Genomic DNA, 144179 nt, shown 5'->3' with positions numbered 1-144179 from the left:
CACAGCGATTGAGTTGCTGCCTTACAGCGAATGCAGCGCTGGAGACCCGGGTTTGATCCCGAATATGTGTGCTGACTGTATGGAGTTTGTACGTTCTCCCCGTAACCTGCGTGGGTTTTTTCGAGATCTTCGGTTTCATCCCACACTCCAAAGGCGTACAGGTATGTAGGTTAATTGGCTTGGTAAATATAAAACATTGTCCCTAGTGGGTGTAGGATAGTGTTAGTAAACGGGGACGCTGGTCGGCGCGGACCAGGTGGGCCGAAGGGCCTGTTTCCAAGCTGTATCTCTAAACTAAACGTGGGCAGTTAAGAGTTAATCATCTGAGCATTTAGCTATTTCAGTTAGCAGCCATGATTAGATTTACTAAATACCAGAGACCTCCTGGACTTGTTCAGACAGATCTTTAATTTGAACTGCTGAATCGAGTTGTTTGTGTGCGACCACAGGTGCTGATGGCATCTTCTTTAGGGTTCTGTCTGGGTGGAAATGTAAAGAAACATTTTGGAATGTTGCCATTGCAAATGTGGGTACAGCTACTGTACCCAGATACACATTGGACTCCCACCCCACCCCCCCCCACTGGATATTGCTGAGTGATCAGAAGAATGACTGTAGTTTTGAGGCATTTGAATGACGGCTAAATCAGAACATCAGGATTCTTCTGATTGTCTGCAACTAGAATAACGCCAGTTTTAAGGGGCCTTGATGCTCTGCAAAAAGTTCAGAGGACGGGCACTTGACTGTTAATTAGCTTCACCCCGCTTGTTCTGATGCCAGATATAGGGAACTGAGGCTTTTGCTCCAGAAAAGCAAACATGGAGGGAATATTTGTATGAGTGAATGGTTAAAAGAATTTAGAGAAAGAGGCAAATGTCTGAAGGAAGACATATTCCAATTGGTTATAGGAAAAGATGCCATCAGATTTTGTTGGTTACATATCATGCATACTAAAAGCAATTTAATCAATTTAATGGCTTATAAAGGATAGTTTTCATTAAAAAAAACTCTCCAAAATGTTGACTTAATACCAAGGGTCTTTATCACCAAGGTTTGGGCACTACAATTAAGGATGGGGAGAGAGTACATTTATACTTGGTATCAGGCAATACTTAGAGATTTTGAGTTGTTAATTGCAGAATGACCTGAGAAAAGATCTTCCTGTTTGAGAATGAGCACAAAAAGAAGGGATGGGAAAAGATAATAAAAGTATACAGAGATACTTCAGACTGGTAGCACCCACTTTCTGGGGAAGTCTGTGCATGCTGAGTTGCAATGAAATGGTCATGGCATATGTACAATTGGATCATGGAGCATCTTGGTGTGGATGTTGGCCCTTGCCAATGATCATCTGTTGAAAGTGTGCAGAGCCAGTAGAAGAAGATATCAATTAATGTACAATGATAATTTTAATATCTAATGCTGCAGTTAAATTCGCAATGCACATTAATCCACATGGTCTTTCTGCATAAATCATTCTCCACAATAATCCTCAACACTGGTGCTCCACAAGGATGTGTTCTTGGCCACCTTCTCTACTCCATATACACCCACAACTGCAGCAAAGTACAGATCCAACTCAATCTACAAATTCACATACGACGCAACCATTGTAGGCTGGATGTCAAATAATGATGAGACAGAGTACAGGAAGGAGATTAAGAACCTTGTGACCTGGTGTCAAGACAACAACCTCTCTTACAATGTCAGCAAGACAAAGGAGATAGTGATCGACTTCAGGAAGCAAAGTGGTGCTCATAACCTTGTATGCAATGACAGTGACAAAGTAGATATGGTTGAAAGCTTGACCATGGTCCTGGACCACCCATATCGAAGCAATGGGCAAGAAAGCACACCGACACCTCTACTTCCTTAGAAGCCTTAAGAAGTTCAGCATGTCCCCAACAACTCTCATCAACTTCTACAAATATGCCTCACAAGGCATGATATCGGGATGATCACAGCATGGTTTGGGAACAGCTCCATGCAAGACATCAATAAATTGCAGATAATTGTGGACGCAGCCCAGACCATCACACAAAGCAACCACCCTTCCATTGACTCCATTTACACTCACACTGTCTCGGCAAGGCCAGCAGCATAATCAAGGACGAGTCTCACCCCCGATCATCCCTCTACTCCCCTATCCCATCAGGCAAGAGTACAGATGTGTGAAATTGCACACTTCCAGATTCAGGGACAGTTTCTTCCCAACTGTTATCCAGCATCCTATCAACTACTCAAGTGCGGTCCTGAGCTACTATCTATCTCACTGGACTTTATCTAAATGTTATTCCCTTAATCATGTATCGGTAGATGGCTTTATTGTAATCATGTATAGTCTTTCTGCTGACTGGTTAGCACGCAACAAAAGCCTTTCACTGTATCTCGGTACACTTGACAATAAACTAAACCAATAGTAATACTAATTCTTCCAGTAGATGGTTTACTGGTAAGTAGAAATATCTACAATTTTGTAGCTCAATAGTTCAGAACACCCTCTCTTGACAGCTATCACCAGTGAGCAGGATGTGACATTTGGTTGGGTGTTGCTGCCTCACAACCCCAGTGACCATGGGTTCATTCCCAGACCCCAGTACTGTCTGTATGGAGTTTGCAAGCTTTTCCTGTGATCACTTAGGCTTCCCTAGGTGCTCTAGTTTCCATGATATGCGGGTTTACAGGTTAATTCGTGCTCTGTAAATTGTCTTGAGTCTGTAGAACTGGAGAAATTGATCAGAATAAGAATGTGGGGTTTATAGTAACGGGAAATATCAGTAATAATTGGCTCTGGTTTGTGATGTCTCACAAAGTTCTCCTCTCAGAACCTACAACAAGTTAGGGTTGGAACAGGTTTTCAGATTCCACTCATTTCAATAAGATTCGTAGATCTGCAGATCAGGAGACAAAGGCAAGTTATTTTTCAAATGTTGCTTTAGTTTAATGTTTTTAATTGATTGGAAGCGATTTTAGTTGTTTTTAGCTTTAATGGTTGTTTTTTAAAAGAGAAATTTAAAAAAGGTTTACTTCATGTGGCCTGTCGTGAAGTCATGTTGCAGGTTAAAGAACCTTGAATAAAGCTGCATTTGGAGTATTGTGTGCAATTCTGGTCACCCCATTACAGGAAGGATGTGGAGGTTTTGAAGTGGATGCAGAAGAAATCTACCAGGATGCTACCTGGATTAGAGAATATTAGCTATAAGGTGAGGTTAAACAAACTTGAGATGGAAACAAAATGCTGGACTAACTCAGCAGGACAGGCAGCATCTCTGGAGAGAAGGAATGGGTACGTTTCAGGTCGTGACCCTTCTTCGGAATTGCATTGTCTTCTCTGGAGTGTTAGAGGTTGAGGAGAATCTTTTTCCGAGCATGGCACTGTCATAAACTAGATGGCATAGTTATGGAGAGGGGGAAAGTGTAAGGAAGATATGCGGGGCAGGTTTTGTACATAGCGAGTGGTGGGTGCCTGGAACATGCTGTCAATGGTGATGGTGGAAGCAGATATGATAATGGTATTTAAGAGGCTTAAGAAGGACACCCAGCTAATGGAGGAATATGGATCATGCCTGGATTGGAAGATATTAGCTATAATGTGAGGTTGGACAAACTTGCATTGTTTTCTCTGGGGGATCGGAAGTTAGGGGGAAACCTGATAGAAGTTTATAAAATGATGAGTTACTCCAGCACTTTATGTCTTTTCTTGGTAAACCAGTATCTGCAGTTCCTTGTTTCTACATTTCTACTGTTGGGCTCAGGCTAGTTCAGGTTAGCAAGACTGGCCCTCATCATTTGTGTGAAAATGCACACCTCCAGATTCAGAGACAGTTGCTTCCCAGCTGTTATCAGGCAACAGAATCAACCGACCAACAACTAGAGAGCAGTCCTGAGCTACGATCTAATATCTTCTTCAACGGAGACCATAGGACTATCTTTGATTAGACTTTACTGGACTTTATTTTGCACTAAATGTTATCCACGTTATTCCCTTTATCATATATCTGCACACTTTGGATGGCTCGATGGTAATCATGTATTGTCTTTCCACTGGCTGGTTAGCACGCAACAAAAGCATTTCACTGTACCTCGGCACACGTGACAATAAACTAAACTAACTAACCAATATGCTGGAGAAACTCGGCGGGTGAGGCAACATCTATGGAGCGAAGGAATAGGTGACGTTTCTGGTCAAGACCCTTCTCCAGACCAATATGAGCAGTGAGTGGCAAAAGCAGGCAATGATTTTGGGTGAGAGGTCTGAGTGGGCAACACACTGGACTACTTATCCTCTGTTTTTTCCACTGTTTGTACAAAGGAAGCTGCCATGTCATTCCTCCAGTCATGGGAGACCACTCGCTTCTGAATTGAGAAGCACTCACTTATGAATTCTTGTATTGACAGCCTCAAAATGCTGCAATAATGACGGAGCACAGCACAAAGTGTTGACAAAATTTGGATCAGAATACATCTCTTCACCTTCACTCTTTGTTGCTCCTTTAAATTGCTTCAGGCCTTTCATAAGGATGCTAATCAGTTTTACATTTGGAAAGTCATCAGCAAAAAGTGTTGACGGATTTCGTTTCTTTTGTCTCCTTGTGGTGATAACTCGTCTTGCACGTTTTACTTTGAAGGCACGATCGGAACAAACACAATAAATATCCACTCCTGCTGCCTTCCTTTCACCTGAACTGACTCGGAATATTTGGGCAACTCCGGTCACGAAGGAATCTTGGAAATGTCAAAAGTGATTCGCATCTTTTCGCAGGGCAGTTGCCACTTAGAAAGCAGAACCCATTGCAGGCCTTTGAAATAATAAGCAAAATCAAACTTTGACTTGGAAATATTACTGTTACTTCAGCATTTCTGCGTCTAAATCTTGGAACTTCTCCTTACCCCAAAAAGAACTGGATTTTAGTGGTTCAATCAGGCTCCTCTCCATCAGCTTCTCACTTGCCATTCGAAATGGGCAATAAATGTTGGCCTTGTCAATGACATCCCCAACCCTGATGCACGGTGCACAGTGGCGCAGTGGTAGAATTGCTGCCACACAGTGCCAGGGACCCGGGTTCGATCCTGACCTCGGGTGCTGTCTGTATGACGTTTATATGATCTCTCTATGACCTGCGTGGGTTTTCTCTGGATGCTCCAGTTTTCTCCCACACTCCAAAGACATACAGGTTTATAGGTTAATTGGCTTGGTAAAATTGTAAATTGTCTCTAGTGTGTATCGGATAATGTTAGTATACGGGGATTAATGGTCCGCGCGGACTCGTTAGGCCAAAAGGCCTGGTTCCATGCTGTATCTCTAAACTAAACTAAACGAAATAAAAAAGCACATTCTTGCACCTTGTTCCATTACACTTAAAAATCTATTTCTTGTTCCATCTTAAGTCGTCAGGGCAGAAACTAGGAATCTACTAGCAATGGTCAGGTACAGAAGCTTCCGAAGCAGGTTGAGCTGATGGTGGGTCTGTTTCCCACAGTTAATATCTAACTTTCTGGAGAAATTTCTGGTTCCAATGCAGCACCTCTTGCCAGTTAAGAATGAAAACCCCACTCCAGAACACGAGTAAGGTCACAGAGAATCGCCAGTATTATGAAACTAGAAATTAGGACTTGCCTTGTGTATATATATATATATATTCTGTGAGAAATTCATTAACTTTTATCAGTGTATGTCAAATAACAAAATATTAAGATATAATTGATTCGGATATTTTGTGACTACTTGATGTCTAAAAGCTTTTTTGCAGTAAATTATTTGTGAAGATTATTTATCATATTATAATTAAGGAAGGATAGAATGAATGAATGAATCTCTTTATTGTCAATGCACATGGTACAACAAAATTTAAAAGTTAGCAGCAAATAGCAGCTAGTTTTTGGGGAACAAAAGGCTTCATAAACAGTTGCATGACAATACAAATTGGACAGCACATACTTGCCCGTTAGAGAAATGGACAAGACCTCTAAAATTCCACGTGAGAAGGGAGACAAGACCGTTGTTTAATGATCTTTACTGAAAGACAAATGATGATAATTTCAAATTATGGAAGGCAAAAAAGCAATTTGTTTTCTGAGAATGATCACCAATTAGCAATTTAAAAAAACAGTGCAAATTAAAAGAAAATATCTCATGATAAATAACCCTCAGTAATTTAAAAAATACACCACTTCACACAAACAATCTGACCACCACTCTTTATTAAGAGTACCTATCTTTGGTTGCTGGCAGGCATCCTTGATGCTGTATTTATCTGCATGAGCTGATGTTCAACCTATTTACACTGGAGGCATGTGATAAGATTAAAGATAACCATGCGGAATATGTAGACGGAGGGGGGAGGGGGGGAGAAGGCAGGAACGGGGTACTGATTTCATGTTAGGTACAGATATTGCGGGCCGAAGGGCCTGTTCCTGTGCTGTACTTTTCTATGTTCTATGTAACTTGCTCAGTCAAGCAGCATCTGTGGAAAGAGAAACCAATTAATGTTTCAGGTCAGTGTGTCTTCCTGAGAACTGGGGAGTGTAATTTTCAATACTGAGCTGGGATGGGGAATAAGGTGTAAGGGAAAAGACTCTACAGTCGGGAAATGTTGGGAACACACAGCAGGCCGGGCTTCATCTGTGGGAAGAGAAACAGAGCTAACAAAGGCCCTTCGTCAGAACTGCGTGAAGAACTAGTTGACATTTCCACTCCCTGTAGACTCACTGGGGCCCTGTATCTCACACTCCCTTTAAACACATAGGGTGCATCTGTGCATGTGTGCGATCGTTACAAGAAGGACCTAAGAATGTGCAATGGCGTAACAAGAAATCTGCCAGGATGGCACCATTAAAGTTCGAAAGTTGTTGGACTATCATTTTTTCGTGAGATTTAGCTGAGCTTTTGAAGTAATGACTGGATATAACGATAAATAGTGGGATTATTTCCTTTTGCAGGGAAGGACAAGAAGGCATTCCTTAAAACGTTTTTAAACTATGAATTATAACCATATAACAATTACAGCACGGAAACAGGCCGTCTCGACCCTTCTAGTCCGTGCCGAACACATAATCTCCCCTAGTCCCATATACCTGCGCTCAGACCACAACCCTCCATTCCCTTCCCATCCATATAACTATCCAATTTATTTTGAAATGATAAAAACGAACCTGCCTCCACCACCTTCACTGGAAGCTCATTCCACACAGCTACCACTCTCTGAGTAAAGAAGTTCCCCCTCATGTTCCCCCTAAACTTCAGTCCCTTAATTCTCATGTCATGTCCCCTTGTTTGAATCTTCCCTACTCTCAGTGGGAAAAGCTTTTCCACGTCAACTCTGTCTATCCCTCTCATCATTTAAAAAGCTCTATCAAGTCCCCCCTTAACCTTCTGCGCTCCAAAGAATAAAGCCCTAAATTGATTGATATGGGGAAAACAATCCACTGTTGTTGGACGCTCACTGATGAAGAACGGTTTAGTTGTGAATGTTAGGGTGGAAGGAGCCTGTGGGATATTTCCAAGCTCAATGGGGTGTCGGGGAATGGAATGCTCTGTTTCAGGATGTGGCTGAGGCAGGACCGCTGCAATATCTGGGAACCTTTGCAGTTCTGCAAATATTCCTTGGCAGATTCCCCTCCATTGCATTCCGTTGTGTGTTCAGCCACTTGAATCATTGCAGATTCCAGTCACTAGGATGCTCCCTGGTTGCAACAAGTGAGTTATGAGAACTGTGAACGCATTTGGCTTTCTTAACTCATCTGCCTTCATAGAGTCAGAAAAAATGCACATCACAGAAGGGGGCATTTGGCCCTTTGGCTGAGAAAGAGCTCCCCAGTCTCATTTTCCAACAGTGAGTCCACAGCCGTGCAAAATATAATGATTGTTCTGTTTCTGTTCTCTCGCTCAGGCAGTGAGTTCTAGACCTCTACCATTTTCACTTCAAATCTTTCTGTGAATTGTTTTAAATCAAAGTTCATCTGTTAGGGAAAATAAATCTTTCCTATCGCTCTGTTGGTCCCTGATAATTTATACACTCAATGAAATAATTGCTCTGTCTTCTTTGCTTCAATAAATCTACATCAGCCAGCTACAATTTTCTTTCAATACTTGCATCAATCAATCTCTGCACCCTCTCCAATACACTCACAACTTTCCTGTAATGTGTTGTGCAGAACTGTATGCATTACTGGAACCGTGGTCAAACTAATGTTGTGTACAGTTCAAACTTTATTCCCTGCTCTTATGTTCTATGCCACTTATTAAAGGAGAACATTTGCCTGCTATCTCTAAAGATCCAAGAGCAAGGTCCCTCTGCACGGCCAGCTCAGCAACCTCCCATTTGTTAGGTATTCTCTGCCTCGATGCACTTCTTCAATGCATTAGTTTTTACTTCTCTGGATTGAATTCCACTTGCCACTCTTCTTCCCAGGGCTGTCGATCACCTCATGAATTCTGAAGCTTTCATCCTCAACCCCACAACCTAGTTTTACATCATCTATAAACTCCAGGCCATGGATATTTCTGCTGGCCCTGTTGATGTGCAAACCATCTGGATTTCAAAGGCCCCTCCTTCACCCATGGCCCAAGAATCACAAGGAGACAAGAACATTGGAGTAGGGGTCTTCAGTCTGCCTTGCGATACAATATGATCATGGCTGATGTACACTGGCTTCAACTCTTCTTCTGTGTGAGATCCACATAACCCCCCGTCCCTCCTCAGCTCCCTGATCTTTCAAACATTTATCTATCCTCACCTTGAATACTAACCTCCACCTCCCTCTGGGAGATGACATTTCTGCGCATCTGAGTTTTAAATGTACAGACCCCTATCTCATAGCTATGTCCATTTGTTCGAGACTCACAAACTAGTGAAGATGTCTCAACATTAAGAACACAGGAAAACAGAGCAGGAATAGGGAACCAGGCCCCTCAAGCCTGCCCCTCAATTCAACGTGATCGTGTAGGAAAACACTTCAGATGCTGGTTTACACTGAAGATAGACACAAAATGCTGGAGTCACTCAGCGAGATAGGCAGCAAGATTGTTCTCTGCAGAGAAGGAATGGGTGACGTTTTGGTTCGAGACCCTTCTTCAGTACCAGTTCCCTACAACTCTTAACTCCTCTAACTTTCAATTATTTATGTATCTCCACCTTAAATGTAACTAATGATCTGGGTTAGGGAATTCCACCAACTCATTACCAGCTGTGAGAATACATTTTTACACACCTCATTTTCAAATGATGAGGTTAGGTCCTTATTTTGCTCCTTTTCCCTTGTTTGTGACTCTTCCACAAGTGAAAACATCTCAATATCTACCCTGTCAAGCTCCCTAAGGATCCTTTTTAGTGTAGTTTAATTTAGTGATACAGCGTGGAAACACCCTTCGGCCCATCGAGTTTGCACCATGCAACATCCAGTCGTACACTAATTCTATCCAACACACCATGGACAATTTACATAAGCCAATTAACTTGCAAATCTGCACGTCTTTGGAATGTGGGAGGAAACCGGAACATCCGGAGAAAACCCCTGCAGTCACAGGGAGAACGTACAAACTCTGTGCAGACAACATCTGAAGTCAGGATCGAACCTGAGTTTCTGGCGCAGTAAGACAGCAACTCTACCACTGTGCCACCACATTTGTGTTTGAATAAAGTAATTCCCCATTTTTCTAATTCAAATCCAAACAGTCTAGCCTCTCTTGATAGGACCGCTCTCTCATTCCAGGAGTTAACCTGGTGAATCTCTCATGAACTGACTCCAATGCCACTATATCCTTTTTAGAAGTACGAGGACCAAAACTGTGTGCAGTATTTCAGCTGTGGACCCACAAACATCCTATACAACTGTAATACATCCTTCTGTTGTTAAAATCCAATGCCTTTGTAATAAATGCCAATATACCGTTTGATTTCTTAACTAATTGTTGGACCTGAACTGAATTACTTTTTTGGATGGATGCACTTCAACACCCAACCCCTTTGAATTTATCACATGTGCAGATCCCTCCCTTTAGATAATTAGTCCTGTGACTCCTCTTACGGAAATGCACAACCTCTCACTTCCCCACTTTAAGCTTCATTTTCCAAATGTTCTGTTAATCTTTGTATATTCTGCTGCACAATCATAATGCCCTTATTGCAATGTGCCCTTCCACCTATTTTTATATCATTGGTAACCACAGAAATTTTACATTCTGTTCCTTTCTCTAGACTGTTAATGTAAATAATAAACATTTCAGGGCCAAGTAACAATCCGTGGGATGCTTTACGAATTATGTTTCTCCAGCCTGAATATGAGCTGTTTATTCCAACTCTTTATTTTGTAAGCGATAGCCAGTTTTCAATTACTGCTAACACACTTCCTCCAGTGTCGTGGGGTTTTAATTAATGCAGCGTGTCAAATGCCTTTTGGAAATCTAAATACATCACAACTACAGGTTTCCCTCTATCAACTCTCCCTGTCACATCCTCAAAGAATTCAGCAAATTTATCGAGCATAATTTAAGAATCAAGTGTTTAATTGTCACATGGACCCCATTCTCCTGCCGCCTCCATACACAAGTACAACCGTCAGTGCAAAGAGAAAAATACTCGTGCAGAAAAGAGTGTTACAGCATTATAGTGTTAGTTACAGACAAAAAATCCATGGTCCCGAACAGACTTTTGTATTTTAAATTTTAGCGAGGTTTTAAACATTTTAACCAATAAGTCCACTATCTTTCTTCACTTCATTCAAACCCATTGTGGTTGGGATTTGTACAAGTTCCTTTCTATTATATAATATTAAACATCCTAAAGCCGGTAGGAAAGTGCCGATTCGGGAACTCCAAGACGGTAGTGTGCTCGACCATCCAGGCGTCAGAGTTTCGAACATCCCGACGAGAGGGGCAGTACACCCGGCCGTCCATAGCGGCGACTACAGAGGGTTTATGGCCCTGACCACAGATGAACAAGGCAGGAAGACTGACTGAACTTTGTTGCCTTCCACCACAGTGAAGAATGCTGTGGCGGATGTTTGTGTTCAATTCTATTGTGTATTGGGTGTTCTTTTTTTAAGTGTATCTCTGCTGGCAAATTAATTTCGCTCTATCTTTATTGGTGCATGTGACGAATAAATTTGACTTTGACTTTGAGATTGTAGTATGCCTGCACATCAGTAGACGTTTGTGGGAATCCTTGTGGAAATACTGAATTTTTTCAGATGTCTAAGAAAGTAAATGTGCTGATGTGCTTTCATGATCTCCACATTCGTGTGAAGGGACCAGGTTAGGTTACTGTGCGATGGATGCTGAGCAACCTAAGTAGACAATCAACTGTATGGTAGCTCTTTATGAGGACAGTGTTGTGCCCATTCCCGTCCTTCCTTGGGTGAACAACCAACCCCTTCCATTTTTATAATGTAAAAGGCCAGGTTGTTGTTCTGCCACGATGGCACGAGGTTCCCCTCATGTGTCTCATCTTCCGTCTCATCTTTGTTGTTGATCTGACCAAAAACAGTGGAATCATCAGTAAACTTAAAGATTAAATTGGCACTATTAATGTGTAATTTTATCATCAACATATAGAGTTTTGTCAAAGCACATGAATAAATACAAATCCCATGTTTCTGTACTGAAGTGTATAAAACATACAGCTTGAAAATTGTCCATTTAGCCCAATTAGTCCAGGGGAGTGTTGTTTACACTTTGTACTTGTCTATATCTAACTCCATCCTTGTATCTCTTTGTCCCTTGTGTTAATTTGGCTTCCTTTTAAATACATCTCTATACATTCATATAACTTGAAATATTACAAGCTGCACTGATTTCTCTAATTTCAGGTAGTCCTTACTGTCTCCTCCCCTTCTCAGCTCTCCCTCTAGCCCTCTGGCTCCTCCTCTTCCTTTCTTCTTCCTGCGCCCCCCCCCCCCACCCTCACATCAGTCTGAAGAAGGGTTTCAGCCCGAAACGTTGCCTATTTCCTTCGCTCCACAGATGCTGCTTCACCCGCTGAGTTTCTCCAGCATTTTTGTCTACCTTCGATTTTCCAGCATCTGCAGTTTCTTCTTAAACACGTTAATACTTAGTTTAGTTTAGTTTATTATCACGTGTACCGAGGTGCAGTGAAAAACTTTTGTTGTTTGCAGATCGCTATGTAATGGTGAGGAGTTTCATATTCTAAACTTTACACTTTCTGCGTAAATTGGATTCCCTGTTTGTGTATTTTTTGAACTGTACTTCAGAAAGTTTATTTTAAAAATTAGTACAGTAGTATAAACCGTGGCATAAGACATAATACATTTAGTGTACAACTTCTTGTTATAAATTTAACAATAGAAAAGTAACATAAGAAAGAAAAAGAGAGAAATATAAAGAGTAATGGAAGTAGTGATGTGTAAACCCCTGGAGTACCACTCCAGGAGTTAACAAATGATAGTTTGTAGAAGGATAGAGGGAAAAAACTCATAGAGTTGTAAAAAAAAAGGAAACAAGAAAGAACGGAAAAAGAGAAAAACAGGAAGGGGATATAGCTACTTCATATCTTTCCACACCCCTCACCCAGTTCAGAAACGGTTAATTTCCAGTTGTGTTGCACCATATCACACTTGTAATAAATCATTGAAAGGAGACCATATCTTTAAGAATTGCTCTGATTTTCCTGCTAGGACGAATCTCATATCTTCAAGATGTAGCATCTCAGACATGCTTGTGATCCACGTTTTAAGCGTTGGGGTGGGTGCATTTTTCCACAACTTGAGTATAATTTTTATTTCAGAATGTTTCAGGACGGACTTGTAAGATTTAGCAAGAAACCAATTGTTCAAACATGAATTATTCATACGGAATCAGGATAAAAAAATTTCATTTACACAAAGTAATACTGGGGAAATTACAAGGACTGCATTCTGGATTCTTCGAAGTTTGCATCTGAAATAAAAATAGAAAATGCTGGAAATATTGAGTATGAAAATGTATTGGGTTTTCATAAACTTTCTTGAGACCAGTGGTGGTTTCCTGGTGAAATGTACTCCTTGCCAGATCAGGTTTAAGTGATCATTTGAAAAAAATAGCCTCACCATATCAAATCACACACAGTGTGAGCTGCTGTGGGAATTGGCAGCAGACTTATGAAAGAGCTAATGTAAAAAAAATGTTTTCATCATAGAAGGAGGGGCAGGTCCATCGAGAAATGTAATGACTCCAAAGGGATCCACTTACTTCCTGTACCCACTTGAGAGCATAAAACAGAGCTTGTGCTTCTGATTTAAAGTGATCCTCCACAATAATTCTCAATCCATTCTCTTTCTCCTACTATACTCTCCATACACTCATGACTGTGGACACATTTGGTTCTAACTCGATCTACAAGTTTGCAGATGACACCACTGTTGTGAGCCAAATCACGAGTAATGGTGAGACGGAGTATAGGAAGGAGGCAGAGAAGATAGTAACATGGCATCAGGGCAACAAGCTCTCCCCCAATGTTAGCAAGACAGCGAGATAGTTATCAGCATCAAGGGTGCTGAAGTGGAAATGGCTGAAAGCCTCAAGTAGCTTGAATTCCTCTACTTCCTAAGGACACTAATGAAATTCGGCATGTCTCTATTGACTCTTGCAAACTTACACAGATGCGCCATAGATAGCATACTTGGGTTGGATTTCATTACAGCTTAGTCTGGGAACAGCTGTGCCCAAGACTGCAAGAAATTGCAGAGTTGAAGATGTAGCCCAGACCATCACCCAGACCAGACTCCTCACATTTGATTCCATCTACCCTCTACACTGTCTATGGAAGCAGCCAATGCAATCAAAGACTTTTCCCACTCTGATCATTCCTTCTTCTCCTTGCTCTCGTTGGGCTGAAGATACAGAAACTTGAAAGTGCACACTGCCAGACTCAGGAACAGCTTCTTTCCCTCTGTTATCGGGCTTCTGAACAGTCCTTTGATAAGGGTGGCATGGTAGCGGAGCGGTGAAGTTACCGAGCCAGAGATCTGGGGTCGATCCTGACTACGGGTGCTCGTCCGTATGGAGTTTGTATGTTTTACCCTTGAACTACGTGGGTTTTCTCCGGGTGCTCGGGTTTCCTCCCACACTCCAAAGATGTACAAGTTTGTTGGCTAATTGGCTTAGTATAATTGTAAATTGTCCATAGTATGTGTAGGATAGTGTAAATGTGTGGGGATTGTTAGGCAGTGTGGACCCAGTGGGCACTCTAAACTAAACTAAACTAAAGTTAGGCTACAGGCCAAATCTCTTCAACCTCATAGCAAAAAGTGGACTTTGTCTCTGGAACTGGTGCACTACAATACTGAGTATAATATTCTGCACTGTATCTTTCCCTTCACTTGAACTATTGTACTTACTTACCTCTTTTGCTATCTCAAAATTTAACTTTGCATTACGCTGTTGGCCAGCTTGCATTATATCATTGCTTTTAAACTTAAGCATCCAAGCATTGCCGCCCATTCCCACAAATCTCATTCGCCTATCTCCTCTGTCTTAACTGACCTAGATTAACACCAGGTTTGCTTGAGACCCATCTGGTAATTCTGACACTTGTCATAGTCATACAAGAGGCATACAGCATTGGAACAGGCCTACTAAGCTGATTTGTCAACCACCCATTTACACAAATCCTACGTTCTTCTCTTTTTAAAAAATCTTCCCACATTCCCCATGGCTTCTCCCCTCCACTGTCATCTCCTCCAGCCTAATGACCCTCTGAGGTATGTACTGACCTCTATTTCTGGTCTCTTGCTTATTTTTGAATGAGATCTGTTTACCACTGGTGGTTGACGTGACAGCAGCCTGGACCCTAAGCTTTGGATTCCCCTCACTAAACCTCCACACCTCAAGCCCCCTTCACTCTTTAAAACTACCTTTTTGTCCTACCTTTTGGTGGCCTATCTTATAATCCTACATGGCTTGATGACAATTATGATTTCATAGCACCCCTAGGAAATTCTTTGGGATGTTTGCTACACAAATAGAAATGATTATAAGTCTGAGGATTGGATTACTTCCGTTGGTGAAGTCCAAGTGCTGATGCACTAATAATCTTGCTGTGCTCAAATGACATAGAGTTATAGTTGACAGATACCAGTCCTGGGGACAGAGTTCTCTGGATTTACAATGATTAAATATTGATGTTTACTCATGACTGGTATCTGACGTGCACATGGACAAGATGCTCCAGCTTCTTTACTATCAATGCACGAGTCAAGCAGTTTCCCGTGTTATAAGCTTGCACTTTTATATGTCATTTAAAACAGCCCAACAATATGCACAGTAGGTTGAGGACAGCAAGAATCTTAAAGCCATTCAGTTCCCAATCATTAAGGGAGGAACTTCTTTAGTCAGAGGGTGGTGATTTTGTGCAATTCATTGCCACAGACAGCTGTGGAGGCCAATTCATTGGGTATTTTTAAGGCAGTTATTGACAGATTCTTGATTAGTACGGGTGTCAGGGGTTATGGGGAGAAGGCAGGAGAATGGGGTTGAGAGGGACAGATAGATCGTGTGGGCGGGCATGGTGTGTGTGGGGGAGGGGGGTGTGTGGGCGGGGGGTTGTGTGGGGAGGTGGGAGAGGGTGTGTGTGGGAGTGGGAGGGCTGTTGGGAGTGGGGGGGGTGTGTGTGGGGGAGGGGGGAGGGGGTGTGTGGGCAGGGGGTTGTGGGGGGGGGTGTGTGGGCGGGGGGGGGGGTGTTAAGGGGGAGGGGGTGGTGGGCTGGGGGTGGTGTTGGAGGGGCGTGTGTGGGGCTGGGGCGTGTTATGGGGAGGGGGTGGTGGGGGGGGGGGGGTGGGTGGTGGGGGGGGGGGGGGGGGGGGTGAGAGAGCTGTGAAAAGGCGGGGTGAGCCATGAGGTAGAGGGGGCAGGAGTCAGCGAGGGGGAACGAGAGGGGAAGGGGTGGAGCAGGCGGTGCGATGGGGGACTCACAGCAGGCGCTGGTCACTGGTCGTTCTCGTCCGCCGGGATCAGAGTCTCCGCTTTCCGTTTGGTGACATCGTGACATCTCCGACTCCGTGCTGGGCCGGGCTGGGCTGCTATCGCGTACCATTTTTGCGCAAATAGAAAAACCGTGTAAACTGGAAGATAACAAGATCGGTGTTGGACCCCTTGAGGTCCAAACGAAATTACGTTTCTGCAGCCATACCTTACAAACAAATAGACCCAAGACACAACATAATTTACATAAACATCCATCACATCGCTGTGATGGAAGGCCAAAAAAAAATTATCTCTCCACTGCACTCTCCCCCCCCGATGTCAAAGTCAAAGCCCCCGGCTGGCGATGGCGAATGTCCCGCGGCCATTCCAAGCCGTTTTACTCTGGCAATGGAGGAGACCCAGAACAGAAAGGTCGGAATGGGAAGGGGAGTTAACATGGTTACCATCCAGGTGATCCAGCAGGCCGAGGCAGACCGAGAGCAAGTGTTCTGTGAAACAGTTGCCTAGTCTAAGTGTGGTGTCGCCGATGTAAAGGAAGCCACTTTGAAAGCACCAAATGCTGTAGATGAGGTTGGAGGAGCTGCATGTAAACCTCTATCTCCATGTAAGATCAGTGCAACAACTCCAATTCCATAACCTTTTTACCCTCAGCCCGACAGGTTATATTTATGTATGGTATATCTGATCTGCTTGGATAACATGCAAAGCAAAGCTTTTCTCTGTACTTTGGTATACATGACAATAATAAGCCTGAACCTAACCTAACATTCTTTCCGTTCACTTACCAACCATGCTCTCTTTTGAATGCTAAAATTAATTTCCTTCTCTTCATTCCCTATCCCTGCCTTCCAGACCGTTAACATTTGCTGCGTAAAAAAAATAAATCCTTTTTAATGTAATTTTTGGTTCAGTCACCAGTCATTCATGGAAGGTGTGGTGGGGCGTGGTGGTGGTGTTGAAGTGACTTTCAGATAGGCTCATGGTTTTGCTGGGCTTGGAGGGGTATGGATCATGTAGGGCAGAAGTTTATCTTGGCATTATGTCCAACACAGACATTACAGTCCAGAGAATTCCAAAGTCACAACTCTCTGGCTGAAAAATGTTTTTCCTCATCTCAGTCCGAAATGGCCTACCCCTGATTCTTAAACCGTGACCCCTGGTTCTGAACTCCCCCAAAATGGGGAACATTTTTCCTGCATCTAGCTTGTCTAATCCCTTAAGAATTGTACATGTTTTTATGAGACTCCTTCTCCTAAATCTTTAATATATATTGTAAATCGCTGGGGTCCCAGGACTGAGCCTTGCGGCACCCTACTAGTCACTGCCTACCATTCTGAAAAGGACCCGTTAATCCCTAGTCTTTGCTTCCTGTCTGCCAACCAGTTCTCTATCCATGTCAATACCCTACCCCCAATACCATGTCCTCTAATTTTGTACGCTAATCTCTTGTGTAGGACCTTGTCAAAGGCTTTTAAAAAGTCCAGGTACACCACATCCACTGGGTTTCCTTTATCCATTTTATCTATTCCACTTGTTACACCATCAAAAAATTCCGGAAGATAAGTCAAGCATGATTTCCCCTTCATAATTCCATGCTGACTTTGACCGATCCTGTCGCTGCTTTCCAAATGCGCTGCTATTACATCTTTAATAATCAACTTGGCCATCTTCCCCACTACCGATGTCAGACTAATTGGTCTATAATCCCTGTAATCTCTCTCCCTCCTTTCTTAAAAAGTGGGGTTACATTAGCTATCCTCCAGCCCACAGGAACTGATCCAGAGTCTATAGAACATTGGAAAATGATCACCAATGCATCCACAATTTCTTGGGCCACATCCTTGAGTACTCTGGGATGCAGACCACCAGGCTCTGGGGATTTATCTGCCTTCAGTCCCAACTGTTGACCCAACACCATTTCATGGCTTACTGTACTAAGCCTTGATTCAACCTGTTAGGATGTTTTCTACAGTGCATCAGCAGAGGTTTGTTGAAGTACACGGTGATTTGCCAAATCTTTTTAAATTTCTAAGAAAGTTGAGACATTGGTGTGTGTTCTTCATGATACCATCTATCTGGGCACAAGATAAGTCATCCAAGATGTTAACACCCAGGAGATTGAAGCTGCTAACTCTCCCCACTACCGACCAACCAATGAAAAGGAGCACGTGATCTTCCGACTTTCAGAAGTCAATGACTAGTTCTCTGGTTTCATTAACGTTGAGTGAGACGCTGTTGTGCCACCATTCAACCAAGTGTTCCATTACCGTCCTGTACACTGATTCATCACTTTCTCATGACCGCCTTCTGTAATACTTCCTCAGGATGGGTGAACCTTTGTTTAAAAAGAGTCCTGTGAAATATCTTGCAATAGTTACTGTAAATAATGTGGCGTAGATGTGAATGTTATTGTTGCTTTTTAATGTTTGCTGCATAATATCTGCTTCTCACCAATAATGTCCTGTTTCAGGGTAATATTGGCCACACTGGCCCCTGCGATGGAAGAGATTGTTCTGTCTGCCAGTGCTTCCCAGCTAAAGGATCCCAGGTATGTGAAAGATCCAACTTGCTACCTGCTCCTTTTACCATCTCCTTTTGTTGTGTTGTATTAAATAATAAAACTACCACCATGCATTCATTCCTGGGTTTACAGATTCTCTACCTCTTCCACTATCTCCACTGGAGTCATAGCATCATACAGCACAGAAAAAAGACCCTTTGGCCCAACTTGACCATGCCAACCAAGATGCCCCAATAATGCTATTACTACCCTGCCTGCATTTGGCCCATATTCCTCTAAATCTTTCCTATCCATGTACCTGTCCAAATGTATTTTAAATGCTTTTCTTGTCCATGCATCAACCACCTTCTCTGGTAGCTTCTCTGGTTCCATATAACCACTGCCCTCTTTACTGATTAGCTTCATCTTTCCTATCTTCTTTTTCTGCATTTTGGGCATTGAGATCATTTGGGACAAATACTTAATTTCCTTTAGTATTATAGACATAATTCCATCTTCCAATAATACGATTGCACACAATGGCACCCTCCACGCTGTTGTCTGTTTTGGGGCAATAACTGAACATGTTTTTCATTGTTGCCATCTCAGATCTGGTTGTACAATAATTACCGTGTATTCTTCACTTAAAACTTGAGACAGTACCATGGCATAGCTGATCGAACTGCTGCCTCACAGCACCAGAGACCTGGATTCAATCTTGTCCTTAGGTGCTATTTCGTTGTATTGGTATCGGTGGGCGGGTATCGGTGGGCGGCGCGACTCATGTTGCAGCGGCCTCTGCAGTCCATCTGTCTTTTTGTTATTTTTTGTCCCGTTTTAATGTAGTTTTTATTTTTTTTTGGGGGGGTTTGTGTGTGTGGGTGCGTGTGTGGGGGGCGGGGGTTGGGGGGGGGAAACTTTTAAAATCTTTCCCCTGCCCGGAGAACCCGCCCTTTTCCCTGTCGGGTCTCCGTTGTCATTGGGGCTGCAAACGTGGAGCGGCCTCCAACCGGAACGACCTGGGGCTCCAGTCGTGGAGCTGCGGACCTACTCACCATCGTGGAGCTGGCCGGCTTCGGAGCGGGTGGAGCTGTGGTGGCGCGCTGCTGCGACCCGACCCCGGAGATTCGGAGGCTTACCGCAGGTCCGGTGGACAGTGACACCGGGAGCCCGCGGGTCCCTGTTCCCGATGTCGGAGAAGTCCAGAACAAGGGGTCACAGTTTAAGGATAAAGGGGAAATCTTTTAGGACCGAGATGAGGAAAACTTTTTTCACACAGAGAGTGGTGAATCTCTGGAATTCTCTGCCGCAGAAGGTAGTTGAGGCCAGTTCATTGGCTATATTTAAGAGGGAGTTAGATATGGCCCTTGTGGCTAAAGGGATCAGGGGGTATGGAGAGAAGGCAGGAACAGGATACTGAGTTGGATGATCAGCCATGATCAGATTGAATGGCGGTGCAGGCTCGAAGGGCCGAATGGCCTACTCCTGCACCTATTTTCTATGTTTCTATGTAATAAGCAAAGGAAAGTAGCATAACTCTCCTGTTGGGTTCGGAGTTTAAAAAAAGTCTATTACAATTGTTTTAATATGAGGTGCCAATTGACATAAGCTCATAGGTGTATCAATGAGGAGGGTCAGTTATTTTGATCTCATCTTGGCAAGTTTTTGAAGAAGAATTGACCTCCCTGAAATTGTTTCCTCGATGTGTAAAAATGTAATGAGATGATTGATAGAGAAAGCACTGGCATGCCGGGAGAAACATTGTATTAGCTAGGCAAAAGTGCTGGAGAAACTCAGCGGGTGAGGCAGCATCGATGGAGCAAAGGAAATAGGCAACATTTTGGGCCGAAACCCTTTGGTTTCGGCCCAAAATGATGCCTATTTCCTTCACTCCATAGATGCTGCCGCACCCGCTGAGTTTCTCCAACACTTTTATCTACCTTCGATTGTCCAGCATCTGCAGTTCCTTCTTGAACATTGTATTAGCTAGCATCTCCCTGGTGAGACCAATCTCAAGGCTATCCTGACCTACTAACGAGACAAAGCTAGCAAAATAATTATGAAAGGGAGATTGTTTACACTAGCTTTTCAGGAAAGGCAGAGTATTGAAAATGTCTTATATCTAGACAATGACATTGCCATGGGCTAGAGTAAGAACAAGGGCTTTCTTGAGAAGATTTAAGGAAAACTCATATAAAAGAGTGGTCGCAGACAAGTTTTTCAAAGTCATGTTAGTAAGTGATGCTGATTGTTGAGCCAGGAGGAAGCAGCTGGACACGTTGAGCATGAGGAGTAAGGGCCAATAGAAGGGGGAACCAGGGGAAGGCTTCCAGCGCCTTCAAGATCAGCTGCAGGAAGTGCCCCCGGGACTCAACTATGACCGGGCATAGAGAGGGACGTCGGTTTCTGGGCCGATCTGGTCGAAGGGTGCGGTCGGAGGAAGACCCTGCAGGAGCCAGGGGTTTCCCTGGATCGGGAACTGCTCCCAATAAACCAAGTGCCCAGGCGGACCTGACTTTGGACCTTGTAAATGGCGCCAAAACATGGCAGTGCCTGCAGGTATAAATATGCAAAAGGAATTTCACTCTGCAGTATGTGACAAATAAAACAGAAATAATCAATTATTACCTCTTGCATGGGACTATAACCTCCCAAGCAAGAATAAATGTGAAGGAAGAGAAGAAAATTCTCCAATGCGCTGGTATTTTCTATTTGAAACATCTTGCTGTGGATGCATCTGGATTAGCTTGGGGCTGCTCGAAGGAAAGTTGTGGTCAGAAAGGTGAGATGACATTTAATCTCACCACCTGTATGTCCCACCGTTAACTGCAATGAGACTGTCCAGTTTATGGTTGGATTGTGGAGAAGTTTTCAGATCAATGTCTTTAAAGCTCAAAACAATATTCTCTAAACAATTCGATATCAGGGTATTGAACATTAACAGAGTCTGCCAGGCACCGTCATCTTCATTTAAAAAATGGACCCCCATAGTTCATTGGAAATGAGAAAGCTGTTGAAAAATAAATTAAATATAATTAAGATTACACCACGTAATTGGTTCTAGAAGCACCACTAATATTAAAATGCAAATTGATCTATTATCTCTGCTGACTCCTAGTGGCTATTATGAGCTATTTTCAACCATTTTCATTTTCAAACAATTTTTACTAGTTTTTTTTAATTATTTGTCCAAACTTTTTTTTTTCTTTAACATTTTTTCTTTTCCTACCATCATCTCTATTGATACATACAAACCAGACTCGGATCCCAAATAAAATTAGTTACCCTCATCACTTTAGTAATGCATTAAGGGAACTGCTGAAGAGGGTCTCATCTGAGGCCCTGCAGGTCACAGCTCTTATACATTTATTGTAATTTTGCCTCTTTCACCTCATCGGGAAGTGAATTCCAGACCGCACCATCCAATGGACAATTCTTTTTCTGGCTCCTTTGTACCAATGGCCATAAATCTATGCTCCCTGGTTGTTGACCCCACAAGGACAGATGGGACAAGTAGATGGGGCATCTTGGTCAGCACCGGCAGTTTGGGCCAAGGGGCCTGTTTCCATGCTGTATGATTTCAGTTCTGGTGTGTGGCGACTTTCACAAGTTATAGGAATAGAATTAGGCCATTCGGCCCATTGAGTCATCTCCGCCATTCATTCATGGCTGATCTGTGCCTCTTAATCCCATTTTCCAGCCTTCTCCCCATAACCCTTGACACCTGTGTCTATCACTGCCTTAAAAATATTCACTGACTTGGTCTCCACAGTCCTGTGTGGCAGTGAGTTCCACAGAGTAACTATTCTCTGATTAAAGAAATTCCTCCTCCTTTCTAAAAGAGCGCCCTTTAATTCTGAGGCTATGACTTCGGGTCCTAGACTCCCCCACCACTCTATCTATGCCTTTCATTATTTTGTAAGTTTCAATGAGGTCCACCCTCAACCTTCTAAACTCCAGCGAGTACAGGCCCAGTGCTGTCAAATGCTAATCTTATGCTAACCCACTCACTCCTGGAATAATTCTTGTAAATCTCCTCTGGGCCCTCTCCAGAGCCAGCACATCCTTCCTCAGATATGGGGCTTTCTCTAAGCTGCTTGGGTGGGCTGTGCTGAATCATTATGATGCTTACCATAATGTCACAGCACATACCTGTAATCAGTCAGGGGTACTGACTCAGTGAATTCTTTACAACAGTTCTAACTTTTTAAAACAGCTGCTCAGGAGCTGTACAGAAAAAAAAATCAGATTTGCTTTGCATTTTATCTACAAATCAATGTTTTAATCATCTCTCCAAGTTGCATGTTGCTATTTGCTGCATTTTTTTCCAGACATAATAAACCAGACCTGTTCAACTTCATGGTATCAACGTCTTGGCGACCTAATTGAATGCCAAGATTTTGAACATATTTTGTGATGCTGGATTGCAGTGGAAAAAAGACCCATGGACTGTAGGGCTTCCAACTTGTTATAACGCATGATTTCATTTATTTCATACAATGATGTCTTCTGTGAGGTTTTGCCGAGCTGGAATTTTGTTTTGAGCTTTATAGTAACGAAGGCACGAGATTTAAAAGTATAGGAACATGAGATATAGAGGCAGGTGTATTACATTCAGTCTTCAGAGACCTGCTCCGCCATTCAATATGTTTTGGACAAGTGAGCAGAGGAATGGTGAATGGAATTTAATGCAGATAAATGTAAAGTATGACATTTTGGGAAGTCTAACCTGAACAGGAGAGGTAATATCTGCCTGCACATGATCCATAGCCTTCTCCTGCATTTCCATAACTTTGTATGTGCTCCCCGTGACCTGCATGGGTTTTCTCCGGGATCTCTGGTTTCCTCCCACACTCCAAAGAAGTAGCCATGACTGAAACCTAGTTAAGGGACGGGCAGGACTGGCAGCTCAATGTTCGGGGGTATAGGAACTTCAGGAGAGACAGAGGTGAGGGAAAAAGAGGAGGGGGTGGGGGGGTTGCATTGTTGGCTAAGGAGGATGTCACGGCAGTGATCAGAGGTGACATTACGGACAGTTCGTCTGGTGAGGCTATATGGGTGGAGCTGAGGAACAAGAAAGGGATGATCAGCTTGTTGGGGGTGTGCTACAGACCCCAGAATAGTTAATGGGAATTAGAAGAACAAATGTGCCAGGAGATTGCAGACAGCTGCTGGTCAAATAAGGTTGTTGTAGTAGAGGATTTTAACTTTCCCAATATAGACTAGGAAAATCATAATGTGAAGGGTTTAGATTGTATATCTTTATTGTCATTTTCCTGAGTACTCACATACCCAGAGTTAACAAAAAAACGTTGCTCAACCAGTGTCCATTCAGTGTGCCGTAAAAATAAATAGAAATAAAAATACATATATCATGAACAAATTAACACTCTACTCTCTACTAAATATCAACAGGCGTTCCGATCGGCAGCGGCACGACAGTGGCTCTGCTGCAGTGTGTCCAGGTTGATGGTTGGTGCGCGATACTTTGGCAATACTTTGGCAGGGGGCAAAGTCCGTTTATCAGTCTTATAGCCTGCGGGAAGAATGGGGTGCAATTCCTCAAAAGTGTTCAGGAGAGTTTTCTTAAGCAGTAATGGAGAGCTCCACACATGAGAGGGCAACGTTGGATCTAGTATTCGGAAATTGGGAAGGGCAAGTTAATGAAGTGTTTGTGGAGGAGCCTTTTGGGACAAGTGACCACAGATTGATTAGGTTTAAGGTACACAAAATTGCTGGAGAAACTCAGCGGGTGCAGCAACATCTATGGAGCGAAGAAAATAGGCGACGTTTCGAGCCGAAACCCTTCTTCAGACTTGATTAGGTTTAAGATTGTTATGGATAGGGATCGAGAGGGTCCACGCGTTAAAATGCTCACCTGGGGTAAGGCCAACTTTGAGGGTATGAGAGAAGGTCTCGCTCAAGTTGACTGGAACAGGTTATTAGGTGGGAAAGGAACATCGGCCAAGTGGGATGTTTTTAAAAGTGTACTGAAGAAAGCTCAGGACGTGTTCGTCCCCGTTAGAGTGAAAGGCAAAGCAGGCAATCGTAAGGAAGTTTGGCTGACGAGGGAAATTGAGACATTAGTCAAAAACAAGAAGGATGCCTGGGACAGGTCTAGGCAGTTGGGATCCCTGGATGAGTTTCAGAAATTAAGGAGTATACTAAAAAAGGAAATCAGGAGAGCAAAATGGGGCCAGGAGATAGCTCTGGCGGGTAGCATTAAGGACAATCCCAAAAGATTTTATAAATACATAAGGGGGAAAAGGGTAACTAGAGAGAGAGAGTGGGATCTCCCAGGAATAAAAGCGGTCACCTCTGTGTGGAGCCACAGGAGATGGGCAAGGTCCTAAATGAGTATTTGCCCTCTGTATTTACCGAGGAGAAAGACAGTAGGATGGAGGAAATTGGAGCAGTCACTGGAAGTGTCTTGAGAGCAGTCAGGGTTTCTGTCGAAGAAGTACTGAAGGTGCTGTCGTGTTTGAAGGTAGACCAATCTCCGGGGCCTGATCAGATATATCCGAGGACATTGCAGGAAACTAGAGAGGAAATTGCGGGAGCCCCGGATGAAATGTACGAGCCGTCCTTAAATACAGGAGAGGTGCTGGAGGGGGGCAAATGTCGTGCCTCTTTTCAAGAAGAGCTGCAGGGAAAATGCTGGGAACTATAGGCCGGAGAGCTTAACATCTGTAGTTGGTAAATTCTGGAGGAGAGTACTCTGAGTGATAGGTTATACAGGCATTTGGAGGGGCGAGAGCTGATTAGGGATAGTCAACATGGTTTTGTGCGTGGGAGGTCGTGTCTCACAAATCTGATTGATTTTTTTGAAGACTTGATCAAAAAGGTTGATGAGGGCAGAGCTGTTGATGTTGTGTACATGGACTTCAGTAAGGCGTTCAACAAGGTTCTGCATGGTAGGCTACTGTGGAAGGTAAGATCGCATGGGATCCAAGGAGAGATAGCTGAATGGATAGCATATTGGTTCCATGGAAGGAAGCAAAGGGTGATGGTAGGCTTCTGGGTAGTGTTGTAGAGCAGAAGGATCTAGGAGTATAGGTGCATGATTCCTTGAAGGTCTAGTCGCAGGTAGATAATGTGGTCAAAAAGGCTTTTGGCACTTTGGCCTTCATCAGTCAGAGTACTGAGTATAGAAGTTGGGAGGTCACGTTGCAATTGTATAAGATGTAGGTGAGTGCATTTAGAATATTGTGCTCAGTTCTGGGCACCATGATATAGGAGAGATATTGTCAAGCCTGAAAGGGTTCAGAAAAGATTTATGAGGATGTTGCCAGATCTAGAGGGTGTGAGCTATAGGTAGAGGTTGAGTAGGCTGTGTCTCTATTCCATGGAGTGCAGGAGGATGAGGGGAGATCTTATAGAGATGTAGAAAATCATGAGAGGAATTGATCGGGTCGAGTCTTTTGCCCAGAGTAGGGGAATTGAGGACCCGAGGACATAGGCTCAAGGTGAAGGGGAAAAGATTTAATAGGAATCCGAGGGGTAACGTTTTCACACAAAGGGTGGTGGGTGTGTGGAACAAGCTGCCAGAGGAGGTAGTTGAGGCTGGGACTATCCCATTGTTTAAGAAACAATTAGACAGGTACATGGATTGGACAGGTTTGGGGGGATATGGACCAAGCGCAGGCTGGTGGGACTAGTGTAGCTGGGACATTGTTGGCCGGTGTGGGCGAGTTGGGCCGAAGGGCCTGTTTCCACACTGTATCACTCTATGACTCTATGACTTGTATAGATTTGTGTTAATTGGCTTTGTATAATTGTAATTGGTCCCTAGTGTGTGTAGGATAGTGTAAGGGTGCAGACATCACTGGTCAGCGCGGACTCATTGAGCCGAAAGACCTGTTTCCATGCTGTATCTCTAAACTAAACTAAGCTAAACTAAACTAAGATCATCCCTCATCCTCCTGCTATCCAAGGAATAGAGTGCTGGCCTGTGCAACCTCTCCCTATATCCCGGGCCCTTGAGTCATGGCAACATCTGTGTAAATCTTCTCTGCACCCTTTCCAGCTTGACAACATCTTTCCAATGACAGTGCCCACATCTGAACACAATACTCTAAATGCAGCCTCACCAATGTCTTACATAACTGCAACATGACCTCCCAACCTCTATACTCAATACTCTGATAAACGCCAATGTGCAAAAACCCTTTTTGACCACAGAGAGAATCTGACAGGAAAGTGCATACATGGCACAGGATCAGATCATATTGAATGGCGGAGAAATCACAAGGAAATATATGGCCCAGTTTTATTTCAGTTGATTAGTTTAAAGAATATAATCTATTGTTTTTGGTGACAGGATCCATAGATTGTACACATATAGGATGATTTGCAGCCATCAAAATGTATTTAATCAAATATTTGATAATTTAGCATTATTTTTAACGTGGGCTTAATGTGGAGTAGATATTCTTTCTGGTCTCATGGTAGGCAGATAACACATCCCTCAGAGTATGGAAATAAATCAAAGATCTAATAGGTAAGTAGCAACAACATGATCCTGAACAGATTCAGTAAAACATCTTGTGTGTGGGAACTGCAGATGCTTAAGAATCGAAGGTTACACAAAAAAGCTGGAGAAATCAGCGGGTGCAAACAGCATCTATGGAGCGAAGGAAATAGGCAACTAGAATTTCGGCCCGAAACGTGGTATTTCCTTCGCTCCATAGATGCTGCTGAACAAGTTTCTCCACCAGTAAAAGGTTGTGTGATTGAAGTTAAGTCAAATACAAATCACAAACTGGCTCAATTTATGTGATCATTCCCCTATGGTGGGTGTATGGAACAAGTTGCCAGAGGAGGTAGTTGAGGCAGGGACTATCCCAACCTTTAAGAAGCAGTTAGACAGGTACATGGATAGGGCAGGTTTGGAGGGATATGGACCAAATGCTGGCAGGTGGGACTAGTGTAGCTGGGATGTTGCTGGCCAGTGTGGGCAAGTTGGGCCGAAGGGCCTGTTTCCATTCTATGACTTTGTGACTATTCAGTGAACACAGTACAGTTTGTGCGAAATAAAATTTGATTGCAAAGGTTGTTCTTTTTAAGGGCATATAGAGCCAAATGCTCATGTGTACTTATCAAAGCTGGCATCTCTTTGTTGTAACTTAAAATGTAATCATTTTATGCAAGCTGGTGCAAATCTACCATCTGGTTGTCAAGGTAAAATGACAATGAGTACGTAGTATGTCTATCTTTCATCACATTGCTCTCTCTTCAATTTTCCTCTGTTTGACTCAAAGTTGTCTTACACACACAAACAATTTACAGTAAACAAATGCAAATATTCTATCCTTGCCTGAACTGGGGTGGACATGTTAAAAGGAAAAGCACAGACCATAAAAAAACAGAAATCTTGCCATTTTACAAAGATCATGTTTTGGATTCAGATAAAAGAGAAGGAAAAAAATAATCGGAACGAAGAGAAAGGGTAAAAGACTGACCTTCGTTGTTTGAATTCCTTGAGAGATGTGATAAAACTCTAAGGAAGTTCTTTACTTTTCCACTAGCATCTGTTTGAAAAAAAGAGTTGGATGAATATTCAAGTTAGGCGCAGCATTGAACATTATAAAGAAATGTCCAAATACCTAAAATTAAATACTCAGTAAAATACAACGCAAAGTACAGGAGTAACTCAGTGGATCAGGCAACATGTTTGGAGGACACGGACAGGTGATGTTTCGATTTGGGACTCTTCCAGACCTGAACCATTGCCTATCCATGTCCTCCAGAGATGTTGCTTGACCCGCTGAGTTACTCCAGCACTTTGTGTTCTGTGCAAGATATCAGCATCTGCAGTTCCTTGTATCGGTATAATAATATATGCTGGTTACTGCTTCTATAAGCCCAAGTAAATGCCATGCTCAAGAAAGTAATTAATCATAAATGAACAATGTGGAGTGTAAGTAAATACAGATATTCTGGATTTTTATAGTCATAGCTTCGTAGTAATGGCTATAGTAATGGATCTTCAACCATTGAAACCACACCAATTATTAACCACCTATTTATGCTAACCTTACACTAATCCTATTTTTGTTGATTTTTCACAACATTCTCATGAACTTTCCCCCACCCACCAGACCCTGTCACTCACCTGCATGCAAGAGGCAATTTACAGTGGCGAATCAAACTGCCAACCCCCACATCTTTAGTATGTGGATGAAACCTGAGCACCTGGAAGAAACCCATGTGATCACTGAGAGAACATGAAGACTCCACACAGACATCAGCTGTGGTCAGGACTGCATATCGGTCGCCGACACTGTTAGGCTTCTTTGCAATTGTGGCCACGAAGAATCTTTGCAGTCTATTCCTCCAAGACATAAAATGGATTGACTAGTCTATAATGAACCGAATGTTACGTGTAATTTAGACATTATTTTGACGGTTGAATTTACACAAAATAATCAATTTATCAAAAAAACAATAGGTTGTACATGTTGGAAACTTGAAATAGAAAAAAAAACAATCAAGCAGCACCTGGAAGAAAGAAACAGTTAACGATTCAGGGTAATCGTATTTCATCAGAACTGAGTAAAGTTGGAAATGGAAAAAAAAAAATGAAGGGAACAAGGGAATGCTTGTGAATAAAATGGAGACCAATCGAAACTGAATGGCACATGGGATGACAGATGGCACAATGGGCTAAGTGTTCGGCTGGCGACCGGAAGGTAGCCGGTTCGAATCCCGCTTGGAGTGCATACTGTCGTTGTGTCCTTGGGGCAAGATACTTCACCCACCTTTGCCTGTGTGTAAATGTAATGTAATTATGTGAAGCACTTTGGGGTCAATGCAAGTTGACTAAAAATGTGCTATATAAATAAGATTATTATTAAGATTATTATTATTATAAGTGGTGGTACTGACTGAACAAGGGTGGTGAAGGCTTGACGATCCATCAGAAGGAGTTATGAAGAGAGGGGGTGTAGAAAATATAGAAGACAAAAATAATAGGTAAAAAAATATTGGAACTGAAATACAAAACAAAACATGAAAATAAACTCCCTTCCTCGTTTCTGCAAAAAAGAACCAACCTTGTGTAAAAGTAGTTCTGAATGGCTTAATAATGTGAGAAAATCCATCTTCTCTGCTTCTATACAAGCAAACACAACTGAGATGGGAAAATGACTGTGTAGATGGTTGAAGACACAAAGTGCTGGAGTAACTCAGTGGGCCAGACAGCATCACTGGAGAACACAGTCTAACCATTTTGTTAGACTGATCAGTCTGACGAAGGGCCTGGTCCCGAAACATCACCTATCCATGTTCTCTGGAGATGCTACCTTACCTGCTGAGTTACTTGAGCACTTTTGTAAACCAGCATCTGCAGATCCTCGTTTCTACATTCTTCTGACCAGGTGGTTCGTTGGTTAGCTTCATTTTGGTGTCACATGGTGTTTTCCTCTCGACTCCAGGGGCAGCCAGGCTTGTTGGGAGAACGTGGACCACCAGGTCTCCCCGGATATGAAGGGCCACGAGGTCCATCAGGCCAAAAAGGACAGAGTGGAGATCGTGGACGGCCTGGATCTCCTGGAATTAAAGGGGATAACGTAAGTAGAAACAATAGTCAGTGGTCACGATCTCTTGCAACATCTGAAGCATTGAGAGTAACCTATTCATTGCCAGCTTCCAAAACCATATAAATAGACTTGGGATATCAAGCATCAATTTGAATTAATGCTTCAAAACTAATGAAATGCCTTCAAACATGTCTAATGTTTGATATTCTTCTCAGCAATACTTTGTAGATTATCATTTCTTGTGTCCCAGTATTTAACTTATCTCGAAAGCTCAGGGAAATGAAATTCTAACTGCTTTGTAGTCACTGGTAGATTATTTTGTTAATGGTTAGTAAAGATTTAATTCAGAAAAGCTAAAAATCAAAACAAAACGTTAAAACATGAGACGGATAAGCCATTGACCCTCTTAACTAACATGAAGAGAAAAAGTAAATATGATTGTGTCATTGTCGTACAATTGTCGTGGCCTGCGTTTGGGCCAGAGCGCAGGGGATAAAGCTCGCCGCTCAGTTGTTGACAACCTCCTTGAGAACTGTGACATACTATGTATGCAAGAGACATTCTTAGCGAAGCAAGACTTGGACAAACTAAATTCTCTCAATGCCAACTTTCATGGGGCTGTGTGAGTCTACAACTGACCTTGGCATGGGAATAGTCAGAGGAAGGATACCAGGTGGTGTGGCTATTCTATGGAACAAGAAGCTTGACTCATCAGTAAATGTGATTCGGCTTGATGTTGACTGGTGCATTGCCATACACTTTGCTCACAACGACAAGGAATTTGTTATCCTGAATGTATATACACCCTATGAATGCGATCAGAATGAGGATGAATATTTAAATAGACTTGCTTTCATCTATTCTTTCATTCAAAACAATAATTATTGTAGTGTATATGTCATTGGGGATATGAATGCAGATATCTCAGATAGGAACTCATTATTTGCCAATCATATGGCTCAGTTCTGTCAAGATAATAATTTAATATTGTTAAGCAAAATGCTTTTACCTACAGATAGTTATACTTAGATTTAGTGAGGCCTGGCACACTACATCATGGCTGGACCACTGTATCAGTACAGCTGATGCACATGCCCCATTGGGGTGTATGAGCATTCTGTACGGGGCAGCAATGACTGATCATATACCTGTTGCTTTGACAATAAACGTTGAACACATACCTGTGGTATCCAGAGATAGAAAGAAATAGCTTTAATACAGAAAAACTGGACTGGTCAACGCTTACAAAGGAAGACATCCTGGCCTATTATGCCCATACAGATAAATCCTTAAGCAATATTCATTTACCTAAAGATGCAATAATATGTAGCAATGTTAATTGTAAAGATATGAAGCATAGGAGAGATATCTGCTCCATGTATAATGATATAGTAAGCGCTTTATATGTAGGCAGTAAGCCCTACTGCAAGCATAAAAATAAGACACATAACATCAGACCTGGCTGGAATAAGTATGTAGCTGAGTATCATACTGAAGCCCGTGAAGCCACTAAATCATGGGCTATGGCAGGTCGACCCAGACAGGGGCCTGTGTTTGAGCACAAGAAGCTCACTAATGCAAGGTATAAGTATGCTGTTCGCTTCATCTGTAAAAATGAGCAAGCTATGAGGGCTGATTCCATGGCTAAGAAGCTGCTAAGTAATAATGCTACAGATTTTTGGAAGGAAGTGAGAGCTCTTAACAGTTGCAAAACATCTCTACCATGCACTGTAGATGGAATCTCCGGAAGAGCTAATATCGCGGAGTTATGGCGACAACATTATAGTACTTTATTCAACTGTGTCCAAGGTGACTTGTATAGGGTGGACAATATTGAGAGTAATGACTCGATGGTGATTATGTCACATGAGGTGTATCATGCCATGAACAAGCTGTCCAACAACAAAGCAAGTGGCTTGGATCATATTTCTGCTGAACATCTTAAGTATGCGAGTATGAGGATAGCTCCTCTCCTTGCTATTTGTTTTACTGGCTTTATGATTCATGGCTTGTTACCAGACTCAATGTTGTCTGTCCTGTTAGTGCCGGTCATTAAGGACAAAGCTGGTAAAGTAGGCAGCCTAAATAATTACAGGCCCATAGCTTTAGCCAGCATATTGTCAAAAGTTTTAGAAAGAGTTCTGCTGGATAGAATAAATGAGTTTGTTAACTCCACAGATAACCAGTTTGGCTTTAAAGCTAAACATGGCACTGACTTATGCATATATGCCCTAAAGGAGATTGTAAACAAATATAGAGGCAAAAACTCTTCAATCCTTATGTGCTTTATTGATGCTTCCAAAGCCTTTGACTGTGTTAATCACAGAAAGCTGTTTGGTAAAATGTCAAAGAGGGGTGCCTGAATACATTGTTAGAATTCTGGCCTATTGGTATGCCCACCAGACTATGCAAATAAAATGGGGCAATAGGGTCTCAGCCCCATTTGGGGTTAGCAATGGTGTTAGACAAGGGGAATTTTGTCCCCAGTCCTTTTTAATCTATATATTGATGATCTGTCTAAACAATTGAAAGCCTGTAATACTGGGTGCGTGATTGGTAATATTTTAGTGAACCATACTATGTATGCAGATGATCTTGTGGTCTTTAGTCCATCTAGCGCTGGTCTCCAGCAGCTCCTTACTATATGCTCCGTGTATGATGTGGAACATGACATTAAATATAATGCTAGTAAGAGTGCTGTTATGGTCTGTAGAACCAAAGAGGATAAATGTCTAAAATATCCTGATTTTAAATTGTCTGACAATAATCTTAGTGTCTATAATAAGATAAAATATCCAGGGCATATTATTACAGAACAAATGACAGATGATGAGGATATTTATAGGCAACGACACATGCTGTATGTACAGGCGAATATTCTCTTGCGTAAATTTGGTGCATGTGCAGATGTGGCGAAGATGTCGCTATTTAGAGCATATTGCACACCACTCTACACTGCGCACCTGTGGTCGAACTATGGAAAGACAAGTTTGCAGAGACTAAAGGTGGCATATAACGATGCCATGAGAACACTGCTAAGGAAACCTAGATGGTGTAGTGCCAGTAATATGTTTGTGGCTGCAGGAGTCAGTACTTTAGAAGCTATCCTAAGAAATCACATGTATAAATTCATTTGCAGGATAAATGACTCTAAAAATGTAATTAATGTGGCCTTGACAAACATAAGGGTTAGCACTACACGCTACGAATCCCAGCTGTGGAGACACAGGTATCCTTGTCTCATTGTAGGACATTGATCATTCTTTTAATCTGGATTTTTAACTTATGTATTGTGTTGTAAAAAATATATAATTTATGATGCTTTTAAGTGATATACTAAGATGTTATATGTACTTTATGATATTTTTTAAATATGCAATGCATTTAAAAAAAAAATGTGATGTTGCACCTTGTCTGGACCTCGAGTCCTAATAAAGTTTATTATTATTATTATCATTGGTTTCCAGGGCCCTCTTGGTGTTCCTGGGTTTCTAGGATCGGATGGTATTCCAGTGAGTATTTAATTATCATTTTTCAGTTGTTGCCCATAATTTATCATGTAAATAACTTGATTGTCCTTCTCATGAACTGGTTGGATGCCAACTTTCTCACAGACTTATAGAATAGTGTGGATCCAATACTCCAATGGTTTTATAATAACATTGAAACATTGACTATTTAAGGGCATTCCCGGACTTCAAGGTCCAAGAGGTCATCCTGGCTTAGATGGCTGCAATGGTTCTAGAGGAGATCCTGGCTTTCCAGGAATTGGAGGATATCCAGGAAGAGTTGGACTGCCGGTAGGAAAATCTTTTTTTTTTTTTTTTTTAAATCTTTTTGTTTAATTTAAAAAAGACAAAAAAAATAATGATAAACATAACAGCGATATTGACACATAGGGATTAACAACATTAACAACAAGTATAACCTAAGTATGAGTCCAGTGTCATGATGCACATTAGGTATAGACCTCCTGGTTTCTATGTAAATATAGTTAAATGTTTAAAAGATAACTTGTATATATAAAAACAAAAAGAAAAAAAGAGAAAAACAAAACCCCCTAAACTAAAACAAGCAAAACAAAAAAAACAAAACAGAATCTGGGTTGCAAAGAATATTCAACAATTTAGATCCCTATTTGTCGCCAAATCTGTTCCACCGTATATGGGTAAGAAAATTATTATAACGGTTGAAAAGGGAATAATTTATAATGTGTGAAAATATTGAATAAAGCTTCCCCGTCCTCTCAAATTTAACCAAGGGTGGAAAATCTTCATTTAAAATTAGCATATGGAATCAACTTCTTATGTAAAATGCAGGAAAGAGGACCGCTGAGTCTAAATACTGAGTCCCCATTTCACTGACTGACCTCTTCACCAACCTCATGACTCATACTCAACGGTTCTTTCCCTAAACCCTCCAATATTTCTCATTTAAAAATCGTTCATTTTCAATCTCGCCCAAGCCATTGTCCCTATTTCTGCTATATTAGAAAAATCAAAAATTTTCTCTTCAAATATTTGAAGAGAAAATTCGATTTTTCTAATTTTGCAGAAATAGGGGCAATGGCTTGGGCGAGATTGAAAGTAAGCGATTTTTGAGTGAGAAACTGGGGAAGAAGTTAAACAATTGAATGAACCAATTTACCCATGCTTCCCCCCCCACCACCTCCTTTCTTGGTTATGCCCATATCCGACCTCAAGCAACAACCTGTCACAGAACCTCTTTGGAAACCAATCCAGAACATTCAAATCCTCACTGTCCTGTGTGTCAATGTGCTGAGTGTCTGGCACCATCACATCTTTAGTACTAAGGCCATTACCTCAGCCTCAGTGGCATCACTAGCTTGTTGTCTTATCTCAACCCACCTGTAACTGAATCCTTAATCCTTGCCGTTGTTATCTCCAGACCCAACTATTCCGTCGGTCATGTCCTCTTATTAGACTTTGGTCTTCCCCCCATTCCTGAAACCTCTCCAACTGCTCTCTAATTTGAAATGTCCATCTGATTAATTATCTTCACGATTTTCCTGTCAAAACATTCCACTGCAGAATGCAACATCCCTTCCATACCAACCCTGAACTGTCTGAGCTCCCCCTTTCACTGACTGACCTCTTCACCAACCTCACGACTCATACTCAACAGTTCCTTCCCTAAATACTCCAATATCCACACATGCATTTCTCATTTGAGGCTATCTCTCTGGCTGACATCTTTGGTAATAACTTGAGCCACCTTTCCTAAACTTTTTACTTGGTCTTGGTATATATTTTTTGGAAATTAAGCTCACTATAGTCTGCTATTGTTTTTGGCATTGAGAGATAATAAATTAAGAGTCTGAATGTAGGTGAGCGGTGGATCAATGAAAGATGGAAGCAGTGAGTGGTTCTGGGAAGAGGAGGGAGAGATGTTGGCTTTCATAGTGGATTTGAAGGCTTGCAAAGTTCAACAGTATGCAATGGCAACAGGAATGAATGTGGCAATGAGTTTCAGTTGGGTAGTGCTGTGGAGGGGAATTAGAGAGACAAACTAAAGCGAGTTAAATAAATAGGCATGTGTCTTAAACAGATATTAATAAAATAGCATAACAAGGAAATATTACAATGGTTGCATGCAGTGAAAATGTGTGTTTAATGTAAAAGTTTCAGTAAGTTGAGTAAATATTTAATATTGGGATATAACTAAAGGTCTAGGACTCTGCATACTTTTTGATGAGACCAATAAATTATACAAACATTATAAACAGTATATTGATAAAATGTGAACAATTTTACCTTAGAAAGATACATAATGCTGGAGTAACTCAACAGGTCAAGCAGTATCTCTGGAGAAGGAGACATTTTGTGTTAGGACATTCCTTTGTATAACAATTTTACCTTGCTGCTGTCCATTTATGCAGTGTTATATACAATCTGCATTACTTTTGCTACAGGGATTTCCAGGTCCAAAAGGTCCAAAAGGCGATTCCATCTTTGCCACATTTTCAGAGGGTTCACCGGTGAGTATTAACTTTAAAGTGTGTAGGGAGGAACAGCAGATGCTGGTTATACACCGAAGATCGGCTTGACCATCTTTCATTTTCCTTTGTTGTACATATGGCCGGTAGATGGGACTTGGGAAGAATAAGTGTTTGGCACTGACTAGAAGGGTCGAGATGGCCTGTTTCTGTGCTGTAATTGTTATATTGTTATATGGTTATGTGTAGGTATGTTGCAAAGCGTACCTGAAGCGTCGCTGAAAATCTGTCCCAGCCCGTGTGCGCAATTTTGGAGCCGTTTAGAGGGGGGCAGGTTTAAAACGCGATTTTTCACGGCTGTTCAAATCGAGGTTTTTCAGCCTAGTTAATTATTAACGAAAAATCGCTGGAAGATTCCGTAGCTGGAGCTATTTTTAGTTTTAAGGGCTTTCTATACTTGTTATAGTAGGTTAAAAATTAACCTCTAAACTCCCGACCGCCGGCAACCGGCCGGATCTCATACAGGGGAAAACGGAAGGTAGGCTGTTTATTTTTACGTTAAAAAGGGCTTCTTAAGATCCCTTTATACAAAGTTTAAAGTTGCGAGTAGCTAATTTTGGGCCCATTATATCCCGCAGTATTTTTCTGGGCATTTGAGGGTACAAATCTAGCGCAATGTGAATGTTCTAAACCAGCGCGTTCACAGGATCCCACTAGAAAGCTGATTTAAATGGACTTAAATTTACAGCAATTGAACACTAAATTCCTTCCATTTGGCCTATAAATTAATGTAAATGAGACTTAAAAATCATGTTTTATTGTGAATTATTTGTGAATATTATTTGGACACAGGCTATTTAAAAATGTTAATCATTTATTAAGAAATGGGTAGATGTTTAGATCTAGTAATTGAAGTCTGAAATTAGCTACAATTGGGTAACTAACTAATTATATGCTTTAATTTCAGGTCATCCAAGTAAGATTATTTTATATTTGTTTCAGAATGCTTCAATCTATGATAACTGAAAAGTTCATTCAGTTCTCTTAATTTTTAAGAAAGTTATGGGCTTTTGACTGTCCACGATCACAGCTTTTTTGTTGTGTCCATAGAAAATCAATAGGGAACAAGATGCTAATTTCCGAGTATGAAAATGGCCATAACTTTCTAAATACTTGAGATATGAAAGTGAATTAGGTGTCAAATTAAACTTATTTTTATGCTTTATCTGATGGGATAAATTGCAGACTTGAATTTTAAAATCTCAAAATTTTGTAACATTGCTATGATATGGTGACCTGATGGATGAATGAGATGCATAGACCAGGTGACCAAACGCTCTGTTCTATCCTTATTGCTCTTTGAAATATTTTCACTTAGTGTAATAAATTCAAGGAGTTCCCCAGCATGGAAGCAGGCCCTTCAGCTCAATTGTTCCATTCCAACCAAGATACCCTTCTAAGCTGGTCCCATTTGCCCGTTATTGACCCAAATCCGTCTAAACCTTTCCTATCCACGTACCTGTCCAAATGACTTTTAAATGTTGTTACTGTATATCTCTCTCTCTATAGTATCTGTATTGCAAATACTTCTTCAGCAACCCGTTCCATATATCCACTGTATGAAGAGGTTGCCCCTCGGGTTCATTTTAAATAATTTCCCTCTTATCTTAAACCTCTAGTTCTTGATTCTCCTATGCTGGGATAAAGACATCCACATTGTCCATATAGTCCACATCTACAAACCTGCCCTCGTCAATCTTTTTAGTTAATTAAAAAACCTAATTCAGATTCATAAGGCATAGTCTTATCCCAATTCCCTAAGAATACTTCAAGCTTTGCCCCATCCCTTGTAGCATCCCCATCATACCGCCTGAGATTTTTTTTAAGCCCTTAGAACTAAGGCTGTCCCATTCTATATTAAGAAAATCAAAATCCCCTACTATGAGAACCATATCGGTTGTCTGCAATCTCCCGGCATATATTTATTTCTCTATTTCCTGTTGACTATTTGTGGGACTATAGTACTCTCCAACCAAGGTGATCATCCCCATTTTATTCCTCAGCTCCACCCAGATAGACTCACTCGATGGCCCTTCAGTAATGTCACCTTGGACTACTGCCATGAAGTTCCCTTTAATCAATGAAGCAAATTCCTCTCATCTTTTGCCTCCATTTGTATCACTTCTGTAGCACCTGTACCCTGGAATGTTAAGCTGTCAGTTCTGCCCCTCCCTTAACCAGGTTTCTGCAATGGTTATAATGGCCTAGTCACAAGCAACGTTACACGTATTGGGTACACCTGCCTTACCTGTAAGGCCGATAGCATTGAAATAAATGAAATTTAATCCATTCACCCAATAGGTCAATTGCCTATATTGTAATAACCACATATTCTGAGGTACATTATGTCAGTGTAGCAAAATGAAGCTGATTCTGAAAACTGTCCAATGGCTTTGAGGGGGGAAAGGGCAAAATTGTATACTGAATGCATGTGTTCCTGTTGGCATGCAAGGACTCAACTCAGCAATCAAGCCTGTTGATAGAAAATAGGGGTTCAAAATCCCGTCACAGCTGGAGAATTTCAATTTAGCTCTGGGCTGGGGAGAGTTGCACAACCACAGCCTGGGAGGAGGAGACAAGCGTCTCTGTCACATTGAAGGGTGTGATAAGGGAGATAGTAGGTTCCGGGCAGCATGTGAACACTTGCAGGAGCCGCTACTGCCCCCCAGCAATGGCCAGCCATGGGCAAGCCATCATCCCCCTATATCATAGCCATGAGTAGATATACCATGTGCCCCAGGCTGTCCAACTGCCCTCACAAGTTGCCCCTGCTCGTTACTTTGGTCGTTCATTCAATTCTAAAATCGTGTGGCGAAGAGACCATTTCATTGCAGTGGGAGATTCTGGTTACAGCAACAGAGGGGAGGGCAGGGCCGACACCAGGCTACCAGCAAGGCAGCACCATTGCAAATTCATTACCATGTATACCATGGTTCAATGGGGTGTTATTGTCACATGTGCAAAGGGCAAACGCACAGTGAGATTCTTATCTTGCAAACAGTCCAGTAGAATATCACCATACCACCCCTGATCAGCGGTTGTACAGACATAGTCTACTGAGCCCACATGCAAGAGGCTCCATGTTTGACGCCATTTTCCAAGTCCCGTCCACGCTCTGGTTGTTAAGAGCGGTGCCTGATTCAGGCAAGCCCCAGGCTGCTGCGGGCCTCCAGCCATTACCTTCCCTTGGTCGACCAGCAACTGATGTCCACTCATCGCTCGTCCACCTTTGTTCCCAGGGAGCGCCTGCCACAGCCGACCTCGAGGGCGCTGTAGGACCGGCTCCGGTTCACTCTCCTCACCTACTGGCCCCTCTCCTCTCCCGTCGCATCCCTCATCATATACAATGTAATAATGTCAAGTCAAGAGTGTTTCTTTATGATCCCTATTAGAGGTGATTCGTCTATACCTCACATTTTTGGAAACTCACCTGAAATACTGTGGTTGACTATTAACTATCTGCTGAAGTGGCCCAACAAATTATTCTGTCCCAGGAGCATGCATAAGAAATACTGGCCTGACACCTGATGTCTAGTGTAGTGAATGATAATATATGGTTCATGTCCTTGAGTAATACAGAGGTTGTATTTTGGTGCGGCAGAGTGGCACAGTTAGAGTTGCTACCTTACAGCGCTAGTGACCCGGGTTCAGTACTGACTACTGGAGCTGTCCGTACGGAGTTTGTATGTTCTCCCTGTGATTGCGTGGGTTTTCTCAGGGTGTTCCAGATTTCCTCCCACACTCCAAAGACATACTAGTTTGCGGGTTAATTGGCTTTGGTAAATAAAATTCTTCCCAGTGTGTAGGATAGTGTTAGTGTACGGGGTGATCGCTGGTTGACACGGGGAAGGGCCTGTTTCCTTGCTATATCTCTAATGTCTTCAAAGTAAAGGAAAGCAAGCACTTTGGTCTAGCTTGTCCATGCTGTCTGAGGTGTCTTCCTGAGTTACAGTATTTGCATTTGTCTGCATGGGCCTCTAAACCTCACCTTTCCATGCACTCGTCCAATGTCTTTTCAATGTTGTAGTTGTACCTGCCAGTATAACTCTCTCTCTGACAGCTTGGTCCTTTACCTATCACCTCTGTGTATTAAAGTTGTTCCTCAGGTGCTCTTTAAATCATTTCTGTGTCACTTTAAACTCATACCTTATAATCTTTGACTCTTCTACCTTGGAGCAAATCACTTTGACAATCCATCATATCTATGTCCCTCGTGATTTTCTAAACTTCCAAAAGATCACTCCCAAGCCTCCTTTACTCAACGCAAAACAGTCCCAGCCTATCCGGTGCCCCTCAGTAACTCATGTCTTCTAGTTTCATCCTTGTGAATCTTTTCTGTATCATCTCTAGCTTAATTGCTATATTTAAGAGGGAGTTAGATGTGGCCCTTGTGGCTAAAGGGATCAGGGGTATGGAGAGAAGGCAGGTACAGGATACTGAGTTGGATGATCAGCCATGATCATATTGAATGGCGGTGCAGACTCGAAGAGCCGAATGGCCTGCTCCTGCACCTATTTTCTATGTTTTCTATGTTCTATGTTTAATCACATCCTCCCTATATTACGGTGACTATTACAGCACACAGTAATCATGGGACGGTCTCATCAATGTCTTGCACTCAATTTTGCCCTGTCCACTGAAGTCAAGCATGCCATACCTGTGTCACTACTTTAACGAACTATGTACTTAAAGCTACCGAAAACTGATATTATTCAACTGTTCGTTTTGTTAACTGGATTTGGTGGTTAGTCTCATTTTACAGAAAGCTTTTTATAGAATTGTATTTTAAGGCATCTAGACCTTTGAAATAATAAAAAATACTGTGGAAAATTAATATAGCAATTTGTTTTGTCAATAGGGAGACCGAGGTTTCCAAGGACGAAGAGGCTTCCCTGTAAGTAACTAATTGTCTACTTACATTTAATTAGGGATTTTCTTGGCTTTATATGTTGGGCGGAGATGATTAGAAGAGCAATCAGGTTGAGAGTGTGAATCTGATGATTTGAATTATGGAAGGAAGCATTTGAGTACAACTCATGGTTAATCATTATAATGTGCTAATCTATTTTAGTTAAAATGTCAACCATTAAAGTTATGCCATGAGATAGGAGGATGGAAACCCTCAGAGATATTTGTGAATGGGGCATGAGTTGGATTTGGCGAGGGAAAGGCGTGCAAAGGTGAGGACAGGGAAGTCTTGAGAAAAGTGGAAGGGAAAGCCTGAGGAGGAAGGAAGGGTAATCATTAGAGGGATTGGATGTGGGAGGAAAATCCTGACATTGGAAAGATGATTCAGGCTTGAACACAATGCCACCTAGTGGGTTTTATCAAACATTCAACCTGGTAACCAAATATGGGAGTGACGTAAAAACCAACTTTTCATTATTTTTCATTTAGTTTTCAGGTAACAACTTTTGTCAATATCCCCAACTTTCTCTATTATGTTATGAATTCTAAGATATAAAATTATTAGTGCTGCATTTCCCCCTTCCCCCCAAAAAAATACTTTATAGAGTACACACAATCAATCCACGTTGTGGAGACACAAAAGAGCGCAGATCCAGGAATCTAGAGCAAATTACAAATTGGTCAAAGGACCCAGTAGGTTGAGCATCATCTGGGGAGACATAGGCATAGTTGACGATTCGGGTCAAGACCCTGCATCAATATATAATTCTTTCTCTATTTTCATTGTATTGCCAATTCAAAGCACTTTCTTCGAAAGCATCAATGCCACTCAGAATTTATCCGTAAACAATGCATCTATGAAGCACTTGCGAGGCTGTTACACAGGGACCAGCACTCTGTGTGAAGTGATGTGGCCCTAGCCCAGTCTGTGTAACCTAGCCCCACATGGCTTTGCTAGGGCTCTACTGAGCTTCATTGCATTTCCAGCACATACTCCGTCCAGCAAGGTGCTTTTTTTTTTGTAGACAAAAAAGGTGCCAGTACAGACGATTAATAAACATACGTATGTGTCATGTGGATGGAAATCAAAATTATGATGTTTCAACGCTCAACACTAAGCAACACTAACTTTCTGCAGGTGCCGGTACCATTGCACCAGTGTGTACCATCACATAAAATGCACTGTTCCTTCACATTGACATGTACCAGTCACTTGCATATTTCCTTGCACTGTGAAAGACTATCAAGTTTTTGGGCAGAACTACAATACATAGAGTAATGGAGTCATAGAGTGATACTGCATGGAAGCAGGCCCTTCGGCCCAACTTGCCCATACCGGCCAACATGACCCAGATACACCTGCCAGCATTTCCTTCCAAACCTGTCCTTTCCATGTACCTGTCTAACAGATCTTCATCATCACCTGTCAACACATCTTTCATCTTGTTTCCAACACCAGACAATGTTTTCCACGAAACACTTGGTATATCAATGCTCCTTACACTAATTAATACCTAATCAATCTATGCCCCGGCAGATTAATCTCCATGTCTACACAGCCCCACCAAGGCCATCCTTGTAAATAATAAAGGGAAGTTGAGAATGCTTTGCTAAGGCAAAGTAAACTATCTCGATCCCAAGTGTCACAACATGGAGTTTAAGAAGGAACTGCAGATGCTGGAAAATCGAAGGTACACAAAAATGCTGGAGAAACTCAACGGGTGCAGCAGCATCTATGGAGCGAAGGAAATAGGCAACGTTTCGGGCCGAAACCATTCTTCAGACTGATGGGGGGTGGCAGGGAGAAGAAAGGAAAAAGGGAGGAGGAGGAGACCGAGGGCTGAGGGATGGGAGGAGACAGCAAGGGCTAACAAAATTGGGAGAATTCAATGTTCATTCCCGCAGGATGCAGACTCCCCAAGCAAAATATGAGGAGCTGACCCTCCAATTTCCAGTGTTGCTCGCTCTGACCATGGAGGAGACCCAGGACAGCGAGGTCGGATGGGGAGTGGGAGGGGGAGTTGAAGTGCTGAGCCACCGGGATGTCAGCTTGGTTATTGCGGACCGAGCGGAGGTGTTCGGCGAAGCGATCGCCCAGACTCCGCTTGGTCTCACCGATGTAGATCAGCTGACATCTAGATCAGCGGATGCAATAGAAACATAGAAACATAGAATATAGGTGCAGGAGTAGGCCATTTGGCCCTTCGAGCCTGCACCGCCATTCAATATGATCATGGCTGATCATCCAACTCAGTATCCTGTACCTGCCTTCTCTCCATACCCCCTGTTCCCTTTAGCCACAAGGGCCACATCTAACTCCCTCTTAAATATAGCCAATGAACTGGCCTCAACTACCTTCTGTGGCAGAGAATTCCAGAGATTCACCATTCTCTGTGTGAAAAATGTTTTCCTCATCTCGGTCCTAAAAGATTTCCCCCTTATCCTTAAACTGTGACACCTTGTTCTGGACTTCCCCAACATCGGGAACAATCTTCCTGCATCTAGCCTGTCCAACCCCTTAAGAATTTTGTAAGTTTCTATAAGATCACACTTCAATCTTCTAAATTCTAGCGAGTACAAACCAAGTCTATCCAGTCTTTCTTCATAAGACAGTCCTGACATCCCAGGAATCAGTCTGGTGAACCTTCTCTGTACTCCCTCTATGGCAAGAATGTCCTTCCTCAGATTAGGAGACAAAAACTGTACGCAATACTCCAGGTGTGGTCTCACCAAGACCCTATACAACTGCAGTAGAACCTCCCTGCTCCTATACTCAAATCCTCTTGCTACGATTGCTAACATACCATTCACCATCTTCACTGCCTGCTGCACCTGCATGCCTACTTTTAATGACTGGTATACCATGACACCCAGGTCTCTTTGCATCTCCCCCTTTCCTAATCGACCACCATTCAGATAACAGTCTACTTTCCTGTTTTTGCCACCAAAGTGGATGACCTCACATTTATCCACATTATACTGCATCTGCCATGCATTTGCCCACTCACTCAGCCTATCCAAGTCACCTTGCAGCCTCCTAGCATCCTCCACACAGCTAACACTGGCCCCCAGCTTTGTGTCATCCGCAAATTTGGAGATGTTGCATTCAATTCCCTCGTCCAAATCATTAATATATATCGTAAATAGCTGGGGTCGCAGCACTGAGCCTTGCGGTACCCCACTAGTCACTGCTTGCCATTGTGAAAAGGACCCGTTTACTCCTACTCTTTGCTTCCTGTCTGCCAGCCAGTTCTCTATCCACATCAATACTGAACCCCCAATACCATGTGCTTTAAGTTTGTATACTAATCTCTTATGTGGGACCTTGTCAAAAGCCTTCTGAAAGTCCAGATATAACACATCCACTGGTTCTCCCTTATCCACTCTACTAGTTACATCCTCGAAAAATTCTATAAGATTCGTCAGACATGATTTACCTTTCATAAATCCATGCTGACTTTGTCCAATGGTTTCACCACTTTCCAAATGTGCTGCTATCCCATCTTTAATAACTGATTCTAGCAGTTTCCCCACTACCGACGTTAGACTAACTGGTCTGTAATTCCCCGTTTTTCTCTCTCCCTCCCTTTTTAAAAAGTGGTGTTACATTAGCTACCCTCCAATCCTCAGGAACTACTCCAGAATCTAAAGAGTTTTGAAATATTATCACTAATGCATCCACTATTTCTGGGGCTACTTCCTTAAGTACTCTGGGATGCAGCCTATCTGGCCCTGGGGATTTATCGGTCTTTAATCCATTCAATTTACCTAACACCACTTCCCGGCTAACCTGGATTTCACTCAGTTCCTCCATCTCATTTGATCCCCGGTCCCCTACTATTTCCGGCAGATTATTTATGTCTTCCTTAGTGAAGACAGAACCAAAGTAGTTATTCAATTGGTCTGCCATGACCTTGTTCCCCATGATCAATTCACCCGTTTCTGACTGCAAGGGACCTACATTTGTTTTAACTAATCTTTTTCTCTTCACATATCTATAAAAGCTTTTGCAGTCAGTTTTTATGTTCCCTGCCAGTTTTCTTTCATAATCTATTTTCCCTTTCCTAATTAAGCCCTTTGTCCTCCTCTGCTGGACTCTGAATTTCTCCCAGTCCTCTGGTAGGCTGCTTTTTCTGGCTAATTTGTACGCTTCATCTTTTGTTTTGATACTATCCCTGATTTCCCTTGTTATCCACGGATGCACTACCTTCCCTGATTTTTTTTTTTGCCAAACTGGGATGAACAATTGTTGTAGTTCATCCATGCAGTCTTTAAATGCCTTCCATTGCATATCCACCGTCAACCCATTAAGAATCAATTGCCAGTATATCTTGGCCAATTCACGTCTCATACCCTCAAAGTTACCTTTCTTTAAGTTCAGGACCCTTGTTTCTGAATTAACAATGTCACTCTCCATCCTAATGAAGAACTCAACCATATTATGGTCACTCTTGCCCAAGGGGCCACGCACAACAAGACTGTTAACTAAACCTTCCTCATTACTCGATACCCAGTCTAGAATAGCCTGCTCTCTCATTGGTTCCTCTACATGTTGGGTTAGAAAACTATCCCGCATATATTCCAAGAAATCCTCTTCCTCAGCACCCTTGCCAATATGTAGATTGAAGTCACCCATTATAACGGTTTTACCTTTGTCGCACGCATTTCTAATTTCCTGTTTGATGCCATCCCCAACTGCGCTACTACTGTTAGGTGGCCTGTACACAACTCCCACTAGCGTTTTCAGCCCCTTGGTTTTTTGCAGCTCTGCCCATATCGATTCCACATCCTCCAAGTTAATGTCCTTCCTTTCTATTGCGTTAATCTGCTCTCTAACCAGCAACGCTACCCCACCTCCTTTTCCGTTCTGTCTATCCCTCCTGAATATTGAATATCCGTGGATGTTCAGCTCCCAGCCTTGGTCACCCTGGAGCCATGTCTCCGTGATCCCAACTATATCATAGTCATTAATAACTATCTGCACATTCAACTCATCCACCTTATTATGAATGCTCCTTGCATTGAGACACAAAGCCTTCAGGCTTGTTTTTACAACACTCTTACCCCTTAGACAATTATGTTGAAAAGTGGCCCTTTTTGATTTTTGCCCTGGATTTGTCTGCCTGCCACTTTTACTTTTCACCTTGCTACCTATTGCTTCTACCCTCATTTTACACCCCGCTCTACGCTCACACATTTAAGAAACCCTTTCCCTTTAACTCCATCCTCAATTATCCCATTTGACACCCCACCCCCCTTATTCAGTTTAAAACCACCCGTGTAGCAGTGGCAAACCTGCCTGCCAGAATGCTGGTCCCCCACCTGTTAAGATGCAATCCGTCCCTTTTGTACAGTTCCCCCTTACTCCAAAACAGATCCCAGTGATCTAAGAATCTAAATCCCTGCCCCGTGCAACTGTTCCTCAGCCACACATTCAGGTCTCGCCAGCACGAGGAACTGGAAGCAAACCGGAGTAAACAACCCTGGAGGTCCTGCTTTTCAGCATTTTTTCGAGCTCTCTAAAGTCACGCTGCAGAATATTCATCCCCTTCTTTCCGACATCGTTTGTGCCAACATGCACTACCACTTCCGGCTGTTCACCTTCGCCCTTGAGGATTTTCTGCACTCTGTCCATGACATCCTGGATCCTGGCACCAGGAAGGCAGCACACCATCCTCGCATCCCGTCTGTTGCCGCAGAAACCCCTGTCCGTACCTCTCACAATGGAGTCTCCCACTACAATGGCGTTGCCTGACTTGGGCCTTTTTGGTTTTGGCTCAACAGCCCTATTCGCATCGCAAGCCAGTCCGCCGCTCAGTGTATAAACGTCTTCTGTCCCGACAGTTTCTAAGTGGGTGAACCTGTTCATAAGAGGTGCAACACCCGGGAAATTTTGCATTCCATGCTTCCCTCCCTTTCTCAAGGGGTATGGAAGAGATAATGGAGTCTCCCACCTTCTCTCTTCCAGTACCTTAGGTGTAACAATCTTACTATAGATGAGGTTGGAGCAGATACAGGTGAATTGTGCCTCTGTCGCACCTGGATCGACTGCTTGGGTCCTTGAATGGAGTCGAGGGGGGAGGTGAAGGGACAAGTGTTGCATCTCTTGCGGTTGCAACAGAAAGTGCCCGGGGAGGGGTTGGTACAGGAGGTAAGGGAAGAATTGACAAGGGAGTTACGGAGGGAGCGGTCTTTGCGGAAGGCAGACATAGGGGGAGATGGGAAGATGTGGCGAGTGGTGGGGTCACGTTGGAGGTGGCGAAACTGACGGAGGATTACTTGTTGTATGTGACGGCTGGTGGGGTGAAAGGTGAGGACTAGGGAGACTCTGCCCTTGTTGCGAGTGGGGGGATGGGGAGAGAGAGCAGTGTTGCGGGGTATTGAAGAGACCCTGGTGTGAGCTCATGTATGGTGGAGGAGGGGAACCCCCGATTCCTGAACCCCCGTTCCTCATTCTTCAGGGAACGGGGCTTCCCCTCCTCCGCCAATTTTGAAAGAGGTAATTGCTCTGCGTGGTTGAATGCAAAATAAAAAAAATAAAAAAATGTGTAGTGGTGATACTGAACCATTCATTTAAATCTGCCAATAAACACAAAACTATACATGGCAATGATAATCCAGCTTCAGGGAATGCCTCAAAGACATTTTATCGAAAAACAAATCGTGACTTTGTCCAGGTTATGAACGAAGGCCCTAAGTTAAACATTCTGTGCCTTTTCAACAAATATTGGGAATGGAATTAATCTTTGGAGATACAAATCTTTCAAGAGAGGAGACTGAATGCAACAGAGGACTGACTGCTTCATAAAGATGCAGCTTTCTATTCCCTTTTGTTGAAGTTGTTTGGAAAGATATCGGGCCTGTGAGCAACTGCTTTGTGACCTTCACCCTCATCACCATCCAACCCACAACAATGATGTTTGATTTTTGATGGTTGATCAGTCTTCAGCTCTGCTTTTAACACAATCATTACACAGCAGCTGGTGGAGAAGTTGGAGCTATTGGGGGTTGATGCTGGCACATGTAACTGGGTCCTGAACTTTCTATCGCAACGGCAGCAAACAGTCAGGGTGGGCAGTAGGACATTAAAAACCATAGCCGTGAGCACTGGCTCGCCCCAAGGCTGTGTCCTAAGCTCCCTGCTGTTTAGTCTGCTTACACACGACTGTACTGCTAGGCTCAACAACAACTTCATCAACAAGTTCGCTGATGACGCAACAGTGGTGGGTCTCATCAGTGACAATGATGAGTCGGCGTACAGGATGGAGGTGGAGCTGCTCAAAGGATGGTGCAAATCCCACAACCTCATTCTCAACGTGGGAAAAACTAAGGAGATGGTGGTTGACTTCAGGTGGGCGGGGAAACAACACCATACACCTCTGCACATCGATGGAGCTGATGTGGAAAGGGTCAGCAGCGTGAAGTTCCTAGGACTCCACCTGTCAGTTGACCTGACGTCCACGACCAACACCACAGCACTGGTCAAGAGAGCGCAGCAGCGACTACACCCTCTCCGAAGACTACGTAAAGCAGATCTCCCCACTACACACCTACGAACTTTTTATAGGGGACAATCGAGAGCACATTGACCTACGGCATCACTTCCTGGTTCGGGAGCTGCAAGGCGTACGAACGGCACCAACTAGACAGGATTGTGAAGACCGCCAGCAGGATTATTGGTGCTCCACTCCCTTTCCTGCTGGACATATACAGGAAGAGATGTATCAGCAGAGCCATCTTCATCATCAAAGACCCCTACCACCCATCGCATCATATATTCTCCATCCTGCCATCTGGGAAGAGGTACAGGAGCATTAGCTGCAAAACCAGCAGGATGCTCCTCAGCTTCTTCCCGCAGGCTATAAGACTGATAAACGAACTTTGCCCCCTGCCAAAGTATCGCGCACCAACCACCAACCTGGACACACTGCAGCAGAGCCACTGTCGTGCCGCTGCCGATCGGAACGCCTGTTGATGTTTAGTAGAGAGTAGAGTGTTTAATTTGTTCATGATATATGTATTTTTATTTCTATTTATTTTTTACTGCACACTGAATGGACACTGTTTGAGCAACGTTTTTTTTGTTTCCTCTGGGTATGTGAATACTCAGGAAAATGACAATAAAGATATACTATACTATACTATACTATACTATACTAAGAAGGGTTCCAACCCAAAACGTAATCTAGCCATATTCTCCAGGGATGCTGTCTGACCTGCTGAGTTACTCCAGTATTTTGTGTCTTTCTTTGGTAAAAACCAGCATCTACAGTTCCATCTTATTGTATTGTGTTTCATTTTTGCCCCTCTCAATTTTCTAAATTCCGGAACTTGGAGCTAGGACGATACTAGGACTAGACCTCATCTAACTCTGCTAATCATGAGGAGTTAAAATGTAGTGTGAGGGGGCATGACTGCCCCTGAGAAATCAAGAATATGTAAGATAGCTGTGGTTTGCTTTTTAATTTGGAGTGCGAACAGAAGCTCAATGCACATTCTAAATGTAACAAACTCAGTATAACCCAAAGATTAGATAAATGTTTTGCTTGCATATAGATGTGAAAGACTCTAAGGAATTACAGCAAATGTTGCACTAATTGGTTCCTTTTATTCAATTAAATAGATAAGGATACACTACTTGAATGTGATCAGATTAAAGTCCATGTAAAGGAAATTATATGTGATGGATTTGATAATCAAATATTCTATCAAACTAGAAAACAAACAATCAAACGATAACATCTAAAGTAATAAGGTTCCATTGGCAAATTTGCGCTTTGATCAGTTTTCTGTTTAGATTTAGAGATATAGTATGAAAACAGGCCCTTCGTCCCACCAAAGCCCTTTCCGACCGCTGATCACATGTTACCACTAGTTCAATCCACTCTCATCCACTCCTTACACACCAGAAGCTAATTTTGTTGACTTTTTAAACATTTTTTTTTAATATTTCTTTCCTCATGTTCTCACTTGCTCATGAGAAAATATGTTATTTCCTCTTATTTGCCTGTAACCTAATTTATCTTGGATGCCCATAACTCCACCCTGATTTCCATCATCCCTATACACAGGGGCAACTTGCAGTTTAAAAATAAGTGCTGGAAATAGCACTTTTCCCTGTGCGGGGACCCGACTATTCCCTGTCGGGTCTCGGATGTCGTTGGACCTAAATCGTGGAGCCGGCGGCGACCTCCGGCCGGGACTAACCTGGGGGCTCCAGTTGCAGAGCCTGCGGAACTGACATCGCGGAGCTGGCCAACTTCGGAGCGGGAAGAGCTGTGGTGGCGCGCGGCTGCGACCCGACTTTGGAGTTCGGAGGCACCGGCCGCAGACCCGGTGGACGGGAACATCGGGAGCTCGCAGGTCCCTGGTGGGAGACCGCTTTTCCGAGCTCCGCAACGGCGACTTCTCCCGCTGGAACCGCGGGTTTAAAGGACATGGAGCCGGGGCCTAACATCGCCCGGCGTGGCTTAAACGGCCTCAGGACTTACCATCGCCCGCCGGGGGCTTTAACATCGGAGCCCCAGTTCACCTCGACACTGCAGTTGGACTGCTGGACCACGGGAGAAGGAACAAAGGGAAGAGATAAAGACTTTGCCTTCCATCACAGTGAGGAGATGTTGGAGACTCACTGTGATGGATGTTTATGTAAACTGTGTTAAGTGTGGGTCTTGGATTGTTTTGTAATGTAAAAAACTGTAGAAATGATATTTCGTTCAAACCTAGGTTTGAATGACAATAAATAGCATTCTATTCTACCAGTGAGAATGGAAAAAGAGTTAATATTTCAGGTCAGAGACCCTTTGTCAGAACTGACTGTAACTCTCACTTACCAAAAAACCTTCCATACCTAACCTAATATACATTCCTTACAACACAGAAGGAAATTATTCAGATCATTAGGTCCATGCCAGCTCCCAGCAGAGCCATCTCATCCATCCAGTTCCCCACTCCTTATTACCTTAGCCCTGCAATGTGTTCTCTCTTGCACGCTCAAGGCTGCGTGCTCAGCCCCCTGCTCTACTCACTCTATACTCATGACTGTATAGCCTGACATAGTACGAACTCCATCTTCAAGTTCGCCGACGACACCACTGTTGTGGGGCGAATTATAGATGGTGATGAGCAAGAGTATAGAAGTGAGATCGACCGATTGACCAAATGGTGCCAGCACAACAACCTGGCTCTCAATGTCAGTAAGACCAATGTGGACTTTGAGAGGAAGGATGAGGACCCGCAATCCTGTTTATATCAAAGGACAATGGTGGAGAGAGTCAAACACTTAAAATTCCTGAGCGTGTATATTTCTGAAGATCTTTCCTGGAGCCAGCACACTGATGCAATTCTAAAGAAAGCACATCAGCGCCTCTACTTCCTGAGAAGATTATGGAGATTTGGTATGTCAGAGAGGATTCTCTTGAACTTCTACAGGTGTACAGTAGAGAGCATACTGACTGGTTGCATCGTGGCTTGGTTCGGCAACTTGAATGCCCAGGAGCGAAGAAGAATGCAAAAAGTTGTGAACACTGCCCAGTCCATCACTGGCTCTGACCTCCCCACTATTGAAGGGATTTACTGGAGTCGCTGCCTCAAAGGCAGCCAACATAATCAGAGTCCCACACCACCATTCTGTTGTGCTGCTGCAAGTAAGAATGTCATGGTTCTATCTGGGACATATGACAATAAAACACTCTTTAAAGGGGTCTGATTCATTTTTTTCAAACTGTACTCTGTTTTAAATTGCTTGCATTTGTAAAATGGTTACATTTTACAATTGGCTTCTTGTCCTTCCACACTCTCAATGATTCAATAACCTTTATTGTCATGTGTACATAGGTACGATGAAATGCTTTGTTGTTCATACAACCCGGTAGAATCGTGTAGCAGACGTCACCCAGGCAGTACACAAGAGTTGCCACGTTTCTGGCGCTGACAAAGTTTCAAAAGTTCATTAAACAGTCCTATTTCCTGCTGCATGTGGCAGACCCCCCCCCCCCCCACACCTGCCGACAAAAGCAGGATAATTCATTTGTGATTGACTTGTATTCTATATAGACTGAAGGGACCATTGTATAATCAAATATATGAATATGTCCCATATTGAATCAGTCATGCACCAGATCCAAGATGCATGACTGACCCATTGGTGGTGAACCTGTGGAATTCATTGCCTCCAAAGGCTGAGGAGGCCAAGTCAATGGATATTTTTAAGGCAGAATAAATAGATTCTTGATTAGTACTGGTGTCGGGGGTTATGAGGAGAAGGCATGAGAATGGGGTTGAGGGGGAGAGTTAGACAGCCATGATTGAATGGTGAAGTAGACTTGATGGGCTGAAAGGCCTAATTCTGCTATCACTTATTAACTATGAAAGTGAAGACTGTGATGTGTTGTAGGTGGTAGATATTAATTCTTCCTCCTCTCTCCTAGGGTCTTCCAGGAAACCCAGGGTTGCCAGGTGTTGCCGGGCCAAGAGGACTCCCAGGCTTACATGTAAGTTGAGACAAGAGAAACTGGGACGTGGAGCAAAAAAAATGCACATGCAAGCTGAGGAGATTAATTTAACCTGGCATCATGTTTGACACTAACATTGTGGACAGAAGCGCCTGTTCCTGACCTGTACTATTCCATGTTCTATGATCTATCTATCTTTATAGAATATTGAATATTTCCTTCACTTTATTTCAGATTTCCAATATCAATAATGTATTTGTATTGTTGCAAAAGGTTTTGTAGCTTTGGTTTTAATTGCAGAATTCCTGGGAAATTTCTTTCTCATGTATTTGATGGTCTAACAGGTTAACATTAACATTAACAATGTATCCAAATGTAAACAAAACAAATTTAACAAAAGTACTGGGGGGAAAAAAGTGATGACATTGAAATGTAATACATAAAGAATTAAATATAACAATAATTTGTAATATTCCCAGATTTGAAGTTACAAAGGAAGAGAACTTGAATATTTACAAATCAAATTTCTTTTCAGGGACACCCAGGTATTCAAGGGCCACCAGGTGAACAGGTATGTTTTTAACTATCCTGGAGTCTGAAGAATTATTTAATTTAATTGTTATTTTGCTTAGTAATGATGTCAAACTTGAATGAATAACACAATAGCATGAATAGCACAATAATATTTGTTTGGAATGAATGTTGGGGTTACAACTACTCCCAGGTGGAAGAATTATTGTAAGTGATAGACTTCCAATGTATTGCCTTATGATTTGAGGTAGCGGGTACGTAGGGGCTCGTACGAGTAAAAAGTAACAATTTTTTTCATCATGAGTATTTTTTTTACTCGTGGCCATTTTGCACAGTGTTGAAAAAATGTCACGAGTTTACCGGATTTCCCGAGTACCTACCGTTACTCGTATGAGTCGCCACGTGACATCCACGAGCTCCTATGTACCCGCTACGTAGATTACACGAGCTTGAATCAGGGGAGAACGGGAGAACCGGAGAACTCTTGAATTACCTCATACAGTGGGACAGGCCCTTTAGAACCTATTTCTTGGGGCGGAAATGTGAAAGACTAGAGAGCATAGCTTTAAGATGTGAACAACGAGTATATAGGAGATGTTTTTAGTCATAAAGTGGTAGATGCCTGTTTTGCGCTGGTGGGAGAGACAGAAACAAAATGAGTATTTAAGAAGCTTTTGATAGACACATGGATATGCAGGGAATGGAGGGATATGGATTGTATTGTATTTTATTGTATTTTAATGACCACACAGCCAGGCTGGGGGAATTTGTTATCAGTACAGCTCGGTACAGGTTCCAACATTTCATCAAACATTAAACATATAGCATAGATATACATACAAACAGACGCATTACATAATACATAATACATAAGGGCCACGCTTATTCTTATTCCTCACCGTACAGAGTTTAAAATGTTAATTGCAGTGGGAATGAAACTTTTTAAAGCGGTTTGTTTTTGAGGCCATTGTCCTGTAGCGCCTCCCAGAGGGCAGTAGCTGAAAGGCATAGTGTGCAGGGTGAGTAGGATCAGAGATGATCTTGCAGGCTCTGTGTACTGTCCGTTTGTGGTAAAGCGATTCAAGGGATGGTAGGGGTAAGCCAATAATTTTAGATGCTCTGTTGATGATGCGCTGTAATTTCTTCCGGGAGAGTGAGTCGAGACTGCCGAACCAGACTGTGATGGATGAAGTGAGGATGCTTTTGATGATGGCTGTATAGAAGCAGAGCATGAGATGAGACCTTGCTCTGAACTTCCTGAGCTGTCGGAGATGGAAAAGTTTTTGCTGGGCTTTTCCATAGATGTGCAAGCAGAGGAGATACTTTTATTTTGGCATCACCTTCGGCACAGACATTATGAGCCGAAGGACCTGGACCTGTGCTGTACCGTTCTACATTCTATGATTGCATGATTCATTGGATTGGATTGACCTGACAGACAATTTGATACCTGCATCTAAAGAAGGTGACAAAATATATCAAGAAACCTGACACTTTCACATCACCACTAGGTAAAATGATGGAATTGGTGGTTATTGAAGAAAATAAGATTTCTTGAAATGGTAAAAGATCAGATAATTCATAATTAACACAAATTCAGAATGGGAAGATTTGGGATAAGAACTGGATTCAATTATGTAGCTGAATAAAGTCTTGGAGGCAGCTATCTGGACTGAATTGGGGATGGGGCCTAGGGAGATGTGATTGAATGAATGCATCTCTTACAGTTAATATTGTCAGTAATGCAAAATGGAAATAGAAGCTCAGTGTATGATGGCTGACAGTGGTCTTGCTAAAATAATTAGTTTATATAAATGCTGGACCCATGGTGGATGAAGTTCAATAAGAACATAAATACAAAACATTGTAATCTGCGAGAAAAAGATGGTAATACTGGTACTTAAGGGATGATATTAAAAAATTAACAGCATGTACACTGTAAAATCAAGAACCCTGAGAGAAAATAATTTGCATAGCCAGGGGAAATGGAGCCAGCATAGAATCAATGGGATTTAGCAAAGAAAAACAACATGGAATTGGGCTCTTCAGCCCAGCAAATCATCTATTTACATGTCCTATGTTATCCTACTTTACCATCCTCTCCCTGCACATTGTAGGCAATTTTACTGGGGACCAATTAACCTACAAACCTGCACATCTTTGGGAAGTAGGGGGAAATTGGAGCACTTGGGTGAAACCAACGAGGTCACAGGGGGAATATGCAAACTCCACACAGACAGCACCCGAGGTCAGGATCGAACCCAGGTCTCTGGCTCTAGGAGGGAACAATCCCACTGTGCCTGGGTTGAATGGTTGCTTCACGTGCAACAATGAATCTGTGGCTGCTCCAAGAATGTACCAAGATTTCTCAAATCCGGATGAAATAAATGATAGAACAATAAGAGATAAATTTTAATTTGTTCTTTGACGTTGAGATTTTAGATTTAAGGATTAGATTCATGTGGGGATAGATAGTTGAAGGCTCCCATTGCTGTTTTACTGTAGAGGAAATGGGCAGGTGAGCGGTATCAGGTAGAGGCAGAAATGTGGACACAATGGACGGCAGATGTTGGAATCTTGAGCAAGATAAAACAAACTAGTGGAAGAACACAGCGGGTCAGGCAACATTTGTGGAGGAAAGTGAACTGACGATGTTTCTCTATCATCTTTTGTATTATAAGCAACTTGGAAAGATAAATCTCACTCTAACTTCAAACTCAATCAATGCAGTAAATTATAGGTTGAAACAAAACAAAAACAGGATGCATATGGTGTTGTCAAAACAGCAACTTGTAAAACAGACTGAAGATAGACATGAAATGCTGGGGTTACTCAGCGGGACAGGCAGCATCTCTGGAGAGAAGGACTGGGTGATGCCTCAGGTTGAGACCCAAAATGGACTCCTGGTTTGGATTACGGACCAAAACTCTGTAAATATATGCAGAAAAAATGAATGCCCTCATGAGTGTATGTGGATGAATGAGTTCATTCATTGTCAATGATTACAATGTCTGAAATGTAGTTGCTGGTTTTGTATTTCAGTCTGTTATGGCCCCAGAGGATGGATGCTAACACACACCTTTCCGCATGGACAGCCATGTAAACTATTTTTATGAAAGTTATATTTAATATTTTTTTTTGGCAGGGCATTGTATTTCCAGGACAAAAAGGTGAGAAGGTAAGTGAAACTGTGCATAATTCTGTACTGCAACTTTCATTTCACTGGGACTTTCGTTGCAATTAAGAGGATACTTCCCATGGCCATTTCAAATCTCATGCATGAATAACATAATATTTCCAATTTGGACATGTTCAGATATCCAAATACCCTTTAAACGGTATAACGCATGTTTAGATAGATGGGTTTCTCAGCTATGACTCATGTCTTCTTAATGTAATTGGGCACATTATGTATTTAGCTTATTTTAATCTAAACAGTTTGTAAACAGGCCATTCAGTCCACTGTCCACACTGACCAACGATCACCCCTTCAATCTAGTTCTCTATTATCCTACTTTCTCATCCATTCCCTACACCCCAGAGACAATTTACGGCGGCCAATTAACCTACAAACCCGCATGCCTTTGGGATGTGCGAGGAAACTGGAGTACCGGAGGAAGCCAAAGGGCTCACAGGTAGAACGTGCAAACTCCACACAGACAGTACGCAAAGGCAGAATTGAATCCAGGTTTCTGGCACTGTGAGCAGCAAATCTACTAGTTGTGCCATAATGCCGCCCACTCATGATGTATCAATTAATTCCACCCTTAAGGAAATATTCATCTGAATCATCTTAAATGGATATATTAGTACAGCTGACTTTTAATTACTTTGGAATGCTAAGGAAAACAAATAACCTCCTTTTCTCTCCTATTGCCATTATTCTAATGCTGACAGATAATGAAAAGAGCATGTGAATCTGCAGAAGTCCACGTTCTCCACTGTGGTACTGGCAGGGTCTTTAGGATGCAGCCCTGCTTACGAATGGACTGTGTTTGATGTCTAGCACTGTTGCTGCTTCAATGTTGCAAAATAGCATCTTATTTTTGGAAAAAACAATTTATTATTTAAACTGATAAGGACAAGCGTAGAAAAAAAACGTTTTTCCAATGTGAAGATTTTGCAACAAGGTCATAGATTTGGATAGTTTGAATGTTCCTTTACAGTAGACAAGAAACAATAAGTGTATGCCATTGAGTTAGGTTCCAGGTAGAAAGTGCCATTCATAATAATTTCAGTGCATTAACTTAAATGTTTCTGAATGAAGTAGAGCTGTAGAAGATTATTCATTCTATTCCTTAAATATAGAGGTTTGGATTACAAAGTAATGATCCTTGTCAGATTGGTACAATGGTCACCTTGTGGAGCACTGTCAGTGTATTCTTACTGATCTTTTCACTGACCTCTGAAAGTATTTCCTCTTCAGTATAATCAGTGGTCATTTTAAAAATCTCCTCCTTTGCAGAGAAACGCAGACTATTCCTGCAGATTTGATTATTGCTGTGGGATTCTGCCCGATATCCATAACCACAAGCGGAAGATGTTGACCTTTGTGTTCTTTATTCTCACTGTACTAACTACCTGTTTATTTCATTCTTTATCATCAGGGTGAAGAGGGTGACCCAGGACACGTTGAACTAATTCAGCTTCCTGAAGAAGTTTTTTTTAAAGGCGATCAGGTATAAGCAATGATAAATTAACATGACTTTTACACGCTAGAATTCAGAAGATTGAGGGGGGATCTTATAGAAACTTACAAAATTCTTAAAGGGGTTGGACAGGCTAGATGCAGGAAGATTGTTCCCGATGTTGGGGAAGTCCAGAACTAGGGGTCACAGTTTATGGATAAGAAGGAAGTCTTTTAGGACCGAGATGAGAAAATCATTTTTTTACACAGAGAGTGGTGAATCTGTGGAATTCTCTGCCACAGAAGGTAGTTGAGGCCAGTTCATTGGCTATATTTAAGAGGGAGTTAGATGTGGCCCTTGTGGCTAAAGGGATCAGGGGGTATGGAGAGAACATTGGATACTGAGTTGGATGATCATCCATGATCATATCGAATGGCGGTGCAGGCTCGAAGGTCCGAATGGCCTACTCCTGCACCTATTTTCTATGTTTCTATGATAAATAAGCAATAATGGCGTACACTTGGCTCAAAGGCTTGCCAACATTTTTCTGTGGCTTTTACCTTCATTCATTTTTAGCTGTAAAGTCCATTCATACAAGTGCCATTATTGCAAAAAAAAAAAAAAAAGTTTTCCTTATTACAAAATATAAAATTAATCTGTGAAAAATACAAACGTGACCTTGCTTGAACAACATCTACAAAGACCACAAAGTGGTTGGAGTGGAACTGGCTGGATTATATGGATTTCACAGGCTTCCTTTGGTGAACATTTCAAGAAAGAACTGAAACTTTGGAAATCTATAACAGAAAATGGTGGAATTACTCAAACACCACACCACATGTGTGAGGAGAGAAAGAGTTAGCATTTCCATTCAAATACCCCTTATTGAAGAACCAGATTTGAAGAAGGGGTTTCACCTGAAATGTTGACACTGTCAAATCTGCTCCTAAAGCTTACCCCCCTTAGTCTAGTTCAGTAAAAACACTGAGTCAAGCACTGGACCAACTAAACTTTATTTTTGAACGAACAACAAATCCCCCTATACGATACCTAAACCACCACGGGTTCGATTCTTGTCTCTGCCAGGCCAAGCTCTTCAGCCTCGTGCAACCAGACACTACCAAAAGGTCACGCAGTCCCAAGCGCCCTTCCAGAAGATCGACACAAATCCGAATGGGAGCTACCTTTTATAGGTCAATGAACCCTGAGGGGCCGAACTACATAGGGGTGGTTCCCCTTACAAACCATCACACATATCGATCACATTAAAGTTTTATTGACAGTCCCCCAACCCAATTGCAAAGAGTCCCAACACAATGTTTCTACAGAAGCTTCTGGAAAGAAGTCAACTTAACTGAATAATGCACCATTTACCCTGGCAGTATAAACAATTCAGCCAGGACTTCACACTTTGGCCAAATAGCAGGTTAACTGTTTTGCAACATTAGTTACAATCCCTTTGCGGTAATCCAATCACACCCATGCATCTACAACACCTTAGAGTTTCTCTGCAAAGTCCTCATACATATTATCAATTACGAGGACATCTGGACCTCTCCTTATCTGATATATTGATCTGTGACCTAGACTTCGTGGCACCAGCTCACAGCTTGTGGCTTCTTACACAGGAAAAGGCTAACTGGCCTTGTAGATGCATGAATCCTCTGCTTTATTTCAGCTTTGTTTTGGCCAGGATTTACAACACTGTTTCACTTCCCACAGGTGCAGCCTGACTTGCCAAGTATTTCCAGCATTTTCAGTTTATATTTTGGCCTTCTTCTGTACTTTGAACTATCTGCGTTTCAGCCACTCCCTTTAATTATGTGAAAATGCATATAAACAATATCTGTCATGATCTTGACATATCTACACTTCTTTCAAATAAAATGCTGATGGAATATAGGGAAATACAGCAGATATACTGTATTAGTGTTCACATAAGGTCCCACCATTATATTCAGCAGTACTGTGCCAGTTTTTAGACGTGTTTCAAAAATATCATCTCCCCTTCTTCGTTCCAATGAGTTTAAGCTCAACCACTTCTTCATCCCAGGATTTAATCTAGTAAACCTTATCTGCGCTGTCTCCAATGCAAGTGTATCATTCATTTAAATATGGAGACTAAATCTGTACACAGTACTCCATGAGCTGTTTCACCAGTGCCCTGTAAAGATGAACAAAAAATCACTCCTACTTTTTTTTTGTACCTAGACTAAGTGGGACTCGGTCACATGGGAGGTCTGGTCCCCCAACGCAATATTCCACCACTCACCTGTTCCCCCAACGCAACGGCGGGAGCGTTCAGTAGTCAGGAGTGGGGACGGCTTAACACGGGAAGCGGCCTACAGTCAGGGGTGTGGGGGATGGGTGGGAGTGGGGGAGGGGTGTGTGTGTGTGGGGGAGAGGGGTGTGTGTGGGGGGAGAGGGTGGGGGAGGGTGTGTGTATGGCGGGGGGAGTGGGGGGGAGGGGGTATGTGTGTGGGGGGAGGGGTGTGTGTGTGTGGAGGGGGGGGGTTGTGGGGGTAGGGGGGGTGTGTGTATGTGGGAGGGGGTGTGGTGTGGGTGCTCCAACCGCACTCACCAGTTCCAGGACGCGTCACTGGACTCACTCACCGGCTCCAGGACCTGGCGCCTGTCGCACTCGATGACTCCCAGCCCCGATTGCAGTCACCGGCACCCGGCTCCTCGTGGTAGTCGCCGCCCCCGCCCGCGAACACAGCAGCCCCGCGCCCGCGAACACAGCAGCCCCGCGCCCGCGAACACAGCAGGCCCCACCTACACTCCGCACCTTCAGCTTTATTCTCGTCGCCAGTGATTGACAGCGGGTGCTGGAAGGGGAGTCGCCGTTCCGGCGAATAACAGATCAATAAGTTTTGTAATATTTCACCGATCAGAATAAACCTTGATGCACTTGCAGCACAGAAGAATGGCGAATACGGTGGCGAAAAATCGTAGTGTTATGGGGGATCGTTTTTGTGCAAATTTAAAAACAACGCAAACCGGAAGAGGACAAGATGAGAGTTTTATGAGTATACTAGACTAAGTGGGACCTGTTGGGTCCCATGTTCACACGGGAGGGCTGGTCCCCCAACGCAATATTCCACCTCTCCACCAATTCCAATATTGGTGGCCAGTGGATAGTCAATAGTCAATCAATAGTCTATTTAATTGTCATTTGGACCCCTGGAGGTCCAAATGAAATGCCGTTTCTGCAGCCATACATTACACACAAATAGACCCCAGACACAACATAATTTACATTTTACATAAACATCCATCACATAGCTGTGATGGAAGGCCAAAAAAAAAACTTATCTCTCCACTGCACTCTCCCCCCCCCCCCGATGTCAGAGTCAAAGTCAAAGCCCCCGGCTGGCGATGGCAATTGTCCCACGGCCATTAAAGCCACGCCGGGTGGTGCGAGGTCGCACACCGGGTCTTGATGTTGGAGTCCCCGGCGTGCGCTCGCAGTGTCCCGCGGCCATTCCAAGCCGCGCGGGGCGGTGATGTTAGGCCCCGCTCCAGGAGCTCTTCGACCCCGCAACTCGGGCGGGAGAAGTCGCCATTGCAGGAGCCCTGAAAAGCGGTCTCCCTCCAGGGAGCCGCGGGCTCCCGGTGCCGCCGTCCACAGACCTGTCGTTGGAGCCTCCGACTCTCCGGTAGCAGCAGCAGCAGCAGCAGCAGCAGCAGCAGCAGCGCTCCTCCACCGCTCCACCCGCTCCGGACTCGGCCAGCCCCGCGACGTTGACGGTGAGTCGGCACCTGAGTCCCCGGCTTCTTCTGTTGGAGGCCGCTCCTCGTTGCGGCCTCAACGACAACTGAGACCCGACGAAAAAAGGTCAGGTCTCTAGTGCAGGGAGAAATTTAAAAGTTTCCCCCTCCCTCCCACCCCACCCCCCCCCCCCCCACACACACACCCCCAACATAAAATAACAAAAACTACATATAAACATAGACAAAAAATAATAAAAACGTGGACAGGCTGCAGAGGCCGCTGCTGACCAGAGTCGCGCCGCCTACAAGCCTACAAGGAGGGGGGCTTTCTGGAGTGCTGATATGGGCGTTGTTGGCTGCAGGGACTACTGGTCTCCAGAGGGCTAGTATGGACATTGTGGGCCAAATGGATTCTTGGGGTGGCAGCTCAGTCCGTCAAGCCTGATGTGCTGGCAGCTCACTCGCGGCTGGTGGGCTGGCAGTTGACTCACGGCTATTCCTTGAGATTCCATTTCAAGCAGTGTGCAAGGCCACCAAATTCAAATCCATTTTCTTACCATTTCAAGCAGGGTGCAAGGCCACAAAATTCAGTGCAGTTTCATACCACTTCAAACAGGGTGCAAGGCCACCAAATTCAGGTTCATCTAAAATCAATGTAGTAAACAGGAAGTTGTCAAGTTTAGCCAAAGAACCATTTGCACTGCCTTTTTACTTCAACCCAAACCCCCCAAACAACCATTTGCATTGCCTTTTTACTTAAACCCAACCCCCCCCCCCCAAACACCCATTTGCACTGCCTTTTTACATCAACCCAAACCCCTCCCCCCCCCAAAACAACCATTTGCACTGCCTTTTAACTTCAACCCCAAAACCCCCCAAACAACCATTTGCACTGCCTTTTTACTTCAAAACAACCATATTTTCATTTTCAAACCCCATTAAGGGCACTCACAGTTGAGTAGACATGTGTTCAGTGTTATTCAGAGCTCAGAGAGACATGAACCTCTTGCTTCCTCCATCTTGCAGAGACTGAGTGAGGCACACCACTTCCAGGTTTTATAGTCCCTCCCCCTCCCACCAACAGGTGCAGGCAGGTGGAGGGGGGGCGCTGAGCGAGGTGGCCAAAAATGACGGCCGTAGGTGGTGGCGTTCTCTCAGAAATCACAGCACAGCGAGCCAAAAGCGGTCAAGATCAGACTTTTAGTAATATGGAAGATAGATGAAGACCAACATTTGTACTTTCTGCCAATGTATAAAATACTTGTTCACCCATGATGAAATTATGTTACATCTCTTGGGTTTGATCACATTGAACCACTAAATCAGGTATTCGTTTAAACAAAAACACTTTTCTTTCAGGGTGAGAAAGGCCGCAAAGGGTCTTCTGGATCTGTTGGTGTTCCTGGACTTACAGTGAGTGAAACATATTTCTCTTCTGTATTTATTAACTGGTGCTGAATCGTAATCCTGGAATCTCCTAGCTCCCATAATGTGGGGAGTGTCATGTCATACGGATAGCAGTGTATCAATAGTGGAGATTGTGACCATCTTTTAGCAATGTCTACGTCTGGGCAATAATGCAATATTGACCATTTCCCCAGAATAAAGACTGGGAAAATAAACTGATTATATGGCACATTATCCTTTCACAGAGTAGACATGGCTCATAGAGCCATACAGCAGAGATACAGGCCCTTTGGCCAAGCTTGTTCATGCCGACCAATATGCTCCATTTAAGCTATTCCTATTTTCCTACATTTGGCCTGAATCCCTCGAAGCCTTTCTTATGCATGTACCTGTCCGAGTGGCTTTAGATGATGCTTATAGTACCTTCCTCAACTACCTACCTATATATAGCTCAAATTTGTATAAGAAATAAGAAAGGAGGACTATTTTTGATTAAATAACAAATCTGTTTTTTTATTTCATGATAACTACAGTATATAATGGGCCTCATGCCGCAGCGATAGAGTTGCCCCCTTACAGCGCCAGAGACACGGGTTCAATCCTGACTACAGGTGCTGTCTGTACAGAGCTTGTACTTTCTCCCTCTGGCCATGTGGGTTTTCTCCGGATGCTCCGGTTTCCTCTCACACTCCAAAGAAGGTTTGTAGGTTAATTGGCTTCGGTAAAAAAGGTAAATTGTCCCTATTGTAGGATAGTGCTAGTGTGCGTGGTGACCGCTGGCCGTCACGGACTGTGGGCCGAAGGGCCTGTTTCCGCGCTGTATCTTTAAAGTCTAATTCAAAATATGGATGTCTGCCTTTATTGCTGCTACTTCTGAATAAATGTATTTTTATTGAATGGTCACTGTAAAATTGATTATAAATAATTGATTACATTTTCTTTTCCTCTTTATTTACATCAAGAATTTTCCCAACTATCCCGGAGCAAAGGGCACGAAGGGTGAAAAGGGCATCATTGGCTTTCCTGGGGATCGGGTAAGAAACAGTACACTGATTTTTGGTCAGTGTTCCGAAGTTTCCTGTATTACAGAATCATTGCCAGTGGCAAATGTATTGCAATGGATGGTAGTGTGTAATACATTGTAAGGTGAATCTACAGTATGGATGGGACTCGTGTGTAAATGGCAGAAGAGCCTTGATTAATGTTTGATATTTTTTTAAGTCACAAATTGCGATTACCATATCAGACCACAGGAGGAAATATCTTCAGATAAGCAGAAAGGACATAGGATTAGGAATAGGACTTCACCCTATTTTCTCTGACAATTCGATTGAGCCTGATCCATATCATGATTCCATCTACTTGCATTGATTTCTTAATTCTACAGTATTTTCGCTAAGTAAGGTGTGCTGGCCTCTATAATTATAGTTTTTATTGACCTGGCTACAATTGCCTTGAAAATATACCACACTGTAAAAAAGGTTTATGTGCACCATGTGATCTCATTTCACTAAAATACTCAATTGGAAATAAATAGAACTTCATTTTGTGATAGGGAAGAATTGCAGATGCTGGTTTAAATCGAAGGTAGACACAAAATGCTGGAGTAACTCAGCAGGACAGGCAGGATTTCTGGAGAGAAGGAATGCGTGACTTCGGGTCGAGACCCTTCTTCGGACTAATGTCAGGGGAGTGGGCGGTACAGAGATAAAATGTAGTCAGAGACAGTAAGACTGTTGGGAGAACTGGGAAGGGGGAGAGGATGGAGAGGGAAAGCAAGGGGTAAATGAAGTTAGAGAAGTCAATGTTCATACCGCTGGGGTGCAAGCTACCCATGACTCATTCTGACAATGGAGGAGGTCCAGGACAGAAGGTTAGTGTGGGAATGGGACGGGGAGTTAAAGTGTTGAGCAACAGGGAGATCAGGTAGGTTTAGGCAGACCGAGCGGAGGTGTTCAGCGAAACGATTGCCGAGCCTGCGCTTAGTCTCGCCGATATATGGTCCTCCTTGTCCTCACCTTCCACCCCATCAGCCATCGCACACAGCACATAATCCCTCGACATTTTCGCCACCTCCAACGGGATCCCACTACTAGCCACATCTTCCCACCTCCACCCCTTTCTGCTTTCCGCAGAGACTGTTCCCTCCGCAACTCCCTGGTCAACTCGTCCCTTCCCACGCAAACCACCCCCTCCCCAGATGATGTAACACCTGTCCCTATACCTCCCCCCTTGACTCCGTCCAAGGACCCCAACAGTCTTTTCAGGTGAGGCAGAGGTTCACTTGCACCTCCTCCAACCTCATCTACTGTATCTGCTGTTCCAGGTGTGGACTCCTGTATATTTGCGGAGTGATTTTTTCGCTGAACACCTCCACTTGATCCTCTTAAACCTACCCGATCTCCCGGTTGCTCAACACTTTAACTCCCCCTCCCATTCCCACACTGACCTTTCTGTCCTGGGCCACGTCCATTGTCAGTGAGGTCCAGTGCAAATTGGAGGAACAGCACCTCATATTTTGCTTGGGCAGCTTACACCCCAGCGGTATGAACATTGACTTCTCTATCTCCAAGCAGCCCTTGCTTTCCCTCTCTCTCCATCTCCTCCCCCTTCCCAGTTCTCCTTCCAGACTTATTGCCTCCAACTACATTTTATCTCTGTACCACTCACTCCCCTGGCATCAGTCTGAAGAAGGGTCTCTACCCGAAACGTCACCCATTCCTTCTGTCCAGAGATGATGTCTGTCCTGCTGAGTTACTCCAGCATTTTGTGTCTACCTTTCATTTTGTGATAGTCTACGTGGGTCTCAGTACATGTTCATTACCCTGAGACATGCCTCCTGGATTTTCCATGTGTTGGAACCTGGACACACAACCCATGCCTGAATGACTTCAGATTTTACTATCATTAGTGAGATGTTTTGTCTCCACCTCTGTTCATCCTTACTCTAATTTACAGAGATGTTCCCCCGTGTTGGACCCTCACCAGAAGAGCTTTTTCATCTCTGTTTGGCTCTATCTCATTGGTGGACATTGACTCGGTGGGCCAAAGGGCCTGTTTCCACGCTGTATCTCTGGACTAAACGAAGCATTAGACTGGCAATCTGCTACATACATTATTTCACTGGAATTTAAAAATTCATATTCGCATGGAGGAACACATTTTCATATATTGGGGTTAACACAACTTTCTTTGGATTACAACATGACACTAAGTTTAATTGTTAGCAACATTTTAGAAATAAAATGTAATTTAGCAGCAGTCAATGTCCTCTGTTCTAATGATAATCTTTTTCTTTTAAGGGTTATCCCGGAATGGAAGGATTGCCAGGTGTTCTGGGGAGCAAGGTTTAAAACAAATTTATTTTATGTCCTTTAATATATGTCTGCTTGCGATGCAAGTCATAAGAAATTGATATTTTGAAGTATAGATTTCTCAAAAATGTTTCTGAGGGGCAACTGGGCAACATTAGTTCTTCACAGCTGATAGCTATATTTGATGCGAACATGGACAGGACAATTAAAAAGGGTATTGCTTGAACAATATTAGTATTGATGATTGGAGCCATCCCCTTCTTGTTTATCTGTTTACACTTCAATCATTCTGCTTGGTCTGCTCGCTACAGTTTGACCCAGCTTTTGTAGCTGGTGATCTCAAAACAAACACACACACACACACACACACACACACACACACACAACACACACACACACACACACACACACACACACACACACACACACACACACACACACACACACACACACACACACACACACACACACACACACACACAGAGAGAAAAGAGAGAGATATACATAGATGGATAGATGGATAGATAAATAGATAAATAGATGGATAGATAGATAGCTAGATAGATAGATAGATAGATAGACAGATAGATAGATAGATACTGTATATGTAGAGCCACATAGGATGGCTAGGAAGTGGACTGAATCACAGACCAAGGAAGAGACGATGGAGAAAGGTACTTTCATTATTTCAGTAACATTTGCTGTCATTGAGAAACATGTGCTCTGTCCCGTGACTGCTGAGGAAAGTAATGTATTGCCAGGATCAACTTTATGGTGCACAACTCAATGGGTCATGAACACCAGACAGCTGTTTCATTGAGACTGACCTTGAATTCTAGCCACTTTATGTTCTACCTGTTTGAGGGCAACTTCTTACTTTTGGAGAATGATCCATTTGTTCCTGGTAACATTATCATATTTCACCATTGAAATAGGTAATTTGTTTTAACTTTCTTAGCTTCAACAATTCAGCAATAAGGCAATAGAAGTGTCCCTCTAAAATAAATGTACGTTTCAGAATGTAAAGTTTGCATTCACAGCTTAACCACAATATTTTACCCTTTCTATTACAGGGAAAGCGTGGGCCCAGTGGTAGACTTGGACTTGATGGTTATCCAGGAGCTGAGGTACTTTTCCTGATTTAAAGCGTATTTACCTGCATCAAAGTAGCTAATTAAAACGCATTTATCAAATTAATTTACATCCAATCCCTGCATGAACTATCTCTGATAATTCTTGTTGATTTTTTTTTAATGGATTTTACATTCCCTGTGGTTTCAATAGAAATTCTATATTAGAATTGGAAAACTAATATTCATCAACTGAGGACAATTGTAGAGAATAATCTTATTTCCAAAAATTGTCAAGTGTAATAAGCTGATACATTCATTTTACCTTCGAATTAATACAAAAGTAATGCTTTGTATACTCTGATTTAGCTGTGGAGAATTGCGTTTAGGTAGTTGTAAATTAGTGCAGAATTTAGTGGGCCTATGGTATTGAAATCTTTTCAGGAAGGTCTTGAATAGGTGTGAACAATTATTACAGGATCAATGCTGTAATAATGGCGTCGAGTGGTGGCGCCATTGAGTCAGGCTGCCTCGCCTGCAACTGTCTGTTCTATCATTCTTTTTGTTATTTTTAGTCTGTTTTAAAGTTTGTTTTTTGGAGGTCTTTTGGTCTTTTTTAGATGGGGGGGAGGGGAAACTTTTTTCTTAGTCACTTCCTGGTCGAGGATGCGACTATTCTCCGAGCCGCATCTTCGCCCCCCCCTCGCGGCCTACCATCTGGATTGGCGCGGCCTTTCCTGCCGGAGACCGGACAGAGATTCAGCTTCAGCAGCGACAAAGCATTGGATTCCATCGCGGAGCGAGCGATGCCTTACCTGGAATCGCCGTGTTGGAGCTCCGGAGTGCTGGGACTGCCGACTTTGAGCACCGTGGATCCACTGGCGGCGCTCACATTCCAGCCGCTGGGATCTCTCGCCGAGGTCGCCAGCGTTGAATCTCCGCCCAGCTTGGCCTGTGGACTTGGGAAGGAAGCGGCCGATTCGGAGGCTCCAGGCCGCTGAGAGTGTTCCTCCGTTCGAGGTCCTGAAACATCGGGGCCGCCGTTGCGGCAACAGTGGTGGCCTCAATAGTGGGTGAACAGAGGAAGAGGACTGAACTCTGGTGCCTTCCCTCAGAGTAGGAAACGTTGATTCCGCTGTGGGGGGATGTTTTTTATGTTTTATGTTAAATTCTAAAGTGTTGTGTTTATCTTATTTGTGTGCTGCATGGTAACTCAAATCTCACTGCACCAATTGATGTATGTGACAATTAATGTCCTTTGTCCTTTGCAAGATTCTGGAGCCAACAAAAAGGAAAAAATTGAATCAAACATTGCTGTGTATCAATATCCTGGAAAAACTCAAATACAAACAGAAAATGCCATTAAAACTCAGCAGATCATGCAGGACCTGTGCAACGAGAAGTGGTCAACTTTGATGAAGGTTCAAAAACATAAAATGTTGGTGGTTTCTCTTTTCACAGGTGCTGCCTCACATGCATTTTAATGGCATTTTCTGCTTTTATTTCAGATTTTCAACATGTGCAGTTTTGTTTGATTTTCATATAATGGAAATCCTCAGCTGGTCAAAAGGCAGGTACATGGAAAGGACGGGTTTAGAGGGATATGGGCCAACTGCAGGCCGGTGGGATTAGTGTAGATGGGGCATCTTGGTCAGCGTGGACAAGTTGGGCCAAAGGGCCTGTTTCTGTGCTGTATGACTCTATGACTCAATAAGAAGCATTCAGTGGAGATAATGTTTCAGGTCAATGGTCCTTCATTGAAACTGGATAAATGGGAGAATGAGTTCCAACATTCCGTATTTCCAGCATTCACTTGTGTTTCAGAAATCTAACATTTGCTGTGTCTGCATCTCACAGTCCCAACAACATCATGCATCACAAATCTATTAACTATTAACTAGAATCTATTAATCTATTAACTAGACCCTCCAGAAGCATTCTTTCCTGACAACAACCTCAGTCTCCAGGCTAAGATGGATGTTCCCTTTATTATCACCACTCCTCCCCCTCTCTGCAATTTAACTATGCCTTTTGTAATTTTATACACTACTATCAATTCGCCTGTCAGTGCTCCAAAGAAAAAATGCAAATTTGTCTCTTCTGTCATGATTTATACACTCCTATCCGTGGAATATCCTGGTGAATATGTAGGAAGGAACTGCAGATGCTGGTTTACACTGAAGATAGACACAAAATGCTGGAGCAACTCAGCAGGTCAGGCAGCATCTCTGGAGAAAAGAAATGGGTGACGTTTCGGGTCGATACTCTTCTTCAGACTGAGAGTCAGGGGAGAGGGAAACTAGAGGCATGTAAAAGTTCAGAACAAATCAGAGCCGCCACTGATGACCAAGGAAAGTTGGAGCCCACAGTGGATCATTGTTGGCTGTGGAAGAAGGGTCTAGACCCGAAACGTCAGCAATTACTTTTCTCCAGAGAAGCTGCCTGACCCACTGAGTTACCCAGCATTTTGTATCTATTCGGGTGAATCTCTGCACACTCTCCAAACCCCCCACAGCCTACCTATTCCACTTTATACTCCAAATGTGGCCCAACCAATGTCTGATTTCCTGATTTTTATCCTCAATGGCCCGACTGATGAAGTCAGGCATACCATATGCTTCTTTACCTCTTTATCCACTTGTGCTGCCACATTCAAAGAGCATGGACTTACACCCCCTAGATCTCTCCGTACATCAATGCCTGCCCAGATCCTGGCTTTTACAGTATACTTTCCTCTTACATTTGACTTCAGGGGATATGGGGAAAAGGCAGGAACGGGGTACTGATTGGGGATGATCAGCCATGATCACATTGAATGGCGGTGCTGGCTCGAGGGGGCCGAATGGCCTACTTGTGCACCTATTGTCTATTGGCTTCCCAAAGTGCAGCACCTCACACTTGTCCAGATTAAACTCTATCTGCCATTTCCCTGCCCACGTTTCCAACTGGTCTGAAACCTGCTGAATCCTTTGATCACCTTCCTTGCGATCCACGAATAGGGGACCGGTCGGTCATTTTATAACTGAGGAGCAGAGAAATATTGACTCGCAGAGGGTGATGAATCTGTCGAATACTCTTCTCCACTGGTTATTGGAAGATGGATCATTAGAAATATTGAAAGCAGAAATGGATAGTTATTTGTTAGACTGAGGAACAAAAGAGCACAGAGAAATGTCACAGAAGAGGAGTTAAGGCATTTAAGAGACGCTTGGATAGCTATTTGGATGTGCAGGGAATGGAGGGATATGGATTATGTGCAGGCAGATAGGAGATGGTCTTGGCATCATGTTCGGCGCAGATAGTGTGGGCAACAGGGGCTGTTTGTGTACTGTACTGTTCTATGCTCTATGTTGAGACCACCATAAATTGGCCATGATATTGATGACAGAATTCTGTTTAAAAATCCACATATATAATCCACTAATAGGCAGAACTGAAAAAAATGGTCGAGGGTGCCTAAACATAAGGAATTTTCATGTGATATAAATGTGTATCTGAAGGAATTACTTTCTGCTTGGTTCTTCTAGGGAGACATGGGTGACCCAGGACCTCAAGGACCACCAGGCCCATCTTTTACCTGTGGCGCTCAGAAAGGTTTGAAAGTGCAAATTGATGATTCCAATCATTAGCCTAATTTTAATTAAATAATGGTTTTATCTCCAAACTTGTACTGTGACTGTTGATCTCAGTCAAAGCTCTGACTGCTTCTTCGTCTTGTGTTTGAGGCAGCAGAAGTCTGCAGCAGGGTGATGCCGTCCGGTTCGACATCCGCAGGTGCCCGCCCTAAACAGGGCGCATGCTCCGGGTTGGCGCCAAGCTGCGGCGCTGCTGCTGTCTCTGTTTGTTGTCGATCGACTGACTGAGGTCAGTTGACAGGACTCACCACGGTGAGGTCGACAACATGAGCCCCCTCTGACTGCTAAGACTATTATCAGTACCATATGGTAGTATGCATAGCATGGCTGGATTAGGTTTAGGCTTAGACTTAGGTTTATTATTATCACATGTACTGAGCTACATTGTAAAGCTTTGTTTTGCATGCTATCCAAACAGATCAGATGTATTAGACGCAGATCAGTTCAAACTCAAATACAATAGTTAGAGCAAACAGTAGATACAAGGTGCAGAATATCATTTTCAGCTTTGTAGTGCATCAATTCCATGGACAAATGTTCAATGTTCTCAATGGGGCAGAGGTGGCTGAAACATAGAAAAATACACTGGGCTCGAATAACTAACATGCAGCACGAGACTCATTTGTCAGAATCATATAAAACAAAAAAAATTCAAATGCTGAGAGAACATTACCAAGAATGAGGTTGAGATCGTTGTAAATAAATATGCATATCACGGTGTCAGCAATCAATGCTTATTTACTCTAATTTATGGAGAATTGTACTTGGAAGATGCAGATATCGCTTGCTGAACATGTCTTTGTCTGAGGGTTGAGGTCTGCTTTGTCATCTTCGCTTTCTTCCCACACTCCAAAGATGTACATGTTTGTAGGTTAATTGGCTTAGTAAATGTAAAAATTGTCCTTGTGTGTGTCGGATAGTGTTAATATGTGGGGATCGCAGGTCGGCGCGGACCCGATGGGCCGAAGGGCCTGTTTCCGCGCTGTATCTCTAAACTAAACTAAATTATTGGGTACCACACATCCAGGGCTACTGTTGTGGAGCCTGGTGCTTTCTTTCAGTAGGTTCTCTTTCATCTTTGCCTGATAGGGATTGGTGTCAAGAAGCCCCTTACATGCCCAATCTTGATGTCATCTTTAGGCCACCACATTCATCTCCCCATTCCACACCATTAGTTGATCATCTCACCCCACTTCACGTTATACCTGGCACTAGATTAACTAAAAATTATTTAGACCATTACATCAATTGTGCTAAACTGTGTAGTGAACTATTTCCCTCAATTCATAGTTTTATAGAAATATATTGGACTCGCAAATTTGATTGATTTTGATTGCAAGCCCTTCAGCCCATTGAGTCTATGCTGACCAACGATCACCCATTCATACTAGTTCTATGTTATTCCACTTTCACATCCACTCCCTTCACATGAGAGGCACTTTAGAGGCTAATTAACATGTAGACCCACATGAGGAATCTCGAAGACGTGGGCAAAACCCGTGCGATCATAAGAAGAACGTGGAAACTAAACAGTCAGCACCTGAGGTCAGGATCGAACACAGATCTCTGGACTTGCCCTTTTACAGCACCGTTGCTGTCATTTTTCAAACAAGTGAACCCATTTGAAATGTAGTCGCAGTTGTGATTAGGAAAATGTCGAAACAGTTAATGCACCACATAAAGTTCCATAAAACCGCAAAGTGAGAAAATGCTGGATAATCTGTTTGTCGGTGATGTGGTGATCAATAAATATTGACCAGGACATTAGCAGAACTCCCCTGTTTTTCTTTGCAACAGTGCTGTGGAATCTCTTACATTCACCTGTGAGAATAGCATCCATGGAAACTATGTGGGGTCTCAGTTTAACATGTTGTCCAAAAAAACAGTATATCTAATATCATGGCACTACCTCGATAGTTTAGTTTGGTTAAGTTGTGAGACACAGCGCGGAAACAGGCCCTTCGGCTCATTGAGTCCGCACCAACCCCATACGCTTGAACCATCCTACACACTCGGGACAATTTACAATCAAGAGTCAAGATTGTTTTGTTGTCATATGTCCCAAATAGAACAATGAAATATGTAAACATAGTACACTGTAAACTGAAGCAAAATTACGTACAAACCTGTACATCTTTGGAGTGTACAACATGGAACATCATCTGAATTTCTGTGTTTAGGTCTCTTGAGAGGGACTTGAAAAGCATATCTGCTATTCTATTAATGTTACTTTAATATGTGTTGTTATCTATGTAATCTGTTCTAAATGTTGTTAGCCAGACATTGAGTAAGGGAAATAGATCTTTCTTAATGTCATTAGCTTTGTGTTGCAGGAGATCCGGGTCTTCCAGGATTCCCAGGCATCAATGGAGAGGCAGGAATTCCAGGCCCTCGTGGTTTACCAGGACCACCCGGCAACTCGTTTGGACCAGGTAGCACTTTATCACCCGTTTTTAAGCACACGCGCTGATATCATTATCTACAGATCAAAATGGCAAAAACATACAAGACAGCAATGAATTAAGTGTTAAAATCTTAGTTTAGTTTAGAAACCCAACGCTGAAACGAGCCCTTCGGCCCACCGAGTCTGCACAAACCAGCGATCCCAGTACACTAACACACTTGGGACAATTTACAGTTTTTACCAAAGCCAATCTGTAAAATACGAAGCTGTATGTATTTGGAATGTGTGCGGATCTGGTGCACCCAGAGAAAACCTACGTCGTCACAGGGAGAATGTAGTACAAACTCTGTACAGACAGCATCTGTAGTCCGGGTCAAACCTGGGTCTCTGGTGCTCTAACGCAGCAGCTCTACCGCTGTCCTACTGTGCCGTCCTTGTTGTGGCACTGTGAATGGCATGGTCACTCTAGTGCTGAGATCTGCCTTTGACCTGAATGGATTGGTGGAAGGATTTCAGTATGCATTTCCTACAATCAGTTTCTGTTAAATGCTTGTTGGAGAATTCAGCAGATCATAGGCAGGGATGCCATGCACTAGGTGCAGAGGAATGAGAACCAGAGCTGCCAGAATGTTATATGATATTGCCCAGCATGGACTCTCATTTAGAGAAGCCCCATTATGGCTGATGTGGAAGATAAAGTGAGAAATTGTTCTGCATCTCTGTTTTGATAATTAGCCAAAGGAATGGCAACTACTGAGAGAAATGACTCTAAGCTTCAAAAGCAGCTGAAAGATCTCTGACCCACTTTGAATTAAACTTTTGTTTTAGACTATACCGATCTTTTCTCATGTTAAATGTGAGACATAACAGAGATAGCAACTTGCCAATGTTTACTAAGGGCATATTTAAGGCACATTACTGGGAGGCAGGGTTGAAGGTTTGACCTAAATATCACCAAACTCGTAAACAGTTGGTTACCAAGGTTGTGATGATACAGATAACAATTTACCTTCCAACCTTTAGATTTGTGAATCATTCTTCATTGGGTGAAAGTTCTGATTGAATTCATCTGGAGTTGCCATGATTGAAATGAAAATTAAATGATCATTTTGTACTTTGTTGTGCTGCATGCTGTTAAGGTTGAATGGAGCCTATGGACAGTGGCTATTTGCCAGTCTCCACTGGTTCCTTTCTTCAACCAGTCGCCAGGATACAAAGGATTGACTTTTCACCAATGATTCTGTTTTTCACTTTACTCTTTTGCTCTCAGACGGAGTAGATGAGAACAGGGTCCCACCACTCACCTACATGTGAGGGGCAATTTAGAGTGGCCAATTAATTTAGTGACCTACTTATCTTTGGGATGCGGAAGTAAACTGATGCACCAGGAGTAAATTCACACAATCGCAGGGAGAACGTGCACACTCCGCACTGATGGCACCAGACATCAGGATTGAACCTGTCTCTGGATCTGAGGGAAAGCAGCATCACTGCACCAGCAGCTGCTCCACCTGCTGCACCACTGAGCCGCTAGAAAGGGGTTAAAAGAAAGCAATACAAATCTTAAAAATACATTGGCCGGGTGTTATTGGAGTATTGTGTCCAGTTCTGGGCATTAACTTTAACTAAAGGTACAAGGGCTTTAGAGAAGAGTGCCGAATGGTTTTAATGAATATTACTGGGTTAAAGACTGGATTTGTGGATGAATGGGAGAAACTGGGTTGTTTTCCGTGTACACCGGAGATAATGAAGGGATAGGATTGGGGTACGTGTAAATAGTGATTAGCAGTGGCATGGTAAAGTTGCTGCCTTACAGCGCTAGAGACCCAGGTTTGATCCCGACTACGGGTGCTGTCTGTACTGTGTTTATACATTTTCCCTGTGACAGTGTGGGCTTTCTCTGGCGCTCCATAAAATTGTAAATTGCCTCTAGTGTGTAGGACAGTGTTAACGTAAGGGGTGATCATTGGTCAGCATAGACTTGGTGGGCTGAAGGGCCTGTTTCTGTGCTGTAACTCTCACGTCTAAAGTCTAACGGATCTGAGATATGAAGACTATAAAGCAAGTGAACTAAAAGAAACTGTTTCGATTGGTCAAGTACTAAGCTACATTGAATGAAGTGATTAGCCGCAGATCCAAAAACTAACACAAGGGTGCATGTTTTGGAGCTGGATTATATATCCAGGGTATTAGCAAAGGCAGATTCAATTGCACCTTTCAAATGGGAGCTGGATAAGCATCTTAAAGTAACAAATTTGTAGGGGACGGGGAAGGGCAAGGGGTTGGGTTTAGCTGGATTGCTCTAACATACTGATACAGAATTGATAGGCGATTTTCATGCTGCAATCGTTATGTGATTCTATGAAAAGGAAGAGAATAGGAATATAGAGGGAGTGGCACATTGGCGCAACAGCAGAGTTGCTGCCTTACAATGCCAGAGTTCCAGTTCGATCCTGACTACGGGTGCTGTTTGTACGGAGTTTGTATGTTCATCCTATGTCCATGTGGGTTTTCACCAGGTGCTCCGATTTCCTCCCACACTCCAGTAACATTGTAAATTGTTCCTATTGTGTAGGATAGTGCCAGCGTACGGGGTGATCGCTGGTTGGCTCAGTCTCGGTCGGCCGAAGGGCCTGTTTCCACGCTGTATCTCTAAAGTCCTCAGAATGTTTTATTGCTTGTAACACGACACATTGTTTAAAAAGAATTTCCAGCTAACGTCGTTGTTCAAATGGTCACGGCGATATCTTCTTTGTTCAGGTTTACCGGGCCCTGCAGGGTTTCCAGGTCTTCAGGGACCGAAAGGAGAGAAGGGGCTAAAAGGAAGGGATGAGTGCCTATCTGAACCAAAAGTTGGTCTTCCAGGGAATCCGGGAATGGAAGGTCCACCAGGTTTCCCCGGAGCTAAAGGCCGCCCAGGTATATGAAAACATGACCAGATATCTGATGGATGAACAACTGTCAAAAACGTACTTGGAAAAGAAAATCATGGAAATCTGATCCAGAACCAGAAAAAATCTGGATGTTTTCAGATCCTTGAAGATCCCTACCTAAAATGTACTTTCTCTGGGAATGTTGCCTCATCTGCTCAATGCTTCCAGCACTTTCTGTTTTTGTGTCGAGAGTATTTTGTGTCAGTCATGGGAACACTGCAGCTGAAATGAAAGGTATTTAAAAGCCTTTTATTTCAAGCACAGAGATCGACATCTCTCCAGCACACGAAGAATGCATAACATAGACCTTCAACTCCATCATTCTCTATTCCATAAATTAGGTCAAATAAAATGTTTTTTACAAGGATGTTACCAGTATTTGAGGGTCTGAGCTATAGGGAGAGATTTTGCAGAGTAGGATTGTATTCCTAGGAATGCCGGAGGATGAGGGATGATCGATAGAGGTGCATAAGATCATAAGAGGAATAGAAAGGGGGAATAAATAGGGCATATGTAGGGAATCAAGAACCAGAGGGAATAGGTTTACGGAGAGGGGAAAGATTAATAGCAACCTGAGAAGCAGCTTTTTCACATTGATGGTGGTGGGTATATGGAATGAGCTGCCAGTGAAGGCAGTTGAGGCAGGTACTATAACAACATTTGAAAGACATTTGGACAGGTACATGGATAATAAACAATAGACAATAGGTGCAGGAATAGGGCCATTCGGCCCTTTGAGCCAGCAAAATGTGATCATGATCATTCAATATGATCATGGCTGATCATCCCCAATCAGTACCCCATTCCTACCTTCTCCCCATATCCCCTCACTCCACTATCTTTAAGAGCCCTATCTAGCTGTCTCTTGAAAATATCCAGAGAACCGGCCTCCACCGCCCTCTGAGGCAGAGAATTCCACAGACTCACAACTCTCTGTGTGAAAAAGTGTTTCCTCATCTCCATTCTAAATGGCTTACCCCATATTCTTAAACTGTGGCCCCTGGTTCTGGACTCTTAGAAAGGGAGTCCATTTGGTATTCTGGAGAATCATTTGGTATTTCAAAGCAGAGATAAACTGAGAAATAGATAGGAAAGGCTTAGAAGGATATAGGCCAAGCGGGTAGGTGGGATTAGCAGAGATGAGGCATCTTGGTTGGTATGGGCAGGTTGGGCTGGTGCCTGTTTCCAAACTGTATGACTCTATGATGATGATCTAGAATGACTTCTAATGATTGTCAAATACCATCACCGATAAAACATTCCCTCAAATGCATCTGATGAAGGGTCCCAAAAGGGTCCCGAAATATTGCATGTCCATTCTCTCCACTACTGCGGAGTTACTCCAGCACTTTATATTTTCCTCAAGATTCCAGCATCTGCAGTTCCTTGCTTTTCCCACAAAATGGAAATGTAACCAAGGATTGATAAACTATTTAGCCGAAGAAATAATCACAATAATATGTTAAAAGTTTAAATTAACCAATACGCACACTGATAGCTTTTGTCTGGATGAAAGTACAGGTGTCCTTTGTGAAACACTGGGATCGTTGGGGCCACCAGGTCAAAGTGGTGCACGGGGACCTCCGGGCCAGAAAGGAGCAATTGGTTTAAAGGGTAAGTGCTAGATTTAAAGTCGTATTTTGTTAAAGCGATGGGAATGAAAAACCTTTTTGGAAGTGATGCAGTGAAGCTTGGTTAGATTAATCCTTTGGATGAGGAAATGTTGGGCAGGATAGGGCGGCACAGTGGCACCACGGTAGAGTTGCTGCCTTACAGTGCCAGAGACCCAAGTTCAATCCTGACTATGGGTGCTGTCTCCACGGAGTTTGTACGTTCTCACTGTGACCACGTGGGTTTTCTCCAGGTGCTCTGGTTTCATCCCACACTCCGGAGACGTACAGGTTGTATGTTAATTGCCTTCTGTAAATTGTAAATTGTCCCCAGTGTGTAGGATATTGCTAGTGTTAGGGGTGATAGCTGGTCGGCGTAGAGTCAGTGGACCAAAGGGCATGTTTCCACGCTGTATCTCTAAAGTCTAAAGTAAAGAAGAGAAACTCTCATTGAAACATACATGATTTTGAAGGGACTTGTCAATATCACGATATTGAGGAATTTCTTTTCAAATAACTCTGAACCTTTCGGAAGTCTGGAGAATCATTTGGTATTTCAAAGCAGAGATAAACTTTTGGTAAAGGGATTGGGCAGCCAAATGGGTAGCCAGGGCTTTACTGAATGATGGTTCAGATACTCGCGGCATATGGACTGTTCCTACTCACATAATCTTTTCTGTTCTTATGTATCATTTTGGCAGGAGATGAGGGGGAATGTCGCTGCTGTCTGGATAAGGAAAGAACTCCAGGAAAACCAGGTGATCCAGGAATGCCTGGGGATCCTGGAATTTCTGGAAGAAAGGGAGAATGGGGAGACCGTGGACTCCCAGGATTTCCTGGATTGTCGGGACTTGGTGTGAGCATTGTAGTCTAGAGTTAAGGGAAAGTAATTTCTTGAACCGCTGTTCATTTGGAGTTATTATTCTTAAATAAAGAGTAATTTATGGAGTCTGTTACTTCAAATAGACACGGTGGCTATAATTCTACCTGATGTTTGTAGGAACTCATTGACAGCAGGAAAACTGGCTCACATCTAGAACTGAGGAACTTTTTGTTGTTCCTTTAGATGATAAGGAAGTCTCTGTCACAGCCAGTGTTTATTATTCATCACTAATTGCCTTAGGGAAGGAATCAGTGTGCTGTCATCTTCATCTCGGTGTTGGGAAGAATTCCCAAAATGCGCTGAGGTACAAATTTCCAGAATTAAGATCCATTGACTGAATTATAAAGAGGCTCTTCAGCCCATCTTGTCCATGCTGACCATCATGTACCCATCTGTACTAATCCCACTTTCCAACACTTGCCCTGTTGCCTTTTATGTCTTGATGGCGAAGGAGTTAGACATTTCCACATGAGGATGGGATTTGATTGGGATCAGAGCTAGCAATGTGTCCCACACAATGTTTTTTATAAGAGACAGAGGCTATAGGTTTGGGAGTTATATTCTGATCCAATATTGTACCTTGTGTCCTGATAGTGGTGAGAGTGAATGTTTATGATGGTTTGGGGGCTCTCTGATTCCATGTTTGAGCTGCCTTCATCTTAATGTTAACTGAAATCAAATTAGAGCAGAAAGTGAGAGATAACATGTGACTTGGACTGCAACGTATATGTACTGTCCATTAAATTTAAGCATAATTGCACTCCTGGTGTGTTGCCTTGAAGCCAAAATGAATGTAGTACTGAGGCAATGCAGAATGAGCTATGAGTTGCTTCTGGTAGACCTGGTATTAAAGGGGTTGATAGGCACAGCTAACTCATTGCCCAGTAACAGGAATTCTTCTTCAAAAATTAAGAAAAAAGTGAATTGTCCCAAAATGAAACTAGGTTATGAAGGCTTTCAAACTGAATAGCATTATTTAATTCCACAGGGACGATCGGGATTGCAAGGGCCTGACGGAGTGAAGGGCCAGAAAGGAGAATCCACTCAATGTGGATGGAAAGGTAAAGCCAGCACAAAAATCAGTCACCGAAACATGTTAAATAATATTGTCCTGATAGGTATTCTGTGTTATTCAATGATTGAATCACTGAATGATTGAACAACAATGATTCAACGATAATTTATTGTCACACGTACCTAAGTACCTGTACAGTGAAATTCTTTGATTTGCGGACAATCTGGTGAAACCATACCATACAAAAGCACAATAATTGATAAATACAAAAGTGCAATGATCGTTGTGTAAGAATAGCAGACTTCACCGAGGCACTACGCAGCCATTCACGTTTCTGTCACCTACTTGCGCCCTTCAAATTTCAAAGTTCTGAAGAGTCTTATGTTGGCAGAAGCCCATTGTCCTGGTGGCAAGATTGGCTCGGTGTTGCAGGGGTTGGCATGGCCTGGCGATGCTGCCGGTGTCTTCCATTGCTGCTCTGCCTGTCCGTGCTGCTGCATGCCTCGGCTGATCCATGCGCTGACTTCTGCGGGGCATCTGGTGACGCCTGATCCTTGCGATCCCTGGGCAGCTGCAGGGCCTCCCGCGACCCACTTCACTGACACCTCGACCCAGGGAAGCACCAGCCCCTCCCTCACCTTGATCATTCACATAGTGTTTGCCCATAAATTCTCATATATGATTCATTGGGACAAACTTATTTGTGCGCTTTTGGATAACAGTGTAAACATTTTAAGATATGATTAAGGACAGTTTACCTTCCACTGAAGTATATCAGCGGGTCAGGCACCATATGTGGAAAACATGATTGGAAGCGCGTGTCGTGCCTGGAAGTAGAATGACAGCTAAATGAGTGTTACAGTATGAATAGTATAATGGAAGAGTTAACTTATATAGTACACTACACCAAACACAGGAATAGCCAATTCAGATTTTAGATGGGTAGGCGCATTGCCTTTTGTTCTTTTAACTGTTGATTTAGACAATTTGCATTGTGTACATTTGCATAAGTATTGATAAAATACACATAATCCACGTCCTTTCTGTAATGGGGCTACCAGAGCTTTACACAATACCCCAAAATGTGTCCTACCAAATGTTTATAAAGCTGCAACATGACTTCTTGACTTCTTGACTCAATGCCTTGACCTATGAAGGCAAGCAAACCATGCGTCAGCTTCACCACTCTAAGCACAGGAATAGTTTGCCCCTAGAGTACACCTCCACACACCTCTGAGAAGCATCAAATTGCTTCATGTTCAGATGAATACTCTTAACATGCGGGTACTGTTAAGCAGATGAACAAGGCCTTGGACATTGAAATATTTGTGTATTGTCTTTCGACAGGAGAGAATGGAGATCAGGGTGATCCTGGAGCTGTTGGTGTGAGAGGAACACCAGGTCAGCCTGGTCAACATGGAAATCCCGGAATGATGGGCGACCCTGGAGTCCGTGTATGGAATGGTCTTGTATATGAGTTGTGCCTATGGTGTTATCATATGTCACCACACTCTCCTAGAACCGTAGGGCTATAGAGCCATACAGCACAGAAACAGACCCTTCAACCAATAGTCCAGGTCAACCAAGTTACTTCACAGTTAATCGCAGATGCTTGCATCTGGCCTTCATCCCTCCAAACCCTACCCATCCATGTATTTGTCCAAGTAACTTTTAAATTCCATAATTGTACCCATCTCTACCACTTCCGCTCATTCCATACCCTCTGTGCGAGAAAGATGCCCCCTCGGGTCCTTTTTAATCTTTCCCCTCTCACCTTCAATCTATGCTCTCTAATTTTAGTCCCTCTGAGGCTGTGGCTATTTACCTTATCTCTGCCCCCGATGATTTTATAAACCTTGATAAGGTCACCCCTCATCCTCCTGCACTCCAGGGAAAAAGTCCGAACCTATCCAGCCTCTGCTGATAACTCAAACACTCCAGACCCAGCAACATTCTCGTAAATCTTTGTTGCACCTTTTTTGAGTTTATTGGCAGAGTGAGCAGAACTGTATACAATATTCTAAATGTGGCCGTACCAATATCTTGTACAGCTGTGACGTGACATCCTAATTCCTGTACTCAATACCCAGACAGATAAAGGTAAATGTGCCAAAATCCTTCTCTACCATCCTGTTTGTGTCCCCACTTTAATGAAACTATGTACATGCATTCTCCAGGGCCCTATTATTTAAGGTGTAACTCTGGCCCTGCTTTGACTTACCAAAATATAATACCTCACTTTGGTGTGAATTAAATTCCATCTGCCATTTCTCAATCGATTGGTCTAGATGTTCATGATCCCATTGTAATCTTAACTAACCTTCTTCACTGTCCACTATGCACCAATTTAAGTCCCATCCACAAACGTTGGTGCTGAGGAGTATGCAATATGCTACACCATAGCACGTAATGAAAGCCTCACCGTAAACCATGGCTTAATTATAGAGCATTCTCATGGGGTTAGGACATTGTGGTTTCATGTGTTGGTAAGCCCCTGTCACACTTACGTGTCCTTGGCATGCTAATTACACGACCTCGTGGTCGCATTGAGGAGCGATGGTCCCGCGAAGGTCGCGCGCGATTTCGTGCGCCCGCACAGCCGTTTGGAATGCGTGACGTCATTTGAAGATGGACACAAAATGCTGGAGTAACTCAGCGGGACGGGCAGCATCTCTGGAGAGAAGGAATGGGTGACGTTTCGTGTCGAGACTCTTCTTCAGTGCAAGAAGGGTCTTGATTCGAAACGTAACCCAGAGTTAGATTTAGCTCTTAGGACTAAAGAAATCAAGAGATATGGAGAGAAAGCAGGAATGGGGTACTGATTTGGGATGAACAGCCATGATCATATTGAATGGCGATGCAGGCTCGAAGGGCTGAATGACTTACTCCTGCACCCATTTTCTATGTTTTTATGTTTCTAAAACATCGGCAGAATTTTACCTGTTGTGAAATTCTTTAAGGGATTCTGAGGCCCTAAGGTATAATAAAAATGTAAAACCTCTTTATCCCAAGGAGCAGAGGAGCAGCAAGGATTCTTTAATTGACAATCTCAACTGGGTCATTTTCAGTTGCACAGAAAATTGCAATGGTGATATTGGTCTTCTTAATGCTAAATTATTCTCTCTCCCATACCACTCCCCGCCACCCCCCGCTCGATGGATTTGCCCTATAACCAGAGCACCCTGAGGAATCTCATGCAGCTATAGAGCGAACTTGCACACAGAGAGCACCAAAGTCAGGAACGAGCCTGGAATTCAATTCAAGAACTGCTACTGCACAACTATTCAACATTGGTGCAAATGGCACTTTATAGGTGGACATGGGAACTTCTGAGGTCTACTGAATGGGTGGGACAGATCTGACGAGAGAGTGAAGAGGTTGTCCCTTTGCCCCCACCAACAGCCTAGAGAGTGGGACCAGATTGAACTAAATGGCCAGATCTTACAATTCTCAGTAGACATCTGCAACATCTGTTTGAATTAGGCAATAACAATGAACCATATGTTTCAGTGGCAGTATCGGCCTTCCGCTGTGGGGCTGTAGTATGGTGCTGGTGGACAAGATGCATGGATGTTTAATCATCATGGGGTGTTGGGCAGCACTTAGAACCCTCACCCTCAAGAAATAGTCTCATCTTAGTCCAGCACAGCTCCAGTCCTTGCCGGAAGCTCACTTGTATTTCCCACTAAAATTGCCCTGTAGAGCAAATATCACTTCCATGTGATGTAGTTGGGGAGTAGACCTTTGTATCATGGTGATATGGTATGGAAATGGGTTCCATGACCAAGTAAGTCCAGGCTGACCATCAAGCACCCAGCTGCACTAATCTTGCTCCTGATATTTCCCAACTTGCCCCAGATCCTACCCCTCATCTACAAACTTGGCATCATTATATAATTGTCAGTTAAGCTACCAACCTATACATCTTTGGGATATGGGAGGAAATCAGATCACTCCGGGAAAACCACACTGTCACAGGAAGAACGTGCAAACTCCACAAAGACAGCATCAAAGATTGTACTTGATCCTGGGTTGCTGGAGCTCCATCAGCTGCACCATTGAGCTGTCATTACATGTATGCTACAAAAGTACTCTTGTTGCCAAGAAGTGACAGTGAAAATTGAAACCAATAATAATCTAGTTGTTCTGGACTGGATTAGTAACCAAAGCAATTTTAACCAGCTATTCAGGTAAGGTTCAAATGAATCATTGCTGTACTTTTTGTTTTATTTCAGAAGTTTATAGTACTGTATTTTCTGTTGTATGTTTACATTTCCTGCAGGGTGAAGACTATGTTTGGATCTCCAGGAAACAAGGGTTTACTTGGTTTTCCGGGGCCTCGAGGTTTCCCAGGACCACGTGGACCTCCAGGAGTGGGCATTCGTGGTTCAGAAGGTCAACCAGGTCCTATGGGAGATGTTGGCTTTCCAGGACATCCAGGACATAACGGCATTAAAGGTCAAAGAGGTAACGTATCCTGAATATATCCATCTGTGAATTGAATTGCATATTCAATTGTACATGAGATATGCCATAGAGTCAGAGAGTGTGGAAACAGGCCCTTCGGCCCAACTTGCCCACAACGTTCAACATATCCCATCTACACAAGTCCCACTTGCCTGTGTTTGTCTCATATCTCTCTAATCTCATCCTATCCATGCCATATAAAGATAATTATTAAAACAGAAGATAATGTAACATAGGCCTGTCCCACTTAGGAGACCTCCACAGCAACCTCTGGTGACCTTGCCCACCACCCATGGTCACTGCAAGGTCGCCACGAGATCACAGGAGGTTTTGATCACTCTCCCTAATGGTCGAAAGTGCTTTCCGCGTGGTTGAGGCTTTATCTAGGTTGCTGCTTTTTTTTCATCATGATTAAAACCGGCCTCGACTAAAAATAGGTTGCCGTTTGGCCGAAGGGCAGTGGAGTGGGGTTGCTATTTACTTACAGGCAGTCGAAGGCGGCCGTAGGCAATCTCCTTCGCTGTCTTTAGTGTTATCTGAACATCCATTTTCAATCTACAGCCAATTAATGCAGAAATATGGTCATATATGAAATCTATTACTCATCACCATTGCTTTATTTTCTTTCCACAGGTGACTCCACCTGTACTCCAATCCCAGGTCCAGATGGTGCGAAAGGAATGCAGGGACCTCTAGGTATTAGGCTTTACATGGGGTCAGCGGCAACACTATTCTTGGATCCATGGATAACATTCATGAACTTAATATCTAACTGTTGTTTAACTGATGGCATGCCAGTTCCAACACAGTGAAAAGCAGAAGATAGACACAAAAATCTGGAATAACGTTCCAGGTCGATGTCCTCTTTCAGTCTGAGGGTCTTGACCTGAAACGTTTCCCATTCCTTCTCTCCAGCGATGCTGCCTGTCTCGCTGAGTTACTCCAGCTTTTTGTGTCTATCTTCAGTTTAAACCAGCATCTGCAGTTCCTTCCTACTTAGTGAAAAGCAGTGTCATTGCATGTTTCGATAGCCATGTAAATGGATAGGATATGGAGGGACAGTTTTGAGAACCATCCAGTTCTGTGTTGGTGGACTGCGTAGTCATCAGTCCAAGTATAATACACAAGAAAAGGAACCTACGCTGCTGTTGTCCAGTTGGCAGTCATTGTTGTAATTCAGGTGAAGACTGAACTCATGCCATAACTCATCCATTCTTTTTTCCTTTCCTCAGGGCTGAAAGGTTATCCAGGGATACCTGGCAGACGAGGGCAGAATGGTTTAGATGGGCATAAAGGTGTCAAAGGCGATCCCGGCCTGACAATGCATCCTGGAGCACCAGGTGGGAACACAGGGAAAATAAAATGTCAATCTGAATCACTACCGCTCCAATTCTCTAAAGACCCTGTCCCACTTTCCCGAGTTACTCACAAACTCTCCCGAGTTTTACCCTTGATTCGAACTCGGAGAATTACGGTAATAGCCATTCGTAGGTACTCGGGGCTTTTTTTTTAAACTCGTGGACATTTTTCAACATGTTGAAAAAACCTCCCGACTTACCCGATGCCCCGAGTTCCTATGGCTGGCATTACGAGCCGCTACAAAACATGTACGGACTCCTACGGCCTCCTACGAACTCGCTACCGACATTCCCCGAGTTCGAATCAAGGGGAAAACTCGGGAGAGTTCATGAGTAACTCGGGAAAGTGGGACAGGGCCTTAAAGCTCCTGATTTGTGTGTATTGCTGCAACTGGTAATAAAGGGAAAAGCTATGTGTATTGTGTTGCTGTGAGCTCATTTAAAGAGTTAAACATATCGAGCATTTACTGGTCATAGTTTCAACCTCTCGTCTTGGTTTGCATCAATAGCAATAACACTTCCCTGATGTTTTACCAAAGAAACACTAAATATACTTAGTATTGTCATTCAGAAGAAGAATGGTACCGTTTTGAATCTCTGGTTTACTCGATTTAAAACAGGACAGAGCTTGAAACTGAAATTAGCTTTCTCGAGTCCGACGCTGTTATTACCTCCTGCTGTTGCAATGGTGATTGTGGCACTTACAGATGCAGAGCAACAGGACTATCAGGAAAAGCAATGATCAGTACAAAGAGCATCAAATGGTATTGCATTAATGCAGAAAGATGATTCTCTATAAAATCTATTACTTGTTACCATTATTTTTTTCTTCTACTGGTGACTCCACCTGTCCTCTAACTCCAGGTCCTGACGACCAGGAAGGAATGCAGGGACCTCCAGGTACTTAATTTTAAATAGGATCAACACCATCCCTACTCTTGGATCCATGCCTTGAAATCGTTTCCTCTTAGCTTCAGTTCTCTGTCTGTTTGTGGTCAGGGGGATAATTTGCAGCTTCATCCTTATTCTCAGGTTCCCAAGGATGCGTTGGTGACCCAGGTCCTCCTGGATCTCCTGGGTCTTCTGAAGATGGAGCTCCAGGCCTTCAAGGACTTCAAGGTGTTCAAGGAGAAGCGGGTCTTCCTGGTGATCCAGGTGATGGCCTTCCAGGGCCTCCTGGACAAGCTGGAAGAGACGGTTTATTCGGCGCAAGAGGAGAGCCTGGAAGTCCTGGATGTCGAGGAAGACAAGGTAACTTTTAAAAGCAACAAAGCTGCCATCCCTGTGGAGAGTTATAGGTCATTATACACATCATTTCATTTCAAGTATTAAATGTAACTATGAATCACCATGCTCCGCTATTCACTGGGAAACGTCTTTTCATTTTGCACTGTAACAACTGTTGCTTGCAAGATGACAATAAAGGTTGATTGATTGATTGATCAAACTTAATATTGATATTGAATAGTACTTTCAGTTTTTCAAGTTTATTTCTTCAAAAAATCTAAATGCATATTTTCTCAGCTAGACCTTTTGCTACCATTCTAAATTTTATAGCCCAACTATGGAGAGAATGAAGGAGAAAGGTTATGAGTAAACTTGACTAACTTTTTGTTCATCTGTTTGCCTTTGAATAAAATGTAATGAATCTCTAATTTCCTGGACTTTTTCATTGATGGATATGCTAATTAATTAGTCATAGAGTGATACAGTGTGGAAACGGGCCCTTTGGCCCAATTTGCCCACACCAGCCAACATATCCCAACTACACTAGTCCCACCTGCCTGCATTTGGTCCATATCCCCCCAAACCTGTCCTATCCAAATACATGTCTAACTGTTTATTAAATGATGGGATAGTCCCAGCTTCAACTACCTCCTCTGGCAGCTTATTCCATACACCCACCTCCGTTTGTGTGAAAAAGTTACCCCTCAGATTCCTATTAAATCTTTTCCCCTGCATCTTGAACCTATGTCCCCTGGTCCTCCATTCACCTACTCTGGGCGAGAGGCCGTGCATCTAACCGACCTATTCCTTTCATGATTTTATACATTACAATAAGATCACTCCTCATCATCATCCTACTCCAAGGAAAGGAGTCCCAGCCTCCTCAACTTCTCCCTATAGCTCAGACTCTCTAGCTTTGGCAACATCCTTGTAAATCTTTTCTGTACCCTTTCCAGCTTGACAACATCTTTTCTATAACATGGTGGCCAGAACTGAACACAATATTCTAAATGAGGCCTCACCTACATCTTATACAACTGCAACATGACCTCCCAACTTCTATACTCAATACTCTGATGGATGAAGGCCAATGTGCCAAATGCCTCTTTGCTACCCTATCTAACTGTGACTCCACCTTCAAGGAACCATGCACCTGCACTCCTTGATCCCTCTGCTCTACAACATTACCCAGAGCCCTCCCATTCACTGTGTAGATCCTGCCCATGTTAGACTTCCCAAAATGCAACACCTCACATTGCTCTGTATTAAATTCTATCAACCATTCCTCAGCCCACCTGGCCAATCGATCAAGATCCTGCTGCAATTTTTCACAACTATCTTCACTACTTGCAAAATCATCCACTTTTGTATCATCTGCAAACTTGCTAATCTTGCCCTGTATGTTCTCATCCAAATCATTGGTGTAGATGGCAAACAGTAACGGGCCCAGCACCGAACCCTAAGGCACACCACCAGTCACTCAGGATAATGAATTATTTATATTGTATTTGCCAGTTTCAAATCATTTGGTTTGCTTCTTAGTTATATTGGCTTTCTGAGCATTTTGTGATTTCTTTTTCATCCCTTACCCTTTCCAATTGATCGCAGCATTGAGATTTCAACTTATGGTTTTTGTACAGAGCAAGCATGCTCATGGTTTGCACATCCTTCATGCACTCATTTTAAAACTTAACAAATGCATTTTCAATGAATTTGTATGCAGATTATTTTAACAAAACCAGTAACACATTTAATGATCTGCTCTTATTTAGTTAAAATAGATATTCAGCATTTGTCTGTGCATTGAGGAATTTCTTTATATGTTGCTTTATTGGACATTAATGATAAGTGTATGTAACCTTATGAAAGTGACTTTATGAAATTCTCTGTGGGAATTAAGCGTTTTAAAACAATTTAAATCTGCGGCAAAAATAACACATGAATATATATATATATACTAAATGTTTCCACTTAGTGGTTATTGTGTTGCAGTTCAGTTTATTATCCAGTCTCTGTTCTGAATTACTTGTTCTTGTCATTTTTTCAGGAAACAATGGAGTCCCTGGATTGCCAGGATTTAAAGGATTGCAAGGCAAGAGAGGCCTGGCCGGAGTGTCGGGGGATCCTGGTTTTCCAGGTGACCAGGTGAATGGAGATCCAGGTCCACGTGGGCCTCCAGGGCGTCCAGGTTTACGTGGCCCCCAAGGTGAAGGCTTATTTGAGTTTTGTTTCCGAACTGCATGGGCAGAAGCTGACTTGCGTTAGGAGATGCTTCGCCCAAACTAACCTGTTGTCCGTTCATGCCTCTATCTCCTACTTTCCCTCTGTCACTTTTGTCACTTTACCTGTCTTGCCTGCACCCTGTCACAGACCTTTCTTCTTTGTTCGCTCCCCCCCCCCCCCCCCCCACTTTCTTCTCATCTTGAAAATGGTTTTATCTCTCGTTTCTCTATCAACATGAAATGTGAAGATTGTTTCTCCCTCCATAGATGCTGCCTGGCCTACAGAATATTGCCATGCCTTCTATTTTGTTTCAGATGTCTTGCATCTGCAGTATTTTGCTTTCACCTTAAGGGACTGAATGTAGAATTCTAACATCATTCATTAATAGTTTAGTTTAGTTTAGAGAAACAGCGCGGAAACAAGCACTTCAGCCCATCGAGTCTGCACCGACCAGCGATCCCCGTACATTAACACTATCCTACACACCAAGGATCATTTACAATTTTTACCGGCCAATTAACATACAACCTTGTACGTCTTTGGAATGTGAGAGGAAACTGGAGCTCCCATGGAAAGCTCCCATGGAAAGCCCATGTGGTCACAGGAAGAATGTACAAATTCCGTACAGTCAGGATCTTGGGTCTCTTGCGCCGTAAGGCAGCAACTCTACCGCTGTGCCACCGACATGCCCCCCATAATAATTGGGAGAGAGTATGGAAATAGAAATGAAACCCTCTACATTTGTCTGCGATCATTTCTATGGCCAATCTTTGTCCCATTCCGCTCGAGAGGATGAGATAACCCTCTGTGATATTTAAATCAACCCGAAGAAAATGTAATTGGAGTGAACCCAGCAGTAAAATGAACCTCCCCCCCACCCACCCCCCGAAACTCCTGGTCCCTCAGGCAAATCCTCTGGTTCTGTCAGCCTCCTTTCCTCTCTGCCATCCCACCCAATTGACCTTCTGCCTTATAACCACTCCCAGTCAATCCTTGGACTCACTCCCTCAGCCCACAGTCCGATCCATGACCCTTCTCAATTCCCAGGGCCACACCACACATTCCCCTGCTCTGGGCAGGTTGTTAAAATAAACGCAATAATATCATCCAGCCGTTAAAATTGACAGATTTGTGAACTAGAAAAGAGTTGAAGAGAGAGGAAGAAAGTGGCATTGAAGCCAAGATCAGTCATGATCTTACTAAATGGTGGAGCAGACTAGATGACAGGATGAACTGATAAACCAACCTCTGTTCCTGTCTTTTGTGTTCAACTTTTTGATGTATGTAACATAAGTGACTGAATGGTGAACTTCTTTCCTGTTTCAGGAGTGTCTCTAAAAGGGTTTCTGGGAAACCCAGGTTCCTTGGGCACAGCAGTGATGAAGGGTATTCCAGGAATGGCTGGGAATCCAGGAATACCAGGCCCAGTTGGCCAACAAGGTGAAGCCGGTCCTGAGGGAACGAGGGGAAGACCCGGCATTCGTGGTTCTGCAGGTGGGTTTCGCTTTAGTTTGTTCCTGTCCCGTGAGGTACAGTGAAAAGCTATTTGTTGCGTGCTATCCAGTCGGCGAAAAATCTATACATGATTACAAGTGTGTAGGAAGGAACTGCAGGTGCAGGTTTACACCGAAGATAGGCACAAAATGCTGGAGTAACTCAGCGGGTCAGGCAGCATCCCTGGAGAAAAGGAATATGTGACGTTTCGAGTCAAGATGAAAGGTCTTGATCCGAAACACCATCTATTCCTTTCCTCCGGAGATGCTGCTGGACCCGTTGTGTCACTCCAGCATTTTGAGGGGATATACATGATTACAATCTAGACATCCACAGTGTACAGATACAGAATTAAGGGCATAATGTTTAGTGCAAGATAAAGTCCTGTAATGTCCAATTAAAGATAGTTCAAAGATCTCCAATGAGGTTGACAGGAGGCCAAGACCGCTCTCTGGATGGTGAGAGGCCAGTTCAGTTCTCAGGTTGTGTGAAATAATGGTGCTATCCAACAATGAGTCATTGTGCAATGTTACACTTGCCTTCATGTTGACACAAGAATTATCATCATCCCTCATCTATTGGATACTGAATTGATACTTGATTAATCCAGCTCACCATGGCACAGTGGTAGAGTTGTTGCCTTGCAGCAAAATGCAGCGCCAGAGACCCGGTTCGATCCCGACTACGGGTGCTGTCTGTATGGAGTTTGTACGTTCTCCCCGTGATCTGCGTGGGTTTCCTCCGAGATCTTCGGTTTACTCCCACACTCCAAAGACGGACAGGTTTGTAGGTTAATTGACTTGATAAAAATGTAAAATTGTCCAAGTTGGTGATATGCAGAGTACTGCCCTGTCGACTACAAAATTCACACGGTTCATCAACTGTGGTGAACCCCGCGTGTTCACCTTTTTCTGGTATAACGGAGCCACATGCAATTCGTAACAAACATCCCATCTGACACAGATCCAAATGCTATCCTTTAACCATTTCTTCTGGTTCTCTTTTACCCTGAGTTCTCCCTGTTATTTTGTCAGCAGTTCAGTTCATGAAAGAACATTATTAGCAAACGAAAACTCTGGAAAGTTGTACCATTGTCAAGTCATTAACTTTATTCGTTGCTATTCAAGAATGGGATGAAAAGATTGACCTGGTCATTTAAATATCTAAATAGGTTATCTTCCTAATCTTGAGTCAAACGCTAGTTTTACATTGAAGGTGTCGAGATATGTTTTCCTCCACAATAAATGTGTTCCCTTCTTCTTTAGAATGTGGGAGCATACTAAACATATACAATTTTCCACTTGATAAGAAAAACATTTCTGATTGTATACACTTTTGCACGTGATCTCCAGTAGCATACACATACCAAATTTTCCAATCTCTCTCACTCTCTCAATTTCTACCACATAACACATACACACATATTTCTGGGTAACACATATCTATTTTTTTCATTTTCTTTCTCTCTGTCTGAGGCGTGCATGCACACGTATAACATTTCCTAATAACACAAACCAAATTCCTCATTCTCTTTGAAGATAGACATACAATGCTGGAGTAACTCAGCGGGTCAAGCACCAGACTGACTATCAGTCTGAGGAAGGGTCTTGACCCAAAATGTCACCTATTCCATTTCTCCAGAGATGTTACCTGGCCTGCTGGGTTGCTCCAGCATGTTGTGTCTATCTTCGGTGTAAACCAGCATCTGCAGTTCCTTCCTACACATCCTCCCCATTCTCTCTCTCACTCTCTCACTCTGCCATTCAGAAGGATCTCTGCTTTGAAGATTGTGCTGACACTTTACAGGATAATGACCCCGAAGGATTAATCAATGGCATGTGCAGACTTGCTTCCTAAGTCTTTAGCAAACGCAAGTAGCTCGCTGGGATGTTCTGGGTATCTTATTGTAATATTCAAGGCAGCTCTGACAATGTATGTGTTTTTATATTTAATTCATTTACTTGAGCCTCTCTCCTTTGTGTATTAGGCAGCGTTGGCAGCCAAGGTATTTCGGGGTTTGCAGGAGTACCAGGTCCTCAGGGACTTCCAGGCCTTCCTGGACAACGTGGTCCAAATGGGGATGATGGAACGACAGGCCCTGATGGAGAGAAAGGAGTTCCTGGAATGAAAGGTACGGGACATTGGACGTTAGACTGACATGATGTTTCTAGCTAGGTTTGGTGTTTTCTTCCAACTCATCCATGTAATGAGACACAAGAGACTGCCATTGCTGGAATCTTACCTACATTCCATCTCACCTCTCACCTCCATTCAAAGCCTCCAATAGGCCTTCCAGGTTAGACAAAGGTTTACATGTACCTCCCTTTCCTCTCATATCTATCTACCAGCAATTACCCCTCTACTCCATCAGTCTGGAGAAGGGTCCCGACCCGAAACATCGTTCGTCCATTTTCCTCCACTGTTGCTGCCTGACCCATTGAGTTCCTCCAGCAGTTTGATTTTTTTTTACCCATTAAGATACAAGGTACATTTATTTGGCACATGTGCCAGATGGCACAGTGAAATGAGATAACCATACAGCCATACAATAAAAATAAAGAACGCAACACACGATAGAATTCAACATAAAAACATCCCCACACAGCAGAATCAAAGTTTCCCCACTGTGAGGGAAGGCACCAAAGTCAGTCTCTTCCTCCAATGTTCCCCAATGTTCACCCGTGGTCGGGGCCTCCCCGAGTCCTCCGCAGTCGCCACTATGGGCGGCCTGATGTTCAGACCCACTCGCCGGGGTGATGTAAGTCCGACGTCGGGGCTGGGGGACATCATCAGCGGCCTGGACAACAGTTGGCCACCTCCTACCGTAGTCTGCAGCTCCCAAAGTCCGCAGACCGCGCCGGGTTTACTTGTAAACTGCAACCAGCATCTCTACTTTGAAACTAAATTACATACGATGATTATACTGAATAACAAAAGTGTTTGGACTGGTACTTAGATGGAAAAGGTGTGGACGGATATGGTGCTAATGTGGGCAAATGGGATAAATGTCATCATCACACTGGCATGGATGAGGTGGGACTGTCTTCCCCGGGAAACAGACTGTGACTAATAATCTTATCTGTGCCCCTCATGATTTTAGTTACCGTATGTCGATAAGTTAACCTGATCCATAGGCCCCAAGAGAACATAGAAACATAGAAACATAGAAATTAGGTGCAGGAGTAGGCCATTCGGCCCTTCGAGCCTGCACCGCCATTCAATATGATCATGGCTGATCATCCAACTCAGTATCCCGTACCTGCCTTCTCTCCATACCCCCTGATCCCCTTAGCCACAAGGGCCACATCTAACTCCCTCTTAAATACATCTGGAGCAGGAATGGAAATCGCACAGTGCTTTAGCATGTTCTGATATTGTGAAATTTGTTATATGAATGCTAATCTACTGGATTTAAAAAAATTACACCATTAAGAAAGGAATAACTGCTTTGTTTCAGGAGCCATCGGGGAACCAGGAGAAAAGTCAGCACCAAATATAATTTATGTAAGAGGTGATCGTGGAATCCCAGGCATTCCTGGAGAAGCTGGATTTACAGGACCAAGAGGTAAGGAGAGACCTCGACTTAACATGAAACATAGAACAGTACAGCACAGGAACAGCCCATATTTGACCCACAATGTCCGTGTCAAACACGATGCCAAACTAAACTTATCTCCACTATCTTCACATGACCCACACCCCTCCGTCTGCTTATCTAAAAGCCTCTTAAGTGCCACTATTGCATCTGCCTCTACCACCACCCCCTTTAAACTTTGCCCCTTTCACCTTAAAGCTATGCCCACAAGTCATAGGTCATACTCTAATGGGATTAGACGCGTCAATCCAACTCACCCTTGCGACCGAGATGCCCCATCTACACTAGTCCTACCTACCCACGTTTAATCCATATCCCTCTAAACCATTCTTCTCCATGCACCTGTCCGAATGCCTTTTTAATGTTGTTTATCTGCCTCAACGACCTCCTTTGACAGCTCATTCTATATACCCACCACTCTTGGCATTAGTCTATCCACCCTGGGAAAGACGTTCTGACTGTCTACCCTATCTACGCCTTTCATAATTTAATATACTTTTATCAGGTTTCACCTCAGCTTCCGGCGCTCCAGAGAAAACCATCCAAGTTTATCCAACCTCTCCTTATAGCTAGTGCCCTCTAATCCAGGCAGCATTCTGGAAAACCTATTTTGCACCATCTCAAAGGCTCCACACCCTTTCTGTGAAGGGGCAGCCGGAACTATACGCAATACTTCAAATGCGGCCTAACCAATAAAGCTGGACCATGCCGTTAAATATCTCCACAGTGCAATGATCAGGTGGGGAGATCTGGACTAACAGGTGGACCAATGCCAACCAGTACATCTGCTCAGAACTGTAGCTACATCGTGAGCTTGATGTCTGTCACTGAGGCAAGCTATCCTTACTTGTCGAAGCCTAGATCTGTTACTGTGCTGTGCTATTTTATAGTCCTACCTGCAAGAGTGCATATATTTTTGTGTGTATATATATATATATCATTAATACATCATTGCAACTCTTTCAGGTGAAAAGGGCTTTCCTGGCATTCCAGGAATCCCTGGTTTCCCTGGTAGGCCTGGTTTACCAGGATCCAAGAAAGGCTTACCTGGGATGTGGGGACCAACAGGTCCAGCCGGACGACAGGGTTCAATGGGACCAAAAGGTCAAAGAGGTATCATTGGATTTCCTGGAATGTATGGTGAGAAAGTAAGTCTTTGATTGAATAGAATTGCTTCATCTAATTCCTGCTGTAATATCAAAACAGACGCTGGTAATGGATTCGAGGTGATTTCAACTTGTGGTTTATTTGCATTTAGGGGGACAGTGGAGAATGCGGAATTCCTGGATTACTGGGGACCTCAGGTTGTAAAGGAGCGAAAGGTATGAGTGTACAAGAGTAGCTCCTCAGAAGGTATCAGTGGACACGTGGGTTCCTGGTTAGGACATGACGTACACTCGTCCCATGTAGTTAACAGTCACTCTTCCTGAATGGAGGCCTCAGGTTTCAAAAACTTGACCTCTGCAGCTCAAATGAGCATGATTTAGTTTAGCTTGGTCTAGTTTTGTTTAGAGATACAGTGTGGAAACAGGCTCTTCAGCCCACCGAGTCCACACTGGCCAATGATCACCCGTACACACTAGGGACAATCCAACACACTAGGCACAAGCTACAAAAGCCAATTAACCTACAAACTTGTATGTCTTTGGAATGGGAGGAAACCGGAGCACCCAGAGAAAACCCTTGCAGTCACATGGAGAACATGCAAACTCCATACCGACAGCACCCGCAGTCAGGATTGAACTGCTGTAAGGCAGCAACTCTACCTCTGCACAATGTGCTGCCGCATTTGGCATCTTAGTTTCTAGTCAGGTTCTAGTTTCATAAACGTATGTTTTTGTGTTTAGAAGAATGAGGGGTGACCTTATTGGAACTTGCGGGATCCTCGGGAAATATGACAGAGAAGATGCCAAGATGTTTCCACCAGTAGGAGGCGCTCAAACGGGTGACATCATTTAATTTCAGGATTAGGGGCCAGATATTTAACGGCAAGATACATAGATATTTCCTCTCATAGAAGACAGTGAATCTCAGAAATTCTTTACCCTTCAGAGGGTTGCAGTGGTTAGATCATTAAAATAATTTAGTGAGGTAGATAGTTTTGAAAGATCAGGGAATTGTGTGCTTAGAGTTTAGAGGTACAGACTGAAAACGGGCCCTTCGGCCCAGCGAAACCATGCTGAATATCGATCACCCATTCACACTAGATCTATGTTATCGTTATTCCCACCTCCACATCCACTCCGGACACATTAAGGACAATTTTTGGAATGGAGGCTAATTAACCTACAAACTGTCCACCTTTGGAAACACAGAGGAGCAGAAGGATTCTGAGGTAGTTTGGCGATGATCACATTGAATGTTGGGGCAATCTTGAGGGCCTGGTAGTCTCGTTCCTGCTCCTGTTTTCTTTCATTTTTCCATGCTTGGAGATTTGCCCCGATCATTCAATGTGTAAAAGTACTGCCTCATTTATCATGAACCCCCCTCTCCCACCACTGAGGTTCCAGGTCAGGCCGAGCTCAGGGTTCCAAACGGGAAGAAGACATCATCTGGAATCTCCACTGCTGCTGACATTGCAGGCAGACAGATAGGAATTGGGAAAGAGTTGGATCGAATGATTCCCAGTCTCAGGTGGAATTCAAATCAATGTCCATATAGAAGTGTTCCTCTCTCCAGAGCCACACCCATTGGGTTGTTGAGCTAACAAATTCGTACAATAATAAATAACAGATAACAGAATTGGGAAAAGAGGATATAATGCTTAACATAACTTGAAATTAGAGATAAAAATGAATGTTTCTTAAACAAGCATGTTCACAATCCAATGAAAGAAGAAATATTTATCTCTTATCGAACAAGATCAGCCTGCTAGTATTTCTAATTTGCCATTTTATTACAAGCTTCCTCTGAAAGTAAACCACTAATGCATCTTTCACCAGGTGACCCGGGGGAATCTATTAGTTTGAAGGCATTTCCTGGACCGAAAGGGCAGATTGGTGATCCTGGATTGCCAGGTAAGGTATTTCTTTCCAGGAATCAGCTGCCGGACCTGCTGAGTATTTGCAGACCAATTCATTAGCTTAATAGTTTATATATTTTAAAATTGTGCTACACCAGTCAGCCTGCTTAATATTATCAAATTGTTTGGCACATGACATAATTACCATACTGATCTAGAAATATTTCCCATGGATGAGTGTGGCGTTTTCTTGAACATGGAGTTTAGTCATGTGGCCAGGGTGGAGTGGAGTTCCATTGAAGGGCCTGTCCCACTTTCCTGAGTTATTCGCGAACTCTCCTGAATTATTCATGAATTCGCCCGAGTTTTCAAACTCGCAGAATGTTCGTAACGAGCCCGTGGGAGGCCATAGGAGCCCGTGGATATAATGCAGCAGTTCGTTATGCCAGCTGTAGGTATTCGGGGCATCAGGTAAGTCGGGACGTTTTTTTCAGCATGATGAAAAATGTCCATGAGTAAAATAATAGCCCCGAGTACCTACGGCTGCATAACGAGTTATGCATAATGAGTTATGCCAGCTGCGAGTTTGAAAACTCGGGAGAATTCGTGAATAACTCGGGAAAGTGGGACAGGCCCTTTAGCAGATTTACTTTTAATCTGATCAATGATTCATGAGGAAATGTGCAATAATGAGGTCAGATATCTAATGGTAGAAAATAATGCGCTTCACAGGGCTATGGTCAACCAAATTCTTAAAATGCAATATTGGAGTTGAAATAATGATCATTTAGAACATAGCACATAAAACATAGAACAGCACAGCTCAGGAACAGGCCCTTCAGCCACAATGCCTGTGCCAAACATGATGGGAAGTTAATCTAATGCACGTGATCTTTGTCCCCTTAATTCCATACATATCCATGTGCCATTTAGAAATAAGATAAGAAGAATGCGGTGAGTGTGTTGAAGCATTATCAGAAGATATTCAGTGTAGTATGACACAGGACATGCTAGAAAGATTCAAGTGTAAAGCATGTTAGGAATAATGATAGCATGGATAGAAATTAGCTGAAGAATAGGGAAGAAATAATTGAAAATGATTGGAAGTGGTGACTCCAAGCTTCAGTGTTTTATTCAGTCGACTTTTGATCGCAGCTTGTTCCTAACTTTGAATGTAAATATGCCAATCTCCAAGTTTTCATTGCAACATAAAGGAAAAGATTTAACGTTCATGCAAAATTGAATTAAAAACTATCCAAGTTACATGACATTGAGAAGCGGTTTACTTGATGAGGCTACGTTTATTTTCACTTAGCCCATCTTATTTCCACTCTCTGTCTTGTTCTCAGCTAAATAACTCACCTGACTTACTTCATACTCCCACTGTTGTTGTTTTATCATATTCATTATCTTCTTTGTCATCCAAGAAAATAAAGCTTTTGGGGAGAAATATCATTTAGCAGAACCAGCAAACCAGTTGAAGGATTCTTTGATCTGATCTCAGCTTTATCTGAGTATTACTTCCACAATCAAAGATATTTCAAAGCTGCTTGTGAATATAATACATAGAGGTGACAAATGGTGCGGTATGGGGCTTGGTATCCTCCATTGATTGAGTTATTTTTGTGTCAGAATGCAAGGGCAACTCTCCTAGAGAAACAAATCTGGAAAAGACAAACAATCTGCTGGAATCTGGAGGAATCAAGCCCTGCCAAGCAGCCAAATGTGGATGGAAAGGAATGCTTGATGTTTCGGGTGGAAAACCTGCATTACGGCCAAAACAATTCCCTTCTACCCCCAGACGCTGCCTGTCCTGCTGAGTTACACTGGCATATTGTTTGTTGCTCCATTCCAGCACTACATTCTTTTGGGTCTCCTAATTTGGAACAGCCTTCACATTTAAAATTGTGCAGAAGTACACAGGCAAGCTTCATGCAAGGTAGTTCATCATTATTGGAAGATGAACACTGTGTACATTTCTTTCAGAGCAGAAGATACTGAAAGTAGAAATAGCTCTTGTAATGCACAACGCACCATCTTTGTGGAACAGCACCTCATATTTAGCTTGGGCAGCTTATACCCCAGCCGTATGAACATTGACGTCCCTAACTTTAAGTAACCTTTGCTTTCCCTCTCTCCATCCCTCCCCCATCCCAGCTCTCCAACCAGTCTTTTATGCCCCTGTCCCACTTGGGAAACCTGAACGGAAACCTCTGGAGACTTTGTAGCCCCACCAAAGGTTTCCATGCGGTTCCCGGAGGTTTTCGTCAGTCTCCATACCTGCTTCCACTACCTGCAACCCCCGGCAACCACCTGCAACCTCCGGGAAAGTGCTTTGTTGTTACCTTCTCCCAGCTAACAATGATCTATTCTACATTTCCCTTGATCTTTGTTTCCTTTGCCCTGTCTTCACACCTACACACTTCCTATTCCTCGCCCCTGACGTCAGTCTGAAGAAGGGTTTTGACCCGTAACGTCACCCATTGCTTCTCGCCAGAGATGCTGCATGTCCCGCTGATGTACTCCAGCATTTTGTGTCTATCTTTGATTTACACCAGCATCTGCTGTTCCTTCATACACACCTTATCTTGGGCGCAGGTGTGGTGATTGCACCTCCTCCGACCTCATCTGCTGTATCTGTTGTTCAAGATGTGGAGTCTTATACATCGGCGAGACCAAACGTAGATTGGGCGTTCGTTTTGCTGAACACCTTTTGCTCAGTCCGCCTGATCTCCCAGTTGCAAAACACTTTAATTCTCCTTCCCATTCCCCCACTGACCTTTCTGTCCTAGGTCTCCTCCATGGTCAGTGAGGCTAAGTACAAATTGGAAGAACAGCATCTGATATTTTGCTTGGGCAACTTCGTATGGATATTGATTTCTCTCACTTCAAGTACCCCCAATATTCCTTCTCTTTCCTTCTGAACCTTGTGATTTATGTAGTCGGCAGGGCAGTACTCTGCATGTCGCCAACTTGGACAATTTTACATTTTTATCAAGCCAATTAATCAAGCCAATTAAACAACAAACCTGCACGCCTTTGGAGTGTGGGAGGAAACCGAAGATCTCGGAGAAAACCCACGCAGAACACGGGGAGAACGTACAAACTCCATACAGACAGCACCCGTAGTCAGGATCGAACCCGGGTCTCTGGCGCTGCATTTTGCTGTAAGGCAGCAACTCCGCTGTGCCACCATGACTACCCTTTCCAACCCTCCCCCACCCAAGTTGCACCAGCTTCTCATTTTTCTTCCAACAAACAGCTAACAATGGCCTGTTTCCTTAATCATCGTTACTTTTTTGCATATCTTTCATTCATTGTTCTTCATCTCTCTACATCATCGTCTATATCTCTCGTTTCCATTTCTCCTAACTTGTGTGAAGAAGGGTTTCGACTCGAAACGTCACCTCTTCCTTCTCTCCAGAGGTGTTGTCTGTCCCACTGAGTTACTCAAGCATTTTGTGTATATCTTCAGTTTAAACCAGCATCTGCAGTTACATCATTCGCGCTATTTTATGTTGCAGTTAGCATGTTGACAGAATTTTTAACTTAATTAAAAGCTGGCAATGTGTTTGTCTTTCATTTGAAATGTCCCATGCAACCTGGAATATAAGAACAAATTCTGAGGGGTAGAATCTACCAGCATTTGGCAAGGCGAGGGCTAATTAGGAAAAGTCAGCAAAGTTTTGTGCATAGGAACTTTTGCCCAACAAATTGTAATCAAGTTATTTTATCGAGACGATAGATGATACATGGACTTTATCAAGGTGTCTAACAAGGTCCTGCATGGTAGGATGGTCTGGAAGGTTACATTGCATGGGATACAAGCTGAGATAACCACTTGTATTCGGAATTGTAATTGTAGAAGGAGACAGAGGATGGTACCAGGGGACTGTTATTTGGATTTATGGCCTTTGACCAGTGGTACGCCATAGGGATTGGTGCTGGATCCATGTTGTTTGTCATTTATATTAACAATTTGGAGCCTGCTGTGGTTGACATGGTTAGTAGGATGGCATCCATATTGGGGTGTAGTGGACAGTGAAGAAGGTTATCTAAGTTTACAACAGGATCTGGATGAACTGGGGCCGTGGGCAAAGGAATGGCAGAAGGAATTTAACTGGGACAAGAGCGATGTTTTACATTTTGGTAAGTTGAACCAGGGAAGGACTTGCACATCAAATAGAAAGGTCCTGGAGAACGTTGTAGAGCAGATCAACTTTTGGGTACAGGTACATAGTTCCCTGAAAGTGGCATCACAGAGAGACACAGTGGTAAGAAAGGCATATGGCATGCTTGCCTTCATCAATCAGGCACTGAGTGCAGACGTTGGGATCTCATATTGCAACTGTCAAAGTCATTTGTGAGACCACACTTGGAGCACTGTAGGCAGTTATTGTTGCCTAACTATAGAAAGGTTGAAGCTATAGAATGGACAATTTTCCATGCTGTATGACTGTCCAGGTATAAGAAATGGGAGTGGGAATGGGCCATTCAGCCCTTACTGAGCTATTCAATAAGATCATGGCTGATCCTTCACCTCAGAATCAAATGTGTCCACTGACCAACCTCATATCTCTTGGTTATCTTAATGACTAAAAATCATTTGATGTCAGCCTTGAATATACCCAAGGATTAAGTCTACACAGGTGGTGATCTCCAAAGATTCATTACAGTCCAGGGAAAAAACATATTTGCATCTCTCTTGAATTTCCGACCAGGACTGTGGCCAGAGGAACAATGGCCACATTTATGCTATAAAGGACTTTGTTTTAGTGATATGCTCTTTCATGTTTAATGTTCAATGTTTTGGGTCGGCTGATAGTGAATTCTGTTTTTATTTTATTTAGTGATACAGCATGAAACAGCCCCTTCAGCCCAACATGCCACTGCCAACTGAGATACCCTATCTACACTAGTCCCACCTGCCATATCCTTCTAAACCTTTCCTATCCAAATTTATTGTATAAGTTGTGATTGTACCTGCCTCACTACCTCCTCTGTTAGATTGTTCCATATAGTTCAAAAAGTTGCCCCGTGGCTTCCTATTAAATCTTTCCCCTCTTACCTTAAACTTATGTCCTCTGGTTCTTGATCCCCCTACTCTGAATAAAAAACTCTGTGCATTTAATCTTTATGTTCCCGTCATGATCTTATACACCTCTATAAGATCACCCCACATCCTCCTGTTCTCCAAGGAATAATGTCCTAACCTGCTCAGCAACTCCCTATAGCTCAGGCCCTTGAGTCCTGGCAATTTCCTCGCAAATCTTATCTGCATTCTTTCCAGCTTAGCACCATCGGGAGAAGAATAAAGTACAGGGGAGAGACAAGTCTTTGCCTTCCATCACAGTGAGGAAGTGTTTGGAGATTCACTGTGATGATGTCTGCGTAAATTGTGTTAATTGTGTGTCTTGGTTTTTTTTTCCTTGTTCGTATGACTGCAGAAACGAAATTTTGTTTGAACTTAGGTTCAAATGACAATAAACGGTATTGTATTGTATTGTATTGTATCCTTCCTGCAACGAGTTGACCAAAACTGAACACAATATTTCAAATGTGGCATCACCAATGTCTGGTACACCTGTAACATAACATCCCAACTATACTCCATACTCTGACTGATGAACAATAAATATATACTGATGCTATAATGTTTTAACACGATGTGTGCAATTACTTTATTTCCTTTTTGTAGGTTTAGATGGGTTACCTGGACAACGTGGTCTCCATGGTTCAAATGGAAAGCCGGGTCAACCTGGAGCAACAGGAATCCATGGAGTTCCCGGGACCCCTGGTTTCCCAGGTAACGATAGCTATTTAAAATGAATGACTGACCCACTAACTCTGTTATCAATATCAATTATTTTAGATGTTGTCATTGTGGGGAACCAGGGAAGAAATTGTAGTGGTGAATGGCAGAGATATTTGCTGCATCTTTCGCCACGGGTGAGGTATCAGAAGACTGGTGGGTGACTAATGTTGTTCCTCTATTTAAGAAGGGCTACAAGGGCAAGCCAGGAAACTGCAAGCCAGTGAGCCTAACACCACTGGTGGGAATGTTACTGGAGGGGATTCTGAAGAACAGGATCCACCAACATCAAAAGCCCTAGGGGACATAGACGTAAATTCAAAAGGCAAGGATTTAAAAGAGACATAAGGGGCAACTTTTTTCATACAGTGGGTGTATGGAATGAGCTACCAGAGGAAGCTTGCAGAGGCAGGTACAATTACAGTATTTAAAAGACATTTTGACAGATACATGGATAAGGACGGTTTAAAGGTCTATGGGCCACATGCAGCAATATGGGTCTAGCATCTTGGTTGGCAAGGACAGGTTGGGGTGAAGGGGCTGTTTCTGTGTTGTATAACTCTAACTTTATAATGCAAGTGTACCAGTCAAATGTAGACTTGGCAAGAAGAATTTGATGAAGAGGTTTATTGCATGGTGACCCATTGTATCTATGTGGGGTATTTAGGAGATCGAGGTCTAATTCCACTCCCCTGCTTCCTTCCGGAATGTTTTCCTGTATTTCAAATGTATTAAATTGTATGAAATAAGGGGAGCATGGTGGCGTAGAGTTGCTGCCTTACAGTGCCAGAGACCTGAGTTCGATCCTGACCACGGGTGGTGTCTGCACAGAGTTTGTGTGTTCTCCCCTGAGTGACCTGGGTGGGTTTTCTGCGAGTGCTCCAGTTTCCTCCCACATTCCAAAGACATGCAGGTTTGTAGGTTTATTGGCTTTAGTAAAATTGTAAATTGTCCCTGGTGTGTAGGATAGCGTTCGTGTGCTACGATTGTTGGTCAGCACAGACTTGGTGGGCCGAGCGGCCTGTTTCTGTACTGTATCTCTAAAACAGCCACGTGCTGTGAGTAATGAGGATAGGCAGTAGGCAGTCAGTCGACTTTTCAAAAAATGATAAAAATCCGCCCATGCGCAGAAAATCATGAAATCCGCACAGGCGCAGATTGGTCCGCTAGCCAGTCAATCGACTTTTAAAGAATCTTTAAAAACCGCGCATGCACAGATTACTCTCCTCTCCTGTAGCACACATGCAAAGGCAGAATTTCAGCTGCCTTTATTGCCCGTTGTAAGTGACGGCTTGAAGCAGCGCCCACTGCACGCGAGTTGAACATAGTTACTCGTATTACGCGTACTGCGGATGAAAGGCACGGGAGAATTATGCCTTCCTAAGATCGATTAATAAAATAATAACCATTTAGTAATAAATTCTGAATTTAGTAAATGAATTGGAAATCTTTACTATTTATATTTAATAATTACCTTTTTATAATTTTAGTCAGGGTAGGCACTGCCTACCTTGCCTTCCCTGACAGCACGTGCCTGCTCTAAACTAAACTAAACTAAACAAAGACATACAGGTTTGTAGGTTTATTGGCTTTAGTAAAATTGTCCCTGGTACATCTACGAAATATGCATCCACGAAAACATATGTTACACTTTGTAGTGAGTGATAAAGTGGTGTTGCTCTCTGGGGATGTGGAAGAGAGTTGTGCGTAAAGATCAATTGATGTCTGTAGCGGGGACTATTTTTGATATTTCTCACTGGCAAGCTTCAGTTTAAGGGTGTCACTGGCCTTGAGAAACAATTATGTCATCAAAATGGCTGTGAAACCCAATCACGTTGTGGAATTCTGAAAGGCATCACATCAGGAAGCAGGAAGCATGATCTTTAGTGATAGAGTATGACATGAACAATGGGAGGACACTAACAAAAATAAGTGACATCTTGAAATAAGTGACAGAAAACAAGAATCTTTTTGTAATTTCAGAATCCATTTTATTTATCCATTATGTACCTGAAGGAACTATAAATCACATGGATATGGTTTGCTTTTTGGTGACAATTTACTGAGCACAGTTTTGTAGTAAACCTCATGCAATAAAATATCATGGTTGGAATACTTTTATTTTGAATTTGTTGATTTTCCTTGATTACATTGAAGATGGTTGAAAACACCATACCTGGTGGATATTAGAATTTCTGTATTAAACCTGATGTGTGGGATCCTGATGTTACTGTCACAATATAGCACACAGATATGCTGATAATTTCACCAAAAGTGTAACTGCAAAATGAGGACAATGTTGTTTGTCTCAACCATAGTCTGATGCAAGGCAATCCATGGTCACTCCTTGTACAGATACTTCTTCTGACTTCTTTATTCACCCTTGAGGTTCCAATTGGCACTGCGTGTAGAGCTCTTGCCTCACATCGCCAGAGACCCAGGTGTGAGCATGACTTCAGGTGCTATCTGTGGGGAGTTTGCACATTCTCTCTGTTTCCTTCCACATCCCAAACACTTGCAGGTTTGTAGTTAATTGACCTCTGCAAATTGCCCCTGGGGTGTAGGGAGTGGATGCGAAAGTGGAATAACATAGATTGGGTGATTAAGAAGGAACTGCAGATGCTGGAAAATCGAAGGTAGACAAAAGTGCTGGAGAAACTCAGGGGGTGCCGCAGCATCTATGGAGCGAAGGAAATAGGCAACGTTTCGGGACAAAACCCTTCTTCAGACTGATGTAGGGTGAGGGGGGGGGGGGGGGGACGGGGAGAAGAAAGGAGAAAGGAAGAGGAGAAGCCAGAGGGCTGAGGGAGAGCTGAGAAGGACTCCTGGGTCTCCTCCATGGCCAGAGTGAGCACCACCGGAAATTGGAGGAGCAGCACCTCGTATTCCGCTTGGGCAGTCTGCACCCCAGCGGCTTGAACATTGACTTCTCCAATTTCCGGTAGCCCTTGCTGTCTCCTCCCCAGTGGCGGACTGGCCAGGGTGTCAGCTTGCCCGATGGCAAGTGGGCCCCTGATGAAGTGATAGCAAGTGATGGCAAGTGGGCCCCCTCTTAAATGATAGCATTGTAGTTGTAGGTGGGCCCCTTTGTCTCCTGGCAACCGATATTTTTTAGTCCCAGTCTGCCACTGCTCCTCCCCTTCTCAGCCCTCTGGCATCTCCTCTTTCTTTCTCCTTTCTTCTCCCCCCCCCCCCCAACCCTATATCAGTCTGAAGAATGGTTACGGCCTGAAACGTTGCCATTTCCTTCGCTCCATAGATGCTGCTGCACCCGTTGAGTTTCTCCAGAACTTTTGTCTCCCTTAGATTGGGTGATTGATGGTTGGGTGACGCTGGAGGGCCAAAGGGCCTGTTTCCATGTTGTAACTTTCAATCAATTGAAACTATTCCCTTTTGGCCACCAATTGCCTACCAACTGTCAAATGCCCCTTTCCACTAATCCCAATTTTAATTCTCCCTACACTCCTGTAAACTGAAACCCCTCCACGAGACATTCCCATTCATCCACACGCCAAAGGATATTTACAGTGACCAATTAATCAAACAACCCGCGCATCTTTGGGAATGTGGACAAGAACCGGAGCACCTGACGAAAACCCGGGACACAGGGACCAGCACAAGAAGAATGTTAGCATTTGATAGAAATATTTAGTTACCCTGAGGGAGCTGGGAGTGAGAAATCGACTTCCCTGGCATGAGGTAAGCTGTTAGCTCCCCTTCAATGTGTACTCCCTGCTGAGTTGAATGGCTGTGTATGTATGTAATGTTACGCCAAAGATGTTACATGAGCTGGAAATAAGATTGAGCTTCATGTAATCACTCGTGCAATATTCATTGTGCTGCTTGTGCTCCTCAGGTGCTCAAGGGCCTCCAGGAGATTCAGGGGTGCCAGGTCCCTCAGGATTACCTGGTGTGCAGGGACAACCAGGACCTGTGGACTCTCCATGTGCACCAGGCCTCAAAGGTAAGTTGTGGAGACATCTCACCAATGTAATCAAAGGCAGCCCATAAAAACAGATAATATTCAGGAGTAAGCCCTCAATAGTTCGTTCGCTTGTGTGCAGACGACACATAGCTTGCTGTTGGCTTCTGTCATCGTCCAACATGTTGACAGAATTGGTCGCCTGACACGTCACAAGGTGCATCGTGTCGTCGTTCACGGGGATCGCCACGAGGTGGCTTCTGTCATGATCCCCGCCCTCAATAGTAACAATCACGATCGATCTAGATATTCCTACCCTTAACGTCCTGTCAAATCAAATCAAATCAAATCAAAAATGTAACCTCTTTGCTCTCTCCCTATATTCACTTTGCAGGCCCTGACCCCTTTTTCTACTTCTATTGTTGATACCAATGTGCACAACCACCTCTGGCTGTGTCCACAGAATCTCCTGTCTACCCCCCTCACTATTGAGTCTGGTCTCACTATAGTTCTGTCTGACTAGCTACTTATGGTGCCATAGACCTGGCTGCTGCTGCCGCCCGCGGAAAGCTAATTTCCTGCTACAGAATCCAAATGCCTGTTACTGAGGAGGAATGGCCCCAGGCTGCACTATAGACTTGCTCTTTTTACCTTTCCTGGTGGTCACCCAACTCCCTGTAGCCTGCATCTTAGTTGTGACCACCTCCTGAGAACTCCTAGCTATGGTGCTCTCAGCATCTCAGGTGATCCTGTGTGCATCCAATACCAGACCCACTTCCTTGAGGCTGTCAGTCAGGAACTGCAGCTGGATACATTTCCCACACGTGTAGTCACCCAGATACAAACTATTTCCCTCATCTTCCATATCCCGCGGAACCGGAAAAAGGGTCTTGACCCGAAACGTTACCTATTCCTTTTCTCCAGAGATGCTGCCTGACCCACTGAGCTACTCCAGCATTTTGTGGCTCTTCGGAAGCATATCACTGCCGTAATGTGACAATAATAACTCTATACCAATGCCAACAATAAGCCTGAAGAGTAAAGTTAAAATACCTTACCTGCTATATTTCTGCTAAGTTCCTTCATCAAAGCCTCACCATACAAAGCCTCAACTCTTCCTACGTGGATATTGCTTGTCACCACTCTCATTCTGGCTGCTCCTGAGTCCCCTTTATTCTGAAACTACCAAGCCCTTATCTTACTGACTGCTTTATAAATCCCCACGTGTTCCTCCTCTACTCAATTCCGCCGTCTTTTGGGAAAAGTAACAATCCCTTACCCTAACGCTGAGACGTAAAGATTCACAACTACAAATATAAACAGATATGTCGAGTGCAATGCTTAAAAATTATTAAATGTTGAACATGAAAACAAACGATTTGTAAAGAGTGTTCTCTTGACTCTAGGTCAAATTGGATCCCCTGGTTTAAATGGATTAAATGGTTTACGAGGACAGAAAGGAATAAGTGGACCTCCCGGTAAGGACAAGTGTTGTCATTTCTTATTTTAGTGGATTCCAGATGCATCCAATCTCATGTCCTCCAGTTTATTGCATTCTGAATAGATTCATTCTGAACAGATAGAATCCACATAGTCATGTACTATACAGTATGGAGGCCAGCCTTATGCATGTCGACCAAGTTGGCATACTGGGCGAGTCCCATTTTCCTGCATTTGGCCCATGTCCCTCTAAACTCTTCATATTCATGTATCTATCCAAATGTCTTTTAAGTTGTAATTATATTTACTTCTGCAGCTTTCTCTAGCAGTTTATTCCAGCTATGGCCTACCCTTGGAGTGAAAAAGGTGCCTCTGAGGTCCCTGGTAACTTCCCTTCTCCCCCTAAGCCTATGCCTTCTAGTTTTAGCATCTACTCTGAGGGAAAAAGAGTGTTCACTTTATCCATGGCCATACTGGTTTTGTAGATTGCAACATGGTTCCTCAGATATCTAAGTTTCATAGATACAGTCCCAGCTTATCCAGCAGCTCCACAAGACCAGGTACCATCCCAGTGAATCACTTCTGCACCCATTCCAACTGAACTGGTCTATAGGAACTGAATGACATACTTATTTTAGCCAAACGACCAGAACTGCACACAGTACTCCAAGTGTGGTCTCACCTACAAATTGTACAGCTGAATCATGATGCCCCAGTTTTGTACTCAATATCTTTCCAAGTGTGCCAAGTGCTTTCTTCACCGCCCTGTCCACCTGAACTGCCACTTTCAGGGAACTCTGTACTTGTACTCCTAGATTTCTCTGTCCCCCACACACTTCCAGTGCTCTACCATTCACTGTGTAAATCCTGCCCTGGTTTGACATAATCGAAGTGTAACATCTCACACTTGTTAGAGTTTAATTCCTTCCGCCATTCCTTGGCCCACCTTCCCAATTGATCTAGATTTCATTGTAAACTGAGATATCTTTCCTCACTGTCCATCATACCAGCAATTTTGGTGCCATCTGCAAATTTACTGACAATGTTAACCACATTGCCATCCAAGTTGTTAATGCATATAACAAATAATAGTGGACCCCAGTACTGACCCTTGCAGCATTCATTTGGTGACAAGCCTCCAATCAGAAAAATCACATCTCTTTGGCGTACATACAATGTTGGTTTATCACATTGAGTAAAACAGTTTTACTCAAAAATGTATTTGCAACCACTAACTAAATGAACTGAACAATGGCGATGTACAGTTTCTGGTATTTGTTTCCATTAATTTCCATTGGAAAATGTACTTCTTTTATAAGCCTTCTGTTGCTTCTATGACTCTTCTGAGTGGAGTGAATTTCTCGTCACGATCTATACCCTTCATATCTATACTGTCCTGTGAATACCAACATCAAATGCATTAATGTGAATTGTGCATAGAATGGAAATTGGTCCTTCAGACCACAAAGTCTACATTGACCATCAACTACACATTTAAACTAATCCAACATCAATCCCACTTTCTCATCAAATCACCCTCAGATGCTGCTACTCACTGATACACTAAGGGCACGTTATAGCAATTAATTGACCTGCCAACCTGCACATCTTTAGGAATGTGTGACCATTCTGGCGGAACCTCACACAGTCACAGGTAAACCCCACACAGGTGACACTCACGGCTAGGATTGAACGGAGGTCTCTGCTGTTGTTATGGAATGATCTCCAGTTAGGTCAAGTTCCCATACTAGAGCTTGAATTGTCTCCAAGTTGTCGATTTAGCATTATCCCGTGAACTGTTGCTTGATCTATTAAAAGAGCTGTGATCTTGTTTGTCTAAAGGACCTAGTGAACCTGGACCATCAGGATCGCCAGGACCACAGGGTCCTAATGGTGCAAAGGGTGCTCCAGGACCTCCTGGTGGACCTACTCCATGCCCAAGAGGAACACCAGGACCTCGAGGCCCAGAAGGTAGGAAAGTACATTGAAGGATTAATCTTCAGTTGAATACTGAGTGCCTGGCAACACTTTGCATTTTAAATGAAAAAAATTGCTTTCCGGTTAAACATGCAAAATGCATGCTTTAATGCCATTTCTCCATTGGATGTTGTTTTGTGAAATTCGTTGTTCCAAATGAACCAAATACCGAAAGCACAAGTTTGTGCAGGACCGAAAGCACAAGTTTGTGCAGGAATTGTAGCTTTCTGGGTTTTAGACTGGCATGCACGAGTCATTAACATTAGAACCCATGTGTTCAGGTGTGTTTTTATCTCCATTTTGCAGACTGTTCTTAGATGATTATTGAGGATCCCCTTATCCTGCTTCTTCCTCATGCACATGTCACTGATCAGAAGCAGAGTTCAACAAGCATATGTTACAACATCATTTAACTTGTAGAGCAGAAGATTGATTTTCGCCACAATATGTTTTCAATAATGAAATCAATATCAAAAGCTTGAGAATGCTTTGCCTTCAGCATCGTTGGAAAACATTGCATTAGTTAGGGGTTTGTGCTTCAGTACTTCCTGCAAGTGTTTTGGTTAAGTTTAGTTTAGTAGAAAGATACAGCGAGGAAACAGGCCCTTCGGCCCACTGAGTCCGTGCCAACCAGTAATCCCCTAGCACTATCCTACACAGTAGGGACAACTTACAATTTTTATCCAAGCCAATTAACCTGTAAACCTGCACGTCTTTGGAGGTGGGGGAAACTGGAGCACCCAAAAAAAACCCACACAGTCACGAGGAGAACGTACTAACTCCATACAGACAGCACCAGTAGTCAGGATGGAACCTGGGTCTCTGGCATTGTAAGGCAGCAACTCAACTGCTGCGCCACTGTGACCTTTTATAATTTTCTGTGGTGCATATTTTTGCTTGGAATTGCACTGCGTTTCAACATCTCACTATAAACACAAGTGGAAGCCTGCATTGCAATGCATTGAGGTATAGTTATTTAAGACAAACTTTAACCTGCCGAGTTTTGAAAGGATTACCTGGCCGGCCTCACAAACTGTACTGTGTGCTGAGGACGTTGAATGTGCTCTCAGTTCAGATCGCAGGTAAAGGAATGACACTGATGTCTCTATTAGACCTGGCTGAACTTTTAAAGTAATTGGAAGATTACGAAAAACTTTAATCTCCTTCCAGTTTGAAGAGATATTTTTGAGATTGGTATATATGCGCATGCACAAAGGAATCAATTAACTTTAATTAAAGTCAAGTATCAATCATGGGAGTGTTTAGAGTATTATCCAACCATCAATTCTAGCCCAGGTCATCGGAACCATGAACTGTTGCTGTTTAAGAAAGAACTGCAGATGCTGAAAAAATCAAAGGTAGACAAAAATGCCGGAGAAACTCAGCGAGTGAGGCAGCATCTATGGAGCGAAGGAATAAGTGACGTTTCGGGTCGAGACCCTTCTTCAGACTCCATAGATGCTGCCTCACCCACTGAGTTTCTCCAGCATTTTTGTCTACCTGGTACTGTTGCTAGGTTGGCAAAATCTGTTGCTGCTTCACGTTACCTCATTCGTTTGTTGTCATCTTGTGTCTGATCACCATTTCCTGCTTGTATTAAAGGAAAAGAAGAAACCTGTTGAGTTTTATTAATTCTTGTTTTGATTTGCATGTTTGCATTTGGCTTTGACTAATATCATCACTTGAATCCATACTATCACCTGCTGCTTCACCTTTGCATTATGAACTCTCTCCAGGTCTGACAGGTGAGCACTTGAGTATATTGATTAATTGAGACTATTTGTGAATAGTGATTTGCCCGATTAATATTTTATGTGAATATGTAAAGGATAATATGTGATACTTAGTATAACTTACTTATCCTTGTCCCTGTGGGGCCCCTTGTATTTACAGGCACATTGTACAAACGCTCACTGTGTAGAATTCCCCCTCCATTCACTCTGTGTAATGACAAACCATGAGGTTTCTCTTTAAATAGGATTTTCTCCATTGCATCGCCTTCCCAAAATTGGCCCCAAACCACCGTTACAGAATAATGCAATGCTATATCTAGAAATCATTGTGGATAGGCATATTTGTAAACCCAATTCTCTATTTGCAGTCTCACCAAAGTGAATGAATTTTGTGCTCACCTCATTCACTGTATAAAGGAGGGTTGGTTCAAACTGCCCAGGCATTTTTATGCTTGGCACACATCATCCCAATGTCTCCATCATTCGGCCCCACCTTCTCCCGATGGTGAAGGAATCATCAACGCATGGAGGTCAGGTCAATGGATGTTGTTAAAGCGGAGATTGATAGATTTTTGATTTGCACGAGTGTCAGGGGTTATGGGAAGATGGCACAAGAAAGATAGATCAAGAGCAGAGCAGTTGCCATACTAGGCTGAGATGCATCCTGTCACAATAGAGCATCTCTGTGGAGGTTTGAGAGAATCTTCGTGGACAAGCCGGACAAAAGTCATTTGTCAGAATGCCTCATCGCTGAGATTTATTATACAAGATCTGTGACTGTGAGCAAAATATAACATAAGGCAGAAGATCCCTTTTAGCTTTGGAAGTCTGTCTACCTGACATGCCAAGCTCACCAATGTTAGGACACAACACACCTGAGCCCCAGCCTTCAACAGGTCAACAAAACAACAGCAGATTTTATTTGAATGGCATCTTTATCATTACAAGGCCGCCTGCTGACCCTCTTGAAGCAAACAAGATATGTCACTTTCTCTTTGCCACTGCTACATCTCTCTCAACCTCTAGCCATAGTAACAGATACAGTCGGGGAAGTGTGCGATCAAGCACCATCTTTACTCAAATCCTAATCTGTTTTATTTTCCCCACATTCCCATCAACTCCCTCCTGATTCGACCATTCACCCACACACTAGGGACAACTTACACTTACAGGCCAATTAACCCACAAACCTCTTTAGGATGTTGGGAAGAAACTGGAGAAGCCAGGAGAAACCGGTCACATGGAGAACGTGCAAACACCTCACCGACAGCACCTCAGGGGTCTGTCAGCATGCTCTCCATTATCCCTCTCACCCTGACATGCCGATTAGTACACTTAGGGCCGAATGCCGATTCTCACATGACGGTTCATTGTACAGCAAACTCCCTAGAGCCCCGGATAGCTGCTCCATTCACTATAAAACCCATTCTATTGATCCTGAACCAATGATCAACAAAAGCAGCAAAATAGGATTAAAAAGGCTTCAGTCCTCAGTTGCTCCAGTGTCAGTTTGTGTGAAGAGAGCCTTCAACCATGACAGTAGCAACAATCCACTGCACGCCAGGCTGAAGAGTTACAGGTGGGAGTTGGGGAGGTGACAGGATTGAGCCTGTCGTAAGAGATGGAGGGTCGGGGGCATCAAGGGAAGTGTCAATATCAGGCCAGAGTGACAGGGAAATCAGTGGGTGAGACGGGTGATGGGATTCACCATTTGTAATGGGACTAAGTTCACAACATGGCCTGGGGTTGAGAAGCTCAGTGTGGTGGTTGGTTATACAGTCAGTGGCCCTGAAGATATCAGCAGGAGTGGTGGGAGCAAACAACATGCCAAACAGCGTTTCCCTACGGAAATCTCTCAGCATGGACTTCCTAGCAGCCAAGCAGGCAACTATGTCCCTATAACTAATACAGAAGCAGACGTCAGCTCTCCAGTTCAGCCATGCCTCTGTGCGAGTGATTTGTGTTGTCCATAACCACCGGAGGTGGGAATAAATTTTGTGCAGGTGGCTTCAAAGGTTGCATTGCAGATGTCTTATAGTTATGCACCCAGGTAACTCCTTTTAGATACATAACATGGAGATTCCAGAACTTTTTTTTGTAAATACACAACCCAAGCACTAGTGGCACCATCATCTTTAACAATCAGTTTCAGATTAAAATTACTTTCACCACTCCCGAAAAATGTGAATACAACAGATTTATCAGTGGCTGTATTCTAAAACATTGTCTTGTCCAAATTTAAAATCTGTAACAATGACACAACATTTCTCTGAGTACTTTAATAAATGGGATCATTACTTCAATACCATCAGTAATTTTGAATTGACATTACAGGTGAGAGTGGGCCACCTGGACCTCCAGGCCTAAGAGGACCAACCTGCAGTATTATATCTCACGGACCTCAAGGAAGTGATGGTCTGCAAGGTGTTGATGGTCCACCAGGTAGGAGAGCATTTGCCAAGACAGCATCGTACAGACAACTAAAATTTTTTTTTTTTTTTTTTTTTTTGAAAATATTTTTTATTGGAGATAGGTACATAATCTATTACATCATTACTGTCTTACATTTTTAAATTGATAATATTGTCAGTTATTATTACATTGTCTCTAAAATAAAACTATTTTTTGAATACTAACTGAATATTATTAAATTTTGATAAATGAGCTGGATAATTAATTGCTTTCAAATAAATGGGAACGCATTTGTCAACTCTCCTGTTACAAATGGCAACAGGTCAATGTTGGTCAATATAGCAATAGATTTTGTTTTTTATTGAAATCAATTGAGGAGCATTGTGTAAAATGTCATTCCACTTGATCTTATGGGTTTCCTGACCAGCAAGTCTGGATACAATTAGAATGTGTTAACATTACATCGCTGAGCTCCAGTCATTGTGAATTGTTTTAGTTACTCAGGATTATTCCTTCAGATGAATGGTGAGGATTAGGGAGGGACAATTGTGTTTCTGTGTGTACCTTTGCTGATTGATCTTCTTTGCAGCCACACTAGTTGACGTCCATCCTTCTCACTCAGAGTTCCTCACTAATATCTTCCTATCATATGATTGGAATTTTTTGTGACATCTTCAGGAGAAAGGATGTGTATCCTGTATGGCACAAACATAATCCATGATGCCTTGCTTTCCTTTTTACGTTGCAGATAAGTAATTAAACCCCAATTGTAATTCCTTCCCTATACAGGTGCTACAATGCACAAAAGGGAACATTTCATTGCTCTTCTTCAAGTCTTTCAAAACTTTGAATCAATAGAAGTACAGCATGCTAAACGTTCCCAGGCCACAGCATTGGGGTGTTGCAGAATAAACTTCAACACCAAGCCAGTTGGGGAAGTATTGCAGCAAATGATCAGGTGCCTGGGTCAGAGGTACATTTTAAAGAATGCCGTAAAGGGGGAGAAAGATCTGGAGAGGAAACTCCAGACTTGACGATCTGAGCCAGAAGTAAAATCAGGCACACACAATAGATCAGATTTGGTGAACAGATACATGAGGAAGAGCAAGGCTGGAAGAGGTCACAGAGCAAGAAGGGACAAGGGAACTGAGAGCAAGCATGCTTGTAGTGTTGAAAACTAAATGTCATGTATATATGGTATTTGTACATGGCATTTCAAGATTGTAGTAAGCAAGATGGATACGTTCCAGCAGTTCTCCATGTGTCTTGGGTCATAGTAATACCTGCACTGTCCGCTGATGGAACATGGACTATATTTGTGTGTGAATCACAATGCTCCTTAAGACCTATCTCTATGACCAAGTCTTTTGAATATTTCCCCCAATATTCCTTACATGAATAGTATCCAAGCCTGACAAACAAGCTTCACTTAACTGTGAACAAAAGTAGGTCCTGCTACGAATTAGACAAGGGCAGCAACATTTCAGGTGAAAATGGGAAGCCAGCTATGCACAACTTTACAATGATTGAGTCTAAAGTTAATCACTGCAAGAAAGAGGCCTTAGGAGCTCAATAACTATAATGCAGCCAGGTTTAGAGGATATTATAGAGCCAGAAATGCTTTTTTGATGATGAATGCAGGGGAATAAGGGGTAGGCTGAGATTTAACATGAATGACACATCACCACGTGAGCAGATATTTCCATGATGACAATTATCTTTGCAACAGAGACAGTGAAATACCTTTTGGTTCCTCCCTGGGATCTTCTGCCCTCTGCTGGCCATTTGGAAATATGCATAACTCTTTTGCTGAGTTGGAATAGTCGTTTTTATATGTTTGGGATGTAAATCGGACGTATCAGCTAGCATAATGAAGGATGACTTCTGAGGATGAGCATCTTTTTGACAGCATGAAATTCAAGAAAGTAGAGAGAATGTACTGTTTAGTTCCCAGTGGTTGGCATCAGGAACTTGGACATTGGCTGCAGTAATCAGCATATGTGGCAGGAGGCTTGGTACATTCATTTGAGAATTCCTCCTATGAGTACCCAATTCTTCACTCCTCTGTAGCCAACCCCCAAATGTGTCAACTTCTAGATTATGCACTCGCTCTACTTTCTTACAATGTTCTCTTTTTTTTTTTTGCATCTGTCCATTCCTGAAGAGATTCTTTAAATAGGCTACCCACGTGTAATTAGGGCTGTCCATCTCCGCGGTCTGTAAGTCTGCCTAGTCTTACAAATTGGAGGACTAGGTTGAGAGAACTGGACTTAGGACTGTGACACTAACACAAATGGCTTTGTATGTTCCTCATGTAGTTTCTGCTGATGATCATGGACTATATATGAAACATAGAACAGTACAGCACAGGAACGGCTCTTCAGCCCACAATGTTTGTGCCGAGCATGATGTCAAGTGAAACTAATCTCATCTGACTGTACATGATCCATATCTCTGCACTTCCATGTTCCTAAAAGCCTCTTAAATGTCACTAACGTATCTGCCTCCATCACCACCACTGGCAACACATTCCAAGCCCCCATTACACTCTGTGTAAAAACATTTGTCCCACACATCTCCATTAAACTTTCTCCACCTCACATTATAGCTATGCCCTCTAGCAATGAACATCTCCAACCTGGGAAAAAGGTACTGACTGTCTATCCTATCTTTGCCTCTCATAATTGTATATACTTCTATAAAGTCTTCCCTCAACCTCCTGGTTCCAGAGAAAACAATCCAAGTCTATCCCTCTTCTCCTTCAAGGTGAAACTCTCTAATCGATATACATTCTGCATGGCTTTGAACTGCTACAAGAATTGGCCCTGCAAAGCCAATTGATCAGGTGTAGGACCCAGGAACAGGACTCAGGCTTTGCTTCAGTAATCAGGGAGAATTATGGCACCATTTGTGTTCCATGTTCATGGTATTAAATGGGACCAGTATAGTTTGCATTACATATTCAGATTATCTGCTTAATTTTCCTCATTCAATCATTTTATCTTTGCAGGTCCTCCTGGTTTTCTAGGTGATCCCGGGCTGCCTGATATCACATTTCAAGGGGATCCCGGCGAACCAGGTGCAGTGGGAGAACGTGGTGCTAAAGGACCACCCGGGGACTGGGGTCCATGTGGACCTCATGGCTTAGCAGGGCCACCAGGTCCAAAAGGTATTTCAACATTTTTAGTAATATCGTCTTGTGGCATATGTAAATATTCCACACGAAAAAGCTAAAAATCTAATATTCATTCTTCCACACATTGGTAATGGTTTGTAGATTCAGATTTTTGGTAAACATCCAATCATTACTTTCTTGGACAATACAACATAATATGTTTAATATCACATCCCAACCCCATTCTCTTTGCTGCTAATATTTCACAGCGTCAAATACTTCCATACAATGTTTTATTTGTCAGCCCTAATTTCCTGAATTGAGCGGTTGTCTAATCAATTTGGAGGGAAATTAAGAAACAAATGCAAAGATTTTGAACATCTGGCTTTCACTGTTTACACCTGTTAAAGATTGGATTTCACCCTCTTTAATTGTGCTGAACACACACTATTTTAGGGTGATGATACCTCTTCAATTCTCTATAAAAGTCATTGCACTTGGTAAAGGGGCATAGGAAATTAAGCTACTGTTTTTCCATACAGAATTGTATACTCAAACAGGACCAGCGGAGTTCTTAACAGGGGCTATTAGAAAAGATGCCTGCTAACGTGAGAGATGTGTCAGATACCCTCTCCGTGGTCACACTAGACAACTGCCTAAAAGCTGCCGCAGTGTTCAGGGAAAGCAAGGGGGAGAGGGGACATGGATAGGCGATGTTTTGGGTTGGACCTTTCTTCCGCCTCAGTTACAGGGAGACTTGTCGGAAGAAGTGTCCCGATGCAAAACGTGCCACATTCACGTCCTCCAGGGGTTCTGCCTGACCTGCTGAATTACTCCAGCACTTAGTGTAGTATTTTTCCATCTTTTAAGTAATCTTTTCTTTATGCAGATAGATTGAGGCAGCTGAGTTAGTTCACCTAACGTGGTGCGAGGGTTCCCTGCATTTCCTTGCATCTGTGTTTAAGCTGAAAGCCATGAGCAGAATTTCAACCTTGCATCTCACCCTCACCAGCCAAACATATCACACACACATTATCTGTCCAACTGCATTCAAAGACGTACTCACTCTTGGTATGGGGTTCATTTTCTCCTCCCCCTTACAAGAGTTGTTTTTAAAAATCAAAATGATTGCTTTTTACTTTGCACTTCATGACGCAGACTCCAGCCATGGTGTTTTGTTTACTGCCCAGGTGAACCAGGAGAGCAGGGGTTTCCTGGGTTCCATGGGCTCGATGGAAAAGATTGGGATTACCAGGTACAGATCAAGGTGATTCAATATTTACCATCGGTGCCCCGCTTATCCCTCCACCGAAAACGGTGTCCAAGGGCGCTTCAAGGTAAGCTACTGTTTTCCATCAGGGAGGCATACAGTTGGAGAGTAGATGAGGAACAGCTTCTACAATAATACCATCAATTGAATGGGAATAATATCATTGTCCAGTCTCTCCGTACAGATTCTTCAGATAACGCACTTCTATATCTGAAGACTAATGCAGCTAAACTGCATTTTTATTACCCGTACCCAGTTTAACCCGTATTTGTGCAATTGGCATATTAAAGTTGAATGATTTGAATTTCGGTCAGCAGGATTGAATTGGGTCGGTCAATTTGAAGGGGGAATTTTAGTAGGATTTCCCCCCAAACTATTAAAAAACTGACCATATTCAGGTGCTCGTAGGACCCATCCCATCGCCTCTACCTTTGGTTTAGCTTAGTTTAGAGATAGAGCGTGGAAACAGGCCCTTCGGTCCACCAAGTCCGCGCCGACCAACGATCCCCGTATCCTACACACACTTGCGACAATGGTGCCATTTTACTGAAGCCAATTAACCTACAAACCTACATGACTTTGGAGTATGGGAGGAAACTGGAACACCCGGTGAAAACACACGCAGTTACAGGGAGAAAACACAAACTCTGTACAGACAGTACTCGTAGTCAGCATCGAACTCACGTTGTAAGGCAGCAACTCTGTTACTGTGCCCCCCATAATACCCAGTGGCCAGGAATCTATAGTGCAAGCTACAATGGCTTTGACGTGGTGGGACAGTGACCAGAACATCAGTGACCAGAACCATTCCCGTTCCACACATTAAACACCAGTTGAGAGTTGTAAACAAAACACAGACAAGGGACAATTTGACAATGTGCCATTCAGTATAGTTCTCTCAAAGTACGTCTTGGGAAATCAGCCACAGGGTGGTGATATTGGGAAGCTGGGTTGGGTGGATTGGGATTGAGAATGGGGAGGCCTGCTGTGGTGTAAATTGGCATGGGGCTTGGAATATTGAGAGCAAGATCAATGAGCGGTGTGGGTTGGGACTGGCATTGAGAGAGGAGGGCATTAAGAGTAGCATCGGGACTGGGTATGAAGGATTGAAGGCAGCATCTGGAGAAGAGGCATTGGGAGCTGGGTCAGGAGAGTAGGAGCTGATTGGGAGCTGAATTGGGAAGGGGGGAGGGAGATGTTGTGAGTCATGTTGAATGAAAGGGAATAAAGAGCAACATTGGGAGAGGGAGGTATCAGGAGCAGCATTAAGATAGGAGAGGAAACTGGAGCGGCATCAGGAAAGGGGGGGGGGGGGGGCTCAGGAGCCACTTTGGATGAAGGGGAAGGAGGAGCAGTGAAGCTGGCATGTTTGAAGGAGGGAATATTAGGAATGGTGGGCTGTATCAAGATGCAGATGGTTGGTGGTGGAGGAAAGGCAATGTCATGGGTGTAATGTATAAGCCTGATGGATCTTTCAAGAACTGTATGCACCATGTAGTTTGATTTCTTACACATTGTAAGTCTTAAATTGAGGAGGTTTTTCTTTTCTCCAAAACACCCTACCTATTGGTACCATTGCTAACTTCCCCATTCCCAATCCCCAGCCTCCTACCATTACCAATCTGTGGCTGATTTCACACCAGGAGAGGTAGATAGTTAGGTTTTATTGGGAGCTCTCTCTCGGTTATTTATTCAAGCAGCACTACCAGAGACTCCACAGAGGTCTGAGGATCTACGTATGTCTGTTATGTACAGGTCTCTATGGTGGGCACCCTGAGATCAGGGCCATGTTGTTGTAGGAATGGCCAACCATCAGTAGCACTGTATCTGGAATGATGGTGTCCTGTGCAGCACCAATGTTAAAGTCACCTATAAAAAAACAAAGAACCATTGAATATCATGGCTACCAGGGTGCCCCGTCTAAATTTCCCATCGAAGTGAATCATCCCCAGAAATTGCCACAATGGTGATTTATTCCAGATTAAGACATAAAGTCTTAACGTCATACAGCATGGAAACATACCTTTTGGCCCAACTTGCCCATGCTGACAAGATCCCCCATCTACACACTAGTCTCACCTGCCTGCATATGGCCTATACCCTTCTAAACCTTTGCTATTCATGAACCTGTCAAAATGTCTTTAAATATCAAAAGCCAGCTATTACCAGCATCATGGAGGCTCTGCTGCTGCTGCTCACATCATGCTGATGGAGATTGAGATGCTTTGGTCAGCAAGATCTCTGTCCGCATCCAGAACTAGTCAGTGTGTGAGCTTGGGAAATGTAGACAAACAATGCCAGCCCAGAAAACAAGGCCTGACACATCAGATGTTGGGCGAACCCAGTGATGGGTGAAAACCTTGAATGCTTTCAACAGAGTGTTTGCATTAATTCCTTCTTTGTTTTGATTTTCATGCTGCGCTTCCTGATGGTGCTGGACTTTGTCATCTCCCCAGGAGATCTAGGTACGCCACCATGAGTGATCATACAACAACTTGCAGTTTTCTTGTTCTTTTGGTACAGCAAGATAAATTACACGGCACCTCACAGGAGCATAATCAAACAGAAGTTCACACTAAGGTAGTGAGTATTATTCCAGGTGTGATAGGGTGGTACAAAATAGTTTATTTAAGACTTGAGGCAATTGAGAGAAGTTTGGATAATTCCAAAATTTGTCAACTTGTTATATGAAGACCTGGCCATTGGTGCTGCAGTTAAAATGATGGAATATAGGGCACAATTGGAGGATTTCCAGAGACCTTAAAGTTGGGAAGCTGGATGAGTTTACAGTGGCAGGAATTATTAAGGCCACTCAGATACTGTATTTGAAAACACGATTTGTATTTTAAGACAAGTTATTCCTACGTTGTGGCGTCTGGGAAGGTTTGAAATCCGGTTTTACTGCATTCTACAATTCTGTATTCTGTTCAACAAATTGAGCGAAAGCTAGAAATCTGAAATAAAAACAGCAAATGGTGGAAATACTTGGCAAAATCTGGCAGTCTCTGTGGTGGAAGATATAGAATGGACATTTCAGGCACTATCTGTCTCCCTCTCTATTGCCGTGCATTTCCAGCAGTGTCGATGCTGAGTGCACCAACTGTGGCTTTGCAAATTGTGGGGCGTGTGCAAGACTTATTTATAGAAATTTAAGCAAATTCCCAGTGTTGGCTGGAATGGTGGTTTATACAGATTTACTAATCTTACTTCAGTGTAAAACAAAGTGCAGTTGGGTTACCAAATGGAGCGAGCCACCTGATCCTGTGTATTTCCAGTCATGCAGATGAGGTTAACAGCATTGCAGCCAACACTGGGAGTTTACTTAAAATTCCTTAAATAAGTCATGCCCCCCCCCCCAACCCCCACCAAAGAAAATCTGCAAAGCCACAATAAGATAAGATAAGAGATAAGATAAGATACATTTATTGTCATTTGGACCCCTTGAGGTCCAAACGAAATGCCGTTTCTGCAGCCATACATACAAACACATAGACCCAAGACACAACATGATTTACATAAACATCCATCACATTGCTGTGATGGAATGCCAAATTAACTTATCTCTCCACTGCACTAATCCTCCCCCCCCCCCCCCCGATGTCAGAGTCAAAGTCAAAAGCCCCCTTGGCTGGCGATGGCGATTTTGTCCCGCGGCCATTAAAGCCACGCCGGGTGGTGCGAGGTCGCACACCGGGTCTTGGGGCACAATTGAGGATTTCCAGAGACGTTAAGCTCGCAGGAGAGTCCCGCGGCCATTCCAAGGCGCGCGGGGCAGTGATGTCAGGCCTCGCTCCAGGAGCCCTGAAAAACGGTCTCACTCCAGGGACCCGCGGGCTCCCGGTGCCGCCATCCACAGACCTGCCGTTGAAGCCTCCGACTCTCCGGTCGGGCCCCTCTCTATTGCAGCACTCCTCCACCAGCTCCACCCTGAGTGCCGGACTCGGCCAGCAAATCCGGGGCGTGGCGACGGTGATGGAAATGTAGCACCAGAGTCCCCGGTGTTCTGGAATCCTGTTGTAGGCCGCTCCTCGTTGCGGCCCAACGACAACGGAAACCCGAGCGAGAAAAGGTCGGGTCTCCAGTGCAGGGAGAGATTTAAAAGTTTCCCCCCCCCCCCAACACCCCACCCCCCCCCAAATAAGTCTGCCCACACACACCCCCCCAACAAAAAATATGTAATTAATACATAGTGCTTAATTTGTGTATTAAGCACTATCTTTGATTGTACTTTACAGGACTTCATCTTGCACTAAGCGTTATTCCCTTCATCCTGTATCTGTGTACTAGGGACAACTTGATTGTAATTGGTCTTTTCACCGACTGGATAGTATACAACAAAAAGCGTTTCACTGTACCTTAGTACATGTGACAATAATAAACTAAACCAAATTAAACTAAACAAAACAAAACTAATCATTACTCCCTATTGTTGCATGACGAACTACACTAGATTTTTTGAAAATCCTCTGATCGTTAAACATTTTTGTTCTTATTTGTGTTTGAAATCCTCGTAAGTTGCAAAAACATACTTGGCGAATAAAGTGTGATTCTGATTCTGAATGCTGATGATTTTGGGCTCCTCAGATGACCATGCCTGTAAACATACTTGTTTGTTGATTGATGTGCAGGTCCAGCTGGTCCTGGTATTTTTGATGACGGGTTTGACAAAAGTGTATACCAAGGAGATCCTGGACCATCAGGGCCACCTGGCTCTCCAGGAAGACCAGGATCCATGGGCTTTTCCGGTACCCTCGGCCAGCCAGGTACGACCTACTTTTGAAGGCTACACACTGTGGGAATTGATCAAATCTTGGTACAAATGAGGACAGGCATATTGGTGGCAACACACAACAGAGGGTAGAGGAAGCAAAAGAGCAACCATGTTGAAATTTCCGTCTCTCTCTTTCCACATGGTTCTCTGAAGTGACTCGGGCAACAATTAAAATCTGCGCTGATTATCAATAACCAACTGGACCCAGATACAAAATTCATAATATTAGGATTATCAGAACATAGCACAAACTTTACGATAAGTCAGAGACACTTTCTTGATTACAGTCTAATAACTGCGAAAAAATTAATACAAACATTTTGGAAAAAACCACAATTAAAATGTGGATTAAGGAAATGACTGAGACCTTGCATTTGGAAAAAATAAAATTTGTCTTAATTGACAAACCAGAATTATTTGTTAGAATATCGTCTCCTTTTATTGAATTCTTAAAAAAGTGAATTGGTTTCACACAAAATCAGGATTGAAACCTGAGTTTAGGATTGGATGAATAGTTATACTCAACATCTCCTGGATCTATCTCCACAATCTTGTTATTTGTAATTTCATCATCTTTTTCTCTCTATTAGATTATAGTTTCTCTTATCATTTTCTCTCTTTATCTTTATTCTTTAAAAAAAATTAAAAAACTGAAGCTATGTAAGAAATCTGTAATTAAATTGTCGCTTATTATTATTTGTATACATGCTTCTAATAAAAATATTTAAAAAAATAATAACAATCTGTGCTGAGACGTGGAAGCCAGATATTTGCACCTTGGTGGCAGGATGTTACCTTTTCAATCTTCATGGCTTGCTCCTGTGTCCTGAGAACAATACAGCACAGGACAGGCCCTTCAGCCCACAATGTCTGTGTCCAACATGATGCCAAACTAAACTAAACTTTTGCTCACACCATAATCCATATCCTTCCTTTCCCTGCATATTCAAATGTCCATCTAAAAGACTCTTAAAATGCCATGATTCTATCTGCTTACACCACCACCCCTGGCAGCACATTCAAGGCAATTACCACTCTCATTGTTCCATTTGGTGTTCCATTGTCCATTCCTGATCGACAAGGTCACATGTTTAATGGGTTTAACATCCATCTGTATGTCAGTTGGCCACATCTGCCACATGTGATTTTGAAACAACGTTAATCTACTGAGGAAATGGACTCACTGTCTTGGATCTCTCATATGGCGTGACCTCTAGTGAGTTCCTTTAGGCTCTCAAATATCAGCAGGGTTAAAATAGTTTCAATAGAGATTAAATACCTGGATGCAGAAGAGCCCATGTACTTATGATGCTGCCGGGGACATTGGTGAGGCCCTGTTGAATTCAAAAATGGAGGTCCGTATTGAGAATAGAAGTTGGGGGGTCACGTTGCAGTTATATAAGATGGTGGTGAGGCCACATTTAGAGTATTGTATTCAATTTTGGGCACCATCTTATATGAAAGATGTTGTCAAGCTGGAAAGGGTGCAGAGAAGATTTATGAGGATGTTGCCAGGATTCAAGGGCCTGAGCTATAGGGAAAGGTTGAGCAGGTTGGGACTCTATTCTTTGGAGCACAGGAGGATGAGGGATGATCTTACAGAGGTGTACAAAATCATCAGAGGAATAGATTGGGTAAATGCCTAAGGTAAGGGAATCAAGAACCAGAGGACATAGGTTAAAGGTGAGGGGAGAAAGATTTAATAGGAGCCTGAGGGGTAGCTTTTTTTACATGAAGGTTGGTGGGTGTATGGAATGAGCTGCTGGAGGAGGCAATTGAGGCAGGTATGATCACCACATTATTACATGTTGTTTCCCTTCGTTTTGGTTAATCCGAGTTTCACTAGTTTATTTTGCACTCTTTAAAAAAAAAAAAAAGCCTTTGTTGAAAACACACTATTTATGGCACCAAATGATTGTAAGTGGAATATCTGTAATTAATCTGTGATTCTGGATATTCCACTGCACTAATCAATATTTCACTGGGAGTTTAGGTTTAAAGTTCTGAGTGAAGACATTATCTTTGTTTTCATGAGAGTGGGGGAACTGCATACTCAGCAGTTGGAAATCACTGGAAGGGAGAAAGATTTGCATTTGTACAGTGCTTTGCATGACCATAACATTTTGCAAAGCATTTACATAGAACGGTGCAACACAGGAACAGACCCTTGGGGCCACGATGCCAAATACAACTAATTCCAAATGTCTGTACATGATCCATATCTCTCCACTTCCTGCATGTTCACATGTCTGTCTAACTAACGCTGTTGTGTCTGCTTCCACAACTATTTTCAAACCAATTTATTATTGTAGAAAGTAGACAAAAAATGCTGGAGAAACTCAGCGGGTGAGGCAGCATCTATGGAGAAAAGGAGTAGGTGAGGTTTCGGGTCGAGACCCTTCTTCAGACTGGTGTTGGGGGGGGCAGGAAAAAGAAAGGAGGATGCGGAGACGGTGGGCTGTGGGAGAGCTGGGAAGAGGGAGGTGAAGGAGGGAGAAAGCAAGGACTACCTGAAATTAGAGATGTCAATGTTCATACCGCTGGGGTGTAAACTACCGAAGCGAAATATGAGGTGTTGTTCCTCCAATTTGTGCTGGGCCTCACTCTGGCAATGGAGGAGGCCCAGGACAGAAAGGTCAGATTCAGAATGGGAGGGGAAGTTGAAGGGCTGGGCAACCAGGAGATCAGTTTGGTTAGTACGGACTGAGCAGAGGTGTCGGGCGAAGCGGTTGCCGAGCCTACGCTTGATCTCGCCAATGTAGAGAAGGTGACACCTGGAGCAGCGGATGCAGTAAATGAGGTTGAAGGAGGTGCAGGTGAACCTCTACCTGGAAAGACTGCTTGGGTCCTTGGATGGAGTCGAGGGGGGAGGTAAAGTGACAAGTGTAGCATTTCCTGTGGTTGCAGGGGAAAGTACCAGGGGAGGAGGGGTGGTCAGGGTGGGAAGGGACGACTTGACCAGGGAGTTACGGAGGGAATGGTCCCTGCGGAAAGCAGAAAGGAGGATGTGGCCAGTGGTGGGATCCCTTTGGAGGGAACGAAAATGTTGGAGGATTATATTTTGCGCCGGTTGATGGGGTGAAAAGTGAGGACAGGGGAGACTACGTCCTTGTTACGAGTAGGGGATGGGGAGTAAGAGCGGAGCTGTGGGTTACACTGGGGAGCTTGGTGAGAGCCTTGTCTATAATAGAAGAGGGGAACCCATGTGTCCTAAAGAACGATGCCCTATTCTGGAACACCTCATCCTGGGTGCAGATGCGGCGTAGATGGAGTAATTGGGAGTAGGGGATAGAGTCCTTACAGGAAGCAGGGTGGGAAGAAGTGTAGTCAAGATAGCTGTGGGAGTCAGCTATTTGAATCTGAACTTCAACTCCCCCTCCCATGCTGAATCTGTCCTGGGCCTCCTCCATTGCCATTGAGGCCCAGCGCAAATTGGAGGAGCTACACCTCATATTTCGCTTGGGTAGTTTACACCCCAGCGGTATGAACATTGACTTCTCTAATTTCAGGTAGTCCCTGCTTTCTCCCTCCTTCCCCTCCCCCTTCAAGCACTCCCACATAGCCTACCGTCTCTGCCTCGTCCTTTCTTTATATATATATTTTTATAATATATATATATATTATATATATATATTTGAAAATCAACATTTTAACTTTTTTAACAAATGGTTTTAGCTTTTATTCCATGTGTTCCAAATGGTACTGATTTTCTTTGGGTGTCAAAAATATTCTAAATGCATTCCCTCAACCACATTGCCATCTTTGAGAGCCCAGGGTGGTGGTAGTGAGGTTTTGCTGGCAGTTCTGTGACTGCAGTGGGCTGTCTATGCTGAGATAGTACTGTGTTGGAGCTGAGATGCCTGTGGGAATCTGCCCCCAGGCTCACAATCGATCAAAGAGCATGGTAAAGGCATTACAGGCCATTGGAAAATCTGCTAAGATTTCCCACCAACTCAACATGAATGAGCTACCCCATGACTGACCTAGTGGATTCCAATCAAGTCCAAATTGAAAAGAAGGTCTTGATGTGGTGTGGTAGTATAATGGTTACGTTACCAGACTAGCAGAGCCAGAAGTCTGGACCACTCGTGCAGATATGTGTTTGAATCACACTACCACAGCTGGGGAATGTGTATGCAAGTAACTTAATAACATCTGGAGTTAAATCTAGTCGGTAATAGTAAATGTGAAACAACTGGATCATTGCAAACCTCCAGTGAGTTCATGAATATCATGAACTTCAGAGAGGAAATTTGCCATCACTATCTGGTCTGGCTGATATTCAAATCCAGATCCATAAATGGAGTCATTAAGAATGGCCAACAAATGTTGGCTTCAACAATGATGTCCAGATTCTGTGAACGAATGTATGTAAAATGAAAGTTGCAATTTTGACCAACTACCACGATTGCAGCCCAAATGTAGAAACAAAGAACTGCTGATGTTGGTTAATATACTATAGGACACAAAGTGCTGGAGTAACTCAGCGAGTCAGGCAGCATCTCTGGAAAACATGGACAATTGACATTTTGGGTCGAGACCCCTTTACTGATCTGAAGAAGGGTCTATACCCAAAATGTCAAATATCCATGTACTACAGAGATGCTGCCTGACCTGCTGAGTTACTCCAGCACTTTGTGTGCTTTCTAGGATTGTAGCCCGTGTTTTCAAGATATACTTTTAACATTGTTCTCTGGCTATTATTTTCTGATTGCTATTTCCTATCTTCCAAAAATCAATTTCCCCTGTTTTATCTGCATTTGAACTAAATAACTTCTGTCTTATCAACCACTTCTCTTACCTTCTTGATTCACCCTTATATTAGCTTGGAAGTCCTGTTGGAGAGTCCTGTTTTTTTCCATAAGTACTTGAGCAACTTGCAACAACACGCACCGAGTAACAAAATATACCATTTGTGCACACACAAACCCTTACACTCTGGAAATAAACAAACTCTTCTTCCTTTGTGTATACCCACCTGCACATACATACAATACCCCTTGTACATACACACATATCCAACCAATCACACACATGCACACACTTGTAAACATTTATATGTTTGCACATGCTCTTGCACTCTCATATCTTCACACACTCTCACTCATAGATACGGTCTCGCACATGACACACACACTCTTACATCCGTGTATGTGTATAGACTAATGCAAATTTTCTCCTCCGTTTTTTTTCATTCTGATATTCAATAAAGATATTATTTATTTCAACTTTGCTGCTAAAAGTGTTATTTTACAAAGTTCAATGACCTGAAAATTATCAATATTCCACCAAGCCTTGGACAGATGTGGAAATGTTTATTCTCTGCACATCCACAGGACCCAAGGGGCCCAAAGGCCAAGCTGGCCAGCTGGGTCACCATGGCCCAGTTGGTCCCCCTGGACCTCCTGGAGAATCCGGCAGACCCGGGCAATGTGGAATCACCGGAGACCAAGGTGAGAAACAAATTTGTGTTCATTGTTCATTTTATCCAGGAATCATTTTATAAAACAAATTCTCCGAGACCATTCTCTTTCCCTTTTATAAACGTCATTCCAAAATCATCTGCTGAATTCCTCTTGTGGTAAAGGGTTTGGCTCTAACAGCAGAAAGAATGGAGTCAAATTGCAGGGAAGTGGAGAGGTGGTAGGGGGTAAGATGTGGATGCTGGTGAGGAATTTAGAGAATTAATGGAAGAATCCAGTTGCAATATAAATTTTCCCCTTTAAATTCCCAGGAGTGAATGAAACGGATCAGACATTTCAACTCACCGCAAATCAAGAAATGCTCGCTGGCAGCCTGGAATTATATTAGCTTTGGTCCAACTAACTCTACCATTTCCATGTGTTCGTGGTCCACATGAGCTGTCGTCACAGCAATTTATGTGGTTGAATTAGCCATAATTTCACTAACACCTTGGCACAGTTATATAGTTTCTACAAAGCAAAAGAAGAAGTGGCAATTCCTCAGGGATTCATTCCAAAGTACTCTCAAAATTGAACCAATATATCTGTATTACCATTTGGACATGCATAAGTGCCACCATTGACATTATATTTTTGTCATTTACTTTAGGTCCTCCTGGAGAACAAGGGCCACCAGGAGATCTGAGACTTTGCACTCCGACCCCTGGTGGGTTTCTGATTGTGGTGCACAGCCAGTCAGACAGAATACCTACATGTCCTCAAAACATGCAAAGCCTTTGGGAAGGATACAGTTTGTTTTATCTGGAGGGCCAGGGGAAGTCTCATAGTCAAGATCTTGGTAAGTTTAAGACCGTTTGTATGATCGTCTTGCCCTTTCTTCAATGTTGTTCTTGGCATCCCTCAGATGTTTACTAACGTTGGTATATTTGCAAATGAGAGTAGCCAAAATGTTGTCCAGGCAACATCCAGCTTCATTTGATCAGCAGGGCAACGATACAGCAGGGGAACTGGCCCTTCAGCCCACACTGACCATCAATCACCCATTCACCCAGCACCCTAGTTCGATGTTATCCCACATTCACATCCACTCCCAACAAACAAGGAGCAATTCCAGAGGCCAATCAACATACAAACCTGCACGTCATTGGGATGTGGGAGGAAGCCAGCGGAAGCCAACCCTAGTCACAGGGATATCTGGTAAATCTCAATCTGCTTTCAAAGAAACTGATATTTAGGGGAGATGTATTACTAATGTCACTGTGAAACATTTATTATACCATAATCAATTGGCATAATTCTCAATAGAACCTGAGATTTCGTGCAACGCAAATTAGAGGTGAGAAATGTTCAAGTAAAATATACACGGTTATTCTGCATGTATTTGGGCCCTCATCATATAATCCATATCTTCACTATTGATTCCAACTCCCATCTCAAATTATTCCCAATCTTAACTTCCTGGGATAGGCACCTGACATCTGATCCTATGCGTTATCCATCACAATTCCTGCTTACATTCACCTCCCTAACATCACCTGAATCCATCCAATTTCATCCATGCCTTTAGACGTAATTGTTCCTGACAGACCTTAACCCTAGTCCCTCTAATCTTCAGCAAATCCAGATCTCCACCAACCATGACATCTCACACACCAATTCCACCTTTGTCAACTACACTGAAACCTGATGCTTTGAGTTTAAAACTCACATCTTATTCCTCACTATGCTGTGTTTCAATAACATCCCCCCCACCCTACCTACATCACTGAATATCTTAATTATTTCAATTGAGTTCAATTTCTTTCAAATGCCGTGACAATGGTCATCTTTTTAGATCCTACTGATTGTGAATCCACATTATAAATTGGGTAATACTATAGAGAATTTTAGTTTGAGGAATCGCAGGATGTTTTAAACCACAGTACATGTTCATCTTACTGTTGTTACATTTGTGCTTTGACTCTTATTGTTGTAAATCTTTGGACAAGAGGTTGACACAGGCTTCAAAATGCACTTGGTTTTATGCAACTAATACCCAGTATTGTATGTTGTCTGAGCAGTGGCAGTACTGTTTTGCATTACAAACCCAGCTTGGGCAAACCTTCCCTACATTGGAAGATTTTCTCCAAATTCTTCCCTCACCTCCTCTCCTCTCCTTAATCCTTCAAATGGATACTCTTCCCCAGACAGCAAGCACTCCCAAGTCTTGTCTTGAATGACAGTGGGTGCAGAGAGGCTGGCATTGCATGAAGCACTGTAATTAAACCTCAGTGTAGCAGTAAGACCCTGGAATGGTCAAGAGTATATCGACCTGGAATCCAGAGACACTGTCAAAATCTAACAATCACTGGCTTTAAATTGACCATAAATAAATTGGTTATGGTGACCATAAATAAATTGGATGGTCGTAAAAGGCCACTTGGCTCACTGGCCAAAAAACATGAAACTTGCCTTGTTTACCTTTAACATTCCAGAGCACAACTAAAACATCATCAACTATTAATTTCCATCAGAAATGGTTCAGCAAACCACTCCATCCAAAACATTGAGAGGTGGGTAATAAATACCCACAAATACGGCTGCCCTGGAATAGCTAAATAAAAATGAAGCCTGCATGGAAATCCAGCTCTTTTCATCTGCATGGCTCGGAAAGTTGTATCTTGCATTAAACTACATGGTATTGGTATTCATGGAACAAAGAGTCACTTTGGACTCAAGGGATTTGCTGTTCCAGGCCTAAGGCAGCTTAGTCTGAAAGCTTTGTGGTTGCCCACAACAGAAAAAAAACCCCCATAGAAAATAGGTGCAGGAGGAGGCCAGTTGGCTCCTTGAGGCAGCACCTCCATTCATTGTGATCATGGCTGATCATCCACAATCAATAACCCGTGCCTGCTTTTTCCCCATACCCCTTGATTCCGCTAGCCCTTAGAGCTCTATCTAACTCTTTTAAATTCATTCAGTGAATTGTCCTCCACTGCCTTCTGTGGCAGAAAATTCCACAAATTCACAACTCTCTGGGTGAAAACGTTTTTTCTCATCTCAGTTTTAAATGGCTCTTTATTTTTAGACTGTGGTCCCTGGTTTTGCACTCATCCATCATTGGGAACATATTTCCTGTATCTAGCTTGTCCAGTCCTTTTATAAATTTATACGTTTCTATAAGATATCCTCTCATTATAAATTCCAGTGAATACAAACCCAGTCTTTCCAATCTTTCCCCATATGACAGTCCCACAATCCCGGGGATTAGCCTTGTGAACCTACGCTGCACTGCCTCAATATCAAGGATGTCCTCCCTCAAATTAGGAGACCAAAACTGCACACAACACTCCAGGTGTGGTCTCACCAAGGCCTATACAACTCCAGAAGGACCTCTTTACTCCTATCCTCAAATCCTCTTGTTATGAAAGCCAACATGCCATTAGCTTTCTTCACGGCCTGCATGTTTACTTTCAGTGACTGGAGTACAAGGACACACAGGTCTCGTTGCACTTCCCTTTTTCCTGATCTGACACCATTAAGATAATAATCTGCCTCCTTGTTCTTGCCACCAAAGTGGATAACCTCACATTTATCTACATTATACTGCATCTGCCATGCATTTACCCACTCACTCAACCTGTCCAAGTCACCCTGCAACCTCCTAGCATCCTGTTCACAATTCACACTGCCACCCAGCTTTGTGTCATCTGAAAATTTGCTAGTGTTGCTTTTAATCCCATCATCTAAATCATTAATATATATTGTAAATAGTTGCAGCCCCATCACCGAGCCTTGCGGCACTCCACTCGCCACTGCCTGACAGGGACCGGTTTATTCCCACTCTTTGTTTCCTGTCTGCCAACTAATTCTCTATCCATGTGCTCTAATACCATGTGCCCCAATACCACGTGCTCTAATTTTGCCCACTAATCTCCTGTGTGGGACCTTATCAAAGGCTTTCTGAAAGTCCAGATACACTACATCCACTGTGTCTCCATCCATGTTACTTGTCACATCCTTAAAAAATTCCAGAAGATTAGTCAAGCAGGAATTCCCCTTCATAAATCCATGCTGACTTGGACCAATCCTTTTACTGCTATCCAAATGCGCCGTTATTACTTCTTTAATCATGCTGAATCTATAGAAAGTTGAAAAATGATCACCAGTGCGTCCACGATTTCTAGAGCTATCTCCTCGAGTACCCTGGGATGCAGTCCCATCAGTCTACCCAATACTATTTCTTGCCTAATGCAAATTTATTTCAGTTCCTCTGTCTCCCTAGATCATCTCTCATCTAGTACAACTGGGAGATTGGTTCTGTCTTCACTAAGGGAGACACAAACAACCTGTTCAACTCTTCTGCCACTTCCTTGTTCCCCATAATAATTTCACCTGTTTCTGCCTTCAAGACACCACATTTGTCTTTACTAATCTTTTTCTCTTAACATACCTAAAGAAGCTTTTACTATCCTTTATATTCTTGGCCAGTTTACCCTCGTACTTCATCTTTTCACCCCGTATTGCTCTTTTTGTTACCTTCTGTTGTCCTTTGAAAAATTTCCAATCCTCTGGCTTCCCGCTACTCTTTTATACACCATCTATCTATCTATCTATCTATCTATCTATCTATCTATCTATCTATCTATCTATCTATCTATCTATATATATATAAAACTCAAATCCATCCGCCTGCAGTACGAATCCCTTCCTGCCTTTTGATTCGTTGACGGCTGCTCCTTCCTCAGCTTCCAACACACTTCGAAACAATGTTGCAAGACAGGAACACTGAACTTTTCACTGCTGCAGCAGGCAGGGATTTTTTTTAAAGAGGCAGGGCAGTGGTGGAATCTTACTTTTGAGAACGGCTTCAGTTCCATTGGAGGAGACGGGTGCATGGTGGAATATTGGGTTGGGGGATCACACCATTGGGGGAGCAGACCCAATGGGTCTGCACTTGGTCTAGTATATCTATAAAACTCTGGGGCCATCCAACCGACTGCCGACCGGCGCCCTTCCTGCCTTTCGATTCGTGCCCGATACTCGCAGATGTCCAATCGGAATGGCCGATGCTCGCAGATGTCCAATCGGAATGGATTCATTTGCATGTACGGCTGCCGGCTGCATTTCTTCCTTTGATTCATTGCCACGCCCAATCCAGACGCTCAATCTCCGAGATATTTTCCATTTCGGTAGAGATTTCACTTTTCTTTCTAAGTATCCACTCCTCATTTCATTTTGTCGTGTTGAAGTGCACGTTTTTAATCAAATCCTTGCCCCCCCCCCCCCCCCCCCCCTCCACACCCAAGTATTTCAAAAATAAACTGGCTTCTCCATTTACATGCCAGCTTCCAGCACACTTCGAAACAAAGTTGCAAGACAGGAACATTCTGAACTTTTCACTGCTGGCAGCAGGCAGGGGAGGTGCCATTGGATTTTTTTTAAATTCACTGCTGAGGGAGGCAGGGCAATGGTGGAATCTTACTTTTGGGAACGGCTTCAGTTCTATTGGAGGAGACGGGTGCATGGTGGAATATTGGGTTGGGGGTTCACACCATTGGGGGAGCAGACCCAACGGGTCTGCACTTGGTCTAGTTTCTTTTAGTTTTATTCTTAGAATCTTTCTTCCTCTGTGGAATGAAATGATCCTGCATCTTCTGCATTATGTCCATAAATTCCTGCCGTTGCTGTTCCACCGACATTCCTGCTGGGACCCTTTGCCAGTCAACCTTGGCCAGCTCCTCTCTCATGCCTTCATAGTCCCCTTTGTTCAACTGCACCACTGACACATCTGATTTAACCTGCTCCCTCTCAAATTGCAGATTAAAACATATCATATTATGGTCACTACCTCCTGGCGGTTCCTTTACCTTGAGTTCCCTCATTAAATTGTGTTTATTAGACAACACTAAACCAGAATTTCCTTCTCTTTGGTAGGCTTCCATACAAGCTGCTCCAAGAATCCATCTCGGAGGCACTCTACAAACTTTCTTGGGGTCCAGAACCAACCTGATTTTCCCAGTCTACCTGCATATTGAAATCTCCCATAACCCCAGTGACATTACCTTTTTTACATGCCAATTTTAACTCCTGCTGCGACTAGCACCCTATGTCCAGGCTACTGTTTGGGGGCCTGTAGCTAACCCATCAGCATCTTCTTATCTTTACAATTCCTCAATTCTATCCACAGCGACTACATCGTCAGTCCCTAGGTCAATCCCTCGTAACGGACTGAATTTCATCCCTCACCAACCTCACCTCCTCTGCCCACCTGCCTGTCCTTTCTATAGGACATACAAGCCTGAATATTCAGTTCCCAGTCCCGATCCTTCTGCAGCCATGTCTCTGTAATCCCCACATTGTCATATCTACCAATCTCTAACTGAGCCTCAAGCTCGTCCACTTTACTTCTTATACTTTGCGCATTCATATATAATGCTTTTAATCCATTATTCACTTCACCTTTCACATCAATTCCTATTTCACTTGGCCATACTCTCCTCCCCCTTCGTGAGCTTTCTGTCCCGTTAATTCTGGTGTCTTTCCTAACTTTTCCCATATTATCTTTCCCTTTAACTCCATCCTTGTATTTCCAATTTGTCTCCTCACACCCACCCCCCACTAATTAGTATAAACCCACCCAGAAATAGGAGTGCGTGCTCTTGCTTCGCAAGTAGCTCTCTATAAACAGCCCTGTACACTTCACAGGCTGTAGCCAGGGCTAAGCATACTGATAAGTTGCATTCAAAGTATGAATGAGTCTGGCGTGTGTGTTTGTGTGTGTATGTGTCTGTGTATACGATGGACTGTACTGAGGGGTGTGTACCTGTCTGTATCTGTTTCTGTCTGTGTGATGAGCTGTATCCAAGAGTGTGTATCCAGTGGGCTACATACAGGAGTGTGTCTGAATCCACCCCTGCATACAAGTGATACTCTATACCCAGGTGTTGCAGTGTTTGGTTGTAAAAAGAGACTTGTTTGGTTATTATTTTGGCAACTTATTTTGGGGCTTGCTCTCAGGATATTTAATATTAGTTCTGATGCTTTTATCAGACAGTTATTGTTAACCACTACTGCAATTTTGCTGTTCTCCCAGGTCTAGCGGGCTCTTGCCTGCCAATGTTCAGTACTGTGCCATTTGCATATTGCAGCATTGATGAAGTTTGCCACTATGCCACTAGAAACGACAAATCCTACTGGTTGTCCACCACGGCGCCTCTCCCCATGATGCCTCTCGCTGATAGTGAGGTAGAGCCTCACATCAGCAGGTGCTCTGTCTGTGAGGCACCTTCTGTCGCAGTGGCTGTACACAGCCAGGACCAGGCTATCCCTCCTTGCCCCTCAGGATGGATCAGCCTATGGATTGGATATTCATTCTTGATGGTAAGCTGAGCTTTATCATAAGTCATGTACTTAGTTACAGGTCCACCACCGATTCTCCGGCAACTGGTACCACGGGCACTTCCTTTAATCCAGAGAAAATACGAGAGCATACTTTAAATCTGTCCCCCCGCCCAGAAGCCCCCCCCCTCCCCGAAAATGTGGCACCTAGGTCGGGTGAGGCGGCCAATCTCAACCTCATCTAGACTTCCTTGCTGATCAGCGGGTCGAATTAGCCACCTGTGGCTGGGGCTCTGGAACTCCAGCTCAGTTGGAGCCAACAGATATTTTCCGAATATCAAAAACGGATAATCCAGAAAGACTATGGAACCAAGGGTGCAGGAAAATAAATGGTGGACCTGTATCAGTATAAAACCAATTCATATATGTTTATTATATAATTGCTGTAAACCAGTTACGGAAATGAACCCACCAAGGCAGCTACTTTTTCCACTGATATTATTAAAGAGGATAACAGAAGGAAGTTGCCTACTCACAGTGAACTTGCTCCCTGTCACTCGGAAAAAAAAAATCAACATCATTTCTATTGATCTAAAATTTCTCATGGTGCATTATCTCTGCAAATGAATAATTACACATTCATGTGTAGGAAGGAACTGCAGGGCATCATCAGGCATAGCTTCAACAATGTTCACAGGGTATAGAGGTGGGTGGGGTGGGGAGAGGGGGGAGGGGGTGGTGGAATGACACATTTGGCTTTTAAACTCTTTTTAAATTTTACAAAATGGAGACAGTAACATGGATCATTGGTCAGAGAACTGCAAAGGAAAAAACTCTAAAAGATCGTGAACTTGTAGCATGAATGCCTAATGGCCCTGTGTCACCGTGCCAGTCCACCCACGAGTGATCCCGAGTTTAAAACAAATCAAACTCGTGGTAATCACGTAGAATTAACGTAGCGGATACGTCGGAACTCGTGGACGTAACTTAACGACTCATGACAGTTGTACAGGGTCTTGGTGAGACCACACCTGGAGTATTGCGTACAGTTTTGGTCTCCTAATCTGAGGAAAGACATTCTTGCCATAGAGGGAGTACAGCGAAGGTTCACCAGACTGATTCCTGGGATGTCAGGACTTTCATATGAAGAAAGACTGGATAGACTCGGTTTGTACTCGCTAGAATTCAGAAGATTGAGGGGGGATCTTATAGAAACGTACAAAATTCTTAAGGGGTTGGACAGGCTAGATGCAGGAAGATTGTTCCCGATGGTGGGGAAGTCCAGAACAAGGGGTCACAGTTTAAGGATAAGGGGGAAATCTTTTAGGACCAAGATGAGAAAAACATTTTTTACACAGAGAGTGGTGAATCTCTGGAATTCTCTGCCACAGAATGTAGTTGAGGCCAGTTCATTGGCTATATTTAAGAGGGGGTTAGATGTGGCCGTTGTGGCTAAAGGGATCACGGGGTATGGAGAGAAGGCAGGTACAGGATACTGAGTTGGATGATCAGCCATGGTCATATTGAATGGCGGTGCAGGCTCGAAGGGCCGAATGGCCTACTCCTGCACCTATTTTTCTATGTAACGCTAACGCAGGTACTCGGGAAACTTGTTAACTCGTGAAAATCTTTCAACATGATGAAAGATTTCCACAAGTCAAATTTATTCTTGAAGTAAAAATTTTACATTTTTAAACTCGTTGTAAGAACGTACTAGCCTGTGAGTTTACCGTAGTGACTCGTGAGTCTACCGTGGGCACTCTTTATCTCAGCGGGACAGGCAGCATCTCTGGAGAGAAGGAATGGGTGACGGGATGACGTTTCCAAAATTCTGCTGCGTCTTTGTGTTACTCCAGCACTGTGTGTTCACTTTTTGTCAACCAGCATCTGGCCTTTCTTGTGTATGACATTATTTGTATCCATGGCAGTTGATTGTCGCTCCCTTCAGTTTCCCAGGGGGTCGGGACAGGACTGGAGTTGGGAGGGAAAGGTGGGGTGGGGGAGGGGTGGTGGGTTGGGGTGACTTAGTACGGGAGACAAGTGTAGGAGAGGTGTACTGACTGTGTGGGCAGACACTTTGGTAGTGATTGTCCATGGGGTTCACTGTCGACAGTAAGCATTCAACGGGTCAGGCAGTATCTATGGAAAGAGAAACAGAATTAGCATTTCAGGCTCGGGACCTCAGTAGAAATATCAAGGGCCTGAATTAATAACTGTTTCTCTTTTCTTAGATGTTGTTTTATCAGCTCAGTATTTCCAACATTTACTGTTGTTACTACATAATAATTTCTGCATGCCATTTTATATTGATTTTTGGAAGAATGCACCAAACTTTAACAGTTGCTCATTTTTGTGGTTATTATCACGGGGTGAGGCATGCCATGGAAGTTTAGCATATTAAAATGAGTATTGTATATGTCCTTCTTGTAGCTTACTGGATCTGGTGCAGAAGGTGGGGGTCAGTCTCTAACATCACCTGGGAGCTGCCTAGAGGATTTCCGCTCGACACCATTCATCGAGTGCCAAGGGGCACGTGGCACCTGCCACTACTTTTCAGATAAATACAGCTTCTGGCTGACAACTGTGCAACCACACCACCAGTTCGGACTAAATGCCCCTTCAGAAACTCTGAAGACCGAGCAACTGCAAAGGCAAAGTGTCAGCAGATGTCAAGTTTGTTTGAAAAACAACTGATTTCAACTGCATTGGAATTCAACACGATAAAACAAAATGGTAAAATGTTTTACCAAAAAGGAAGACGGCAATTCATGCCTAATGTATAATGGTGCTTATTTAATTTCTTTCTAAGTTCACCTTCAACTACATCTGATTAGAGATATCTGTCAGGACAATGTAGAAATTACACTGGCACGAGCATGCTTATGATAATCAATACATTAAAAGTAGAAACTATGGAAATTAAATTTTATATGAAATGTACAGCTGCTTATTGACGTCATCAGTGCAATTTAACTTATAGATATGTAAAATTATTTTTTTAAATGTTGAGTTATTTTCTGCCACCTGGTCTTAGCAGAAAGTTGTGAAACTAAGATGATGAGAAATATCCACAGAACATTCACTACTGGGCATTTTAAAACTTACTGTAATATATCACAATTAGAATCAATAGCCCCAGGAATAACTCAGGCATGTTTGAATAGGGTTTGAGTGGGATAGCACTCAATTTGAAATTGAGCGCACATCTGATTGTTGTGGTCTGTCTGTACCAGTTCTTACTGATACGTCTTCTGGGCAGAACATTAAATACACTACTGGAAGGATTGGTGTGGGTCTGAATAGTACAATCTCAACTGTAGCATTTTCCAAGGATGAAAGTTGAAGGAAGCATAAAGGGCCTGTCCTACTTTCAAGACCTAATTCACGACCTCTGCCGAGTTTGCCCTTGACTCATACTCGCAGCTTGGTCGTCACGAGGTCGTAGGTAGGTTGTAGCAGGCAGTGATACTATTCGTAGGTACTCGTCGCATCAAGTAGGTCGGGGCGTTTGTTCTAGGATGGTGAAAAATATCCACGAGTAAAAAAGGTTGTGAATTAGGTTGTGAGAGTGGGACAGGCCCTTAAGTTGTTGAATGCACCAGATAAGTTTTGTAATGGATTTGGGCAGTCATGGGTGGCACCACAATTTGTTGAGACATCTTTTGATGCACAGCTGGGAAGAATAAACATGCTGCAATAATGAAGTTGTTACTGGTAGTGGCCATTGAAGTTACAGCTGCATTGTGCTACAGTCCTATCAATTGTGCTTCAATGCAGGATGTGTGTTAATCACCAATTTAGGTCAGGAAAGGTATATATCCATTGCAGCCTGGTGGGCAGAGTATTCAGCTTCCTACACAATTCTTATTTTCAGCACACTCCTTTAGAAGAATGCATAACTTCTAAGAGTTATGCCTCATTAGTTTTTTGTGCACTATTCTGCATGGCAACAAAATCACAAAAAGATGTGCGTGTCCTTGATGGATGGGTTTGTCTATCATCTATTATGGTCACAATCTTCATTTTTTTTTGTGTCTGATTTTATTGATTTCCTACTAGTTTTCATGACCAAAATTGGACCGCTTTTTAGGTGAACTCAGTCTGTTACTGTCATTGGTCACCTCTGATACAGGAGGATACAGAATACAAATGACCATGAAAGGAGACTTACCAATTCCTTGTTGACTACTACCGAACAGGAAGCAATTAGTCCTGTGTAGGAAGGAACTGCAGGTGCTGGTTTACACCGAAGATAGACACAAAATGCTGGAGTAACTCAGTGGGTCAGGCAGCATCTCTGGAGAAAAGGAATAGGTGACGTTTCAGGTTGAGATCCTTCTTCAGACAATTAGTCATGTTCCAACATCATTGTTATTAATGATGGAATGAGCTTGACCTCACGGTAAACTGGTGAAGAATTTGCAACCGCCCAGTTAATTTTCAGCAGTGAATGAAATACAATCATCGTCATGCTTAGCCATGTCCTTTGTACATTGTCATTAACTACTACCTCTTCTCTCTGCCAGGCCCATCATAGCAATTGGTAGATCCCCTGGTGATGAATCGTCAGTGGAGCAGGTTCATTCCGAGGAGAATCTGTCACCATGGCCCAGTGTGGTCACGTCTTGGTGCAGTCAGCTAGGTAGTAAGTTGTGACGTCATCTTGCATTTCACACAAGCAGACAGTAGTAACATCCGCAAATAGAGGAATCCACATTAGAGCCACAATCTTCTGCAAGTTCCGCACAACTAGTCTCTGATACTGAATCCCGGGGGGGGATCCTAAGCCAGCTGGTGATGGGAATAGGCCCGGAAGCATCAAATACAGCAGGAAAAAATGATCATGGCAGCACTCTAGAAACCTGGCACATATCAGTGTAAATCGAGGTGGGCTGTAAAGGATTCAACACGTACAGAGGATAATGAGAATGCTTGCCTGGAGCCAATGCAGCATGCAGCTGTGGAAATCTACCCAGAAAATGGAAAACTGAGCAGCAACCTACTGAACAATCTGAAGAAGGGACCCAATCCAAAACGTCACCCGTTCATTCCCTCCGCAGATGCTGCCTGACCCGCTGAGTTCCTCCAGTGCTTGGTGTTTTGCTCAGGATTCCAGCATCTGCAATTTCTTGTGACTCTATCTACTCTGGCCGGGGCATCATTCACACAGCTGCCTGCCCTGGCAATCTATCCATCAGTGATCTATCTCAGGTACTTACATACAGTCAATGGGAATATCCTGGGAATGCCTCCACCAGCTTTCTGCAGGGACCCACAGGCAAAATAGTCAAGGACAGACATTGGCAATATGCGACTAACAAGATTTTACGGCACAGATTATATTTTATAAAGATGCAAAGATATACCAATACTGCAAGGTATTCTCCCTACAACACTTGACCCTGCCCCTCCTCTATCACCGTTATCCAGGGACCTAACAGTCTTTTAGGTGAGGCTGAGGTTCACAAGCACATCCTCCAACCTGATCGATTGCAGTCTGTGGTCAAGATGTGGCCTCCACTATATTGGAGAGATCAAGCCTAGACTAGGTGACTACTTTGCTGAGCACTTGCGATCGGCCTGCAATGACTATCGTTGAGTTTCCAGTTGCACGTCGTTTCAATTCTCCTTCCCAGTCCCACACCAACCTTTCTTCTTCTTCTTGCATATGGCGTGAAAGTTGCAATCTCCCACCCCACCAACCCTTCTGACCTCAGCCTTCTCCTCTGTCACACTGAGCTCAAATGCAAGCTAGAAGAACAGCACTTTGTGTTCTGTTTCGGGGGCCTGCAACCCAAAGGTATGAAGATTGAATTTCCCCATTTCAGGTACCCCACACCTCCTGCATTTCTACCCGCACCTACTAGCCTCCATCTCAACCTTGTCCCCTGCCCTGCCCCAACAGGGACCATTTGCCAAACATTTCTCCCACTCACACCCCCAAAAAAGCTGGCTTTACCCATTGCCTCCAAGCCTGTGTTTCACCTTCCTTCTCACTTCTAATAATATGTTGACAATCTTCCTTCTCTCCTCTCAGTCCTGATGCAGGGTTGTGACCCAAATCATCGACCCTTGCTTTGCCTCTACAGATGCTGCTTGAGTCGATAGGCTCTTCCAACTATTTATTCCAGCATCCGCCGTCTCTTGTGTCTCATGTGATGCGACAGCTCAGTGTCTACACACATTGCTACTTTTGAGGTCAAGAAAGCAGAGAGTTTGCCTCTACATCCCATTATATGGGTATTGTCTCTAGCAACCCCAGTTCTCTCTGAAGGTTTTCCAAAAATATGCTTATTGGAACTAGTATTACACCAAAAAGCCTAGCTGTAGTTGCCACAACTTTGTCTATTATGAAAAGTCTCTTGGCTCTGAAGCGCACAAATTAACCTCTCAATCTAAATCAAACCCCTTCCCCAGTGGAAGGCTTGAAAGCAGCTGTGGGGTCAGCAACAGCAATACCCTGTTGAAATGTGATGTTCAGTGAAAGCCACAAACTGCTCTTTAGTCCTCTGTCAAGTTTCTGGAAATCTAGGAAATTCATGCATGTCTTGTTAAAATTAAATCCTGATGAAAATCTTACTGGAATTGTCTTATTTAAGTATTCTACATAGTAACCCATCTCTCCAGAGAGATTTAAACACACATATTGAAGCATGTCTGAGTTAAATCCAAACGGCAGCATTTGACAGTTCACTGATCTTAACAGTCTTTGCAAACCCACACATTACTGTTAAAATACCCGCTGTAAGTCTGTGAACTGTACTGTGAATACATCATCCTGTTAATGCAACAGATTAATGAGAAGCTACTGTGACTATATTGTTGTATAAATGGAAAACATTCCAAACACCTAAACAATACACTTTGCCAATTTAGAGGAAGGTTATCAACTAATAAGTTGGCCTTTTTCTTCATGGAGCTTCACTCAAGGTGCTTTGAGTGTTAATAAACTACTTGCATTATTCTTGAGGTGTCGCCAAAAAGCCCAAAGAGGCTGTTATTTGTTACCAGAATATTTATTTAGGAATAGATTCAATACATGACTTATTCCTTCATACCAACTCATGTAGTACGACCTGGTGATTCTTATATAAGCAGGGGCTGGATTATATTGTGTCTCTGCTTCCTGCAAATGATTTTCTGCCATTTAGAACAAGTGGATGGAAAATCATCAGCCGGGATGGAGAGCAGCCTGACAATTATATGGTTCATTTAATTACTTCTCTACCAGGCTATTCAGTCCATGTTTAATGTACTTCACAGAACTGTATTCCTCTATCAAAATACACAGGAATTTTCAACCTTCATTACTTGAGACTTGTAAAAATAAAACACAGGAGCACATCAGCATGCTTAACTCATCAAACATTTTCTACTGTGAAAAAAGAAAATGCTTTGATTTCATCTTTATAATTGTGCTGTGTTAATGCTGAACACACATTAGCTAGGTGGGGCACAACATGGTGGACAAACCATTCAAAGTTTGTGTACCCATCCTAAATTTGACCATGGTTCACAAATCTGGATGTAATGTTTGACTGTTACCTGGGCCGTCTATAGAAACATGTTATTTTAAATTAAAAATTGACAACCCTTCATTGTTTTAGGTGGATGCTATCATAACACTAATACTGCAACATATATGGTAACATGTCTTTGGACAATTAATATAACCAAGACCAAAACTGCCTTGTGTACTAGTTGAGATGTTAATGCAGGTTTAAAGTGACTTGGAGTCATGATGGCTTCCATGAGACTTGATTTGAATTCAACTCCAATGGATGAGATGAATATTTCACCTCCCCTTGCTATTGAGAGTTGTGGATGAACAGACAGTTTTTATCCAGTGCACGGTGCAAAGGGATCTATTATGCACAATATCCCTGTTGATGAAAGGGAAAATGTTATACAAAAATATTTGATATCAATTGCTCAGCATAATTTCAGGTCAACTTGTCTTTAATTTACAATAATAAACAATGTATTTTACTGTTATAATTTGTAATTTTAACGCTGTAAAAATGTTAACAGTTCAATTGAATTCAAGTATAATGAAAAGACATACAATAAATAACACTGGCTGTATATAAAATGCACAAGCTTGGTAACTATTTCGATATTTAACATCTGTCTGTCAAAGCACTAACAACATACGTTTTTCCATATGACGTAATTGATGAA

At 43.1% G+C, this 144179-nt stretch overlaps 2 protein-coding genes and 1 long non-coding RNA gene across 3 annotated transcripts; all 3 read left to right on the top strand.

The window, feature by feature from the left end:
- Positions 1-51984: 51984 nt before the first annotated feature.
- Positions 51985-67049, top strand: LOC129703285 (uncharacterized). Its single transcript, XR_008724537.1, has 7 exons — positions 51985-52372; positions 52869-52904; positions 56010-57543; positions 62566-62619; positions 63576-63647; positions 65916-65960; positions 67001-67049. It is a non-coding gene; the product is annotated as an uncharacterized LOC129703285 (long non-coding RNA).
- Positions 67050-70423: 3374 nt separating this feature from the next.
- Positions 70424-120144, top strand: LOC129703784 (collagen alpha-5(IV) chain-like). The gene is made up of 26 exons (XM_055646494.1): positions 70424-70591; positions 72966-73064; positions 75797-75955; positions 77491-77583; positions 78281-78435; positions 79451-79523; positions 80825-80931; positions 83713-83944; positions 84578-84640; positions 85177-85284; positions 86335-86553; positions 88577-88735; positions 90079-90246; positions 92234-92398; positions 93704-93811; positions 94857-94989; positions 95100-95163; positions 100669-100806; positions 102508-102609; positions 106472-106579; positions 109820-109948; positions 111030-111036; positions 114022-114129; positions 117110-117268; positions 118405-118551; positions 120089-120144. The coding sequence occupies exons 1-26, from the start codon at positions 70531-70533 to the stop codon at positions 120142-120144; spliced, it is 3120 nt and encodes a 1039-aa protein (XP_055502469.1). The 5' UTR covers positions 70424-70530.
- A 687-nt stretch (positions 120145-120831) lies between these two features.
- On the top strand, positions 120832-141994 carry LOC129703783 (collagen alpha-2(IV) chain-like). Its single transcript, XM_055646493.1, has 6 exons — positions 120832-120949; positions 123113-123247; positions 128592-128708; positions 129328-129516; positions 135754-136040; positions 138429-141994. The coding sequence occupies exons 1-6, from the start codon at positions 120832-120834 to the stop codon at positions 138690-138692; spliced, it is 1110 nt and encodes a 369-aa protein (XP_055502468.1). The 3' UTR covers positions 138693-141994.
- Positions 141995-144179: the final 2185 nt, after the last annotated feature.

This window comes from Leucoraja erinacea, chromosome 14 (assembly GCF_028641065.1).
Source record: "Leucoraja erinacea ecotype New England chromosome 14, Leri_hhj_1, whole genome shotgun sequence".
Lineage (NCBI taxonomy): Eukaryota > Metazoa > Chordata > Chondrichthyes > Rajiformes > Rajidae > Leucoraja > Leucoraja erinaceus.
The sequence above is the reverse complement of the archived record's forward strand: the minus strand, read 5'-3'. Positions and strand labels throughout refer to the sequence as shown.

Coding starts and splice junctions, on each gene's coding strand:
- LOC129703784 (XM_055646494.1), top strand. CDS start 70,531: ATGGGTGACCCAGGACCTCAAGGACCACCAGGCCCATCTTTTACCTGT. Junction 94,990..95,099: donor CTGGAATGTATGGTGAGAAA/GTAAGTCTTTGA, acceptor ATTTGCATTTAG/GGGGACAGTGGAGAATGCGG. Junction 102,610..106,471: donor CGGGACCCCTGGTTTCCCAG/GTAACGATAGCT, acceptor TGTGCTCCTCAG/GTGCTCAAGGGCCTCCAGGA.
- LOC129703783 (XM_055646493.1), top strand. CDS start 120,832: ATGGGTGAAAACCTTGAATGCTTTCAACAGAGTGTTTGCATTAATTCC. Junction 128,709..129,327: donor TGGAATCACCGGAGACCAAG/GTGAGAAACAAA, acceptor CATTTACTTTAG/GTCCTCCTGGAGAACAAGGG. Junction 129,517..135,753: donor GTCTCATAGTCAAGATCTTG/GTAAGTTTAAGA, acceptor CTGTTCTCCCAG/GTCTAGCGGGCTCTTGCCTG.